This window comes from Sceloporus occidentalis, unplaced genomic scaffold, assembly GCF_023333645.1.
Source record: "Sceloporus occidentalis isolate IW3139 unplaced genomic scaffold, rSceOcc1.0.p SCAF_350, whole genome shotgun sequence".
Taxonomy (NCBI): domain Eukaryota; kingdom Metazoa; phylum Chordata; class Lepidosauria; order Squamata; family Phrynosomatidae; genus Sceloporus; species Sceloporus occidentalis.
In genome coordinates, this window is record NW_028317330.1 from 377,307 (window position 1) to 521,485 (window position 144,179).

The 144,179-nt window shown below is 41.8% G+C and overlaps 1 non-coding gene across 1 annotated transcript; it reads right to left on the reverse strand.

Annotated features, from left to right (window-relative positions):
• Positions 1-40,437: 40,437 nt before the first annotated feature.
• LOC149274069 (small nucleolar RNA SNORA35) lies at positions 40,438-40,567 on the reverse strand. Its single transcript, XR_016279450.1, has one exon. It is a non-coding gene; the product is annotated as a small nucleolar RNA SNORA35 (small nucleolar RNA).
• Positions 40,568-144,179: the final 103,612 nt, after the last annotated feature.

Consider the following 144,179-nt stretch of genomic DNA (forward strand, 5'->3'; position numbering starts at 1 on the left):
TTGGAAAATAAAGCACAGTAAACTTTAAGGTCAGGGCTGGCAGCAAAGGTTCATCAACTAAATGTGAGGCAGGACTTTTTAGGGGTGTCTACCATTTTTGTAGGTGTCTTTGGAATGTATCTTGTTGCAAAATGTGGCATGTGTAATGTAATGATGCAATGTGCCTTTCAACCTTGTGTCGTATCCTTGTTATGTAAATGCATAATTATGCTTCATATGTATTTATCATATCTAGATTGTAAACTTGTTTGTTGTTTCTGCAAGTCAAATTGTTCTGTTACAGTGGTGTGAAAAAAAAAAGTATACCCTCTTCGACTTCTATGGTGTTACGTATGGGGACATAATAACAATCATCTGTAAATAGAACCTCCGATGAAAAACAACATATTACACTTAACAGCTTGAGACCTGTAGAGACTGAGACCTGTAGAGACTGAGATGTAATGCTTGGGTGTTTTGCAATTCTTCTCAGCGTTGTACAATTTGACCTTGGGGTCAGTTTGCTGGGACGTCCACTCCTGGGAAGATTAGTAGGGCTGAAACAACTAATCGATAAAATCGATAATGAAAATCGTTGTCAACGATTTTCATTATCGATTAATCGAATCAATTTTTATCGATTATAAAAATTATAATCCGACCTCAAACAGAGATCGGATTATAACACTAGAATCCAGATCCCCCGCAACGCTGCAGGGGACCTGGATTCCCCTCACTGTCGGCCGGTCTCTCACTTCCGTCTCTCTCCCCCCTCCCATACACTGCTCTGCCTCCTCCCCCCTCCCATACATCACTCTGCCTCTCTACCCGGCTCCGTTACTGACTTCATAGAAGCCTCAGCGTAAGTGCACATCGTTTAGACCCCCACCGGCTGACAGAGGATCATCCTCTCTGTCAGCCGGTGGGGGTCTGCATCGCACAGACAGCCTCCGTTACTCACCTTCACTTACGCTGAGGCTTCTATGAAGCTACAGTGAAAGTTCCTGTCAGTAACGGAACCGGGGTAGAGAGGCAGATCGGTGTATGGGAGGGGGGAGGAGTCAGAGGGGTGTATGGGAGCCACCCTCCCATACACCACTCCTGCTCCCCCCTCCCTTACAGCACTCTGCCTCTCTACCCGGCTCCCTGGTGTCTTGTGAGCCTCCGTGGCTGACAGGAGGCAGAGTGGAGTATGGGAGGGGGGAGGAGGCAGAGTGGAGTATGGGAGGGGGGAGGAGCCAGAGTGGAGTATGGGAGGGGGAGGAGCCAGAGTGGAGTATGGGAGGGGGAGGAGGCAAAGTGATGTATGGGAGGGGGGGAGTAGGCAGAGTGGTGTATGGGAGGGGGGAGGAGGCAGAGTGGAGTATGGGAGGGGGGAGGAGGCAGAGTGGAGTATGGGAGGGGGGAGGAGGCAGAGTGGAGTTTGGGAGGGGGAGGAGCCAAAGTGATGTATGGGAGGGGGAGGAGCCAGAGTGGTGTATGGGAGGGGGGAAGAGCCAGAGTGGTGTATGGGAGGGGGAGGAGCCAGAGTGGTGTATGGGTGAGTTATAGTGGTGTATGGGGGGTATTATGAATTTCAGGGCATATAGGGGGTATAAGGCATATCGATATTAGGCATATCAGGGGGGCATAAAACATATCTGGGGTAAAAGGTATATCAGGGGGCTCAGTTGCATATCACTGGCATATAAGAGGTATAAGGCATATATGGGGGCAGAGTGGCAAGCTGGGGGTCAGATGTGCATAACGGGGGTAGTTTGGTAAATAAAAAAAATTTAAACAAGGCTTTTTTCTCATAGTTTTTATTAAATATGAAAAATAGTTAACATATGAATTAATATTTACTAATAACTTTGTATTAAAACTTAGTTTGAGAAACACTGTGCTTGGGTTCTTGTAGCTTTTATTATTATGTCAGTAAAATAAGAAGGTGAATAGAGAGAGGCCATTGTGATAAAGAGATGAAAGTGTAAATTGTACGTTTTTTATTACATTATTTTAAATTGAATTTTTTTTTTATTTTTTTATCCGATTAATCGATTAATCGAAAAAATAATCGGCCAACTAATCGATTATTAAAATAATCGTTAGTTGCAGCCCTAAAGATTAGCAATTATTTTGAATGTTTTCCACTTTTGAATAAGCTTTCTCACTGCAGAATGGTGGACTTTAAGTTGTTTGGAAATGGTCTCATAGCCCTTTCCCAGATTGATGGGCAACAACAATTGGTTCTCTAAGACCATTGCTGATGTGTTTCCTCCTTGGCATTGCTCCAGACCAGCAAACTACTAAAACCTCATCTTTTAAAGAAGTGGTCACACTTGCTGATGATCAATTAATCAAGGGCATTTGGTTAGCAGCACCTGTCTGCTACTTAGCATCTTAATTCTTATGGTATCAGTAAAAGTGTACTTAGTTTTTCACATATGGCTTCTCTGTTTATTTTTGTTAGATAAATCAGGATACCGTGTAATATCGTATGTGTTATTCATCTGAGGTTGTGTTTTTTGGCTTCTTGTTTATTTTTACATTTTTTCCGTTTACGTTTCCCAGCATTTTCCATATCTGTCTTATTCTGGTATCCTGACATTATATAAGCTCCATGAATCCTCATGGTGCTGGTGCACAGCCTATACCCACGATTTTTACCTGCCTGGATCAGCAAGATCACAGGTTGCTCTGGCCTGGGTGAATCCACTTTGGGAGACCGGCAGACCCATTATCCACGAGTTTTTGATATTCCTGCTCGCTCCACCTCTGCTGCCAAACAGGGTACCAGAACTGTAGCCAAATATGCGTGGCCGCATTCTGTCACAGTTTTGCTGATTCCATAAAAGACGAGATGATGAGATTGGGGCCCCTCCCTCTCAAATTAGAATTTCTTGTGTCTTTAAAAATCCTCATCGACAACACATTTGTCATTAACAGCTGGTCAATCCTAGGGTTTCTAGTCCCCAAGTTAAGGTGCTTGCTTGTTAACATAGGAAAGAACCTGCCAGCAGCAGCCCCTACATGGCTGATGCCATAGGCAGCCATTCTAGGGGCCCTCTACAGTAGGGCTGGATTTAAGGTAGGATAAAATGAAACATTTGAATTATAACACATTCCAAGAAAAGAAAACACAACCTTTTGTGTAAATGGTAAGGCTACACATGTGATAATATCCCAAAAACAAAATCTGGCAATGAATATAAACTATCATAGATGTCTAGTCCCAGAGCAACCATGATCTCTCAACTGGTCCTACTCTTCCAGCGGTGGGAAGGATAGTTTGGCCATTTGATTGCTATCACTTTACTGTTTGCTTTAGTGATTTAAACCTGTACTTTTCATGTCTACATTGACCTTATGAAGGGAGAGTAACACATTGAAAACAGTGCATCTACCCTTTCATGTAATGTTGTATGATTTAAGCACTCAATATGTTTCATGCAACCAAGTTCTCCTCATTACTAGAAACTATTTTGAGCATATATTTACCCTTGCAACAGCTTTTATTGTAATGCCATCACAGGTGTGATTTCTAACTGTGTAATTGTCAAAGCCTTTCTAGTTCTATGTCACTAGCAGAATCTGTCCTTGTAATTTGGTCGTTCTGCATCCAACAATGTTGGAAACTGCATTCATAGTGTACAAATATACATTATTATATAACCTGACCTACCGAAGATGACACAGCTATGATTCTTGCATACAAACTTGTATATATAAATATTTGGCGTAAACTCAAAAAAGATGCTTTCATAGCCTGTGTTTGCAGGTTTCTGTCACAATAGATAACAATTAAAGGGGGATTGTCACAGTCACATCTGTAATACTTGCCTCAAGGAAGCTATCTACTGTAAGTTGCAGGTTCAGCATTACCCTATCCTGAAATTCTGTGCTACTTTTTACCCCATCCTTACAAAGGCTGTCTGAACCAATGAACAACAATCAACATTGTAACAAAAGGGTTCTAACTGATCATGTTGTATATACATTAGGCATGTTGCTAGTTCATATATGTTGCTTTTTTAACACTATACAAAGAAAAAAGACATTATTACGTTTAGCAACATTTACAAACTGTAATTTGTGTTCCTTCCAGAATATTTCATATTCATAGTGCCAACCTTCTGATATACCGTATTTGCTCGATTATAAGACGAGTTTTTTTCAGAGCAAATGCTCTGAAAAATACCCCTCGTCTTATAATCAGGGTCGTCTTATAATCAGACCTCAAATAGGTCTGATTATGAGACTAAGATCCAGATCCCCCGCAGCGATGCAGGGGACCTGGATCCTCCTGTGTTATACCCCCCAACTTACCAGTGCTTCTGATTCCCCGGTGCTTAGTCCGGGCTGCGTGTAGAGCTCTAAGCGATACAATCGCGTAGAGCTCTACATGATACAATCGCGTAGAGCTCTACACGATACAATCGAGTAGAGCTCTACACGCTTCCCGGACTAAGCACTGGGGACTCAGAAGCACTGGTAAGTTGGAGGGGGGGGCATAACACAGGAGGATGCAGGGGATCGCGTGGAGCTCTATATGCTGCCCGGACTAAGCACCGGGGGCTCAGATGCAGGGGACCTGGATCCTCCTGTGTTATGCGCACCCCCCTCCAACTCAGAAGCACTGGTAAGTTTGGAAGAGGGAGGGGGAGTGTTAAATGGGGGGTATAAGGCATTTCTGGAGGCAGAGTGCCCTGTGAAATGCCTTTTAACCCCTTTAATGCCACTCTGCCTCCTGAAATGCCTTTTACCTCCCTATATGCCACTCTGCCCCATAATATGCCTTTTAACCCCCTAAATGCCAGAGTGGCATATAGGGGTATAAGGCATTTCTGGAGGTAGAGTGGCACATAGGGGGTCAAAAGGCATATCATGGGGCACAGTGGCATATAGAGGGTTAAAAGGCGTATCATGGGGCATAGTGGCATTTAGAGGGTTAAAAGGCATATCATGGGGCACAGTGGCATATATGGGGTATAAGGCATTTCTGGGGCAGAGTGGCAAGCCTGGGGGCAGATGTGCATAACTGGGGGGGGCAGGTTGAAAAAAAAAAAAAAAGGAAATATATATCATAGCTTTTATTAACAAACAATTGTTTACATAGTTTAAATGAACTAACATTTACTGGTAAAACTTTTTTCCTATAGGGTCGTCTTATATTCAGGCTTTTTCTTTTTTTCATAAGTTAATATTCAGATTTTGGGGGGTCGTCTTATAATCAGTGTTGTCTTATAATCGAGCAAATACGGTATATAATACCATGATGGTGTAACAAGCTTTTGCATAGGTAGGTTCATTATTATCTCAAATAAATAAACAATGAGTGATGAGCAAAATAACGAATAATACAAAAATAAATATCAATATAAAGTGCTGATGGTACACCTTTAAGAAACAACACCACACTGTTGTTTCACTTTAACTACTTAAACACAATCATGAATATAATACAATAAATTAGTAAATAGATACATAATTAATAACCCCTTTATGGTTTAATAACATGTATATACAGTATAAACATTTTATAATAGATATTAAAAAATATCTTAAAAAATAGGTAAGTAAATACAAATATAAAATTAGAACCACCATGATAAAACTACAGATTTGTGCATGTGCAAATAAAGTAATCTCTTAATCTTGTATATTTAAAAAACATATATAAAACTTCAGCGCATAGTATCTCAAGATGGTGACCAGACCTAAGACATACATTAATATAATGAACATTCATAAAAAAAAAAAAAAAAAAGGAAACTTTTTTTATATATATACTAATTATTTCAGTGTACTAAGTGTTTTTATATATATAGAATAACATTATTTCAGTATATTTTTTCAGATATATCATATTATCATATTGTGTTTTCATCCTAAAACATCATAACAATACCTGTTATGGAACCATATTATGTAGTTGTAGATTCGTGACCACTAAAAAATTGCTATAACCTCATATTAAATAGTGATTGAAATAAATTGTGTCTTTATATTATATCAAACCATATCCGTTATTACTTAAATCCATAATACACCTTACAATGTTGTGTTGGGTGGCTTTGTGAATAAATTTAGCTAATTATCTCTTCAAGCTTAAACAAACCTCAGAAAATTACTATACCAAAAAACCCCATGAATAAGGTGACTTAAATCATATCCATTACTACTCAGATCTCTAGTACACCTTTACAATGTAAAATTTTATAAATAAATATAACTTATTGTGTCTTCACCTAAAAGAGAGAAAAAAAGAAAGAAAAAAAAACCCCGCTCCAAAACCTTGTTTAGGCATTAGTATATCTTATTCAGTCGCATCCAAGTTTCTAATTTTTCTGGAGAGTCAAAACTAACATTTTTATAGTCAAATGTTAATGTAATCTTCCCTGGGAATGTCCATCTGTAGCGAATGTTTTTTTGTTTCAGAATCCCCGTCGCTTCTACGAATCTTCTCCTCTGAGTTCTTGTATAGTAAGATAGGTCCGGTAATACTCTAATAGCTTCATAGGGGCTAGAAAAAGTTGTATTCCTTGTCTTGCTAAGGATATTATCTAGGGCTGCAACTAACGATTATTTTCATAATCGATTAGTTGGCCGATTATTTTTTCGATTAATCGATTAATCGGATAAAAAAAATGAATGTAAATTTTTCATTTATTTAAAATAATTTAATAAACATCAGAATAAAAAAAAACTTTGATAAAATACATTTCTTGTCTTTATTTCCCAACCAGCCCCCCCCAATTTATGCACGTTTGAGCCCAGGCTTGCCACGCTGCCCCCCACACATACCACTCCACGCTGCCCCCCACATATGCCACTCCACGCTGCCCCCCACATATGCCACTCCACGCTGCCTCCCACATATTCCACTCCACGCTGCCTCCCACATATGCCACTCCACGCTGCCTCCCACATATGCCACGCTGCCTCCCACATATGCCACTCCACGCTGCTTCCCACATATGCCACTCCACGCTGCCTCCCACATATACCACTCCACACTGCCTCCCACATATGCCACTCCACGCTGCCTCCCACATATACCATTCCACGCTGCCTCCCACATATACCATTCCACGCTGCCTCCCACATATGCCATTCCTCGCTGCCTCCCACATATGCCACTCCACGCTGCCTCCCACATATGCCACTCCACGCTGCCTCCCACATATGCCACTCCACGCTGCCCCCCCACATATACCACGCTGCCTCCCACATATACCATTCCACGCTGCCTCCCACATATGCCATTCCACGCTGCCTCCCACATATGCCACTCCACGCTGCCTCCCACATATACCACGCTGCCTCCCACATATACCATTCCACGCTGCCTCCCACATATGCCACTCCACGCTGCCTCCCACATATGCCACTCCATGCTGCCTCCCACATCTGCCACTCCACCCCCACATATGCCACTGTGCTGATACGCCTTATACCCCCTGATACACCACTCCATCCTCCCCAGACATGCCACGCTGCCCTCCCCACATATACCTTATATAATGTATATGCCTTATACCCCCCAGATATCTCATAGTCCCCTCATAGAGTCACAGACCCGTTCACATCACACTGACACCATACTTTTTTAAATAAGTACTGGGTTAATCTTCACTGCCTCCAGGATTTAGATTCCCCTTAGTTTGGCCCCCCTTTACCTCTTACTGCACCTAAAGTTAACTTTATTAAATTAATCAAATTAACCCTCAGTCCTCATCATTAAATTAACCCTAAACACCCCATTAACCATAACTACCCCTAAATTAACTCTAAATACCCCATCAAAACAACTACCCTAAATTAACCCTAAACACCCCATTAACCATAACTGCCCCTAAATTAACCCTAAACACCCCATTAACCACAGCATCCCCTAAATTAACCCTAAAGACCCTGTCAACCACAACAGCCCCTAAATTAACCCTAAACATACCATTAACCACAACTGCCTCAAATTAACCCCAAACACCCCATTAACCACAGCTGCTCCTAAATTAACCCTAAACACCCCATTAACCATAGCTGCCCCTAAACACCCCATTAACCATAACTGCCCCTAAATTAACCCTAAACACCCCATTAACCATAACTGCCCCTAAATTAACCCCCACCTCCCCTAACTTTCAGTAGCCCAAATATTAATGTTATACTTACAGTTAGATGAGTGTCACAGCCATGTGGTTCTGGCCTTCTGGGAGAAGGAAGGGGGCGGGGCCAGTTGTCACAGTGATTACAGGGAGGGGCTGGTAAGTAGGAGCTGCTGCTGTGAGTCAGACTAAACGGATTATATAATGAGGGGTATTTTTCAGAGCGTTTGCTCTGAAAAAACCCTCATTTTATAATCGATAAAAATCGATTCAACTAATCGATAATGAAATTCGTTGGCAACGAATTTCATTATCGATTATTATCGATTTTATCGATTAGTTGTTGCTGCCCTAATATTATCTTTTAGCGTAGTTGAAATGAAGCATATCAAGACATCTCTGGGAGACTCCGATGACATATTAATAGGTTTAGGAATTCTATAGCATTTATTCCAAGTCTTTGCATTATCCTGCCTTTTAATACCAAGCATATCAATAAAATTTTCAATATATTCTTGAAATTTGTCGTTCAGAATAGATTCTGATATTCCTCTAAATCTGAGGTTATTTTGTCTAGACCGATCTTCCTGGTCTGCTATTTTTTGCTCCAAGAATTTCATTTTATTGTCGCTCTGTTTAATAGTGTCTTGATAAGTTTCAGCTTGATTTTCTAAATGTTCCAATTTTTCTTCATTTTGTTTCACTCTCATTGTAATTGCTGTTAAGTCAAGCTTTAACTCTTGAATAGTATTCTGTAATAATTGTTTAATCTGTTCGAACTGAGCATCTAGAGCTCTGGTCAGTTGATCTTGTATAAACTGTTTCATATCCGTTATTGTTGATGAGGGGCTTATATGGGAAATATCTGCATCAGTTTGATTAAGTCCAGTAATACTTTCTTCCACATTTAGCCCTTTTTGATCATGCTTAATAGGAGGAGTAAAAAAAGAGAGTCTTTTTTCTGTTTTCTGATCTTTTCTATCTTTTCTCATAGTTTTTTCTTGAGTCTTTTTTGAAGCCATTGTTTCAGCTATATTTTAACAGATATATCAAATTATCAATTCACGTAAGTGATACCACTATGTAGATGTGTATCTACATAGAAATTAATTTTTTTATTTTTTTTTTATTTTTTTTTTATGAAGGTATAATAAGTCAAACTTATTCACAAAATACATATATTGTAAAGGTGCATTATGGTGTGAGTAATAATGGATATGGCTTAAGTCATTCTATTCACGGGGTTTTAGATAAAATTTAAGTTTGAAGATGTAATAAGCTAATTTCTCACACACACTTAACATAATACTGCAAGGTGTATTATGGATTTAAGTAATAATCGACAAGGTTTTGATATAATATATTTTTCCTTTTTTTTTTTTTTTTTTTTTCCCCTGCTCTACTAGAAATACCCCAATAGTTCCGACAACTATCGGCAGGATGGTAATTATCCGCTTGTATATCCCGCATTTAGGGGGATTTAGCGAGAGACACAGGCGGATGTATATTTCTCATTTTATAATTGAGATGTATACTGTACAAAGTCTTAAATGTTGTATTATTGTTAAACGTTGTATTACTGTCCTGTATGTAAGTCGAATTTTTTCTTTAGTCTATGACCGAATAGAATGCATCACCAGGGTAGTTAAATATATGTACCAAGTTGAAAGCAATGCTTAAGTTTGCCACAATAAATGCCCAAGGTCTAAATTCCCCCCAAAAACGAACATTACTTCTAGATAAATTATGGTCGGAAAGGATACATATTTGTTGTATCCAAGAGACACATTGGAGAAGTAGGGATAAAATAAATATGAAAACCCAAAGATTTCCTACTATATTTGAAGCTTCACTGAAAGAAAATAAGAAGAGGGGAGTTGCAATTGTGTTTAGTAAAGATATAGATATCGAAATGAATGGTAGATACATAATAATGATAATTGAAATAAATAAAAAATTAATGACATTGGTTAATGTGTATGCACCAAATAGTTCACAGGTTTACTTCCTTACAGCCCTCTTTCAAAAGATAATGAAAATTAAACAGGGATTCTTGATGATTTTAGGAGACTTTAATTGTATACTGAATCCAGACCTAGATAAAATGACTCAAAAAGGTATGACGAAAGATAAAAAAGTTATTGTGCAAGCTAAGAGATTTATTACTCAATCATTTTTTATTTGATATTTGGAGAACTATGAACCCTAAGGAGAGAGATTACACCTGTTTCTCTAAATCCCATAAATCTTACTCAAGGATAGATTTGGCTCTTGGCGATTTAGGTTTGATATCTAGAGTTTCGAATTAAAAAATACACGAAACTACCTGGACTGATCATAACTTAGTGACGGTCATGGTAGAAGGCTTAGTTTTTAAGCATCGCCCGGAATGGATATTAAATGATAATTTAATGAGGAAAGATCAAGACATTGCCTATATAGAGGAAATCACCAAGTTATACTTTAAGGAGAACGTTGCAGACGAGCTATCAGCGGGTACCATATGGTGCGCATATAAGGCAGTAGTCAGAGGACATTTTATAAAATTAGAAGCTCAAAGGAAAAAAGTTTTGGAATCCTCATTGTCAGAATTATATATTAATCTTCAATTAGTAACAATAGAAAATAAAAAATCTCCATCAGCCTATCGGACTGAGAAGATTGAAGATATAAAAAATAAGATCAATAATCTATTGTTAGAGAAAATAAATAAAACCTTAAACTCCTTAAAAATGAACAGATATTATAAAGGGAATAGAGCGGACAAACTGCTTACTAATCTACTTAAAAAAAAGAGGGTAAAAAAACGAATTACAAGACTAGTTTATAAAGATAATGCCCTGCTAAACCCTAGAACAATTGGGGAAGCCTTTAACGAGTTTTATAGCACGTTATATAATATACCGCAGGAATGTTCAGCAGTGGAAATAAAAAAATACTTTAGCACTAAGGTTTTTCCTAAACCAACAAGAGAAATGATTAAAGAGCTGAATAAAACTATAACAACTGAGGAAGTCCAAAACAGAATTAGAGCATTAAAGTTAAAAAAAGCACCTGGTCCGGATGGGTTTAATGCTAATTTTTATAAAATATTTATAAGTCAAATATCTTGCAATTTGACTGCTGTCTTTAATGAGGTCATGAAAACAGGGAATATCCCGAGTGAACTTTTGAGAGGTAATATAGTACCCATTCTGAAAATGGGGAAGAACCCGGAAGACATGGGTAATTATAGACCAATAACTTTACTGAATTTGGATCTTAAAATCTATACAGGTATTCTGGCCCAAAGATTAAAAAAAGTCCTTCCCTGTTTGATCCATAAAGATCAGGCAGGTTTTGTTATCGGTAGATCTTCAGCAAATCATATAAGGCTTCTTGCAGACCTATTGGAATATTCAAGGAAGAGGGAAGTTCCCCAACTGACCCTGTCATTGGATGCGGAGAAGGCCTTTGACAGAGTTAGTTGGGGATACATGTCAGAGGCCCTGCTCTCATTTGGTATTAAAGGCGATTTCCATCGAGCCATTATGGCATTATATACAACTCCCATGGGTAGAGTAGTTGGACCAGGGATTGAGTCCTCTTGGTTTTTATTAACTAATGGCACTCGACAGGGATGCCCGCTTTCCCCCCTTTTATATATTATTTCGTTAGAACCCCTTGCCATGGAGATTAGATCTAGCCAGGAAATCAAAGGATGTGGGAAGGATGAGACCCATAAAATAAAATTATATGCGGATGATATTTTAATAACAATTCAAGATCCGATAAAATCAACTGAGACTCTTATGACATTAATCAATCAATATAGTCAATTATCGAACTATAAATTAAATGTCTCCAAAACATTGGCTTTACCCTTATTTTTTAATAATATTCAGAAAATACAGATAGAAAAATTAGGTTTTTCTTGGGCTAAAGAGTCAATAGAATATTTAGGAATAAAAATCTCAGTTAACCCCGCAGCCTGGTTAGAAATAAACTTATTGCCAGCTATAAAAGAAATGAATCAATCACTTAAAAACTGGCAAAAATTATACATCTCATGGATGGGAAGGCTAAACGCGGTTAAATCATATCTGTTACCAAAATATATATATATTTTTAGATTAATACCATTTTCTGTTCCTGATGCTTGGTTAGAATTAATACAACAAGCATTCACAAAATTTATATGGGCCAAAAAAAAACCCAGACTGAGTTCTCAATTATTAGCAAAAAAGCTATATGAGGGGGGTTTGGGTTTTCCTATTATTAAAGATTACGCTTTGGCTGCGCAACTTACACATATATTAATGACTCTATTGAATAATGCACAAAATGAATCATGGTATGATTTAGAATTGGCAAATAATATTCCCTTTAAAGAGTTACAAACACTGTTTTGGTTGCCTAAAAAGGAAAGTATGGAATATGTTAAGACATCCAATAATTTAATTTTGGTACATTTGTTAAAGGCTTGGATTCAGATAAGGAAAGAATTAGGACTTGAAAATAAAATTATTATGCCGTTACCATTGAATATTATTGAAAATCTAATGCAAGATATAACCCTGGCTTCCTGGAAATATGCGGGCATACTAAGGATTTCAGATTTATATGATAAACAGACCCTCAAAAGCTTCTCGATGTTACAAATACAATATAACCTATCTCTAGGGGATTGTTTTAAATATTTAAGGATTAAGTCATTCCTAAGTAAAAATATCTGTTTGGACAATAAAAATAGCTCCATCTTTCTTTTTACAAAAATATTAAAATCTAATGATTATAATAAAATGATTACCAAATCTTTGGCCATAATCAAATCATATAAAAAAATTCCTCTCCCTCCAGCATTAAAAAAATGGGAAAAGGATTTAAGCTGTGTAATAGAAATAAAGGATTGGAATAATGCGTTGAAACTCACTATGAAACACGTTCATTGTTTAAACCTTAACGAGCTACAGTTTAAATTAATGAACAGATGGTATAGAGTCCCATTATTATTAGCTAAAATGTACCACAATGCCATACCTAATTGTTGGAGATGTGGGGAACCAAAGGGTGATGAACTACATATATGGTGGAGCTGTACAGCAATTAAAAACTTTTGGAATTTTATATCTCTCCATCTGCAAAAGATTTTTGGACAAAAATGGAACCTGACCCCTGATCAGGCTTTGCTACACTTAAATCTTCCCAATACAAACAAAAATGATCTGAGATTCCTCCTCCATTTATTAACAGCTATAAAAATGGAAATAGCTAGGAATTGGAAAAAGACTGAAGGGATTATATGGGTTAAAGTTAAGGCGCAAATAATTTTTCAATGCCAGATGGAGAGAGGAATTGCAACCTACCCAATTTTTCGTAAAGAAAAATATATTTTTTGGAACAGCTGGATAGACCAATTACAAATGGGCAAACTGGACTAATACTAAAATATTTAAGTTAACTTTCTTTAACTTTAATTAAGTTACAATAAACCCTGGTGATGCGGGGAACACAAAGTATATGTGTAATAGGTTGTGAATCAATTCGGTATTTTAACTTATTATATGTATGTTTTTTTTTGTTTTTTTTTTTCTTTGTTTAGAGTGGTCTTAAACATGTAGTTAATGACATACTCAATCGTTGTTCTTGTCCTTCTGTTTGTACCCTTTTTTAAAAAAAAAAAAAAAAAATCAAATAAAGAATATTAAAAAAAAATAAAAAAAAATAATAAAAAAAATATAATGAACATTACACCATAGCAGCATTATGGAGATAAAGAAAAAAAGGAAAATGGACATATTAAAAAATCATTGTTTAATCCATTTGGTAGTAAGGTTTTTAGGACATAAATCCATTTCATTTCTGCCTTTCCCTATTGATTAATAAAATTGTCACCTCTCCAAAATGTGTTTATTTATGTGATCCCTATAAAATCAAAGTGTCTGTGATCCACATTGTGATATGTTGCATTGACATAACTCAAAATCATTGTTTAATCCATTTGGTAGTAAGGTTTTTAGGACATAAATCCATTTCATTTCTGCCTTTCCCTATTGATTAATAAAATTGGCACCTCTCCAGAATGTGTTTATTTTTGTGATCCCTATAAAATCAAAGTGCCTGGGATCCACATTGTGATATGTTGCAAAATGTGAAGAAACACTGTGATTGATATTTCTCAAATGTTCTTCCACTCTTATATGTAACGGTCTTATATGTAACATATTGTAGTCCACATGGGCAGCTCAAAATGTATATGACATTTTTTGCGTGGCAGGTAAGTTGTTGTCTGATATTGTATTGTTGCATAGTCACTGATGACCTAAAGTTTCTGATTCTTTTATTAATGTGTAGTGTTTGTTGTCCTACAAACTAGACAGCAACCACATCTTTGAAAACTGTTGCTTACCCTCTCTAAGGTGTGTTGTGATGTAGCTTCACCTTTTAAATAGCTTTTAACTAAATTGTCTTCTAATTTAGGTGCTTCTCTGAATACTATTTTTGGATGCTGTCCTAAAATCTTCTCTAAATATGGGTCAATTTTTAATGAATCGATTTTTATACTTCCATTATAATTAAGAATTAGGGGAATATCTTTTGGCATCTGTTTTGTTCATTTGTTTTATCCTTATTAGGATGTAGTATATCCCATTGTTCTTTTTGAGCTACCTCTTTTATGATCCTATTGAAAATCTTTTTTAGATACTTTTTTCTACAAAATAGTTCTTTAATTGTTTTGCTTCTAATTGATAATGGGTTTTATCTGAGTGTTTTTTCCTCATTCCTGTAAACTGACCTATTGGTACATTAATGAGCCAGGGAAGGTAATGACAATTGTCCAGAAAGATATAACTGTGTACATCACCAGATTTAAAATGTGTCTTAGTTTTTAATGGTGAGGATTTCTATATAAATATTTAAGTCAAGAAAGTCTACCTCTTTGGAACTATAGGATGTAGTGAGTTTTATTGCCTATTGATTGTCATTTAGTAGACTTATGGAATTGTCCAGACTTTCAGAAGAACCCTTCAAAAAAACCAAAACACAGGTCATCTATATATCTTTTGTATGTCATTAGACTTGCTCCCAAACCTAAATGATGGTGTATAAATAAATGTTCCCATGCCGACATAAACAAGTTTGCATATCTTAGGGCAAATCTTGTGGCCATAGCTGTGCCTCACTGTTGTAAGTAAAATTGATGTTTAAACCAAAAATAATTGTGAGCGGGAATTATATTTATACTCACCATAATAAAATAATTTTGCTTTTTTTGAAGGGTTTTGTTTTGTCTTCATAAGCTTTGTACTGCCTCACATTCTTTTCAGTGGTCTATGGTGGTGTATAAACTACTGACATCACACGTCACTAAGATATAATTAGTTTGCCATTGGATATTTTCTAAGATGAGTAGCATATCTCGTGTATCTTTCACGTGTCCTGATGAAAGTCATTAAAGGCTGCATGTTCACCCTAATGGAGCATCATTGTATTATTTAAAAAGAAGATCTGTGTGCTGGTAACTACTTGTGTATTTTTGTATGTTACTCTGCTGGGCTACCAAGCACCAGACTGCAAGAAATTGGTTGGTATGCAGTAGTATACTATGGGACTATATATATATATATATAGAAATATATATATATATATATATATATATATATATATATACACCCAAAAAATAAAAAGTTAATTACATGTAATAGTTGTACAGATAGACATAGCGAGAAGTGACGTGACGATGTGACAACGTTATGCATTTCAGCTTACATATGTGTGTTAGTAACCCTTATATATTCAAAAGAGACCCAAAATATATAACTATAACAGCCCAGCACAAAATGAAAGCAACAATTAAAAAAAAAAAAGTTGCTTACAGTCATACATAATGTTAACGCCATAAAAATATACCCCGTGTTGAATCATCCAGATAGATAAAACCAATGTATGTACCCAAGTTAGAGATTTATAGAAATACAGACGCATCTATCTACTTATTCAGACCTTTAGCATTTCTCTTGGTATGGCCTGTATTTGATACCCTGATCTCTCAATGTCTTGAAATTTCCAAATTAGGTACCATGTGGCTTTTTTCAAGAATTTCAAGAAATACCCCTTTAGGGTATTTAGTACTCTTATGTTCCCTAATGCGAACGTTTGAAGCTTGTGGAGTTTCACTCACATAGCAACATCCACAATATATCACAAGGTCAGTCTGGCAATTGATATAGGAGCAGATGTTATATTTATCACCCTTCTCGGGTGTGTAAAAAAAGTCAGAATAAATAACACTGTTACAATCAACACAATGTCCACAGTATGCATACTATTAGTAGGTGTAAGCCAATTTGTTCTTCTTGAAGGTACCAAAGAGTTTTTAAGTAGTTCCTTCAGATTGTTAGGTACATCTTTTGAAGTACATCAATGGTTTCTCTTTAAATAAATCTAGTGTTAAATATAGCGATATCAGAGATATGTCTAAGGGATAAAAACTGACCGTAAGTGTCTTATCAAACTCTTCGGATGGAATGAAGAAGCATGTAAAAAAAGAAGAGCAATCTGAAGGTTTTCTATAGCGATCAAAGAACAAAGTATCGTCAATGTAACGAATATTCGCATCTAAGAAATGTACTCTATCTCTACTATATTTCATAGTAAATTAAATTGTGTAAAGCACATGGTCAAGATCCTTTTTGAACTTCGTTCTTTGATCTCTTACTATGTTCCATCTCATAGTGTGAGGTTTGTTCTTAAAGACCTCTATTTCAGTGCTCCATCGCGGTGCGCTCGGCTTCAGCGGTGGATATGATGTCATGTCCCAGTGATTAGCATCAAAAGATGGCATGCTTTGCAAGGGAGCAGTAAAACAGGGGTCTATCAACAGACCTCACGCTGTCACGGACCGGGTGAGCAGGTCTGATAGGAGCCCAGGTGCAGGGGATACGAGGGGCTCTGTCTGTACCCCCCGATGCATGATGGCTTGGGGTTGGTACAGACAGGCCCAGGAAATAAATCACAGACAGAAGATGCTTATAATAGTTGTATTACAGATGATGGTACAACATATAAACAAGGAAAGTCTCTTGGCTGGAAACCCTCTGGATGGGGCACACACGGCAGGAAGCCCTCTGGATGGGGCACACACGGCAGGAAGCCCTCTGGATAGGGGCACACACGGTAGGAAGCCCTCTGGATGGGGCACACACGCCAGGAATCCCTCTGGATGGGGCACACATGACTAGAAGCCCTCTGGATGGGGCACACACGACTAGAAGCCCTCTGGATGGGGCACACACGACTAGAAGCCCTCCGGATGGGGCACACACGATTAGAAGCCCTCTGGATGGGTCACACACGACAATAAGCCCTCTGGATGGGGCACACACGACTAGAAGCCCATTTGCAGGGCACACAGCAGGTTGCCCACTTGCAGGGCACATGGCAGGTTGCCCACTTGCAGGGCACATGGCAGGTTGCCCACTTGCAGGGCACTCAACCGGGGAGCCCGTATGCAGGGCACTCGACTTGGGAGTCCACTAGTGGGGCACTGGCCGCAACTCAGGAACAAATCAGGAACCAAACAGGAGCAGATCAGGAACCAAACAGGAGCAGATCAGGAACCAAACAGGTAGTCCTTAAACGTCAATGTCAAGGCCCAGACTGAAAATATTTTGCAGGATTTAAAGAACCTCCATACCTCACTGGGGGGTGCCCAAAAACAAGTTGAGACTCGGCAACTGGCTTTACCATGGACTCGCATGAACAGATACAGTGAAGGAAAAAATTATTTTATCCCCTGTTGATTTTGTATGGTTGCCCACTGACAGACATGATCAGTCTATAATTTTATTGGTAGGTTTATTTGAACAGTGAGAGACAGAATAACAATAAAAATCCAGAACAACGCATTTCAAATAAGTTATGAATTGAGAAAGGGTATGCTCCTAATCTCAATTTGCTACCTGTATAAATGACATCTGTCCACAGATGCAATCAATCAATCCGATTCCAAACTCTCCACCATGGCCGGGACCAAAGAGCTGTTCAAGGATGTCGGGGACAAAATTGTAGACCTACACAAGAATGGAATGGGCTACAAGACCATCGCCAAGGTGACAACAGTTACAAAATATCTGTCAATCTCCCTCGGTGTGGGGCTCCATGCAAGATCTCACCTCATGTAGTTTTAATGATGAGAACGGTGAGGAATCAGCCCTGAACTACACGGGAGGATCTTGTCAATGATCTCAAGGAAGCTGGGACCATAGTTACCAAGAAAACAATTGATAACACACTACGCCGTGAAGAACTGAAATCCTGCAGCACCCGCAAGGTCCCACTGCTCAAGAAAGCACATGTACAGGCCTGTCTGAAGTTTGCCAATAAACATCTAAATGATTCAGAGGAGAACTGGGTGAAAGTGTTGTGGTCAGATGAGACCAAAATAGAGCTATTTGGCCTCAACTCGCCATGTTTGGAGGAGGAGGAATGCTGCCTATAACACCATACCCACATTCAAACATGGAGATGGAAACATTATGCTTTGGGGGTGTTTTTCTGCTAAGGGGACAGGACACCAAATCATGGGTGAGAACCTCCTTCCCTCAGCTAGGGCATTGAAAATGGGTCGTGGATGGGTATTCCAGCATGACAATGACCCAAAACACACGGCCAAGGCAAAAAAGGAGTGACTCAAAAAGAAGCACTGTCACAAACAATACTTACCCGTACAGTGGGTAGCCATGCACCGGCTGCAAGACGCATTCCCCAGATGCGTGGTCTGTAACCGCCCTGACGAGTGCTTTGTGAATGCGCAGAAAGCCGGCACTCTTAAAGGGGCCGCGTCTCGGAAATTGGTCGGGTAATTAGGGGGCTTCCTGAGACTACCGTATTTTTTTTTTTTTTTGTATTATACATATATGTTGCCTTCTCTTTCTGTATGCTGGCAGTAATGGTATACTATGATTTCAGATATGCTCTAGTGCATTTATGTGAGATTGAGCTTTAGATCTCTATTATATGGCTGTTACTAGCTCTACCTAATAAGTTACCGTATTTGCTCGATTATAAGGCAACCCTCCAAAATCTGAATATTAATTTATGAAAAAAAGAAAAAGCCTTAATATAAGACGACCCTATAGGAAAAAAGTTTTACCAGTAAATGTTAATTCATGTAAACTATGTGAACAATTTTTTTTTAATAAAAGCTATGATTGAGAAAAATATTTTGTTTTTATTTCCTTTATTTTTCAACCTGCCCCCCCCAGTTCTGCACATCTGCCCCCTGGCTTGCCACTCTGCCTCCAGAATTGCCTTATACCCCTATATGCCACTCTGGCATTTAGGGGGTTAAAAGGCATATTATGGGTCAGAGTGGCATATAGGGAGGCAGAGTGGCGTATAGAGGGTTAAAAGGCATTTCTGGAAATGCCTTATGCCCCCCATTTAACACTCCTTCCCCCTCCCTCCTCCAAACTTACCGGAGCTTCTGAGTCCCGGTGCGTAGTCCGGGCAGCGTGTAGAGCTCTGCACGATTCGCGTAGATAACTTCTGCTGCAGCCGGGAGGAGGTGCGGTTAGCTGCGGGGGTTGTCTGCGTCCATCGGGGAACTCTGACAGTCGGGGAAGGTCCCCGCTGCCAACCGCACCTCCTCCCGGCTGCAGCGGAAGTTGTGTACGCGAATAGCGTAGAGCTCTACACGCTGCCCGGTGCTTAGTCCGGGCAGCGTGTAGAGCTCTACACGAATTGAGTAGAGCTCTACACGCTGCACGGACTATGCACCGGGGACTCAGAAGTACCGGTAAGCTGGGGGGGGGGACAGGAGGATCCAGGTCCCCTGCATCGCTGCGGGGGATCTGGATCTTAGTCTCATAGTCAGACCTAGTTGAGGTCTGATTATAAGACGACCCCGATTTTAAGACGACCCCGATTTTAAGACGAGAGGTATTTTTCAGAGCATTTGCTCTGGAAAAAACCTCGTTTTATAATTGAGCAAAAGGTGCTCAGTTGTTTGAAGTCTCTAAAAGCAACTTGGCAGTTTGTTTCCCTGCTTTCCCCTGAATTTACCTGCTAACCCTTTCCTGACCGTTCCTGACCCTGGACCCTTTGCTGCCCGTCCTCGAACTCTCGGGATAGCCTCTACGGTTTCTGACTTGGATTTGGACCTCAACTTCGTTTTGCCTCTTAATCCCTGGTTTGGCTCTTTGGTTTACCCGTGAACTACTCAGTGCCTCCGTTAACCCTTGGCCTGCTGCTACGGTGTGCCTGAATTCTGACATCCTGTGGCTCTGTTAACCCTTGGTCTGCTGCTACGGTGTGCCTGCCGTCGGACCTCCTGCTCAGTGCCTCCGTTAATCCATGGTCTACTGCCACTGTGTTCCTGTTGGTTCACATCCAGTCTGGTGACTACTGCTCACGTGTCTGGGAACCGTACCTCCTGCACCAGAGTTCCTGGTACACTCTCTAACACCTTCTCCCTGCTCAGATCACTACTAGCAGTCTGCCATCTGCCTTCTAGTTAGTGGGTAATGCAAGGTTCGGCCTTCCTGCACAAGATTCTTTCTCTCCTGAACCAGGTAAGCCTTACAAGCACATTAAGGTCCTGGAGTGGCCTAGCCACTCTCCAGACCTTAATCTCATAGAAAATCTATAGAGGGAGCTGATGGAGCTGAGGATCTCCAAAGTGGAGTGGGACAAAATCCCTCCTGAGATGTGTGCAAACCTGGTGGCCAACTACAATAAACTTTTGACCTCTGTGATCGTCAACAAGGGTTTTGCCACCAAGCACTAAGTCATGTTTTGTAAAGGTGCCAAATACTTATTTCACTTCAATTTATAATTTATTTGAAATGAATTATTCTGGATTTTTTTGTTGTTCTGTCTCTCACTGTTCAAATAAACCTACCATTAACACTGTAGACTGATCATGTCTTTGTTAGTGTGCAAACATACAAAAGCAGCAGGGAATAAAATAATTTTTTCCTTCACTATACATGTTAATATTCTGATTTTGATTTATTTCCTGTCCATCTGAGTCTTTCATGTTATGAAGTTTGTTAGAAAACTTTAGAGCAAAATGGTTTAGTTGTAAAGGGCCGGGTGTGTTTACTAACTCATAATTATTCTATTTTCAGAACAAATATTATGTGCAACTAATTGTGTCCTCATATGCTAATTTGTATTTAGTTTATTATTTATTGTTTTATATAGCATCATCAGATTCCGCATCGGTGTGCAAAAGGGTAGACAGGACATAACAATTAGTATATAACATAACAAGAAACAGGCGTGGAAGAACCTCCACAACAGAGCTTAAAATCTATTGGCAAGATCATTATATTTTTAATGAAGATAATCCATTTAACCCCTTCACGACAAAGCTCATACTCATACCTCCCATTATTTAAAAATGCGAAAGAGGGACACCTTTTTTTTTTTTTTTTTTTTTTTTTATTTAAATCTCGCGGAACTCACTGATACGTGTTTGATTTTAGAAAAATCTTTAATGAAGTTCCTATAGTAGTTGGCGAACCCCAGAAATCTTTGCAGGGGGCGTAAAGCTTGAGGTCGAGGCCAATCAGAGATGTTGGGATCCATCTCAAATCCTGCCGCAGAAAATATGAACCCCAGAAACGGGACACAGGCGACTTTAAACAAGCATTTTTCTAGTTTTGCATACAGTCTATTATGACGAAGACGTAGAATAACCTGGACTTGAGTATGGTGGGATTGAAGATTTGGCGCGTGAATCAGGATATCGTCAAGGTACACAATGATGAATTGAAAAGAAATATCGCAAAATATATTATTGATGAATTCTTGAAACACAGCAAGAGCATTACATAATCCGAAGGGCATGACAGTATATTCATAATGTCCCATTGTAGTATTGAAAGCGGTTTTCCACTTGTCACCCTCATGAATACGTATCAAGTTGTATGCACCACGAAGATCCAATTTTGTAAATTTTGAAGGTCGGGGGGGGTGGGCTGGAGGGTAGCTGATGGTAGGATCTATATTCATATCTTTTAACCTTTTGTGAGTGTCTCTCTCGAATACCGTTCTCCAACCTCAGCACCAAGGAAACAAACTCTTCTGGGTCAGAGGGTTGAGCTCTAGTAGAAAGTTCATCCTTAAGACATTCAGACAACCCGTCATAAAATGCCGCTATTAGAGCCTCATCCGACCAGTTAACTTCCGCTGCTAAAGTCTTGAATTCAATTGCGTATTCGGCTACAGAACGGGAACCTTGAGAAGCGCTGTTGTACACTAAAGGAGAGTCTTTTTCCCATAACAGCGAAGCCAAGCCAAAGCTTTACCTGATAATAACGAGATGAGAGAGCCAACTTTAGCTTTTTCAGAGGCAAACATATGAGGGGTAAGTTCAAACTGAATCGAACATTGATTTAAAAATCCACGACATGATTCTGGTTCACTGCTATATCTGATCGGAGAAGGTAATTTGAGAGGAACTGAAGCCTGAGAAGATCCTGACGTCATGGCTGAGGAAGATGCGTCCGATGCTGATGAGGAGGCGGAGCCTCTGGATGCCGGGTCAGACCTGACGACCAGGACCTGCAGGGCTCTGGCCATATGATCCAGAGTATATTGCATGTTCTTGAATCTTGCTTTGTGGGAGTCCAATAGTTGACTATGGGACGACATGCGGATGAGACGACATGAGATCTCATCCTCGGGTCTCCGTGAACTGTGAGCGGACCGCCCCACATTAGGACCCGGGACCGAGACCGGACCCGGGACCGTGACAATGGCGCAGAACGCTACTTGTAATTATTGCCCAATAATTTGCAGAAAAAAGAAAAAAAACATTAAAAAGTTGGGCATTTCTAAACTCAGGGCAAATAGGAGAATGTATTTAGCAGGTTTTTCATTAGTTTTTAAAAATGAGTAAAAGATTTTTCAAATATTGTATAATTTCTTTAATAGCGAATTAGATGATTAGATAAAAATAATGGTATCTAAATAAATTCCTGCTTGTCCTGTAAAAAAACCAACAATATATAATGTGTGTGGGTGCACAAAATGAGAGAGAAGAAAATTACAGCTAAACAGCAACACTGGAAAAATGTTTAGAAAGCCTTTGTCCCAAAGTGTACTATGAGTAAGAAACAGTGTTGTCATTAAGGGGTTAAAACGTGTTATTTATTTTGGATATACATATATATCTTGTTAATTTGGGCTGGCAGTAAAGAACATGTTAAACGCTGGAAAAGACTGGTTATGTGGTAAATGCAGACAGAAAAGATCAAAAATCATAAGACCAACTGCAGAGAATAGCACACAAGTTAGACCACATAAGGACAACAAGGTCAGAGTAAGGCAGCTATATATAGCCTGATTGGTATTAATGGAGGATAAACTGCACTTCTGAGCCTTGAAATGATCATAAATAATTAGTGTATTTAAGGTAGACAAAAAGCAACTAGAGAAGCTAAACTGACTCCCCTGGTGGTAAAGGTGACAAATACACTTCAACCATAATGTCACAGGTTCAAGGCCCAACAATGACACAATGTGCTAGATTATAATTTACTTGAAAGTAATAGTAAATAGGTACAGAGTTTGTCTTGGGAGTTCTATTCCCATGTTATGAACACAGTCTGACCAACAAGCATTTTGACATAAGGATACGGAGAGCTGTTCGGGGCTAGAGCTTTTACTTTTAAAGAAAAAGGGAAGATAAAGGAGGGGACATAATAGAGAGGAAAGAGATCAAAAAAAGAGGAGGAGAAAGAGAAAAATGCAAGAGCAGAGAGAGATGGAGAAAAAAAAAGGAACAGGTAGTGTGTTATGAGATTGGTCTGATTTCCAAAGACGATTCAGCAGCCGCCTTGTGTTAAGTTACCATGAGTCCACTGTATTTAGCAATCCAGAAAAAAAGCACACCAATATGTCTGCAGCACATAGCATATTCAGGCTTCCATAACCGCCTTCAAACTGTTCTGAAGATCCCTCTATCCCCCACTCCTTCCATTTGGGCAGGGCTTTATATGCACGACTCCAAATTTCCAACAGGCAATGCTCTTAAAGACCCAGGTTTATACAAAACACTTTTAAACAAAAATAAATAATTTTACCACCTTAAAAAATTAATACGGGGGCGTGGCCTGGCGTCGGAGCTGCATGGATGCGCGAGTGGGTAGCTCTGCCAGCACACAAGCATTAATGCGGCTTATAGAGTTGATTTACCGGGTTGATACTCACCCACTTGCACTTTTCGGACTCCTGGAGGGACGAGGATATCTTCTACACATTCCAAGAAGACTCAGAATAAACTCCCGCACTACTTTTCCAAAGGTACACGATCGAGCGGTGGGCCTCAAGATGGCGGTGAGCCTGCTTTCCCGCCGTCGCTGCCTGACAATGGTGAGGAGGAATTAGATCTGGACATGACTGCTCCAGTGACTCCGGTAATCTTATGGAGTATGCTAGATACTATGCAAAACTCCATGACGACCGCGATTAAAGGAATGATCGCGGACTTAAAACAAGATTTGGCCCATCTGGGCACATTCACGGAACATATGGAGCACAAATTCGAAGATTTAACATCGACCTTTAATGAATTGGTGGATCAACACAACCTACTGGAGGACAAATATGATCAACTTCTCTCTAAATTGACATGGAGGACCGCTCTCGCCGAAATAACTTGAGAGTCGGAGAAGAAGTGCCGGATGACGACCTCGGGCCTATGTACGTGCCTTTTTCCTTACCCTGTTACCTGACTCAGAGCTCTGTATTGATCGGATCCAAAGGGTGCCGAAACCGAAGTCCCTGTCATTGACGGCCCCTAGAGATGTGGTCTTAAGACTCCATTACTATTCCACTAAGGAACCTATACTGAGGCAGGCTCGCCGTCTTGCCCCATTTCTTGCACCATACTCCCATATACACCTGTTTGTTGACCTATCTGCCTTACCAGGCGTCGCTCATTTGCTCTGATCACCCTGGCACTCCGCAAAAGTAACATATCGTATAGAAGGGGCTTCCCGATTATACTGTTGATTCACAGAAACGGTACTCTTCATGTTATTCGGATACCCACAGAGGGCCTACACCTTCTCCAGTTATGGAACCTGGTTCAAGAGGATACCAACGTCGCAGATCGACAGGAGCCTCGTTCCACCTTGGAAGATGAGTCGATGAGACCCAGTAGGCAGAAGTCGACGACTCCTGCATGCAGTTGAAAGAGAAGGGGAAACTTTCCGCATCACCTATAGAGCTCTTATCTGGCTCTACCTGACTTGTGCGGATCTACGCTGTGTTTTGTTTCCCTTTCTCCAGTTCTGCGTGATGGACACTTTGAGGCCGCGGGGTAGTGGTAGATGAGAGGTCAAATCTTTTTTTTTTTTTTTTTTTTATTATACATATATGTTGCCTTCTCTTTCTGTATGCTGGCAGTAATGGTATACTATGATTTCAGATATGCTCTAGTGCATTTATGTGAGATTGAGCTTTAGATCTCTATTATATGGCTGTTACTAGCTCTACCTAATAAGTTACCGTATTTGCTCGATTATAAGACGACCCCCCAAAATCTGAATATTAATTTATGAAAAAAAAGAAAAAGCCTGAATATAAGACGACCCTATAGGAAAAAAGTTTTACCAGTAAATGTTAATTCATGTAAACTATGTGAACAATTTTTTTTTAATAAAAGCTATGTGTAACGGGTTCACCAAGAGAGCTGTAGTAACTCCCAGAGATCACCCACATGTATCCTCCTGTTGTCCCCGGAATCACTTCCAGCACCAGCCAGCATGCGCACCTTGGAACCCTGCTATGTGTACCCAATAAGTAGAGACACAACTACCTTGAATTGAGTACAGCAGGAATGAACAGTTTATTGTTGTAAAACATAGACTCATATAGCCACAGAACTTCATTAACATAAATTAACAGATACATGTATTCAGCCCAACCTTTAATCCCAGGCAGCAATCCTATTGATGGGATTAATTAAACAATGGAGTTCCTGCCTGTGCTATCTTTGTTTGACAGCCAGGCTGGAGCCATCTCTGACTGCCTTGGGGCCTTGTTTGACAGGTCATTCTGTCACACTATGATTGAGAAAAATATTTTGTTTTTATTTCCTTTTTTTTCAACCTGCCCCCCCAGTTATGCACATCTGTCCCCTGGCTTGCCACTCTGCCCCAGAGATGCCTTATACCCCCTATATGCCACTGTGCACCATGATATGCCTTTTAACCCTCTAAATGCCACTGTGCCCCATGATATGTCTTTTGACCCCCTATGTACAACTCTGCCCCAGAAATGCCTTATAGCCCTATATGCCACTCTGGCATTTAGGGCATTAAAAGGGATATTATGGGGCAGAGTGGCATATAGGGAGGTATAAGGCATTGCAGAAGGCATTGCAGAGAGGGTTAAAATGCATTTCTGGAAGCAGAGTGGCATTAAGGGGGTTAAAAGGCATTTCACAGAGCACTCTGCCTCCAGAAATGCCTTATGCCCCCCCATTTAACACTCCCTCCCCCCTCCCTCCTCCAAACTTACTGGAGCTTCTGAGTCCCCAGTGTGTAGTCCGGGCAGCATGTAAAGCTCTACGCGATTCGCGTAGACAACTTCCGCTGCAGCCGGGAGGAAGTGCGGTTAGCTTGTCTTATAATCGAGCAAATACGGTACTTTTCAGCGATGCAGCCACTATTCATATTTTCATATATTAGGGAACCGATACATTCCATTTGCCAATATTTTGTTTACAACATTGTGTTTCTCTCATCACCCCCCCCTTTTTTTTCTCCCTTTCTCTTACGTATGGGTTCCATTTTCGGAGATCTGTTACATAATTTCAGTATAAGCAAGTCTCTATATTACACACTGACTGTCACGGACCGGTTGAGCAGGTCTGATAGGAGCCCAGGTGCAGGGGATACGAGGGGCTGGAAATAAATCACAGACAGAAGATGCGGATAATAGTTCTATTGTAGATGATGGTACAACAACATATAAACATGGAAAGTCTCTTGGCTGGAAGCTCTCTGGATGGGGCACACACGACTAGAAGCCTTCTGGATGGGGCACACACGACTAGAAGCCCGCTTGCAGGGCACACGGCAGGTTGCCCACTTGCAGGGCACATGGCAGGTTGCCCACTTGCAGGGCACTCAACCGGGGAGCCCGTATGCAGGGCACTCGACTTGGGAGTCCACTAGTGGGGCACTGGCCGCAACTCAGGAACAAATCAGGAACCAAACAGGAGCAGATCAGGAACCAAACAGGCAGTCCTAAAACGTCAATCTCAAGGCCCAGACTGAAGGGCTGGGCAGATTTATATAGGCTGGCTTGATCAGGTAATAAGGTGCACCTGGACATGATAATCAGTCTTAGTGGTTCAGAGTGGCAAGGGCGGCCACTAGAGGTTGGAAACGGGAAACGAACAGCACAGACTGAAGATAATTCCTATCAGCAAACGGTGGACGTTACACTGACACACTCCTCCTGCAGATAATCCTTACACTTGTATTTGCCCATAACATGGGTTGGGATGTTTTTTTTTGGGGGGGGGTCCCCACATTCTCAAGGTCAGGGAGTGTTGTGATTTTTATGGTATTTAGGTCAGCTTTTTGTTTGGATTTACCATTTGTTTGTCTGTTCTCACTACTAGTTCTTTGCTACGATGCCACTCATGGTTTTATCCCTCAATGTGCGAGGCTTGAATACCCCGCACAAATGCTGTTTGTTATTTAAGGAATCACAGAAAGCTGATATAGTAATGCTCCAGGAAACTCACTTATCTTAGTCAAACCACCGCCTGTTAGCATGTAAATTGTATCCCTTCGAGTTTCACGCTCAAGCTATGGGCAAGACCCGTGGAGTAGCCATACTTATTAGTAACAAAGTTCATTTCCAATTGCAGTCCCAGACATGTGACCCTCAGGGCCGTTTCGTGATTCTACAAGGTTGTTTCAATAGCGTATCTCACACTTTACTAAACCTGTACACCCCGAACTCAGGTCATCTAACTTTTTTGGATCAAGTTTTTACTAAACTATATAATGTAAGGAGCGATAGAGTTATTGTAGGGGGTGATTCCCACCTTGTCTCTACACCTAGCCTGGATTCTTTGGCACGATTATCCTCCAGATATTTAAAGTCAGTGACAGGTCAAGGGAAAAGGTTCCAACATTTGCTTCATCAACACTCACTTTTTGATACGTGGCGTATATTACATCCTCTGGACAAAGATTACTCATTTTATTCTACAGTCTACTCCAGTTATTCCGGAATTGACGTGATTCTCGTTGACAAACTTACCTTGCAGGAGGTGAAGGCGGCTGAGCTAGGTCACATCTCGTGGTCTGACCACGCACTGGTGAAGATCTCCATGGCCCGACGTTGCTCCCATCAGTTAAGTGGCGACTTAATCACTCCAAAGATCTGGTATCTGTGAGGAAATTGCTGAGATACTCACACATTACTTTCAAGAAAATTACATTCCAGAAACTTCACCGTCAACTCTCTGGCTTGCACATAAAGCGGTCATCAGAGGACATTTAGCAAAATTGCTTCTAGGCATCTTTGCATGCTCTTCTCTGGTATTATGGAGACTTCCACTTTTCCCCAAGAAATGTCTGAAGCGTATGTGGTCACTATTCCTAAACCAGGGAAATCCCCTGCGGAATGTGCAAACTATCGACCCATTTCCTTACTGAACACGGATATTAAGCTCTATGCGAAGCCTTGGTCCGCAATGACCATGTGGGTTTCATCCTGGGGCGCCAACCTTCTGATAACACCAGACGAATCATTAATATCACTCACATGGCTAAAACACTGAATAAGCCCTGTATCTTTCTATCACTGGACGCTGAAAAAGCGTTTGACCACATACATTGGGGATAGTTACGGTCGACGCTGAGAGCTTTGGTCTGCCAGAGGCGTTTATTGAGGCAGTGAATGTCTTGTATGACAACCCTAGTGCGAGTGTTTATATTTCTGGATTTCTCTCTCAACCCTTCAATATCTGCAACGGGACCAGGCATGGATGTCCTCTTTCCCCTTTCCTTTTTTGCCCTGGCAATGGCACCCCTGGCAATCTAACATCCGAGGATTTGTCATACGCACTGTTGAAACCAAAATCTGTCTCTACGCAGACAATGTCCTCCTGACTTACCGAACCGGTGATCACTCTCCCGAATAAAATGCAAGCTTTGAACATTGGCTTTCCAGAACAAATGATAAATGATGTTTCTAAGAACTTCGCCTACTCCAACTTCATTGTATACTTGGGAGTCCGCATCACTAAAACTCCTGCTTCTCTTTTTCGGACAAACTATTTGACCCTCTGGAATAAAATTTGCGAAGATCTAAAGAGAAGGGCGAAATTGGAAATTTCATGGATAGGCCGCATTGTTTCTTTTAAAATTCATTTGCTTCCAAAGTTGTTGTATCTATTTCGCACCCTGCCCATTCCTATGCCTGCAATCTTTTTTTGTAATGTTCAAGTTCATTTGGCTACGTAAGCGTCCCCGCATTTCACTTCAGATTCTACAACGTTCCAAATTACAAGGTGGCCTAGGAGTTCCCAACATTAAAACATACTCTGTAGCTGCGAACCTTGCACAAACAATTCTCCTTTTCTCCGACAACTCATCTGTAGCCTGGGTGGATCAGGAATCACTGATGACGGCTCCATTTGCAGTGAAAGACCTCCTATGGCTCCCTAAGCCCGGCAGACCTCCATTGAAATATACGTTGGCCACAACGTCACCGTCTATGACAATGTGGGACAGATATCGCTCCATGCTCTGTTTTCCCTCTGAGCTTCACGGCTCTGCTATCGGCTCTTAATCCTTTCCTTCCTCATGTCTCATTGGATTCGTCACGGGATCACCTCCATTTCACAACTTTTCTCTTAGGGCCATTTACAGACATTTCAGACTCTTCGAGACCACTTTTCGCTTTTTTTTTATTTTTAAAAATATTTACAGATCCGAGACGTTTTATGAACATATTTCAGACACCCCACTGCTTCTGGTCCTGATATGCTGATTATTAAGCTCTGTCTGCGAGCTCCTCATGTTTCAGGAACTATCTCCTTCTGTTATTCTGCCCTGCTGGGTCACGGGTCTGTGGACAAGCTTCCTTACATGATACACCGGGAGAGAGAGAGAGATTGTGAATATGACACCCAAGTCTGGTATCACGCTCTTGCGGCCTTTCAGGGAGTATCAAAGAATGTCTTGCATTTCAAGACCAACCGTAAAGTTCTTTTTCGCTGGTACTATGTACCCTCTAAACTTGCCAAAATGTTTCCTTCCCCCTCTCCTTTATGCTGGAGACAATGTGGGGAACCTGGAACAATGTTACATACGTGGTGGAGTTGCCCTGTACTCGCCTGCTTCATATTCCAGTGGTGGAGAGAGTAGAAGTGGCTCTGTTAGATATGTTCCCACAGTCTCTGGAATCTAAACATAGAAAGCTCCTAGCAGATGTTTTAATAGTGGCAAAAGTCTGTATTGCGTGCAAATGGAAAGAGGCTTCCCCCCATATCAGTAGCGTACCTAGCGGGGGGCGGGGGGGGGCGGTCCGCACCGGGTGCCGCTCATCAGGGCGGCACCCCTCCAGAGACGGACAGTTATGTCTGCCGCTGGAGGAGCAGGCTCGCAAGGGAGCGGTATCGGAGGTCTTTAACAGACCTCCGGCTCCCTTGAGTGATTTTAAGCCGGGTTCAAGGGTTGAACCCGGCTTAAAATCACTCAAGGGAGCCGGAGGTCTGTTAAAGACCTCCGATATCGCTCCTTTGCGATCCGCGCGGCAACAGCTGCTGTGCGCCGGGATTTGTTGTCAGATCCCGGCGCACAACACTGAAGCCGCGCCCACTGAACCGGAAGAAGACAGAAGAACTGAAGAAGAGGAGCAAAGAGGAGGAAAAGAAGGTGTAAGGAGAAAAGAGCAAAGGTAGGAAAGCATTCAGTGAGTGAGAGTGGATTGGTATATGTGTGGATTGGTACGTGTGGATTAGTATGTGTGGATTGGTATGTGTGGATTGGTATATGTGTGGATTGGTATATGTGTGGATTGGTATGTGTGGATTGGTGTATGTGTGGACTGGTGTATGTGTGGACTGGTGTATGTGTGGATTGGTATGTGTGGATTAGTATATGTGTGGATTTGTATATGTGTGGATTGGTATATGTTTGGATTGGTATGTGTGTGGATTGGTATGTGTGTGGATTGGTATGTGTGTGGATTAGTATGTGTGGATTAGTATGTGTGGATTGGTATATGTGTGCATTGGTGTGTGTGGATTGGTATATGTGCGGATTGGTAAGTGTGTGAGAGTGATGGGTGTTATGCTGTACCATTTCCAATGTATTTTTCATTATATAATTATGCTCTAGTACATCATAACTCCCATCACTCTATACTGTTCAATACAGTGGCAGAGCTGGGAGACAGAGGCCTTGCACCCCCACCGCAGGACTCCTGAAAGGTAAGTGAACTTCAAAGGGGGGAGAGGGTAGATAGTTAGGAGGGGGTAGATAGGGAGAAGAGAGTTAGACGGGGGGATAGGGGGTAGATAGGGAGAAGGGAGTGAGAAGGGGTAGGTAGGACAAAGGGGAGTGAGAAGGGGTAGATAGGGCAATCATACTTCTATCATGCCAAGTCTGCGAGTACATCCTGGAATCTGGGTATGCCTGGGCATGATAGGAATGTGATTGCTGTTAACAATCATATATATTAATATTATTATTTAATTGTTTTGTCCTATTTTGGTGTGTTACTTACTTTAAATAAAAGTGTTAGATTTTTTTTTTTTATGGTGTGGGGGGGGTCATATTCGGTTTCGGCCAGGTAAATGCTGCATTTTCGGTTTCAGTCCTAATGAAGTGGTAGGCCTACACCACATCAATGTTTGGCTTAGTATATAGTGATAGGTGTTATGCTGCACTATTGTCAATGTCTGGCTCAATGTATAGTGATAGGGATTACGCTGTACCACCGTCAATGTGTGCCTCAGTATATAGTGATAGGTGTTATGTTGTACCACCGTCATTGTCTGCCTCAGTATATAGTGGTAGGTGTTATGCTGTACAACCGTCAATGTCTGCCTCAGTATATAGTGATAGGTGTTATGCTGTACAACCGTCAATGTCTGTCTCAGTATATAGTGATAGGTGTTATGCTGTACCACTGTCAATGTCTGCCTCGGTATATAATGATAACAGTAAGTGTTATGCTGTACCACCTTCAGTGTCTGCGCCGGTATATAACGGTAGAAGCTATACAGGTGTGTGGGGGGGGTGCCACATACAGGATCCGCCCCAGGTGCCAAATACTCTAGGTACGCCCCTGCCCCCTATGATTCAGGATGTTCTTTATTCACTCACCATGACCCGCATATATGAACAGATGGCTCACTCAGCTTCGAACACTACACATATCTTCTAGTCCGCCTGGGAATATTGGGATGCATATTATATAATTTTTTTCCCTCTGCCTCCTTCTCTCTCTTTCTCCCCCCAGAGAGTGTCGACTTTTTGCTTTGTTTCTTAATAATAAAAAAAAACTACTTGAGATTTTTCTTACATATGTGCTTTGCAACCTGTTTGACGCAGGGAATTGTCAATATGTCTGTTCAATACCCTATGGTCCTGTTGTGGGACTACTTTGTATACTTCTATAATGCATATTGTACCAGTCCTATTATCTTGTGAAAGTCTCAATGAAAATAACAATGAATACACCTAAAAGCTTTGTCTTTAGAGATTTTACAATCCACAACATCACAGAACACACACGTACATTTAAATATAATTTTCAAGAATAGCTAGGAAAGTAATTGTGCACCTGTGCTATTTTATTTGGTTCAGGCTATTTAACTCAACCATACCCAGAGTTCTGGTCAGCTCTTTTAACATGGCTCCTGGAGGTAAGCAACAAAAGTTACAATATATATAATTCTACCCTCACAGAGTAAAAGGGTAAAATGAAAGAAAGAAGAATCGATATAAGTTAAAATTACAGAGGGAGACAGATTAAAGAAAGGTAGAGGTGAGAGAGACAAAAAGGGGAGAAGAAAAAGAGTGAATGAAAGAGTAAGAACAAAAGTAAAGATAAGGAAAGGAAGTCAGAGAGACATAAAAAGAAAAAGAGAAAGGTGGAGAAAGGAAGGAATAGAGAGTAAAAAATACATATAGGGAGAGACACAAAGAGGAAGAAAGAGAAACAGAGAAGAAAATAATGTCATCTTAACAATGGCCATATCTGCTTGCTATATTATATTTTTGGTATTGGTGACGAGACAAACATATTACCTAGAAGACAAGCTCTTACATGTCTCCTAACTGTGTTTATGCTTTCTTTTAAGATCTAAACCTGGAAGGAAATGTTCTTCGGCAACTTCCTAATGAAGTCAACCACCTTCTGTTTCTTAAGTCTATTAATCTATCAAGAAACAAATTCCAAGAATTCCCTGACAAATTACTAGACATCAACAGTATGGAACGCATCAACCTAGAAGACAATCAGATCAAAGGTAGGAAACATTCTGAAAAATAATTTGGCAAAGCAATGTCTATAGTTTCGTTAATGTTTGAAGATGAAAGGCTTCAAATATTTTTTTATCTGACATAATATAGGGGAAGTTTGTGTAAGATATTTTTTCTTTATATAAATATTCTACGATGTGTAATTATATAAGGTGAGCATGTAGTTTTCAGTATTATTAGAATACTAAATCATGTAAAAGCTTTTAATTTGGCAAGACAATAAATTATCAGGAAGATTGGATATCGTTTAAACCAAGGGCAATAAACAGGTGAATCTTTATAAATATACTGTATATATTGTTGTTATAGTCATGTTATATTGTTATCTTAAAAATACCGTTCTATAATACATATCTTCTATCATAAATCGAGTGAATGTATTCAGGTCTTAAATCTGAATTTTATTTACATACCTCAAGACATCTGAGGTTAAATATGACTGGTAAATAACATTTTGCATCAATTGCCATTGTATCTTTTAGTATGTAATGTTTTTTTAACTTCATTAAAAATACAATTAAAAACATTGTATTTCATGAAATGGACTACCCTTTGAAAGTTTGAATAAAACAATACTATTAAAAACTATTGCCAAAAGCAACTATAGTTAAACAGGTGCTTATAATGCATGAAATGTTCAGAAGCACAGGAATTGAATCTGGCAGATAAGAAACATTTTGCTTCATGCTCATTCTGTTCATTTTTCCAGTTGGAAAAACCACAAACCTTATTTTGTTCTTGGTTTTGTGTTATATCCATAATATTCATATTTCAATTTATTCACTGTATTAACCACTACCACTTTTACTGTAATGATGTATTCTACTTAATTACCACCATCTCGGTGAAGTAGAATTTACTTACATTACACCTAATCGTCTGACCTTCTAGCTTTAGACTATGACCTCCTACATTACACCTCCTTTGAAATATACTCACCTTATGTACCGTATTTGCTTGGTTATAAGAGAAGGTTTTTTTCAGAGCAAATGCAAATAGAGGTCTGACTATGAGAGTAAGATCCAGATCCCCTGCAGCGCAGCAGGGGACCTGGATCCTCTTGTCTGGTAACCTCAGCTGCTGTCGGCACTTCCACCGGGGCTTCTATCACCAAGCGCAGGCAGCAGCGGAGGTGTCGCGATCACGGTCCCTGGTCCGGTCGAGGTTCCGGGTCCGGTCGCGGTCCCGGGTCCGGTCGCGGTCCCGGGTCCGGTCCCGGGTCCGGTCCCGGGTCCGGTCGCGGTCCCGGGTCCGGTCGCGGTCCCGGTTCCGGTAGCAGTCCCGGATCCTCGTGTGCGGCGATCCGCTCGCGGGTCACGGAGACCCGAGCTGGAGAGCTCGGGCTCCGTCTCCGGCGGGCGGACGTCAGCACGTAAGTGCGGTGGGGTCCGGAGTTCCCGATCTCCCTGCACTGGCGATTTGCGACCCGATCGCTGGTGCAGGAAGCAGGATGGCAGGTCTGAGGATTTGACAGCGATCAGAATGAAAACTGCTCGCTGCCTTAGGAATCCCCAGAGAGGTTTACTTACCGGTTCGCCGGTCTCCACTGGGGGCGCAGTCAATTCTCACGGCTGGAGCCGTGAGTCAGAGGGACGTCTTAGGGCACGCCCCTGACGCTCTGTTGGGGGCGTGGCTTTAAGTGGTGCCAGATTCAAAAACCCTGCAGATCTGTCCACAGGCACCCTGTTGTGGTCTGATCTCTGTATTGAGTTTGAGTTTGCTTTGTTACTATTTGGTTGACCATTGGATTTCCTGACTACCCTCTTGCCTGCTGATTTTGTACCTCTGCCTGAGACCATCGTTACCGACCCCTGGCTTGTCTTACTACCTGCATCGTGTACCTGACCCTGGCTTGGCTGACTATTCGCATCGTGTATCCAACCCCTGGCTTGGCTGACTATCCGCATCGTGTATCCGACCTCTGGCTTGGCTGACTATCCGTATTGTGTATCCGACCCCTGGCTCGTCTGACTTCCGGCATCGTATATCTGATCCTGGGCGGCTCCCATATCTACTGCTTCTGCACCTCGCTGCTTCAGCTCAGTATCCACCATTTTCAGCTATCACAGCGGCTTCCTCACTGTTGGGATCATCCTGAGTTCCTGGTGATTCCTTATTCTGAAGATCTCCTGCGGTGAGTGCTTTTGGTGCTAGCAAACGTGACAGGAGGTTGTCTACGTGCATTACGCATACCTTCCCCCGGCTGCCAGAGAGGAGAATTCCCCGCAGCGCTGCGGGGAATTCTCTTCTCTGGCAGCCAGCAAATGTCCGCTCGATGGACGCAGACAACCCCCGCTACTGCTGGCACTTCCACCCGGGCTTCTATGACGGAGCACGTCCGGCCTCCACCCGCTGCCCCCACCAGGGAGTCAGAAGCACTGGTAAGTCGGGGGGGGGTGTGTTATATGGGGAGGGGCTTTTCTGGAGGCAGAGTGTCCCATGATATGCCTTTTAACCCCCTTTATGCCACTCTGCCTCCAGAAATGCATTTTAACGCCCAATATGCCACTCTGCCTTCAAAAGACATATCATGGGGCAGAGTGGTATAATAGAGGGTTAAAGGGCATTTCTGGAGGCAAAGCGGCATAAAGGGGGTAAAAAGGCATATCATGGGGCAGAGTGGCATATAGGAGGATATAAGGCATATTAGGGAGACATAGTGGCATATAGGGGGTATAAGGCATTTCTGAGGCCAAAGTGGCAAGCCAGGGGGCAGATGTGCAAGTTGTTAAATAAAAGGAAATTAAAACAAAAAAATATTTTTCTCAATCATAGCTTTTATTAAATATTTTACATTGAATTCATATTTACTAGTAAAACTTTTCATATTATATATTCAGGCTTTTTCTTTTTTTCCTAAATTAATATTAATATAATATCAGGGTCGTCTTATAATCAAACAAATACTTTGTTTAATCAGTTTATGTACTTAAATGTTTCTGACATACCCCTATCCATTATTTCTGAGATTATTAGAAGTAGTGTTTCTATTAGAAGTAATGTTTTCATCTCTGAGCTCTCTCAATACTTTTCTGGATATGGGGTCTTCAGAACTCTAAATGATGTTTCACCATTCTCCCCTGTTTTAGCTATCAGCACAGTACCCCTAAATATTATACTTTGATGTTAAGTGGATTATTTTACATTTATAATGAAATATCGCTAATACAGTCGAAAAAAGAATGAGCCTCTGAGGTACCTGACTAGAAAGTTTAATGTTCTGTGAGATTGAATATCCTATCCACTTAATTTCTTTCAAATCCAAACTCAAAGACTGTAATTTATGAAAGGCAGGTGTTTATAAAATATTTCATAAAAGCAATGTCTTTGTAAAGTAACACACTAAGCACTTTCTAACAATGGGTTGAAAATTGCAGAAATTCAGTATGATGGAACAGATGTTTCAGGCATTACAGCAGCCATAAAATGTGTAGCTCTCCAGCTGGTGCCTTGTGTGCCAACAATACATTAGAACATGATGTAAACAGGAATGGGCTAGTGTGCAGTTTTCCCTTGCATAACAGGAAACTCAGATGCAGCCACATCTGTACAATTATTCCTATTTTTCAAGAAACATCTGGTTTGTTGTAACATAATCTGATTCTTCTGATACAATGCAAGAGCCGCAACAGTGAAAGTCCTTTTCCCAGTAGAGTTACAATCCCAAAATCAACATCATGACTGAAGACACCAAAATACAATAAAACCAAACAAGAAATTTGAAGGGGAAAAGGTGCTGTAAAATACAGTGCTGTACATGGTAATCATGACAAAAATCTCTTTTTCATCTCATGTTCTTCCAATAAACTTCATTTATCCTCAAACCTGAAGGCTGCCATTGTTATTAGTGATGTAATATTTTGGGTGGTAATTCTTTATAGTCATTCTAAGCCTGTTCTTTTGTGTGTGTGTGTGTGTGTGTGTGTGTGTGTGTGTGTGTGTATGTACATTATCTCACAAAAGTGAGTAGACCCCTCACATTTTTGTAAATATTTTATTAAATCTTTTCATGTGACAACAAGACACTGCTACAATGTTAAGTAGTGAGTGTACAGCCTGTATAACAGTGTAAATTTGCTGTCCCCTGAAAATAACTCAACACACAGTCATTAATGTCTAAACCTTGGCAACAAAGTGATTTCAGTCACTGGTCTGTCGATTAACCTACCTATGGTCGTGATTCACGGCGATCGGGAGGTTGTGAAGACCCCTCTGGGTCATTTGCATCTGGCTTGGGGGCGTGTTTAAAAAAACGTTGATTTGCATCACTGGTCTGTTGTTTAAACCGCTAATCACCGTGACTCACGGCGATCGGAAGGTCTGAAAAACTTTTTTTGGTTTGCCTGGACAGCCTCACTTGTGAGGCTTCCAGGAAAACTGCGATGCCGCTAATCGCGGCGAAAACGCCATGATCAACGGCAAATAACGCTACCACGTACATGTCACTAACATTGTCACTAACACATTGTATCATCACCCCGTACATGTACGTGGATTGTTGTTAAGGGGTTAAACTGATATTGGTACCAGTCCACTGGTATAAACATTGCCAAGAAAACTGATATCCCAATCTAAATCACATATAATTTTAGAGAATTTATCACAGCATCTTGGCACCTTATAATATGCCTTGTATCCACATCTGTGTCATCTGAAAGCAGACAGCAAGGATTCTATTGCCACAAGACAACTCATTTTAAGTCTCAAATACAATCCACATAATTATTTAATTAACTGTAGTAGCAAAGTGAGACATGATTTATTCCCAACAAGTGTCTTTGCTCTGTGAGTTAACTCTTCAGGTTCCAGGGGGTTATGAAACACTTTCTAGATTGTCTTCCCACTTGTATGTGGAGATTGCAATGTACATTTTATGTCAGATCTTTAGATGGCCATAACTGAACAATTTACGCCATTTTCATCTAGGCAAAAATAAATATAACGTGTACAATCCATGCCTTTAGCCCCTGTCCATGTTCCACATGCCCTGCCCACATACTTTAACCCTTCGTATCCCGGACGCCATCAGCACCCCCCTACAGCACCATTTCCCTGCTGTTAACCCACAGGCGGGTGGGGGTACGGAGCAGGAATGATTCGGGGAAAAAGCCTCCCATCGATGCCTGGTCGCTGGGACTTCTGGAGGAGTGGAAAATGACCGGCGCGGCTGCCGGGTTATCTCGGGGTTCGTCCCGGGGGAAACTTTGAACTGTTGTCGCTCAGGGCCCCGTTGACCGATCACGTCGCTTTTTGGACCAGATGTTCCTGGACCAGATGTTCCTGGACCCCGAGTGCCCCCTCGGCACCCCCGATATCGCGCCGCTCCTTCGTGATTACCCCGAGAACGACGACCAAAGTATACGGACATTGCAGGGCTCGGTGGCCTAAGCGCGGCACTGGACAGTCTGGGCAGGGTGAGAAGATGTGTCCTGATTTATGACCTATTTATCACCTAACCTGTATGTAAGCCTGTGTGTTTCCCAGTAAAGTGTGTTACTTCCCTGGGCATTAGTCTTGTCTAATGCTTCAGGGGCTTGCTGGATCACTTACTGTCCTTCTCAGAACAGTTACAGCACCGGATCCGGCTACGCTTCGGCGAGCTACGGTGCTATTTCATCAAAGCATCCAAGCCAGATTCTTGGTTCCTTCCCCGCTAGTATAGTCTAGCACTGGAAGTGGTTAACCCTTTTGGTTCCGGGAGGAAGCAACAAAGAATCGACGGGTGTACCCAGCTGGGGTACCCGAGGCCCGTCACACCCATAGATGTCAAATTAAAGCCCAAGGGGAAGTTAAGCACAAAAAATTATTAAAATATGTTTGAGACTTATAAACTGTGTAATTGGTCCCTGTGGTGGAGCATCAAGAAGAGTAGGGTGCTCCAACAGCCTTTTTTAAATCCAGACCAGGATTTACAGGTGACCAACTACAGCTCCCCTGTATAATTAGGAGGGTTTAAAAAGACCCACTTGGGTCAATTCACTCTCCTCCTTATTCCAGCCAAGAAAGCTACTGTACAAAAACATTGCTGGATTTATTTAGCCCCTTTGTTACAAAGGCTGATTTTATTTTTTGTACCCTTCGGGACAATGGTTTTATCGTTACTGCTGTGTTTGAGTTTAGCTGTAATTTTCTCTTCACCAATTTAGTGTACCCACATACGTTATATATTGTTTTTTTCAGGACAAAAAGGGCTTTCTTTTATTTTTTTCATATCATGTAATTTCCTATAAAAAAAATAATAAAATATGATGAAAAATTTAAAGAAAAACAAATTTTCACACTTTTATTTGAAAAAAATTTATTCAACCAAAAAAACTAATAAAAAAACCTGCTAAATAGATTAAACTATTTTTCCTGCGTTTAGAAGTACCCAATATACATTATGGGGCAATAAGTACAAGTAGCGTTTTGCTATTTCAAAAACCATTTTTTTAATATCTGGTAATTCTCCCCCCCATGTGCTATTTCGGGTATCTTTGAAGCTGGCAAATTAAATTTTAAATTAACCATATATTTTTGAAAACTAGACACCCCAGGGTATTTCAGATGCTGATAGTTTAACCCTTTCCATGCACTAATCCTACCACCAGCCCTTGTCAAAGTTTGTGATAGTAATTGTTTTTGGTGTTTTTTTTCACTCATTTTATACTTCAGGTGTGGATTTACAGCTCCTGGTATATGTCACTGCCACACAACACTCCAATATGTGTTCAGCAACATCTCCTGAGTACAGTGATACCACACAGGCATGGGTTTGTCAGATTGTTTGGGGGTCAAAAGGGCCACATTTGGAACACGAGCAATTCAGTTTTTCCACTTGGAATTTATACATCTGGGTAAAAAAAAATCCTTGTACCCAACTATCTGAAGGAGCAGGTTACAAGAAAGCCTGGCCTTTCTCCAAGAAGGGATTTCATCTAGCACCGTTAAACGAACCCTTAGCCAAGGAATAGACACAGGGGACACTTGTCAGTGTGAATAAAAACTCATCAAAATGGAGGAGCAAAAAACTATCTAAAAAGCAGTAAATGGAAAAAAATATAGGCCCTGATGCACACTGGCTTTTTTACAACCTCAACTTTGCCACAGACAGAAACCTCCACAGTCCTCTCATCATGGATGGTGCTCAGCATGCACACTTCTTTTCTGTCCCTGAACTTAACGCCAAGAGCTCCTCTTGACCTAGAGCTGAGGTCTCCCCCTTTTGTAGCCAGATGTTTTGGGAAACCCATGCGGTTCTTTTTTATAGTACCGCAAGCTGCCGTGTCGAAACAATACAGCAGCTTGAACAAAGGGACGCTTGTATAGAAGTTGTCTACATACAAGTGGTTGCCTTTATTCATAAGGGGCAATATTAGGTCCCAAACAATCTTTGCACTGGTTCCCAGATGTTCTGGGCAACCTGGAGGCTCAAGGTGGCTACCCTTTCCCTCATATAGCCGGAAGGCCTGAGTATACTCAGTCTCGCTCTCCCAGAGCTTATACACCTTCACTCCATACCTGGAACCTTTGATAGGAATATACCGTTTGAATCCCAACCTTCCTTTATACTTCATCAGGGAGTAATCCACACAGATCTCCCTTCCAGGTGTATAAACCTCTGGAAACCTGGCAGTGAGATGGGTAATCAGGGGGTGGATTTTATAGAGCCTGTCAAACTGGGGCTGCTCCTTAGGGGGGCACAGGCTGTTGGTAAAATGCATGAAATTTCATACCTTTGCCTAGCTATAGACTGGGCATAAATAGGGTACTACAGATGGAGCTGGTGCTCCAATAGGAGCAGATGGAGGTTTTTGTTTTTTTTATAACATCCATTAACATTGTGAGTGCCCAGAATTTAAGAAATTCTGGCACGTCAATGGGAGTCCATGGCTGCTTTGCCCAAAAAGAATTAGGGCTGTGGTGCGCTGCTGGGCATAAAGGTTAGTTTGTGAGACAATGTCTCTCAAGATATCGTTACTGTAACATCAATATTGATGCCAGGAATTGCAGAAAAAGGAGGGATAGCTGGCTTATACCTATTAGGCGCTACCCATGCCTCTGGTGCACTGCCACAACTATTTGTGGCAGGGGACCCAACAGCCAACATCAAAATTTGAAGCTGTATCAGTGGACTCAGAATGTGTGGCTAAAAAGGCATATGCCTCCTCAGCCGTATACCTGCGCTGCATCGCTAAAATAGAAAAAATAGCAGGAAGCAAAAATAGTGGAAAGAAAAGGGTTAATGCCTCTAAGAAGAGCCTTTGTGGGACTAGTAATTTTTTTTTTTTTTTAAACCTAAAAAATAAAAAAATAAAAAAATATTAACCCCTAAAACAATTGTCACTATGCAAGTGATCAATGGCAACGGAGGGGTTAATATAGAATGGATGGCTCTTATATGAGCCTTTTAATCAAAATATATAGTTTTATATTTTTGTTATTGCACAAATTCCTGCTTTCACACAAGGATCTGTCTCTCTCTCTCTCACTAAAAGCAAGTGAAGGAGGGAGGCAGATCCATACTGGTCAAAGGCAATGTTTATAAACATTGCCTTTGATTGAGCAAATCATGATCACTCTTCTGAGTGATCTGAATGCTGGAGGTGTTAATCACTGGATGACCATGACATCCAGCAACACCCCCTGATGATGACAGCAAGCGACGCCCCCCAGATTGCGGGGCGCCGCCATATTGAAACACAGCGTCTATTTCGAATACACCGGTGCCCTGCAGGTAAGAAAAGCATTTAGGAAGCGATCACGAGTCCTTTCCTTCGCTACTGAGGCATCTTAGCAACACTAGCTAAGCAAAGGAAACGATACTTGATCGCTTCCTAAACCCGTTTTTCAGCGGCAGGGCGCCACCATATTTGAAAGATGTGCATTATTTCAAAATAGTTAATGTATGCGCTCCTAGGAGTGATCATACGGGTCCAAGGCAATTTTTGTTTTGTGTTGCTTAATGTCTCGGTTCTGGCACGTCAATTGTCGTAAACGGTTTGTTTTTACGTGACGTGCCCGGACCAGCAATTGTCATCAAGTTTGGTTGCAGTGGGAAGCCACCCCAACCTAGAGAGAAAAAACCCTGTGGTTAGTTAGTGCCCAGAGGAGCAAGGATTTATTTTGTTTATATTGTATTTTGGTTTTGCTGCTGATTTGAAGAAAATAAATATTTATATTTTAGCTGGATGTGGAATTAGTTTTTATTTTACCCTAAAAGACAAGTGGTTCTTTCAGATCTCTGACAAACTTCTTGTGCTTTAAAAGACGTTCAGTCACAAGGTAGAAAAGTAAATAACAAGCCCTATGTAACAAGGTGCGGGGTGTTGTCGTGGAAGGGGTATACATTCCCCCTCAATTTTGCAGGGTTTTATACGACATATAGGGCAGGCTGGTGCTCCACCCCGCAGTTTACATGCACCTGGACTGACACGGGTTCCAGGCCGGGTGTTTAAGCTGACTCCAATGCACTGGTCAGCTGCAGGTAATTAGCTGCACTGACTGCAATATAACCTGACCTGTTGGACAGAGGAAGAGAGAGAGTTTGTTTGGAAGCAGCAGAGCTTGCTATGCACAAAAGAGACCATCAAAGAGGTTGGTGGGATTATGTTTTGTTTTAGTTTAGACCCTTAGTAGTGAGGGAGTTATATGTTAGTAAGCGCTCAGACGAGCTAGGCTTTTGTTTGTAGCAAATTTGTGTTCTATGTAATCCCGTAAATATCTGCATACGTGGACTACAAATAAATCATTGGTGATTACCTAACTGAGATGTGGCGTTAATACCCTAGAGGACCGTGCTGTTTGGTACCCTGTGTGGGTGCAGGATCACACCTTAAATAAAAATAATCTATGTACTGAGCAGCTCGGTGTAAGATTAAAACTCATAAGAAATGGTGGAAGCTCTAACCCCTTCGTGACAAAGGCTGATTTTACTTTTTGTACCCTTCGTGACAATGGCCTTTTTAACATTTCTGTGCTGCTCGTGTTTAGCTGTAATTTTCTTCTTTCCCGTTTACTGAACCCACACACATTAGATATTGTTTTTTTCAGGACAAGAAGGGCTTTCTTTAGATGACATTGTTTTGATTGTATCATATTATTTACTACTAAAAAAAGTATAAAATATGGTGAAAAATTTAGAAAAAAATGACTTTCTAACTTTTAGTTGAAAAATCTTTTACTCATCTATAAAAGGTAATGAAAAAACCTGCTAAATAGATTCTACTATTTGTCCTGAGTTTAGAAATACCCAATGTTTTTATGTTTTTTTGCTTTTTTCTACCCATTATGGGGCAATAAGTACAGGTAGCGTTTTGCTATTTCAAAGCCATTTTTTCCAAATCTGGTAATTCTTCCCCCCATGTGCCATTTCGGGTATCTTTGAACCCGGCCAATGCAATTTACCCCATCAAATCATATATTTTTGAAAACTAGACAGCCCAGGGTATTCCAAATGCTAGTATTTTAACTATTTCCATGCACCATATCTACCACCAGTTTTTGTCAAACTTTGTGGTAGTCATTTTTTTGCATTTGTTTTGTCACACACATTTTACTTCAGGTATGAATTAAAAGGTTCTCGTTTCTGTCACTATCACAAAACACCCCAATATGTGTTCAGCAACATCTCCTGAGTACAGCGATACCTCACATGAATGATTTTACCTGGCTGTTTGGGGGCAAAAGGGCCACATTTGGGGCATGCGCATTTTTCAATGTTGAACTTTGGCATTTGGGGATCCACTGCCTATGCCCTATTTGGTACATCTTTGAGTCGGGCCATTTCAGTGTGCCCAATAAACCCATATATTTTTGAAAACTAGACACCCCAGGGTATTTCAAATGCTAGTATTTTAACTCTTTCCATGCACCATATCTACCACCAGTCTTTGTCAAACTTTGTGGTAGTCATTTTTTTGCATTTGGTTTTCCACACACATTTTACTTCAGGTATGAATTAAAAAGTTCTTGTATATGTCACTATCACAAAACACCCCAATATGTGTTCAGCAACATCTCCTGAGTACAGCGATACCTCACATGAATGATTTTGCCTGGCCGTTTGGGGGCAAAAGGGCCACATTTGGGGCATGCGCATTTTTCAATGTTGAACTTTGGCATTTGGGGATCCACTGCCCATGCCCTATTTGGTACATCTTTGAGCCGGGCCATTTCAGTGTGCCCAACAAAACCATATATTTTTCAAAACTAGACACCACGGGGTATTTTAAATGCTGGTATTTAAACTCTTTGCATGCACACATTTTACCACCAGCATGTTTTCAAAGTTTGCAGTAGTATTTTTGTGTGTGTATTTTTCCCCCACACACCTACTTTATATATGAATTTACAGCTCCTGGTATATGCCGCTGTCACACAACACCCCATAATGTGTTCAGCAACATCTCCTGAGTGCAGTGATATCCCACATGCATGGGTGTGTCATTTTTGTGGGAACTAAAAGGCCACATTTGGTACGTGTGCATTTTTCTAATTGGAAATTAGGTGTGTGGCCATCCTTCCCCCGGTGTTAATTGGGACGTTGTTGAACCTGGCCAATTCAATTTACCCCATCAAATCATACCTTTTTTAAAACTAGAGACCCCACGGGCATTTAATATGCCAGTATTTTAACTCTTTCCATGCGAGAATTGTTTTAAGCTAATATGCTAATTTTAGGACTTGCTCAGAAAAATATATTTTTTATATATATATATATTTTTTTTGTCTTTTTTAAAAAAAAAATTTAACTTTTTTTTCAACTTGGAGGTTCCCCTGATAGTGACATCAGTGGGAAATTATTTTTACATTTTACTAGTTTTTTACTATTTTTTTTCTAATTATTATTAATTTTATTTTATTTTTTAATTTATTTTTACTAATCACACTGTGATTAGAAAGCTGGGTTCCATTGACTTGCATGGTGAATGCAGTACCTGTATTCAACCTGCAAGTGGAGCCAAAGTTCTCTAGATGGTCTGAACCATCTAGCGAACTTTTAAAATTTGTTGGTTCCTGTTACAGGGCAGCGGCCATCTTGCTTGATGGCGAAGATCATCGGCAGCTGCGGCTGTGACCGCTCTCCGGAGTGGTCACAGCCCATTGAAAGGTAAGTGTTTGGTGTCGCTGGATGCCTCCTGATCGAGGCATTCCAGCGACACCATTTAAGTTTAGGAGGCGATCGTCGATCGCCTCCTAAACGCTTTTAAAACGGGCGTCCGCCGCCATACAAAGTATGGCGGATGTTGACGCCCCGTGGAGGGGCCAGAGATGGCCCCTTCGTTCCGATCGCGCCGTTACTGAATGCCTCAAGGTTGAGGCATTCAGCAACGTTTTTTGGGAGCAGAAAGCGAAAACAGATCGCTTTCTGCACCCGTTTAAAGACGTGCCGGTCCTGGCACGTCAATTGTCGTAAAGCACATGCTTTTCCATGTCGTGCCAGGACCGGCAATTGTCGTTAAGGGGCTAAACACCTTTGATGGTTATAGTGTTTTAAAGAAATTTTGCCTAGGACAATCATTCGTAGGTTCTAAATGTTGGCAACATGATGCATACAATTTCAATTCAAAATCCAAATTACCATTTAGTTTAATACCATATTTAAAAATCACACTTCTATTATAAGTTATTTAAAAGGTTATTACACAAGTATAAATGAATCAGAAATGAATAATGGCTTGTTTTGTTCAACATATGTGTTGAAACAACCTTATGGTATATACCACCACCTGACATGTTTCACCTGTGGCAATGGCTAACTGTAAAAAGGTCTGCTAAATAAGAACATAAATGACAATTACATTTCCATACCTTATATTGATCTATTTAGTAACCAAAATTAAAAAAAATGGGAATGACAGTGCTGATCATTTAATTGGGGCACATTATGTGCAAATTGTGATCGGGCTGAAAAATACAAAATATCATATAACAAAATGAAATAAAGCCCTCTTTTCCTTGCTGCTAAACTACATTAGTACGTTGTATTTAATACGTTGTATTTAATGCTTAATATTTTTTTCCTTTAGACTTTCATTTTAAGTCATTGAATTAGTAGAGTTTTCCAGAAATAGCCCCTGGAACCACATGTCGTTTAAATCTTTCGAGTTAAATCTGTTTTAGCAAATCGGTAATTATAATACCAACGTTTTTAAATCTTCCCTATGCACGCAGAAAGATTTCTGCCTAATTGGTTTTCTTTGAGTGGGGAATATTCTAATGAGTCTGTCTTCACTCCTTTATAGAAAATACAGAAGCAGCAGTAGTTAGAACCTAAATGAAATCTTTGTATATTAAAAAAAATTGTAATCTTATTGTTTTAATGGTATACAGTAGAAAAAGGAATGAAACGGTTGTTGGCTAACCAAAAGATCACAAACAACCCATTTGTGAGGCGACAGGAACGGTGACAGACAGTATAGGTGGAAACCCGGTATGCAGGTAACAACTGGAGCACACCACCAATATAGGCACATCAGGAAATAGCCGGGGTCTGGTACACGAGAAGGCACGTCAGAAATAGCCGGGGTCTGGTACACGAGAAGGCACGTCAGGAATAGCCGGGGTCTGGTACACGAGAAGGGCAGCAAGGAATAAACAGGATACTAGAGGTATAAGGCAAAATAACTGAGCACTGAATGAGTCTCAGTGCTCATTTTTTAAACTTCCCGCCAGTGATCGCCACGCCCATATTTGTAGCGGAGTTGGGCCTCGCGTAAGGTATTGCGTAAGAGCAGGTAGGTTTTGGTAAGGTTCTCGACATGTTCGGTGACTGATGGGACGGAACTGGGAAGTGGAGATCCAGGCCACATAGATGGGTGAAATCCGTAGGTGGCATAGAAAGGTGACATCTTAATAGAACGGTGAAAATGGTTATTAAAAGTATAAACAATAGAACTAATTGATATTGTAATATATGCCAGAGTTAGGGGAGTGGTTTATCCAAAGGGAGATACAGATGTTGCGTCTGTGACGTGAATCACTAATAATGGACGACGCAATCAATGTCCACAACAACAGCAATCTGCTAACAGCTATCACAGTCCCATCATGCCTAGGTTCCAGCATTTACTGGTTGCCTGGGTATAAAAAGAGTGTGTTTGCTGTTAGCAATCACACTCCTATCATGCCAAGTCAGCCAGTACATGCTGAAACCTGTCTAGCTGCCCCCCTTGTAATGCCAGCAGTATGGGGTCTGCACTTACAGCCACCCTGTACCAGCATGTACTGACTGATTTAGGATGATAGGAGTGTGATTGCTAACAGCTAACAGCAGTCACAGTCCCATCATGCCTAGGTTCCAGCATTTACTGGTGGCCTGGGTATAAAAAGAGTGTGTTTGCTGTTAGCAATCACACTCCTATCATGCCAAGTCATATTGTTGATTTTTTTTGTCCAATTGTGGTTTGTTACTTTTAATAAAAGTGTGGTTAACATGCTAAAATTGGACAAAAAATACAATAACAATATTCATTTATATATGATTGTTGACAGCAATCACACTCCTATCATGCCCAGCCAACCAGTACATGCTGGAATCTGGATATGCCTGAGATTGCTGTTAACAATCATAATATATATTTTTTTGTACAATTTTCGTGTGTAACTTACCTTTATTAAAAGTGTGGGATTTTTTATTATTTTTAAAGGTGGGGGGGCCATTTTCGGTTTCGGCTAAGTGAACCCTTGTCACGGCCCCGTGCGCAGCATGTCTCCCGAGTACCCGCGACTAGCGGGTACCCGGCACTTACCTCCTCGGTCCTCCTACGTCCCCGATCCCCCTGACGAGCTGGATCGATACAGCACCGATGCCTCACGGTGTCCGAGCACGGCGGTTCGTAACAACGAACCACCACAGAAAGAAGGACGTGCATGGTGCTGCACGTCACGCCCCCCTTCCTCTCTCATTCCACCATGGAGATGCCGGAATGTCCATTCGACACCGGCACTGCAGGGGGCGGGGTCTGGGGAAGCGGCACATTTAAAAGCCGAGCACCGACACTCATTCAGTGCTCGGTTGTTTTAACGGTTGAGCTCCCTGTGTTACCTTGTCCTTGATGATTACTTACTACCTGATACCTGTTGCCGGACCCTGCTTGTTACCTGATTACTCCTACCTGATACCTGTTGCCGAACCCTGCTTGCTACCTGACTACGCTTACCTGATACCTGTTGCCGGACCCTGCTTGTTACCTGATTTCTCTTACCTGATACCTGTTGCCGGACCTTGCTTGCTACCTGACTACGATTACTTGATACCTGTTGCCGTACCCTGCCTGATACCTGGATACTCTAGACTTGATACCTGTTTCCAGACCTCGCTTGCTACCTGGCTGCTCTCGTTCTGGTACATCTTGTTGGACTTTGCCTATATTAGGCTATACACATCACCCCTATCCCTGCATACTGGTTTCCTCACCTGACCCCATCATAATAACCCTGAATTTTATTGCATTTCTAAAATAAATAGAACTATTTCATTTTTACTTATTTTTACTTATCCAGAATCCTGAATTTGTAGTCACAAAACTTTCTAGGCCCAGAAATCAGTGAGAGGAAAAGTAAAGGTTTTGTGTCATTTACTTTATTTTAATCTGCATATTTTATTAAAGGCCATATATTCTCACAGTCAAAAATGAGTGCGGCCCTCGCACGTATACAATTCTGATGAAGTGGCCCACTGCAGAAAAAACTTGGACACCCCTGCATTGGAACGTAGTCTGGATAAAACTTGGCACACATGGTCGCGTTGAGCCTCCAAGGAAGAAGAGAAAATTAAGATGTCATCTAGGTAGACAATTACAAAACGATCCAGGAAGTCATGAAAAATGTCATTGATAAAATGTTGAAAGGTGGCGGGAGCCTTACATAACCCGAAAGGCATTACTAAGTACTCAAAGTGACCATAACGGCATCTAAAAGCTTTCTTCCATTCATCCCCTTTCCTTATTCTTACCAAGTTATAAGCACCACGTAAATCAATCTTAGTGAATATGGTGGCCGAACGTACATGTTCCAGTAACTCTGATATGAGTGGTAGTGGATATCTGTTCTTAATAGTCACATTATTCCGTTCGCGATAATCAATACAGGGGCGAAGACCCCCATCCTTCTTGTTGACAAAAAATATTCCGGCCCCTGCTGGAGATGTAGAAGGGCGGATGAACCCTTTAGAGAGGTTTTCATCGATGTACTCTTTAAGTGTAGCCAACTCAGGTTCAGTCAGGGGGTATATCCTACCGAAAGGAATAGCAGAACCAGGGAGTAAGTCAATAGGACAATCATATGGACGAGAAGGTGGAAGTCTATCTGCGCTTTTTTTTCAAATACGTCTTTGAACCTCCAGTAAGGTATCGGAATATTTTCAGAAACGGAAGTATCTTAAGCGAGACCAAGTAAAAACACCGGTCTCCCAGTTGATGAAGGGATTGTGGGTCCTCAACCAGGGGAGTCCGAGAATTATAGGGGATACAGGAGAGGGAACTACGTCGAATTGTAGGCTTTCAACATGGCTGGTTCTTATTCTGATTGCCACTGGCTCCGGAGTCCACCATAGCCCGTAGGGGTATAGAGCTCTTATTCCACTGTAATAATACAGAAAGCGAGAGATGAGATGAAGAACAAGGTGCTTTCTCAGTATAAGTGTATAAATGACCAACAGTCTCCTTACCCTTAGAATACCGGGCACGGGTACGACAGTCTTTGAACTGATGGCCTACACGGCCACAGTACATGCAGAGTCCCAAAGTTCTGCGCCGCTCCTTTTCAGCAGGTGACAGGGGTACACGAACAATACCTATTTGCATAGGTTCTTCCGTTGACTGTACTGGCGGCACAGGAACTGAGGGTTGAGCATGAGACCAGGCTGAGGGGGAAACAAGACTTTCCTGTCTCCTCTCTCTCTCAGACGTCGATCAATTTGGGTGACTAATCTGATGAAGTCTTCCAAAACGGGGAATGTTGGTACGAGCCAATTCATCGTTGATGGCGTCAGAAAGTCCCCAGCGAAATTGGTCATGAAGCGCGGCGTCGTTCCAAGTAACTCAGTAATGTATTCTGTAGGGTGCATAGGGTGCGTAGGGTGGAGGCAGCTGATTTTGTGTGTAGTAGTTATACATAGGACATCTCTGAAAACAAATGACACCAAAGGCTGATGCCTGTTTCATTTGTTTGGTGTTCTAGATAATGAAATATGTAACCTTTAAGTGAACAAGAAATTGCACCCAGCCCAGTAACCTCAACATAATGCAGGGTACTATTCGAGTAATGCGTTTGATAAACAATAAGGCCTGATTGAACTAGCTCTAAGATGTCAGCACACAAGGTTCCAATGCCATATGTTACATTCAATTGACTTTCCTGAACATCTATAAAAAAAACTGTTGTTTATGCTTATCAGCAGGTAAAGATATACACAGTCACCTCTAAGGTTCAGGGCTCTCTGAGCCATACTGACCTAATAGAGAAGGTTTGGGACATAAGTAACTCTTGTTACTGGTGGGAAGTCCGGGATGCAGGATAGAGAGTGGTCAAAATGGAGGCCGAGGTCAGGGTTACGGAAGACGGGTCAGACGAGTAGAGGAGCCAAAATCAGGATACCAGCAAACAGCAAAGTATCCCAAGCGAGGTCCCAAGCCAGGGTAAGGGTAAGGATACCAGAGAAGCAGCAGGAAGGTCAGTGCCTGAGGAAACGAGGACCAGGAATCCAAAAGAGGGCTGTGTAACAAATGATATGCCCATAGTTGAGGTTCGTCAGATAGCAGAGAAATTACCGTATGGACCTTGACATAGTCTGAGGAATAATTCCGTGGTTTGAGATTAAATAAAATCCGGCAGGCGGTGATGAATGAACGATACTTCTTACGCTCTCCAGCGAACCTCAAGAAGAGGAACTTGAGGTTCCAGAGCAGAGGCCCCTTCCATAGCAGGTTCAGGGGCGGCAGCCGCTTGGTCTGAAGGTTCTGTTTCATTTGAAGGTGGTGAACTTGTTGCCTCAATTGATTCTGGTTAGCATGCATTTCTTGCATAGATTGGTTCATCACCGCCATGTGTTGAGTCAGAGCCATGATGGCTTCTGATAAGCCTGCGGGTTCCATAATGGGGCTCAATTATTATGTGAGGCGACAGGAACGGTGACAGACAATATAGGTGGAAACCCGGTATGCAGGTAACAACTGGAGCACACCACCAATATAGGCACGTCAGGAAATAGCCGGGGTCTGGTACATGAAAAGGCACGCCAGGAATAGCCGGGGTCTGGTACACGAGAAGACACGTCAGGAATAGCCCGGGTCTGGTACACGAGAAGGCACGTCAGGAATAGCCGGTGTCTGGTACACGAGAAGGGCAGCAAGGAATAAACAGAATACTAGAGGTATAAGGCACAATAACTGAGCACTGAATGAGTCTTAGTGCTCAGTTTTTAAACTTCCCGCCAGTGATTGCCACACCCATAGACGTGACGTCACTCACGCGCGTTCTCCGCCGGCTGCGACGGGGAACACATAATGTTTTGTGAGGGCGCGCACGCGCTTAGAACAAACCACGCGGCCGGCTGAGAGGACGGAACAGCCACAGCGCGGGACCGTCTACCCGGAGTGGGTAAGTAATGCAGGCAAGAACCCCGCCGTGGGTTCTGACACCATTGTATACACACACACATATATATTGATTATTTCACAATTGCTAGAAATGTTGTTATTCAGTAAAGCGAAGGCGAAGGTCTGTAGACGATAGATCCAGTAAAAGTCTATCCTCAGCAGCTTAATATCGATATCACTCTCCCTGGCTGAATGTTTGATCCTTTCTATCCTTTCTAAGTTCAAGCAGGAGGCCCTACCATTATAGTACTATTGTGCATTCCGATAAAATTGACATGAATTCTAACTCTAAACTCCCGAAAGGTTTTATCAATGCATTCTTTACAGCAGTTAAAACCTATCCTGTATATTGCTACTGTGCTGTGGCAGTTTGTGAAGGATGGGATCTTTAGTATTCCATGGCCAGATGCATCAGGAAAGGTGATGGTAGGTTTAATGAATATTCAGCCTTTACATGCATCATCATATGCCATCATCACCCTAACTTCCAGGGTCTCGTGCCTTATAGAGAAAGCTCATGTTCTCAGAAGGAAAAATGAAGGGAGCTATATGGGTACTAAAACCTAAACAAAATAATCTAAAGAGGTGTTGGCTAACCAAAGGATCACTGTATTCTAGGTATTCTTAAGGGTAGTCAAACCCTTCACACTGAATAAAACAGGGAAGCTATAATAAAACTTACCTTTTAATGCATATCTTACTAAATATATATATATATATTCAGGGTTAATTTGAATTATCTGGTTTCAAAGATGTCACAAATAGGGGATAGGTGCAAACTGACTAGATTTTAAAATAAAAAATGGCACCTCTCAAATGTGATCTTTTAGCCCCCAAGCAACCAAACAAACCCATGCATGGGTGGTATTGCTGTACTCAGGGGATGTTGCTAAACACATATTGGGTAGATGTTTGACAGTGACATAAACCAGGAACTATACATTCATACCTAAAGTACTATTTTGTGTGAATAAAACACCAAATAATCACTACTACAAACTTTGACAAATGCTGGCGGTGAAATTAGTGCTGGTGAAAATTTGTCTTATTTTTCCAAAATATATGGTTACATTGGGTAAATGGAATTGGCTGGGCTCAAAGGTGACCCAAACTGGGCATGGTCACAGGATCACCAAATGTCAAAGTTCAACATTGAAAAATGTGCACCTCCCAAATGTGTCCCTTTGACCTCCAAATGACCAGACAAACCCATGCATGGGTGGTATCACTGTACTCAGGCAATGTTACTGAAAGCATATTGGGGCGCTGTTTGGCAGTGACATATGCCAGGAGCTGTAAATGCATACCAAAACTACAATTTGTGTGGAAAAGAAACACAAAAAAATCACAATGTTTGACAAAGGCTGGTAGTAGAAATAGTGCATGGAAGGAATTAAAATGCCAGCATTTGAAATAACCTGGGGTGTCTAGTTTTCAAAAAATATATGGGTTGATGGGGGTAAATTAAACTAAAGAAAGCCCTTCTTGCCCTGAAAAAGATAATATATAACTTGTGTGGGTACACTAAATGAGAGAGAGGAAAATGACAGCTAAACACGAGCACCGCTGACATATTAAAACAGCCATTGTCATGAAGGGTACAAAAAAATAAATCATTGTCACGAATGAGTAAAAAAATGCTATAAAATATACTATTTTCATAGGTTAGAAGTGTTAGAATGAGAACTTATATTACCTTTACACAGAAATACTAGTAGATAGCTATCACAAATACACTTGCCCTTGCACACATGTACCTGCCCTTAGACACACTCTTACGATTGCCCTAACAAAGAAACATCCTATCGTAGACTTGCCCTACTGACCTGCCATACCATACAAACTTTACTTTGTGCAAATAGTTTCTAAACACACACTATCTCTCCCTCTCTCTCTCATTTCTCTTCTCATTCCCCTTCATTTCTTCCTACAGTTTGTGTTAATTCTTAGAGGTCATGTGGTAGGAGAGCAAGGTCTTTTCCTACCTTTGTGTCAGTGCTCCCTAGTAGTGCATGAAGCTTCAGTGCTGAGAAATATGACATCTTATCTTGGTGCTCAGCATTAATAGGTGGCACACAGTAAGAGAGTAGGTACTGAGACAAAGGTCTGTAGGAAAAGACCTCAGGCTTCCTTGATTTCAGGCCGATTAGAAGAAGGTCAGTGAACGTCAGACATGATGCTGCAGCAGGGTAAAAGAAATCACAAACTATGATGACAGACACTGGTATCTGTGTACAAATGCTGTCCGCTGGAACCACACAGACTAATTTCATGAACCGCATCCACAGAGAACTAATGTTATTTTAAGTAGGGATCCTAATTCCCACAATACATTAAATTAAGAGAAACCGCTGTATTGTGATGTGAAGATTGTGATATTGGGAATAATGCCTCACTCCTATATTACATTTATCCTTCCTAGCATTGTAGAACAAATAAAAACTGAAACACGCACTCTGCAGTATATAGATACATTGAAAGAAATATGACAAAATGTATTTAGTGAAACAGAAACATAGTGCTGTAATTTTGTGCATTTCCTAGCAGACTTCACAGTTGTTTCTGCATGATGATGCCTTGCATTATTGTGATTACGTGTTTTGAACTTAAGAAGACTAGTTTCGGGATATATTTCTATAAAAACAAACTGACAGTCAAAGTTTAAAATATTAATGTTCATTTTTTATTCATTCTCAGAGTTATTTTTTACAAACTAGTTAATGTTTTGCGAATGTTAGATAATAATCACCTGTAGTTGGTACTTAGGAATGAAATATTGTATTTTTGTCAGTGATAATTTATTGAGAACAATAATGACAATATGCTAAAAAAGGATACAATATCTGGGTCAGATAGGTCTCTAACAAGCCAGGCCCTTACTGTTATTAGAGGGAAAATTGAAACAATGCAGCTAAGCATTCTGCAACCTAGCTTAGCCATAAGGAATCATGAACAATAATGATTACTGGTGTACTAATTGTGAAAAAATGGGCATTATGTAATTATTTAATGCTATTTGTTTTCATTTAGTTTCATTTTTTTTTCATTTAACTTAGATACATCTGATCTGGGTTAATAGAAAACTAGCAGATTAGAAATGATTGTCATCTTATTACCATTTTACTGCTTGAAACCCATAAAAGTGCCTTTTCAAGTTTCTAATTTCAGTCATCTTTACTGCCAGATCCTAATAAACAGACATGTAAGTGACCATTGCACAAGTTTGTGATTAGGTAATAATTACATTGTTGGTTTCATGCCTTTGTGTAGTCATGTTAATGTGTTACACATTCAACATCACTGCATGTCGGCACACAGAAAACCTAACATGCCTTTAACTATTTGTAGAAATTTTTGAATTCCAGTACTTTTCCTTTCAATATTTGGGAATGTGTGCAGACACATTATCGCATATTAGCCAACTTTTTGATTGACACGTAGAGTTATATTTCATATTCAAATAGTAGGCTCCTTTCTGGTTGGTCCCTAAGTCTCCCCTTCCCGGTGTCGCGTCTGTATCACTAGAGGTACTTACCGCAGGAGTTATTCTGCCCAGAAAACTGCTGTATAGGGAGAATCCCCAACAGCAGTAATCCAGGACTTAGATGATCCCAACAGTGAGACAGCCATACCGAGTATGATAAACAGGTACACAGGAGCTGGTAGACAGGCAATCCGGGTCGGTACACAGGAGCAGGTAGTCAGATAAGGCGGGTCGGAACACAGAAGCAGGTAATCAGACAAGCCGGGGTCAGTAAACAGGAGCAGGTAATCAGACAAGCCGGGTCGGTACACAGGAGCTGGTAGTCAGATAAGCGGGGTTGGTACACAGGTAGCACGGGCAAAGGCACAGAATCACTAGGCAAATGGGAGGTCAGACAGGCAAGGGTCAAAAACAGGAATTAGCAGAAATCTCAGATACACAGATAGCAGACCACAACAGGGTGCCTGTGAAAGCTCAGCAAGGATTTTTAAATCTGGCGCCAAACAGAAAATCCCGCCTCCAAGCAGAGTCAAGACCACGCCTCCAGACGTCCATCACATCCACGGCACCAGCCAGAAGGATTAGCTGTGCCCCTAGTGGACAGACCAGAGGCCGGACGACAGGTCAGGGAACCCTTCCGGGAACCCCTGCATTGACGGGCAGCCTTAGATCTGCCCGTCGAGGAGTTCCTGGGACCGACCTTCCTTCTCCCGTGTCGGCGGTCGGTCTACCCCCCGCCGGCACGGAGAGAACGTGAAGGTTTCTCGGGTGCCTGTGCACCGCGAGGGGACATCCGCTCGCCGACCACGGGACCGGAGAGAGAAGTATCGGGTCCCCGTGATCTGCGAGCAGACCCCCGCCCGCGGCTAACGGGTCCCGAGGACGTGACACCTGTGTTAAAATATTCTTAAAAATATCCTTAAAAAACAAAAGTTTTATATGAATTACGTTGTGAAATACTGTACAATGTGTATATTTGAATAAAGCAGTGAAATACTGTACAATGCTAATTAAAGGGATCCTCCAGGCATCGTACAGTTATGACAACATTATTGACACCCTTGAATATTTGGACATCATGTACAATATCTCATGAATAGAATGTGTAGTGAAGCAGCTTTGGTGTATATATATTTATATATATATGTTTGATACAGAACAACACATGATAAAGCTATAATAATTAATTATAATTAGTTACACTGTACAGCCCCAGGGAGATGTTTTGTGCAAAGATTGTGCACAGATGATGTGGGAATCTTGTGTATGGGTGGATCATTTGAAGAGTAGGCTGGGCCAATGCTCCAAATTTGCAACAGACTGGATACCCAAGCCAGGTTTGCAGGTATCCAGTCCAGGATATTGATGAAAATAAATAAAGGCTCCAGCCACTCAAGGGTTCCAGCTCAGGCAGATTTATTAAAGGAAGATAGAAACAACGTTTCAACCTCACAATGAGGTCTTTAACAAGTTCAGGATATTCATGAAGGCACAGGTACTGGACATTTAAACCCTGAAGCATCACGATAAGGGAAACTTGTGGATAGAGGAAGTTCCTCTGTGTTCCCAGGGCAAGGAGAGGCCCGAAGAAGTGCTACAAACCAGCTTGGACCAGTGTGTAATTTCTGGAGGGTGGTTCTCAAAGCATGGCTTAGCTGGTTCTGGTGGGGAAGTGAAATAAGTTGATATGGGTTATATGGGAGGCATAACGCTTTTGCCTCCAGAAATGCCCTTTAAGCCCCTCTATACCACTCTGCCTCTAGAAATGCCTTATACCCTCTATATGCCACTCTGTCCCATGATATGCCTTATACCCTCTATATGCCACTCTGTCCCATGATATGCCTTTTAACCCCCTATATGCCAGAGTGGCATATAGGGGTATAAGGCATTTCTGGAGGCAGAGTGGCATATAGGGGGTATAAGGCATTTCTGAAGGCAGAGTGGCATATAGGGGGTTAAAAGGCATCCCTTACAAAAAATTACTGCAGTTTTTCTGAAGTAATACTGCAGTTTTTTGGACATGAAAAAACTGCAATACTGCACTTTTACTGCAGTATTACTGCAGTTTTACTGCATTTGTACTTCACTGTACTGTAGTTGTACTGCAGTATTACTGCACATTTAGTGCACTTTTTTTTATATTGCAAACCTACAGTTGTACTTCAATGTACTGCAGCTTTATTGCATTTGTACTTCCGTACAAAAATAACTGCAGTAATACTGCAGTAAATGTGCAGTAAAAGTGCAGTATTGCAGTTTTTTCATGTCCAAAAAACTGCAGTAATTTTTTTTGTAAGGGATATCATGGGGCAGAGTGGCATATATGGGTATAAGGCATATCAGGGAGGCAGAGTGTCATAAAGTGGGGTATAAGGCATTTCTGGGGGTAGAGTGGCAAACCTGGGGGCAGATGTGCATAACGGGGGGGGGGCAGGTTGGCAAATAAAAGGAAATAAAAACAAAAAAATAGATTTTATTAAATATGATTTTTTTTTACATGAATTAATAAAGAAATAAAAGTTTCTTACAAGAATATTGTGAAGAATAATGTGATCACTGTTTTGTGTTTTGTGAATAAAATGGAACTTTTTCATCAAAAAATTTTGCAGTAGCAAATGTTTTGATTCCAAAATCAAAGGGCAGTATACATGTATGTGTTTGTGTGTGTGCAGTGTACAAGTATGTGTGTGTGTGTGTGTAAGGGGAGCGTACATGTATGTGTGTGTAAGGGCAGTGACCGTGTATATGTGTGTGTAAGGGCAGTGTACGTGTATGTGTGTGTGCATGTAAGGGCAGTGTACGTGTATGTGTGTGCGTGTAAGGGCAGTGTGTATAAGGGTAGTGTACGTGTATGTGTGTGTAAGGGCAGTGTATGTATATATATGTGTGTGTAAGGGCAGTGTACGTGTATGTGTGTGCGTGTAAGGGCAGTGTACGTGTATGTTTGTGCGTGTAAGGGCAGTGTACGTGTATATGTGTGCGTGTAAGGGCAGTGTATGTGTATATGTGTGTTAATGAGAAGGAACTGGTAAATCACATTTTTTTGTTTTAATGGTTGATTTATGTTTAGAGAAAGTAGTTTTGATTTTCTGTGTTGTCTCACCAACATAGTAGAAATTGCAGGGACAGCTCAAAATATAAATAACATATGTACTATTTAAAACTGTACCACTTATCCTTACTCGTGTCCTTAAACTTGTCACCCCTAATGATGCTACAGCAGGCAACACAGTTTAAACATCAAAAACTCTGTGAAAAAAAATGTGAAACATAATTTTTTAGGTGGATAGCTCAGCATTAACAAGCTGATCCTAAAGGTTTTAACTACGTTTCTAAGCCATTAGACTCAAAATGTGCCAGTGTTTATAAAAGATCTTCTCAATTTATTTACTATGTGTTCCATATGTTGTAACAAACACCAGTCTACCTTCATTCTTTTTTGTTACCTTTTTTACCTCATTCAATAGCCTTCTTGGATAGCCTCTGTCACTAACTTTTTGTCATATCAGCCAATCTTCCCTCTTGTATTTAACCATCTGGTGTTATTCTTTTTACTCTAATAAACTGGCTCCTAGGTAAAGACCTAAGAATGCCGGGGGGGGGGGGGGGGTGAGCCAAATCAAAACAATGGAGGTTGTTTCTATCTGTTGGTTTGGCAAACAAATCTGTTAAAATGTGGCCTTGTTTTGAAATCGTAATATCCAGAAAATGAATTCTATATGTCTGTGATGTCATCTGAAACTAGATATGGCAAGAAAATGAATTAAGGTCACTCAAAAAATCTGGGGTGAAAAAGTGTTTTTCTAGTAATGCCTACCCCGGACCAACTATTATTTGTGGCTTAATTTATTTTGTGTAAGAAAGTTCCCTTCTGTTGCCCAGGGTGAGAGAAAACATACATTTCCATATATTAAAAGACAAGTAGGTACTTTGTCACTCAAGCAAACCCCTCCCTACAAATTATAACATTCAATGGTGTAAAACTCAACAGCATTATGGAAAGATCTAAAATTGTATGGTGTTAATGTCTTTACACATAACCTTTCTTAAGATGTTCAGCTTGCCTGTCAAAAAATATTTTTTCAGTTGGTTGATACATTTGCTGCTGTTGGTTAAATCTTGGCTTCTCTACATTTTTAATCCACTGTTCTTAAAAAATAGCTTGTCAATGAGGGAAGTCCCAGTAGCATGGTGAATACCAGACAGTAGACATGTGCAAATGGTCCAGATATGATTTGGACAAATGTTTTGGGTTGTGTTTGTCATTGGGTTCTGACAAAAATTCGGGGTCATTTTTAATTTGGAAACAATCAGTTGCCCAGTGCTCACATTCACTCTCACACGCTCTGTCATTCACTCTCTCTCACACTTTCCTAAATGGGGTTCTCTGCTGACCACTTCTACTTCTGCCAACCGCTTCGACTTCTGCATCTTCTTCATGATTTATCTTCTAGCTTTTATCTTCTCCATTCTCTTTTCTCTTCAATCTGCTATCTTCTATCTTTGTCAGCATCTCTGCGAACATAACACGGTGCACACTTCCATCAAAATTGCAGTGCTTGTGGTGATGTATTCTCACGATCTTCCAATCAGGGGAGAGGATGTCACTGAAAGTGCTATCAATTTGCCTTAACTTAAACTCGGGGCGATATGGTAGCGTGTCTGGTGACTCCCTCTCCCTTATCCTCCGATCAACAGAGAGGACCAAAAGGGCCTTCATTTTACCCTAACTTGAACTCATGACAATATGGCAGGGCTTGCGGTGACAAAACTGCATGCGCCGCCATTTTAGCACAAGTTTCCGGCTGGGTTTTCTCCCAAAGATGCAAAAGAAGAGAGAGGAGAAGTGAAAAAATAAAAGATAGAAGTGGAATTGGTCGACAAAGAAGGTAGGGAAACCTTTAGAGTGTGAGAGAGAGTAAATGACAGTAAATGAGAGTATGTGAGTGAATATGGGCCCACGAATTTCGGACAGAAATTCAGTGCTTTATGTTTATTTTTCGCCTGATTCGTTTTTGGGGCTTCCTATGAATCGCAGACTTTACTGAAATTTTATAAATTTGTAATTCGTACAAATCTGAATGCACAAGTTCTTCCTTTCTGTTACTTACCCGTCCTCGGTTCCCACGTCGCCGCAGCAGCCGCCACGCAGGAGAGGGAGACCCCCCTCCACCGCACGGCCACCTCCGCAGCAGCCGACAAGAGGGAGAGGGAGACCCCCCTCCACCGCACGGCCACCTCCGCAGCAGCCGACAAGAGGGAGAGGGAGACCCCCCTCCACCGCACGGCCACCTCCGCAGCAGCCGACAAGAGGGAGAGGGAGACCCCCCTCCACCGCACGCCCACCTCCGCAGCAGCCGCCACGAAGGAGAGGGAGACCCCCCTCCACCGCACGCCCACCTCCGCAGCAGCCGCCACGAGGCAGAGGGAGACCCCCCTCCACCGCAAGGCCGCTTCCGCTGCCTTCCTCTGAAGTGCCGCGCAGGAGAGGCAGACCTCCTGGTACACGGCGTCCAGCTGCTGCGCATGCGCGACCTCTAGTGGCGAACTCGCATACTAGAGGAATTTATGAAGGGAGATTACGCCATCCACAAGATGGCCGCGAGTCACAGACACCGGAAGTGATGTCATGAGGGGCTGATGGGAGATTCAGACTTCCTCTGCGGTTCTCCATTTAAACCCCTCAGACCAGTTTCACCTTGCCTTCTGATGGTCGTCTATGCCTTGTGCTAGCACCCAGATAGCGTTTTGGTTCCTGTATTCTCGTGTATGATCCCGGCTTGTCTGACTTTGTTGTGTTCCTGATTCCTGACCTCGGCTACGTTTACGTTTATCCTGTTTTCCTGAATCCTGACCTCGGCTACGTTATATGACTATCCTGCTCTCCGGAAACCTGACCTCGGCTTGTTTGACCTGTTCTGTCCTGGAGTCCTACCTGACCACGGTGTCTCCTAACTACTTGTACGTGACACTTTCCTTATAAAATTCCCATGTACTCTGAAATGATCTGACTATCCCAGAGCAAGACAATTTTCTTCAGTCATGTACAACATAAATGTACAATAAAGATTTTAAGAGTGTGTAAATATATTTAGATTGTGTCAATTCATCTTTAAGTGTTATCACTATTGTTTGTATTTTTTTATTATATTTGTGACCAATACAAAAAGAATACTGTATTTTATAACAGCCAGAGTATATTCCTTAATTATTAGAGGTGATCTCACAATTTATTTATCTGTGTGTATCGAGAGGATTTAGACTGATCAGGAGTGAAATAATTCAATTGTGATGCTGGTAATGCTTTAAAGGCTATGAGACAACTGCATTCTTGCTCTTGGACTGTAATGACTACAATGTAAAAGAGTAATTATGTCATTGTGTACTCTTTTTGTGTCAAGAAAAAGGAGACAAATCAATTTGAAGAGCAGACTGATTAACTGGTGGCCAGTAGAGAACAACAGTAAAGGTATACTAAATTCTCATTATGTACAACGACACCAATGTAGCAGCGGAACTCTTCCATTCAGCAAGTGTATTGTCATTAAAGTGGAAACATAACACCGCAGGATTTTTGAGCAGCAATATAATATTTAAAATCAGACTTTATAGTGAAGGTTATGTTGCCTGTAGATCTTGAAGATGAGGGAAACAGATGGTTTGTTTCTAGAATGCAGGTTGTGTTATATTAAAAAAATGGATTGTATGCTTCTCTGAAAAGGCAGGTGTTTAGAAGGCATTTAAGTTAAAAAATATAAGGGAGAAATTCCAGAAAATAGTTATAGCACGGGAGAAATCTTGTAGATGTGAGTGCAAAGAAGCACTGATGCAAATCACAGTCAGAATGAAGTTGGGAACTACAAAAGTGTCTGAATATTTCCTCACTTTCCTTGTAGCCCTTGCCCATGCAGGAGGTATCTTTATTCTTTGGGTGTTATTACTTGTTATCGCTTTGTCCTGCACCAGTTTCTAAGTTATCTTATCCTGTTGTACTGTCGCCAATGGACCCTGTAGTGTGTACTGACGTCTTGAGTCCTGCTCTGGTATACCGACCTCGGCCTGCCTTGACTAAGATTCTTCCTTGCCCTTTGCACTACGTTCCTGCTATTCCTGTGACAGGTTTTGCCTATCAGGTGATACCAGCTCTGAGTTGCGAATTCTTATGCTGACACCTATACCTGGCTTTGCATTTTTGCATGGGCCAAAACATGGGTTCCGTAGAGTTGCATCAAGTCCTTACAAGGCAGGAGCAGACTCGTCTCATGACTTTCAGCTACAAGCAATTCAACACATGTTGGGTGCTCTCTCAAAAATGGTCTTCACTATAGCTTTCACAACTTCTCTAGTGTCTCCTATACCTGCTGTCAGACATAATTCCTGTGAAACTCCACATAACTGGTATTTCTACAGGCTTTCCAAACTATCTCTTCTTGAAAAATGTGCAGGTGATCTGAAAGAGTGCTGAGGTTTCCTGAGGGAACAGAGTGGCATATCAGGGGGGGCAGAGTGGCATATCAGGGGGGCAGAGTGGCATATCTAGGGGGCATAAAGCATATCAGGGGGAAGAGTGGCATATCTAGGAGGGCATAAAGCATATCTAGGGTGCAAAGTGGCATATCTGGGGGGCAGAGTGGCATATCTGGGGAGCAGAGTGGCACAATTTGATGTGCTTTTTATAGATGGAAAGACAACCAGGGAAGTTGTACATATATTTCATTATATTTTAAATGTAACAATAATAGAAGTATAATGCACAATAAATTTAATGCACTTGAATCAAACCCAAAACACCCCTCCCGCGGTCCGTAGAAAAATTGTCTTCCACAAAACCGGTTCCTGGTGCCAAAAAGGTTGGGGACTGTTGATCTAGTATACGAATGACACAAGAAGCCAGGAAGCTTAGAGCAAGATGGAAGAGTTACTCTAAGCACATACCCAAAATTGCATTATGGTTCCTGTGACCCTCTCCTGGGAGGGTCATATGACCACCACGGAAGCTCTCCTTCATTGACCAAACTTGGGCTAAACAGAATTGAATACCTCTGGCACCCAAAATAACTTAGCTTCTTTCACATCCCTAAATGCAAAACATACCGATACTGGCCAAGTGATCCATGATTTGGTTTCAATGTGTCTCTGACTTCCGGTGTTGCGTCAGAAAGATGTCATTTCTGAAAGTAATCATCAGTCCTACAGTACCCATCATTTTGGGACATGCCTTATATATAGAATCTGTAATCCTCATAAACTGGCAGTCATGTCAGGTTGAGGCACTTTCCAAGAATCCTGTCTATAATGTATCATACCCATTGCAATTATGTTGAGATACCTCAAAAAGACCTCAAGAACCTGGTTCCATACACCTATTTGAATTACCTTGACATGTTCTCGAAGAAACAAGTAGAGACACTGACGCCACATCAGCCTTATTATTCTGCCATTTAGTTACTGTTGGTTTACCTCCTAATGGAAAAGTATATCTCACCTTCTAAAGGAAGAGTATATGCTCTATCAATACCTGAGAATGAGAGTCTCTCACAATACATCCAGCACAGTCTACTTAGGGGATTCATTTAACCCTCCTCTTCTGCAGCTAGTGTTTGTTTCTTTTTCATCTAAAAAAAAAAAAAAAATAAGGGTTCGCTACTTCCCTGCATAGACTATTTGGGCCTCAACAATCACTGCTACTCATATCCCAGTTATATGACCATCTCAACTGATCCAACTACTTAACTAAATTGGATCTTGAAGGAACATATAATCTCATTCATATCACAGAAAGTCACAAGGGGAAAACAGTATTAAATATGGCTGCTATGAGTACCAGGTCATGCATTTTTGGGTTATATCATCTCCTCCCAAGGTTTAGAAATGTGCTTAAACAAAGTCAAAGAAGTGACGGATTGACATCTCTCACATGACTTCAGAACATTTTCATGAGGTTCTCCAACTATAATAGGAGACTTATACTTAATTTCTCCAAAAAAACAGCCCCTATCACAGCCTTGACCAGGAAAGGGGCTAATCTAAAGAGATGGAGTCCTGAGTCTCCCTGTGCCTTTTTTGTATTAAAACATTGGAGCTCACAGCCACCGTCAGGATACAAAAATGTTTTTCATGTGTTACTGTTGAAACCCATGATAAGGTACCATTTCCCCGGTCGGGTCCAGGCATATGACGAATGTCAATAAGATCCTTGACTCAAGAATGGTCAGGTGATCCCTTCAAAATGTAATTGACTGGAAAGGATTTGGTCCGGATGAGAGTTCCTCTGTTCCCACGTCTCATGTGAATGCCTACTGTACACTTCCTCCCGACTGCACATCTTGTTTCTGTGGGCACCGGGTTCAGTGGCGGTGTGCTTTGCACCACGCAATCAGATGCTTGGCATTGTACTTGGTATGGAGAGTCATTCCATAGAGTTCCCTCTGCACAGTTTTTGTGCCTCAGCACTAGGTGACCTCGCTCTGTGACTTTATGCTTCGCGGCTGAGTTGCTGCTGTTCCTAAATGCTTACATTTTCCAATAATATCACGGCTGACCGTGAAATATCTAGCTGGGATGCAATTTCACAAACTGAATAATTGCATTCAATCACAGTACCATACTTGAATTCACTGAGCTTCTCAGAACGACCCATTTTTGTTTTTATTTTTTACAAATGTTTGTAAATGCAGACTTCTGGCTAGGTGTAGGATTGTATACACCTTTGGCAATGGGTATGATTGGAACATCTGAATTTAACAAATAAGGTGTGTCCTAATACTTTTTTCCATATAGTTTCACCCCTTCGTGACAAAGGCTGATTTTACTTTTTGTACCCTTCGTGACAATGGCCGTTTTAACATTTCTGCACTGCTCGTGTTTAGCTGTAATTTTCTTCTTTCCCGTTTACTGAACCCACACAAATTATATATTGTTTTTTTTCAGGACAAGAAAGGCTTTCTTTAGATGACATTGTTTTGATTGTATCATATTATTTACTATTAAAAAAAGTATAAAATATGGTGAAAAATTTAGAAAAAAATGACTGTTTCTAACTTTTAGTTGAAAAATCTTTTACTCATCTATAAAAGGTAATGAAAAAACCTGCTAAATAGATTCTACTATTTGTCCTGAGTTTAGAAATAGCCAATGTTTTTTTGCTTTTTTCTACACATTATGGGGCAATAAGTACAGGTAGCGTCTTGCTATTTTAAAGCCATTTTTTCCAAATCTGGTAATTCTTCCCCCCATGTGCCATTTCGGGTATATTTGAAGCCGGCCAATGCAATTTACCCATCAAGTCATATATTTTTGAAAACTAGACTAGGTTCTGGCACATTTGTCGTAAATGACTTGTTTTTCCGTGTCGTGCCAGAACCGGCAATTGTCATTAAGGGGTTAAAGATCTATGACATTGTTATTTTCGGCTTTTATGTTTTTGGTGGATTTTTTATATGTTAAATTTATATCTGAACTGTTCTTTAAAATGCTTTATAATGAGTTCAGTTTTAACATGGTTATCTAATTTCCATCTAATTTTGTTGAATTTTAAATTGCTTATATTTCATATTCCAGATGATTCCAGATGATTAACTCTTTTCCTCTGTATAATTTTGAAATTCATGTAATTGTGTGTGCGGCTAAGCTATAATTCTTGTAGATAATTTGTACAATTTTGTATTCTAATTGACTGATTGCATCCTGGGTGAAGACACAAGGCACACGTGAACAGGGCTATATGGAACAGATAGCAATTATTACATAATTGCTGTAATCATTTGACTCTTATTTGCGTGGCGGGTCTGAAAAATAGGCTAAACACAAGTTAGGTTTTTGAGGATCTGTGGAGATTTTTCTGTACATATATGCCATAATCACGGTGATTTATTTTAACCCTACAATGACACATGTGTGTTCAAGAAAGATCTGAGGTACAATTAGAAGTGCAGGCTTTGTACTGGAACCAAGGGATCAGACAGGATCAAATAGAGGTCTGACTAGAAGACTAAGATGCAGATCCCCCGCAGTGCTGCAGGGGACCTGGATCCTCCTCTCTGGCAGCCGGTGGACGTCTGTGTAACAACCTCTGCTTTTGCCGGCACTTCCTCTGGGGCTTCTTTAATGGAGCGCTGCCATCACATGATCTTCTGGTGCTCCACCATAGAAGCTCCGGTGGAAGTGCTGGCAGCAGCAGAGGTTGTCTGTGTGCATACCGCAGCCAGTGAACGTTTGCAGGATGTGCCCAGAGAACCTCCGCTGCTGCTGGCACTTCCCCCGGGACTTCTATGGTGGAGGACTAGAAGGTCCTGTGATGCCGGCGCTCTGTCATAAAAGCCTTGCACAGACAAGTCTAGGGATGCACTAGTAAGTGGGGGGGTATAATGGTTTTCTGGAGGCAGAGTGGCATATAGGGGGTTAAAAGACATATCAGGGAGGCAGAGTGGCATATAGGGGTGTATAAGGGATATCTGGGGACAGAGTAGCAAATAGGGGGTTAAAAGGCATATCAGGGAGGCAGAGTGGCATATAGGGGGTATAAGACATTTCTGGGGGGCAGATGTGCATAACTGGGGGCAGAGTGGCAAATAAAAGGAAATAAAAACAAAAAAATCTAAATATGAAAAAATAGTTAACATGTGCATTAATATTTACTAGTAAAACTTTTCTTATAGGGTAGTCTTATATTCAGGCTTTTTTTTTTTTCCTAAATTAATATTCAAGTTTTGGGGGGGTCTTCTTATAATCAGAGTCCTCTTATAATTCAGCAAATACGGAATTCCCTGAGAAAATAAATATTTTTTGTTAAGCATTATACAGCAATGTAGGGCAACATGCAAGAGAAGTGGGTTTTATTTCATAATGATCCAACAATCTTTTACCAATGACCTGCTGATTTAGAGGTCACCACTGTAGGTAGTCATGTTATTATTTTAAGTCCTGTTGAAGTTTAACTTTTGTCAGTTTGGGAAGATACAGCGCCAATTTTAGGACATATAAAAATATAAGACATCACTGGGGCCTTTTTTATTTTTAAATTGTATTACATTTTTATTTTTTAACTTTTTTTTACATTTTCAATTTTTTCATATTTTTTTTACTTTTATTTCACTGATCACAAAGTGATTAGTGAGCTGGGCTCCATTGACCGGCATCTTTGGCTTGAGTACCTGTAGTCAACCTGCAGAGGGAACTCAAATTCCTAGGGGGGCCTGATTTTTTCTGTGTGTGTGTTGCTGAATGCCTATATATATATATATATATATATATATATATATAATATATATATATATATATATATATTATATATATATATATATATATATATATATATATATATATATATATATATATATATATATATATATATATATATAGAGAGAGAGAGAGAGAGAGAGAGAGAGAGAGAGAGAGAGAGGGACTTCAGCAAACACTGGCTGAGCTTAGGAGGTGATCGCTGATCGCCCTCTTAGTACCTTTTTTTCTTTTTTCTTTTAACCCCCCACCGAGCACCTCCATTATTGAAAGGTATGTAGCCTTTCAATATTGTGTTCAATAAGACATGCAGCCTTTCAATATCGTATAGGCCCCCAACTACAAGTCTGAAGTGTTAGAAAAAATAATTAAAAAAGTGTTCTTGCAGCTTGGTGAACATATGCTATCTTTTAGCAACATCCTAAACCAAATATGTAAATCGGATACAAACTCAATTATTTAATGTCTATATAATTTTGGGGTATACCAGTAAAATTTATGTCACAAATAATTAGTGTATTTGGCCATCTGCCAAGTTGTGAGGTTTAGTCATTATGAGATTTTGAATTTGAGCTTACATGCAAGATAGTTATGTGCCAAAAAAGAAAGTGATGAAAACCAGTAAGAAATGGGGTATTTAGAGAGAAAGTTTAGTAACAATACTTTCCTTCTTTTGCTGACCGGATACCCAGCTGCAGCCCGTAAAAACACTCTCCAGGCGTTTGAAATGTGCAAAAAAAGACCACTAGGGGGCGCTCGAGTACACCGGTAAAGAAACTAAAACAAGAAAACACTAATAGTGTAATAGTATGCACAGACGATCACACTGTATATCTATTGTATGCACTCACAATGTGTATACTGATATTCAAGCCTCATGTGCATCAAATCCTCCGGGTGGAAGTGTGGAGTATATATAAAAGGAAGCAGAAACACATAGGAACACAATGGTGTGGTATCAAAGAATTCTGGAACACGCCAGAGTGGATGTAGACTCTGGCGTGTTCCAGAACTATTAGTGTTTTCTTGTTTTATTTTCTTTACCGGTGTACTCGAGCGCCCCCTAGTGATCTTTTATGCAAGATAGTTATAATAAACAAAAGCGAAAACACCTCCACGTGATAAATATGAAAAAATAAATACCCTAATGAGGTTAGCAGCTCCCAAAAACAACACTCCTCATAAAGTGTACAACGGCAAATATATCAAGGAATGGGGCGCATAAACATGTAAAAAGAAAAGAACAAAATACAATAGTGTAATATGTCCAAATAATAAATATGGGTGATAACAACGTAATGCACTCACAAAGGTAGTAAGTAAAGGAGGCCCATCAAATGAGAAAAATTCTTCTGAGTATCTGGAAAGCAAATGAAGAAAACCACAAATGGTGCAGTATAATGAAACTATATTTAATAAAAAGAGAGCTTATATAACTCACAAAAAGGTTGGCATAACCGAAATGTTATGCAAAATAGCAGAGTAAAAACGTCCAGCAGATCAAAAGAAGTCCAAATACAATAAAGGCTCAATCCCAACGCGTTTCGCCAAACTCCGTTGGCTTCTTCAGGAGAAAAAAATATATATGTATTCAAGCAGGCAAATGATCAATAGAACCACCTTGTAAAATCCTTAGTTTTAAAGGTTCCGGGTATTCACGTCGTCACGTCATCACGTCTTTGCGGGGCCGTATATGGGCATTGTATTGCCAGGTAGTTCCGTCACCACGTCATCGCGTGGCCGCGTAATGGCGCGTCTCATTGCGTCAACACGCGATTACGTCTCCACACGGACCTCCATTCTTTGGACATATTACACTATTGTATTTTGTTCTTTTCTTTTTACATGTTTATGCGCCCCATTCCTTGATATATTTGCCGTTGTACACTTTATGAGGAGTGTTGTTTTTGGGAGCTGCTAACCTCATTAGGGTATTTATTTTTTCATATTTATCACGTGGAGGTGTTTTCGCTTTTGTTTATTATCACTTCACTTTTTCCTCATTGTACACTTTCTCCACGTTGAGATATGGCTTCTGCCAATAGTTATTATACTAATATTAGAGACTCTAGATCTCTAAAAATGAATACTTTATTCACTCAAAATATTGAAAGTCACTTATCACTTAATCTATTTCACAAACTTGAAAAGCTAGCTGAAAAAGAGCTTAGGAAGTGGTGGGAGGTCACTTTTTTAGAACATTACATAGGTAATAATTTAATACCTAGAGGCCTTAGATTACAGAAAAATCCTGCATTTGGAATGGATAATGAAATATTTATGAAGAAATGGAATAGCACTCTAGATCTGTGTTCTACAGAACTTATGAAACTTCTGGTTATATACCAGAAAGAGAGTTTAGGTTCACTGGAGGAGGAAATAAGACAAACTGAGGAACTTATAGAACAGAAATTTGATTCTTCAGAGATTGCAGTCAAGAATAAACATCTAACAGAAAAAATCCAAAAAATGGAAGAAACAATTATTAAAACAAAAAGTAATAAACTCCAAAGAGATAAAAGGGACTCTCTAGGAGAAACACATAGATATAAAAGCGATTATAATAAAGAGACAAGATATATTAATAAACATTATATACATCACCAAAATACACAACATTTAAATAGAAATAATAGGCAGTACTCTTATGAGTCTAGATCTAGAATGGATGGGGAAAACTATGGAGGAAGGCCGAATGTTTCCTATAGGTCTCCACAAAGATACCATACAAGAGAACCAAGGGAAAGAGTCAGGACACCTCAAAAAAACATCTTTAAAAGGAAATCACCTATAAGATCACCCATTGTTACTAGAAATAGACCCCAGGCCTCTAATGAGTTTAATAAGGTTTTTTTGGCCAAGGGGCCATCCCCAAAAAGAAAACCCTTATTGAAAGATCTAACATATCACTCACGGAGAGATTACGAGTCAGAATTTCCAACGATCCCCTTCTCTCCAATAAAGAAAAGGAAAACCTTAAGGTATCAAGAGGACAGAGAGGAAAGGGAAGATCATTAAAACCTGACAATACAATTTTAAAAAATGAAGTAATTAATTTATCAGCACATCCTTTAAATTTAGCGGAGTTAACCTTACTTAATAAAGGTTTAAAATTTGCCCCTAATAGGGGACCCAATAATTTTAATTTATTTTTAGACGTGCAAAAATATGTTAGGAAATTAACTATTAAAAGATTTTTTCTACAAAAGGATAATGAGGCGGTAAGTAATAGAGATCCCATAGATGTATTTACTCACACTAATTTTAAACCTAAATCTACTTTTTATCCCCAAAGAAATAAGGGTGAGCATCTAGAGGTCTTTTCAGACATGCTCTTAAAAGAGCTTAGTAAATTTGAAACAGATAGAAAGAGACAACACAATTTAACAAAGAAAGAACAAGAAAGTATAAAAACCTTAAAGGAGAATCATCAAATAGTTATAAAAGCTGCGGATAAAGGGGGAGCTACAGTCATCTTAGACAGAGCGTATTATATGAAAGAATCACACCGCCTGTTAAATGATGAAGTTACGTATGAAAAATTAACGGGAGACCCTACTAAATCATTTCAAAATGAATTACATAATTTGTTATTAGAAGGTAAGAACGAAAATATCTTACATAAGAATGAGTTTGATTTTTTAAATATTAAGTTTCCTAAAATTGCAATCTTTTATTTTCTACCTAAAATTCATAAGGATTTTTTGAATCCTCCAGGTCGCCCCATAATAAGTGGGATAGACTCTCTTACTAATAATTTATCCCAATATGTGGATTACTTCTTACAAAAATACGTGATTACAGTTCCATCTTATATTAAAGATACAATACACATATTAAAAATTGTGGAAAATATCACTTGGTCCAAAGAGTACATTTGGGCCACAGTGGATGTATCTTCTTTGTATACAGTAATCCCTCATGAACGAGGGATTAAAACAATTGAAACAATACTTAATAATGATGAAAAGATGGATCATCTACAGAATCATTTTATTATAAGATGTATCTATTTTATCCTTACCCACAATTATTTTCTATTCGATCAACAATTTTACCTACAAAAATGTGGAACTGCCATGGGGACCAGATTTGCACCAAGCTATGCGAATCTATATGTCGCCGATTGGGAGACCAATAACATCTGGTCTAACAATCCTTTTGGTGCAAATCTGGTCCTCTGGAAACGGTATATTGATGATGTTTTAATAATTTGGAACGGATCAATAGAAGATTTAGAACAATTTATAGTACATATCAATCAAAATGAATATAACTTAAATTTTACTTCAAATATTAATAAGGAACAAATTAATTTTTTAGACCTTATTTTAATTGGTAGAGATAATGAAAAAGTAGGTTCAAAAACTTTTTTTAAACCGACGGACGGAAATGGCTATATCGATTTTTCTAGTCGCCATCATCCACAATGGTTAAAAAACATCCCTAGGGGACAATTAGCGAGGATACGGAGGAACTGCACTCAAGATGCAGATTTCCTCCTTCAGAGTCAAAAGCTAATGGAGAAATTTGAAGAGAGGAATTACCCTAGGGAACTATTAACGGAGAGTCTATCACAAGTTAAAAATACAAAGAGAAGCGACCTGTTACAAAATAAATCTCAAAAAAATGAGGATTTGAATTTTAATTTTGCTTTCTGTACCCAATATAATGATAGAGCATGGCAGATAAAACGGGCCATTAAAAAATGTTGGCCAATTCTGCAGGGAGATAATATTTTGCAAAGTTACCTTCCAGAGGAACCCAAAATTATATATAAAAAATTAAATAATTTAAAAAATATTGTAGCCCCTAGTGCCCTTCCAAGAATAAACACTAGTGAACATTTTCTATTACAGAAATCTCCTGGTTTTTTTCGCTGTGGAGTATGCAAGTTTTGCAAAACATGCTATACACAAAACAAAAAAACTACCACATTTAAATGTACCATTACTAAAAAAGAATATGAGATCCGTCATTTCATACATTGTAAATCTAAAAATATTATTTATCTTTTAGAATGTAAATGCGGTATCCAATATATTGGCCGCACTTCTAGAGAGTTAAAGATTAGGGGTTTGGAACACCTAGGAGGTATTCGAAATAAAAATCTAAAACATAGTGTTCCCAGACACTGTTTAAGTTGTAATAAATTCTCCCTTGCTGACTTTAAGATGATAGGAATAGATAAAGTATCCCCTCATTGGAGAGGTGGAAATATAAAAGAAATGTTAGCTAAGAGGGAGACAGAATGGATTTATAAATTTCAAACTTTTAAAAAGGATGGTCTAAATGTTGAATTGGATTTATTAATATATTTATAATATTTATTATATTTATTAGTTTTTAGCGTATTTTATATATTTTTAAATATATATATATATATATATATATATATATTTTTTTTTATTTTTTTTTTATAGTTAGGGTTAGAGTTAGGGTTAGTGTTAGGGTTAGTTTGTAGGGTTAGGGTTAGGGTTAGGGTCAGGGTTAGTTTTTTCTGTTAGGGTTATTGTTAGGGTTTAGGATTAGGGTTAGGATTAGGGTTATTTGATAGGGCTAGTGTTAGGGCTAAGGGTAGGGTTTATTATTTTTTTTTTTTTTTTTTTTATTATTTATATTTTATATTTATTTATTTATTATTTATTTACTTTTTAATATAATATATATTTTTTATATAAAACATTTTTTATATAAACTTTTAAAATATTTTTAATATATTGATTGTGTTTTTGTTTTTTATATTATGACACCTTTTTATCCAATTCATCATTGATTTTTAGAGCTTCCTTTTGTCCTTTCCATACCTTATTTTTAGTGTATTTTCTCCCCCTATGGTATTCTCCTTTATGGTATTTTTCTCTTTATTTATATATATTTATATTCCTCTATTTCTGCCTGCATATCTATTATATACCTTGTTTTTATCTACATTACATATACATACATTTATTACTTACCTTACTATTTAAGTAATACACACACATCATTCATTTGGTTCTATATATTTTTATTGATTATATCTTGTCTCTGTTTTTTGTTGATATTGTGTCCATGTGCATCTGATCTGAGCCATTTGATAATCCACAATAAAGCGAGAACGTAGAGTTCGCTCTAACGTTCTATTTCAGGGGTGTCCAAGTTTTTTCTGCAGTGGGCCACTTCATCAGAATTGTATACGTGCTGCCCATACTGCTGGCAGCATCACTACACAAGGGGGCAGCTAGCTAGGTTTCAGCATGTACTGGCTGACTTGGCATGATAGGAGTGTGATTGCTAACAGTAGTCACAGTCCCATCATGCCTAGGTTCCAGCACTTACACATCCATCCAGTAAATGCTGGAACCTAGGCATGATGGGACTCTGATTGCTGTTAGCAATCACACTCCTATCATGCCAAGTCAGCCAATACACGCTGGTACAGGATGGCTGTAAGTGATGTGCAGACCCCATACTGCTGGCAGCATCAATACACAAGGGGGGCAGCTAGCCAGGTTTCAGCATGTACTGGCTGACTTGGCATGATAGGAGTGTGATTGCTAACAGTAGTCACAGTCCCATCATGCCTAGGTTCCAGCACTTACACATCCATCCAGTAAATGCTGGAACCTAGGCATTATGGGACTGTGATTGCTGTTAGCAATCACACTCCTATCATGCCAAGTCAGCCAGTACATGCTGGTACAGGGTGGCTGTAAGTGCAGACCCCATACTGCTGGCATTATCACTACACAAGGGGGGCAGCTGGCCAGGTTTCAGCATGTACTGGCTGACTTGGCATGATAGGAGTGTGATTGCTAACAGCAATCACAGTCCCATCATGCCTAGGTTCCAGCACTTACACATCCATGCTATCACACACACACACACACACACTCATTTATTCATATAATCATTAATTCACAGATTCATTCCCTCAATCACACACACTCATTCAAACACCCTCCCCACCCCCTTACCTGTACTGCAGCTCCCTCGATCCCGCACACAGACTTCAGCAGGGGGCGCGGCCTCCCTCTGCCTTCTCTGCTAAAGCACAGAGGAAGTAGGAAGTCACGTGAACTCCGCTTCCTCCGTGCTGTCCAGAAGACCCTCCCACAAGTAAGTAGCAGGGCTTGAGGTGCGGCTCGTGTAAGATCGGTTGCCCTGGCTGCCGATCTTACGCGGGCCGCACCTCGAGGTCTTGCGGGCCGCATTTGGCCCGCGGGCCGCATGTTGGACGCCCCTGTTCTATTTGAATGACTTCTGCTGACGATGTTTCCGGGAAGAATGGAGGTCCGTGTGGAGACGTAATCGCGTGTTGACGCAATGAGACGCGCCATTACGCGGCCACGCGATGACGTGGTGACGGAACTACCTGGCAATACAATGCCCATACACGGCCCCGCAAAGACGTGATGACGTGACGACGTGAATACCCGGAACCTTTAAAACTAAGGATTTTACAAGGTGGTTCTATTGATCATTTGCCTGCTTGAATACATATATATTTTTTTCTCCTGAAGAAGCCAACGGAGTTTGGCGAAACGCGTTGGGATTGAGCCTTTATTGTATTTGGACTTCTTTTGATCTGCTGGACGTTTTTACTCTGCTATTTTGCATAACATTTCGGTTATGCCAACCTTTTTGTGAGTTATATAAGCTCTCTTTTTATTAAATATAGTTTCATTATACTGCACCATTTGTGGTTTTCTTCATTTGCTTTCCAGATACTCAGAAGAATTTTTCTCATTTGATGGGCCTCCTTTACTTACTACCTTTGTGAGTGCATTACGTTGTTATCACCCATATTTATTATTTGGACATATTACACTATTGTATTTTGTTCTTTTCTTTTTACATGTTTATGCGCCCCATTCCTTGATATATATGCAAGATAGTTAACCTGAAATGTAGATACATTTGTATCAAGTGACTTTTGACAAGGCAGGCAACTGAAAGAGTGGATGAAATTGGCACACATACAGTGCTGTGAAAAAGTATTTGCCCCTTCACTATTTCTTCTATGGTTGGCTTATTTGTCACATTTAAATGTTTTAGATCATCCTACTAATTTTAATATCAGATGAGGACAACATGAGTAAACACATATGTATCTTAATTGGCCATTTCACAGTCTCTTTTGTGGAATTGTAAACGCTCACCTAACTGAGGCAAATGAGGCCTGAAGTTATTTGTTACTTGCTTCTCTGGGTTCTTTTGTGACCTCCTGTATGATTCGTCGATGCACTCTCAGAGATGTTTTGGAAGGCTGCCCACTATTGTAAAGGTTCATCACTATTCCATGTTTTCTCTATTTGTTGATAATGGCTCTCACTGTGGTTTGCTAGAGTTTCAGAGCCTTAGAGATGACTTTGTGACTGAAATCATAATTGAAAAACTAAAGTTTACTTGGCTTATCTTTGTATGTTTGTTTATTTTGATGTCACAAATATTTTTTTAAAGAATATATTGTGTTCTTTGGGGATTATAATTACCCCCCCCACACACACACACACAACCACCGCTTATATTAAAGATGGCTGTCCTATGCTCTTTTCAGCTGATTTAAAATTTCACATTTTTGGTCTACGTAAAAACAAAACAATGTCACGTTCTACCCAGGCTGCGGAGCTGCAAATCTGTTTTGCTTCAGTTTCTTTTGCTCTGTTCTGATCTCCCATTCCTTGCTTCTGCTTCAGCTCTTTGCTTCCGCTCTGTTTCCTTTATAAGGTGTGCCCCACCCGTGTGTTCTGTTTGTCTCAGTCTGCAGTCTAAAGGTATGTCTCAGTGCTATGTGTTTGGATTACATGTTTGGTTTGTTTCGTACCTCTGTAATCAGGAATTAGCGTTAGGACCCACCGTCATTGGAGTACTTTGGCGTAGTGGTGGGCTAAGCATACTATGGCCATAAGATGTGACGGAATCTCCAATAGTTATCAATAGTCTTAGGCTAGTTTCTGTATTTATGTGTGTCAGTCTGATGTAACCTGTCTTGTATCCCCGGCAGCGGGGTGTCCTGTCTTGTATCCCCGGCAGCGGGGTGTCCTGTCTCGTATCCCCGGCAGCGGGGTGTCCTGTCTCGTATCCCCGGCAGCGGGGTGTCCTGTCTTGTTCCCTGTTGTGCCCTGTATTATGTATGTCTTTTCTGGTTATGTTTCTAGCTTGGTCTCTCTGTCTCTTGCTCGCTCTGTTCCCCTTGCTGGTTATGTCTCTGCTATATCCTTTGCTTAGCTTCCATACTCCCAGCCTGCAGCATCCTGCACGTGATTCTAGTGATATGTTTCATGCCTGCTCCAAGGTGCCTGCAGGATATCACTTCGTTTCAGTTTGGACTACATCTGCTGCTATGTCAGGGCGCTGGTATGTGGCTGCACAACCCTAGGTGCTCAACACCCGGGTGAGTGCAGTCGCCTTGCACCAGGCCCTGTCAAACTCCACTACTGCACTGTGACTCCTGAACTCCATCTTTGGGCCCGCTGGGTCCTTTCAGTCATCAGCATGGACCCGGTTCCTGACAAAGGGCTGTGTGAGTGTATATGGATGTGGCAATTACTGCATATAAGCTACTGAGAAAGCAGCACATGCCGTCTAACCAAATGTTTGTATTTATGAAGATAAACCAGATGAAAGAAAATTGTTACATCACCCCCTAATGCATCGTTCAGTTTTACATATTCCCGTTGACTCTAATTACTTTGTGTATTGCTTCTGTTCTGTTTCTTAAGTAAAAGGGTGGTTTCTTATGTACGGCTAGAAGAAAGCTATACTGTATAATTGCCTTGTTACAATAAATCACCCCATTCAATATACTTTTTTTGCATATATTAAGTAGTTCATCATGAACTAGAACATAGATTGTAAGCTCTTTTTAGTTGGCCCCCCCTCACCTGTTGTTTCTCTAAGTCAATTTGTTATGATATATACCGTATTTGCTCGATTATAAGACGACCCCCCCCAATCTGAATATTAATTTAGGAAAAAAAGAAAAAGCCTGAATATAAGACGACCAGTAAATGTTAAACTATGTGAACTATTTTTTTTAATAAAAGCTATGATTGAGAAAAATATTTTTTTATTTCCTTTTATTTTCCAACCTGCACATCTGCCCCCAGGCTTCCCACTCTGCCCCAGAAATGCCTTATACCCCCTATATGCCACTGTGCCCCATGATATGCCTTTTAACCCTCTATATGCCACTGTGCCCCATGATATGCCTTTTGACCCCCTATTTGCCACTCTGCCTCCAGAAATGCCTTATACCCCTATATGCCACTCTGGCATTTAGGGGGTTAAAAGGCATATTATGGGGCAGAGTGGCATATAGGGAGGTATAAGGCATTTCAGGAGGCAGATGGCGTATAGAGGGTTAAAAGGCATTTCTGGAGGCAGAGTGGCATTAAGGGGGTTAAAAGGCATTTCATAGAGCACTCTGCCTACAGAAATGCCTTATGCCCCCATTTAACATCCCCCCCCAAAAAAAACTTACCGGTGCTTCTGACTCCCGGTGTGTTGTCCGGGCAACAGGTAGACGTCTAGGTGATTTACGTAGACAATTTCCGCTGCAGCCGGAAGGAGGTGCGGTTAACAGCGGGGGTTGTCTACGTCCCTCACGCATACACCCCCGACTGTCAGAGAGAATTCCCCGCACCGGTGCGCGGAACTCTGATCTCTGACAGCCGGGGAAGGTCTGTGCGATGGATGCAGACAACCCCCGCTGGTAACCGCACCTCCTTCCGGCTGCAGTCAGAAGTCAGAGGGATCCAGGTCCCCTGCAGCGCCGCGGGGGATCTGGATCTTAGTCTCATAGTCAGACCTATTTGAGGTCTGATTATAAGACGATCCTGATTATAAGACGAGGGGTATTTTTCAGAGCATTTGCTCTGGAAAAAACCTCGTCTTATAATCGAGCAAATACGGTACTACTTTTTATGCCTTGTCTACCATTGTACAGCGTTACAGAATGTGATGGCACTGTATAAAATAATAAATAATAATAATGTACCATTGTAGTGGAAAAAACATTGAAACAAAAATACATTTGAAGCAGTAGACACAGTCAGCACCAAGAGAACATGAACAGGTCGAGATTCTTTCTACAGGCTTCATCGTGTCTGACATCGGACAGTAAAGCCACTGGCTGGGCGTCTGGGGCAACAATGAGGCCTAGACTGGTAATGTTCGAGTTGGCACCCCACGTCTGTGCCTATTGCTACAAGCTTAAACAGACACAAGCGCCAGGCAGGGGCGTACCTAGCGTATTTGGCACCCGGGGTGGTACCTGTATGTGACACCCCCCCACCACAAAAAATTAATGTTGGCAAGAATATTTATTTCAGAAATTTGTACTATATGTCAACTGGAAAAAATCTAGAAATCTGAAAAAATAAATTAACTTATGAATAAATTAAGTATGTTTAAATAACATTTACTGAACAGATATGGTACAGCATAACTCCTATCACTATATACTGATCCAGACATTGATCAGGGAGTACAGCGTAACTTCCATCACTATACACTTGGCTAGACATTGATGGTAGTGCAGCATAACCCCAATCGCTATACTGTAGGCCAGACATAGAGGTGCTAGGCCTATGCCCCTCAATCATCCTGCCTGTGCCACCTTTGGCCCTGAAACAGCCTGCCTGTGCTACTGATACCCCTGAAACAGCCTGCCTGTGCAGGGCCAATCCTAGGGTCACTGATGCCTGGGTGCAAAATGTCTTGTCAGTGCCATTTTTACCCCAAACAACATATCATGGGGCACAGTGGCATTTAGAGGGTTAAAAGGCATATCATGGGGCACAGTGGCATATAGGGGGTATAAGGCAATTCTGGGGCAAGCCAGTGGGCAGATGTGCATAACTGGGGGGGCAGGTTGAAAAAAAAAGGAAATAAAAACAAAATATTTTTCTCAATCATAGCTTTTATTAAAAAAAAAAAATGTTCACATGAATTAACATTTACTAGTAAAACTTTTTTCCTATGGGGTCGTCTTATAGTCAGGCTTTTTCTTTTTTTCATAAATTAATATTCAGATTTTTGGGGGTTCGTCTTATAATCAGGGTCGTCTTATAATCGAGCAAATACGGTATGTTACTGTGTGTGTAAGTATGTTAGTTCATGTGTCTGTTAGAATGTGTATACTACGGTATGTATGTCACGATAACCCCCTGAGATTGAGGACACATGGGGGTTGGTTTGAGTTTGGGAGGGGGGCAATGAGGGATTTATCAGGAGACTCCTGCCTGCTCCATCCTCTCTTATGTCTCTCACCCTGTGGTCATTGGAGGCACAGGGTGACCGGAAAACCCTGTCGGGTCTGCCCTAACCAGACGTCCATGGACTAGCCGGGGGGGCTCTACATGGCCAGAAATGCTCCGTGTGTCTGACCAGGACCTAGCTGCAAATCCATGGAATGTGCGGTGGCTACGAACAGCGGCAATTCCGGCCAAATATTGGAACTAATTTGCTACTCCCTTACAATCTAGTGGGAGTAAGGGTATATTACACAATAGGTAAAAGTGCCACACTGAGGAGGGAGGGTTTTTAGTCAGAGGGAAGGCGATGGCAGATATTTCATATCTAATAGTTTTGATTGTATTATTGATGCATGTGACAAAGTCAGAGGGATTAAGGTTAGTGGAAGAAAAAGTTGTGATAAGTTGAACAATGTGATTGAAAGTACTGATGAGGCATTTAAGGTTAAGAGACAGGGGGAAGATGAAGGAAGTAAAGTAGGTTTTCATATCAAGGGGGAGAGCAAAGTAGTTGGAATGTAGCATTAATTCATAAAAAGCCAGGCATGGAATGAGACTTCCACCAAAGACATTCAGCAGTGCGGGAACACCGTCGAAGGTTACAGTTGTGTGCCAGGGTTGGAAACATGCAGGTCGTAAGGAACAAGTAGTAGTTAGGGATACATCCTCAAGAGCAGATGTGAGGGTGGAGTTATAGAGAGGTAGCGTTAGGGCATGACATGTTTGAGATAGGGAAGGGTTAGGAGGCAAGGTAAAAGAGAAAGATAGGAAGTGGTGGTCAGAGTGGGGTAAAGAGGAGTTAGAGAAGTTAGTGAGAGAGCACATGCTAGGAAAAATAAGGTTCAAGGTATGATCGTCATCATGAGTAGGGGAGTTAATATGTCGCGTGAGATCAAAAGAAGAGGCAGTGGAAAGAAATATTAAAGCCTTAGGATTGTGGCAACTGGGATGTTGAAGTCTCCAAGGATGACAGAAGGGACATCAGATAAGAGGAAGAGGGGAAGCCATGAGAAGAAATGGTCAAGAAAGATGTTAGCAGGGCCAGGGGTGTGGTATAAAACAGCAAGATGTAAAGAGATGGGATTAATTAGATAGCATGGACCTTAAATCAGGAGAAAGAGGTGATGGAGCAGAGTGAATATGTTGAAAAGTACAATTCGGTGAGAGTAGGAAGCCTACACCGCAACCTTTTCTGTCATCATGTCTGGAAATGTGAATGAGATGGGGGCCATCATAGGATAGAGCAGTGGGAGAGGCAACGGTAAAAGAGATTAGACAGGTTTTAGGTACAGGGAACTAGATGTGAGTTTCACACAGAACATGCATTACAGAGAGGAACGTTAACTGGCAAAGAATAGGGAGGAAGCAACAAGGGAGGCATAGGATTTGGGGAGATATCCCCAGCTGCTAAACTGTAATATAGGACTGTGTGAGCAGAGAGATTGCTGAGGGGGGAGGGGGGGGAAGAGAAAGTAAAAAAGGAAGCAATGTTGATGTAGTGTGGAGGTGCTTGTGGCTGGAGAGAAATAACTGTTCTACTGATAACGGAGAAATCGAGTTCCTACCTAAGTTTGCAAAGGTTCTCCCAAACACCTGCTTAAAGCAAAAAATCTCTGTCTTCTTTATTCTATTGTATTGGTGAAAGAAAAAATGTCGGTGCGCTAAGCTAGTCACAGGCTCAAATAATACAAATATGTAATACGAGGCCTACCAAACAGGTGTAAGCATGCAGCAAGAAACAGTGTATTGGCTGTACAATGTATACAAAAAACAAAAACTGTCTGCGCTTCTTACCCTAATAAAGTTGGCAACAAATATATAAACATAATATAAATGAGAGGTTTTGGTTATATGAATTGGCCAAAGCATAATTATATAATTATTGTATTGGTGGCATAATGAAATATTTCCAAACAATAGTTAGGGGTTAGAGGAAAGTGGACCCATATTTAAGGGAGGGGGGATTCCTCTGGGACACCATTAAAAATTTAATAATACAAAAGGGATGGTGACTGGGTTTTGGTATTACAAAATCAATATAAAAGGGGGTGGCTGGAGTAAATGAATCGGCCGCGCCAGGGCCGTCTACAATGCGGTGCAAAAGCCTGAAGCACCCGGTATGGGGCCGGCTGGCACGGAATGGCTGGCAGACTGAGATGCAATTGCAGCCGATGCGGGCGCGAGTTTTAAAGCTGACCAGCTGGCTCACACGGAACAGTTCCTCGTGACAGCTGGCAGAACATGTCAGAGGAGAGCAGTCTGCAGGGACGGAAGGCAGCAAAAAGTAAGTATTAAAAAATAAAATAAAAAAAATAGTTGGGGTTATAGGTGTAAGGGGACCCATATTCAAAGGGGGGGTGCCTTGGGACAACAATTAAATACAAAAAGAGGGTGGCTGGGGGGCTATAAGTACACAACAGGGTGGTTGGGGCATCACATAAATCAATACACAAAAGGGGGTAGGTGGCTGGAGGCAATATACATGGGTACATTAACCAGAAAAGGGGGCATTAATACACATGGGTATATTAACCAGAAAAGGGGGCATCAATACACAAGGGAGGGGGCTGGCTGGGGACATCACACAAATCAATACACAAGGGTGTTGGGGAATAAATGTACAAAGGGGGCTGGCTGGGGACACAAATGCACATGGGGCCATACACACAGGTGCACAAAGGGGGACCTGGCTGTGGCATAAATACACAAGGTGTGGAGACACACAGAAACCAAACCAGTGTGGAAAGCATTTTTTATGCTTTGTGTAGATTAAACCATACTGATGTGGGTGTTGGTGTGGCAGAGCCTGTCCTGGTATGTGTGTTTGGGTGCCGATGTGGCAGAGCCTGTCCTGGTGCGTGTGTGTTTGGGTGCTGATGTGGCAGAGCCTGTCCTGGTGTGTGTGTGTTTGGGTTTCAGTGTGGCAGAGCCTGTCCTGGTGTGTTGGTGTGGCAGAGCCTGTCCTGGTGTGTGTGTTTGGTGTGTTGGCCTGGCAGAGCCTGGGTGTCAGTGTTGTGGAGTCTGTCCTGGTGTTTGTGTCTGGGTGTTGGTGTGTCAGAGCCTGGTCTGGTGTGTGTGTTTGGGTGTTGGTGTGGCATAGCCTGTCCTGGTGTGTGTGTTTGGGTGTCGGTATGGCAGAGCCTGTCCTGGTGTGTATTTGGCCATCTGATTCCTGGCACTTTACTTGCTGTAGGAACAAATAGAACTATGTAGTTTTTACTTATCCTGAGATAAAACGCCCTTGTGAATTTGTGGTCACTTCAGAGGACAAAACTTTATAGGCCCAGGAACCAGTGGGAGGAAGAGTAAAGGTTTTCTTTTATTGACTCTATTTCAATCTGCATATTTTATTAAAAAGGATACACGTCCCGTGTAAGATTTTTTTTAAGTGTACTGATTACTCCCAATCCCATTACATTACATCAATATGCATTAGAAAATCAGGAAAAGATGGGCATGGATGGTGGGCTGGTTCAGTGGCGCAACGGGCCACTTGACTAAACTTGACCCCCAGTCCTTAGGCTGCCAGCCCTCCCCTGCTGGGGTAATACACATGGCAGTGGGGACATCAATAGACAAGAGGGTGGTTGGGCATCACATAAATCAATACTAAAGGGGGGGGGGTAGCTGGGGGCATCACATTAACCACTATAAAAGTGTATACACAAGGTTGTGGGGCACCTTAAACAATACTAAAAGGGGGTTTAATGACAAAGCAGTGTAGATAATTTTTTTTGCTTCGTTATGGCTTAGCCTGTCCCGGTGTATGGGTTTGGGTGTCAGGTTGGCAGAGCCTGTCCTGGTGTGTGTGTTTAATCATCTGTTTATGGTACTTAACTTACTGTAGAAATAAATTGAACAATTTAATTGTTACGTATCCAGAGATATAACACCCTCCTGAATTTGTAGTCACCTCAGAGGACAAAACAGTCTACCGTATTTGCTCGATTATAAGACGAGGTTTTTTCCAGAGCAAATGCTCTGAAAAATACCCCTCGTCTTATAATCAGGGTCGTCTTATAATCAGACCTCAAATAGGTCTGATTATGAGACTAAGATCCAGATCCCCCGCAGCGATGCAGAGGACCTGGATCCTCCTGCGTTAATCCCCCCCCCCCAACTTACCGGTGCTTCTGAGTCCCCGGTGCTTAGTCCGGGCTGCGTGTAGAGCTCTACAATCGCGTAGAGCTCTACACGCTTCCCGGACTAAGCACTGGGGACCCAGATGCAGGGGACCTGGATCCTCCTGTGTTAACCCCCGACCCAACTTACCGGTGCATCTGAGTCCCCGGTGCTTAGTCCGGGCTGCGTGTAGAGCTCTACGCGATTGTATCGTGTAGAGCTCTACGCTCTACACGATACAATCGCGTAGAGCTCTAAACGCTGCCCGGACTAAGCACCGGGGACTCAGAAGCACCGGTAAGTTGGAGGGGGGGGGGGCATAACACAGGAGGATGCAGGGGACCTGCATCCTCCTGTGTTATGCCCCCTCCAACGTACCGGTGCTTCTGAGTCCCCGGTGCTTAGAGCTCTACGCGATTCGCGTGGAGCTCTACATGCTGCCCGGACTAAGCACCTGGGGCTCAGATGCAGGGGACCTGGACCCTCCTGTGTTATGCGCCCCCCCCAACTCAGAAGCACCGGTAAGTTTGGAGGAGGGAGGGGGAGTGTTAAATGTGGGTTTGAGGCATTTCTGGAGGCAGTGTGCTCTATACAATGCCTTTTAACCCCTTTAATGCCACTCTGCCTCCTGAAATGCCTTAAACCTCCCTATATGCCACTCTTCCCCATAATATGCCTTTTAACCCTCTAAGTGCCAGAGTGGCATATAGGGTTAAAAGGCATATCATGGGGCACAGTGGCATATAGGGTTAAAAGGCATATTATGGGGCACTGTGGCATTTAGAGGGTTAAAAGGCATATCATGGGGCACCGTGGCATATAGGGGGTAAAAGGCACTTCTGGGGCAGATGTGCATAACTGGGGGACAGGTTGGAAAATAGAAGGAAATAAAACCAAAATATTTTTCTCAAGCATAGCTTTTATTAAAAAAAGTGTTTAAATGAATTAACATTTACTGGTAAAACTTTTTTCCTATAGGGTCGTCTTATATTCAGGCTTTTTCTTTTTTTCCTAAATTAATATTAAGATTTGGGGGGTCGTCTTATAATCGAGCAAATACGGTATATCCAGAAATCAGCGAGAGGAAAAGTTAAGGTTTTGTGTTATTCACTCTATTTTAATAAACAGATCTTATCACAAAGGATTAGTTGCAGAATCTTGGACGGTGGTTGGGATCTTCAGAGTCTGTGAAACCCAATTTAATTGTAAGGGCTGATTTCATTCTGCTCTCCAGGGGACAATTCCCTTTGGTTTCACAATCCTTCCCCCTTAAAGGAGAACCTTTTTCATGCACACTGGCAGAACTGGAACTTTTTCATATAAAAGTTTTTGCAGAAGCAAATGTTTTAATTCCATTATGTCTAATCTCCTAAATTTATTTGGGCTTTTTAACACTTTTGGTTGTTTTACTACAAACAATGTGATAAAAATTAATGATTTATAGTTATTCGGATGGCAAATAGTGTGACCCTGTACGTGAAACTACGTTTTACTACATTTGGTAAAAACATGTTAAGATAAAAAAAGGTAAATTGATAAAAGAATGTGAAGAAACAATGAAACATTTTATGTGTGTTAAGTTGTTCAACACCAGTCTATTTAGTGGAACATACTTATATGCACTTACCTTAAAGTTGGGAAGGGTATTTATAACATATCATATTATATAACTTAATATAAAAACTTTTTTCTAAATCATGAATTTAGTTGAAGTTAATATTAGTTAAATGAAGAAAGTTAGGTGATTTGTATTAATATGTGAATAGGGGATGTTATAGCATAATTGTTTCCTGTTTGGCCTAATTATAAATAAGCCATGTGTGTATCTAGCGTTCTATGTCACAAAAAGGCAGAGATTGGTTCCCGAGTAACAGGCAAATTGAATATACCATGCCCCCCAACTGTCCCGATTTAGGCTGGACAGTCCCGATTTTCGGGCCTCTGTCCCGCTGTATAGTTGTTTACCATATATCTGTTTAGCCCAAAATACTTCAAAAACTACATTAATACAAAATAGTGCTTGATGTAAAAGTTCTTTTTTTTCTTGTGACATACACTTTTTAGTTTTTTTTTAAATGCATTCCTCGTGTTTAGAGAGTCTTCCCGCTTTATGTCAATTGTCCTTTCCTGTTTACTCAAGTGTATCATTGTGTGTTGATATTATATGAATTATCTTTGTGCAAAAGTATATATGTTTTTATTTTTTAATGTACAGTAATACCAGGAAGGAAAACATTCGACCTCATAGAAACATAACACAGAAACACAGAATTTGACAGCAGATAAGAACCAATCAGCCCACCTAGTCTGCCAGTTTAAATTCCATTAATGTATTAGCCTCTACTAATTCTAATGGGAGGCTATTCCTTTTATCTACCACCCTCTCAGTAAAGTAAAACTTCCTTACATTGCAGCTAAATCTCTTACTCTCATCCTTTAAAATAAACTTCCCTCCTGGACTTTAATTGCTTTAACCCCTTTGTGACAATTGTGTGATTTTATTCTTTGTATATTTGTAACAATGGCTGTTTAACATTTCTGCAGTGCTCGTGTTTAGTTGTGATGTTTCTCATTAAGTGTACCTACACAAGTTATATTGGTTTTTTTTCAGAACAAGAAGGCTTACCATTATTGTGATCATATGTTACCATAAAAAAATATTTAAATGGTGATAAAGTGAAAAAAGCAGTTTCTTACTTTTATTTCAAAAATCTTTTACTTATCTTTAAATGTAAAGAAAAAAACCTAAATCGATTCTGCTATTTGTCCTGAGTTTTTTTGTGCAAGTTATAGGGCAATAAGTAGCATATGTTTGGGACACCTTTGAAGCTCAAGTTGAAGTTCAATTTACTCCCATCAAACCATTTAACTTTCCATGCAGTAAATTTACTGCCAGCCTTTGTCAAACTTTGTGGTAGTATATATTGAGGCATTCAGCAACACAACCCTCTACCCAGATCGCCATGTGATTGCTCCAAAGAGCCAACACAACTTCCATCAGTGAGTGACATTGCTGCCACTTTTAGGATGGTTGCTCCAACTGAAATACTAATAAGTATTAGTATTATCTCGAGCTCCCCTGCAGTACGGTACCTATATTCAGCCACGCAAATCAATGGAGCCCAGCTCACTAATCACATTGTGATTAGTAAAAAAAAAAAAACATCAGGGGAACCACCAGTTACAATAAAGATTTTGAAAAAGTCCATATATATGTATATATTAATCAACCCTGGCACACGACTGTAACCCGACACCTACAACGTTGTTCCCACACTGCTAAGTGTAGTTGGAGAAAGTCTAATTCCATGGCTGACTTTCTGCACTACAGATTTATGCTATGTTCCTACTACTCCGCTCTCAACCTTGCTAAAGAAACCTACTTCACCTCCCTCATCTCTTCCCTGTCTCATAACCCTAAACAACTCTTTAGAACATTCAGTTCCCTTCTTTGACCTATCCCTACTACCCCTTCCACTAACCTTAATGCCTCTGACTTTGCTACATATTTCAATAATAACATTGAAACTATCAGATATGACATATCTGCATAGTCACCACCCTGCCCTAACCCTCCCTCTGACTATGCGCCCTCCTACCCACTGACCTCTTCTCCCTTCATTACATCAATTCTCTGCTATCACTGAAGAGGAGGTACATGTTTTTCCTCTTTCCTCTCGTCCAGCCACATGTCCCCTTGACCCGATCCCTTCCCAGTTCACCCAGTCTTTCATCTACTCTTGTCCCTGCTCTAGCTCACATGTTCAACCTCTCCCTCACTATCGGATCTGTCCCATCCTCCTTCAAGCATGCTACCATTACTTCAGTCTTGAAAAAGCCCTCCCCTGACCTGACTGATCTGTCCAATTACTGTCTGATCTCTCTAATTCCTCTCGCCTCTAAGCTTCTTGAAATAATTGTTTATACCCAATTAACTAAATTTCTTGATTCCAACTCCCTACTTGACCCTCTTCAGTCTGGTTTTCACCCTTGACACTCTACTGAGACTGCCTTTACTAAAGTTACAAATTACCTACTCACTGCTAAATCCAAGGGCCACTAATCCATGCTAATCCTAATGGACCTTTCTGCTGCTTTTGACACTGTGGACCACCCTCTTCTCCTTCAAACCCTTCATGCTCTTGGTCTGAGCGACACTGTTCTCTCCTGGTTCACTTCCTACCTCTCTGATCGTACCTTCAGTGTCTCTGTCTCCAGTAACACTTCCCCTCCCCTTCCCCTCTCTGTCGGGGTATCCCAAGGCTCATTTCTAGGACCCCTTCTGCTCTGTCTTTACACTTCCTCACTTGGCAAACTAATCTCATCCTTTGGCTTTCAATACCACCTGTATGCTGATGACACCCAGATATATCTATCCTCTCTTGATCTCTCTCCCTCTGTCTTAGATTGTGTAACTAACTGTCTCGCCTCGTTCTCTACCTGGATGTCTGCACATTTCCTGAAATCTCTCCAAAACCAAACTTCTCATTTTCCCTCCCTCCAACGCTAAGATTCCCCCATCGGTTTCCCTCAATGTTAATGGTGCTATTATCTCCCCGTCTCCTCATGCCCACTGCCTTGGTGCCACCCTTGACTCCGACCTTTCGTTCACCCCCCACATTCAGTCTGGCTATAAAAACTGCCCTCTCCATCTTAAAAACATTGCTCGCATCCGTCCCTTCCTAACACAGCATGTCACTAAGGCTCTTGATGGAGCTATATAAAACAAAAAATAATAATAACAGGTGATTGTTAAAACAATAGAATTTAACCCCTTCAGGACCGGGATTTTGATACTAACGTGTCGCTAAAGGACCGGAGCCGTTTTTGTGTTTTTGCCATGTCTTTCTTCAACTGTAATTTCTCTCTTATCAATTGGTGCACCCACACAAATCATATATTGTTTTTTTCTGCACAAGTAGGGCTTTCATTTGAAACCCTAGTAAGCTGGGTAGTACATTGTTTTGTTTGAAAAAAAACTGGAAAAAGTGGGGAAAAAATGAAAAAAAACCCATTTTTTTACAGTTTTGTATACATACAAATTGTACACACATTAAACCAATGGGAAAAAATTATCCCAAATATATTCATTAACTTGTCCTGATTTGGAAACCACCCAACATGGCCAGGATTTTTATCTATTTTGACCAGTATAGGGCAAATATTGCAAGGCATGCATCACGTTTTTGAAATGTAATTTTTTTCAAATTTGGCATGGTAGTCTAATAACTGCAATAGTTGTCACAGATACTGATTACCCCCCCAAAATTATATGTTTATGAACAGTAGATAAGTCAAGGTGTACAACTAGGGTCATTTTGACACTTTTCAAACAGGGATTTTATCGCCAATTGCTGCCAAATTTTGAGGTATTTTTATATTTTTTTGTTTTTTTTTTGCATATGTTGCAATGTTGCTTTAGATTTTATATTATATTTTGTATAGAATATGTGCAACTGCAGAACTAAACACCAAATTGTGTTCACCAACATCCCCCGGTTCCAACAAGGCCTCACATGCATGGTTCATGCATTTTTTGAGGAAGCTATGAGGGCAAAACTGGAAAATGCGCATTTTCGTTTTCACATTTGGAATTTTCAGAAATTGGTTTCCTGGGCCCATATCCCATTTGGGACATTTTGGAAGCCCCCTGCTGTAAATTACCCCATAAAAGTATATATTTATGAACAGTAGACAAGTCAAGGTGTTCAACTAGGGTAGTTTTGACAGTTTTCAGCTAGCCTTTTCTTCACTGATGTCTGCCAAAGTTCACGGAAAATTTATTTTATTGCGTTTTTAACAAATACATTTCAATGTTAAAATTTATTTCTTGCACAGCATATGTGCAACAGTGGAAGAAAGCACCACATTTTGTTCACCAACACCCCCCGGTTCCAACAAGGCCTCACATGCATGGTTCATGCATTTTTTGAGGAAGCCATGAGGCCATAACTGGAACATGCGCAAGTTTTCAGAAATTGGTTTCCTGGGCCCATATCCCATTTGGGACATTTTGGAAGCCCCCCCACTGTAAATTACCCCATAAAAGTATATATTTATAACAGTAGACGAGTCAAGGTGTTCAACTAGGGTAGTTTTCACAGTTTTCAGCCAGCCATTTCTTCACTGATGTCTGCCAAACTTCACAGGGAAATTATTTTATTGCGTTTTTAACGCATACATTTCAATGTTGCAATTTATTTCTTGCACAGCATATGTGTAACACTGGAAAAAAAACACCACATTTTGTTCACCAACACCCCCCGGTTCCAACAAGGCCTCACATGCGTGGTTCATGTATTTTTTGAGGAAGCTATGAGGGCAAAACTGGAACATGTGCATTTACATTTTTTTAAAATATTTTTTTTCATCAGATTACTTGTAAGTGACAGGTTTAGGCCGCTGACATCAATCAGGGAGACCGATCAATAATCAGCGACTTAAAATGTCACCGACAAGTGATCAGGTAATAATTAGGTTTTTTTCATTTATTAATAATTTGTGTTTTTTCATAATTACCCTAGATGACCCCTCTCTCTTTGTAGAGCAGGGTCATCCGTGGGCTGCCATAATGATCCGATCACTCCTATTGGCCAGGAGCGATCTGATCAGCCCAGCATTTGACCTGGAAGCACCCTGGACTTTCAGGTCAGTGCTGTTATTTTTTTTTTAATTATTATTATTATTTTATAAAATTTTTTTAATTTATTTATTTTTTAATTATTATTTTTTACATTATTTTTTTTAACTCTTTCAATGCTGATGCTCCATTGAAGCACAGCATTGATTGATATTTAGTCCCCACAAGCTTGTGGGGACTAATATTAACCCCTGCAATGCTGCGATGGGGGTCATACACAATCGCAGCATTGAAGGGGTTAACTGAGGAAGGGGGGGGTAGGGGTTAACTGAGGAAGGGTGGGGGTGGGGGGGGTCTGGCCTCCACACTCATGTGGAGACCAAAGAACCCTGTCTCCCTGTCCCTGAAGCTGCCTCTGGCAGCTGGGACACAATCTCCAATAGACTGGAGATTGTAGGGGAGGAGTCTCTCTGATCAGTCCTACAGGACTGATCAGAGGACTTCTGGGGGCTCGTTTTTGCTGTTGCTGGTCTGCTTGGGCTTCCAGGCAGACCACCAGCAGCAGAAGCCACTAAAAAACGGGAATTAACCCCTTCAATGCCGCGGCACTCATGGAGCGATCAGGCAGCAGGGGGGTGTTGGATCAGGCCCCCACACTTGTGTGGGTACCCATTCAATACCCCCCTCCCCCTTCCCTGAAGCTGCCTGTGGCAGCTGAAACCGCGATTGCAGATTTTTCTGCAATCGCTGTTTCTGCCTACAAAATCACTCCGTGGGAGTGATCGTGGGCTTGGGGGCGGGCTTAGACAGGCTGTGCTGGTCCTGGTACGTCCCGGTCTACCGGTGACTGTTAACCAGGAAGTACCAGGTACATCCCGGTACTGAAGGGGTTAAAGAGGGTGTATTTTCTTTTTCACGTGACTGTGTAAATATATATATATATATATATATATATATATGTATATGTATTTTATTGATGGTACAGTGGACTGCTGTACTTTAAAATGCACAGGCCTATTTTAAGTCCCAGGCCCTCCCTGTGCTCTTCAGTGGGTGTAACCAAATCACTTACCTAGTTTGCCCATTAAAATGTCCCTAGTTTTTTGTCATTTTGCATCTGTCACATAGATTGACTGCATGCGTTCTGAGATATAGCTATTTAGTACCAAAACAGCATATATGTATGAAGAAGGGGACTCCTAAACATATGGGATTGGAAAGCTACACTTCAGTGCTGATTTCCTTTAAACATCTTTCCCACAATTTTGATATAGGACCAGTAATATCATCGAAAAAATATTTATTTTTTCCTTTCGGTGACCTTAATCACTGGAACATTCATTGGGCATTTCTATAGAAATCCTAGTCTCTGCCTGATTAGTAAGCATTAGTATAACTCGAGAAACCACTTAAAAACCATAATCAGGTGGTGTGTGATTTGTGTAGTGATCATAAGCTGATAGTCACCACTGTTGCCAAGGAAACAGAAACAGCAACAACACTTCCTATAAAATGAAGGAAACACACTGAAAACCACAGAGAGTCTAAGAACATGCTCACAGCAAATGTCTGTAGAGTAGGCAAGTACAGGGAGAACACAATTTAATATATGTAACACAAACAGACAGCACTGTAGCACGAAAAGAAGGCAAAGGGGTCTGTAGCATTAGCATACCTGGGAACTCTCCGGGTCAAGACCCGAATCCTTCGGGTCAAGACCCGAATCCTCTGGGTCACGGGAGTGGGTTTTTGACACACCCCGCTCCCCGCCCATTTTTACTTTTAAATGGGGAACTCCCCCGACGTCAGCGGGAACTCCCCCGACGTCAGCGGGACCACCCACCAACGTCAGTGCAGTCCTGACAGCGTCCCGCAAGGGAATGCTTCAGGTAGACGGAGCCGAGAAGTTCCCGGGTATGAGCAGACTGGGGAACAATAGCATGGTACCAAAAAAAAAGGGCAAACGGGAGTCAAAAGTCCATGCAAACACATCAAAGTCCAGAAGATCTAAATCAATCGCAATGCAAAGGGGCAAACTAGGCCTAATGTCAAAGTCCACACCAAAGGTCAAAATCAAGATAATCCAAACTATGGCACTCCGCGGAATATAAACAAGGCCATGAACACAATGCTTTAACGCTATGCAAGGAGCATGCCCAGGTATTTATAGGCCCTTATTTGCCCTTGCCTGGTGGTGTAACGGTTAGCTGAACTTGGTTGGGGTTGGTGGTTAAAACCTCTTGGCTCCTGACAGCTGGAAACCCCTGCAATGCACTACACAAGCAAAATATGTTCATACCTGTGTAGCCCCCTAAATTTTGTAGTTAGCCTGTGACCAAGTGGAAAATAAATCAAGTTGTGACATGGTTGAGTCACCATTGGGTGACTAAATGTCCTTGCTTTTAGAGGATAGCCTCTATTTAAGACTTCTGTCTTTGGAACTGTCCCATAAAATCTCCTTAATCCAAACAAATTGTAAATGCAATAAAAAGGCATTAACATTGGGGAATTTGAACATCTACACCAACCAATAATTTCATGAGCCAATACTCTTATAGCATTAGTGATACTGAATGCAATATGTATCTCCAACAAATACCAATAAGGCAGTAACACAGGGCAGACTCAATAGCTGTCTCCTTTTGAAGCTTAAAGCCTTTACAATTTGCGAACAGATCGGTTCGTTTACAATCCTACTCTGCAGGACATTTGGAATTGCACAATTTGCCAATGCAATCGAATTAAATCAGTAGCATACTAGAATTGCCTAATTGAACTCAGAGGTTGAAAAGGGGGTGGGACAGCTCAAAAACCTTCAGTCCCATGTCCTGATAGTATAACCAGTTCTGACTATCAATTCTTCTTACCTGTACTTAACCATCATCTCCTGTTCCTCTTTCATTCATTCATTCAAAAAGGCCAAGTTCCTGAAAAAATGTAAAAGCTCACATGATTACCACCCCTAAACTGGGAAACTCTCACAATCAATGCCCGAAACTCAGACCTGCATCTCTTCTCAACTATGATGTTAACATTGATGCAAAAATCTTATTAATATACAATACAATCAGCACCTTCCTACCTTTTCGACAATACCCAGGTCAAGTGGCATTTCTTACTGTCAGACAACCAGTAGACAATAGCCGGAAGTTTATAAATGTAATTTGAGAGTCCTTTCAATCAAAAATACCATGCCTTCTTGTGTCTTTCGACACAGAGAAATAATTTTTTTTTTCAAAATCAGATTTTTATTGAAATTTTCAAAAACAGAAAGGAGGGAGGTAGGACAGGGATACAGAAGGAAAAAAGGAAGGGGGGCAAGGGGGAATCAGGACACCACGGCACGAGACAGTGGAACATAAAAATACAAAGCAAGGTACATAACACAAATACAGGCAGAGGCTCACACCAGCACGCAAGCAGCGTTACAAATACCCAGCTCAGGAACAATGGAGAACACAAATCAAGAAGTCCGGACAGCTTGCGGCCACGAGCATCGGCCCGCCGAGTAGCCGGGCGACACCGGGCGAAACTAGGCAACTACACACCGTGCCCAACAACCGAGGATAACCAGTAAAACCACGTGGCCATATAGGCCTCCCTAAGTTTCGGGGTCGAGGCGGAGAGATCCTCCACCCTCCTGATCTCCTCCACCCTTGCCACCCAGTCCCTGTGAGAGGGAGGGCAAGGTCGTTTCCAGTGTAAGGGTATAAGGCTTTTAGCAGTGTCGAGGAGATGTCGGACCACTGACCGTTTGTAATGAGAGATCGAGTGAGACGTGTGATGCAAGAGCATGGGCAGCGGACGGAAAGGGGGGGGGGAGAGTCTGATAACTCCGAAATCACCCGGTGAACCTCCCGCCAGTAAGGTTGCAGCAAGGGACAGGACCACCATATGTGCAACATCGTGCCCACATCCCCACCGCACCTCCAACACCTGTCGGACGTACCCGGGAACATACGCTGAAGGCGCTGCGGCGTTCTGTACCAGTGTGTCAACAGTTTATAGTTAGTCTCCTGCGTCTTAGTGGCCCTCGAGCTCTTATGGGTGAAAACAAATATCTTATCCCAGTCCTTGTCAGAGAGTCAAGCGTCACAAACGGTCTCCCAGGTCTCACAGAAGGACGGTCGAGTCGTAGAGGTCACAGTCATCAGTAAGGAATAGAGCAAGGAGATGGCCCTCTCCGGTGGGCGAGCCCCCGTGCACAAGGTTTCAAAGCCCGTTAAGGGCCGGTGGAGACGGTCCCCATGCGGCAAGGTAGAGAGATAGTGCCTAATTTGGTGGTACGTGAAGCGCTCCGACCACGTAGGATCGCGTCCCTGCAGCAGCGAGCTCAATGACAGCAGCCCGCCCCCCTCCAGCAGCGCCCGGGCCCGGACAGGGGCAGGAACCCCGAGGAAGTCCAACCGTCCCACCCCTCGCCCCGGAGCAAAGTCCGGGTTCTCGCAGAGGGGGAGCAACGGTGACGGCGCGGTAGACAGGCGAGCGCGCAGGCCCACCTCCCGCCAAACCGCCAGTGTCGCCAGCACACAAGGATGGGAAATGCCGCCGTGGCCGCCACCCGGGCCCCACAAGGCATGGTACACACGGCCCCGCAACCCACCAAGCTCCAGATCGACCCATGGCTTAGCTAGGGGACCCAAGGTATGCCACTCCAAGATGCGAAGTAGGTGGGCAGCACGGTAGTACGCATGAAAATCAGGCAAGGCAAGCCCGCCCGCAGACTTGGGCCTCGTGAGCTGGGAGAACCGCTGCCGAGGGCTCTTGTTGCCCCAGACAAACCTAGACACCATAGATCGGAGAACCTTAAAAAAGTCCCGCGGTATCCGAATCGGAAGCGTCTGGAACAGGTACAACACCCGAGGCAAAAGGTTCATCTTGACAACATTCACCCGGCCTATCCAGGAGAGATATAGCGGCGTCTACCGCCGCAGGTCCTCGGACAAAACGGCCAACAAAGGTGTAAAATTAACATGATAAAGCCGCGCGGGGTCGGCGGTCAGCCAAATCCCTAAATACTTCAGCTTTTCCGGGCTCCACCGGAAGGGGAAGCAAGGCATAAGCGAGGTCACCATCCGAGGGGGCAGGGAGACATTTAAAATTTCAGACTTCGAATAATTTATCTTAAGGTTAGACAGCGTGCCGTAGAGACGAAAAGCCTCAAGAATATTCGGGAGCGAAATACTGGGGCGGTCAACAATAAACAGCAGATCGTCAGCGTACGCCGCTACCTTATGATGTCGACCACCGTCCCGTAACCCCAAGATGTTCGGGTCCGAACATCCCTAGGGAGGGACAGCCTCCAAAAAAGGCTCCAGAGACAGCGCAAAGAGCATCGGGGACAGGGGACACCCCTGTCTGGTCCCGTTCCTTATCGCTATGGGGGGAGAAAGAGCCCCATTCACCCGCACGCGAGCAGTAGGCGAGGAGTAGAGGGCCCCAATCCAGGCCAACATAGAGGGACCCAGACCCAGATGTTCCAGGGTAGCCTCCAAAAAACCCCAGTCCACCCTATCAAAGGCCTTCTCCGCGTCGGTTGATAACAGTAAAATCTGGCGCGCCTCCACCCGCGCCTTGTGGATGACAGAGAGAAGTCTAATAGTATTGTCACGCGCCTCACGCCGAGGGATAAAACCAGCTTGGTCAGGGTGGATCAACAGCGGGAGGAACCGACCCAAACGCAACGCCAGCATTTTAGCAAAAAGCTTCAAGTCGGCATTGAGGAGCGAGATCGGGCGGTAGCTCTGACACAGACCAGGGTCCTTGCCCTCCTTCGGAATGACCGTGATCGTGGCCGCCAAGGACTGGGAGGGAAACCGAAGTCCCCCCCGGATGGCATTGAGCGCGGCAAGCAGGTGTGGGAAAAGGGGCGCCGAGAACGTACGGTAGTACCCCAGGGGCAGACCGTCCGGACCCGGACACTTACCCCGCTGGGTAGCCTTCAGAGCCGCGGAGAGCTCCTCAGCCGAGAACGGCGCCTCCATGGATTCCGCCTGTTCGCGGGTGAGTTTGCGAACACCGTGTTCCGCAAGATAACTGTTGATGCGGACCCGCTTATCATGACTGGCACCCCCATCTGAAACCTGGGACGAACCATAAAGGGAGGAGTAGTACGCGTGAAACGCATCCACTATCTTAGAGGGGAAATGGGACAGATCCCCCGCAGGTGTCCGGACCCGGTGAACGTGCGTATTGCGCTTAAGGGGGTTGATCAGTTTGGCCAACAGCTTACCACACTTATTACCGTGCTCACTGAAAAAACTCTGACTATACAGGGAAGCCCGCCGAAACTTAGAGTTGAGAATATCAGACAGTTGGCCCCTGAGGGAGGTCAGATCCGCGTAGGTCGCCTCATCCAGGGTATCCTTATGCAGGGATTCCAACTGCTGAATTCGAACAGTAAGCCTATCAATCTCCCGCGCCCTCTTTCGCTGCGTACCTTGTTGAATAAAGAAACCTCGCAGCACACACTTATGGGCCTCCCACACCACCAGAGGGGACAGCCCCTGCGTAGCATTATCCTGAAAGTAACGTTGCAGTTTCGACGTCGTCTGTGAGACAAGAGCCTCCTCCAGTAGAAAAGAGTCGTTAAGTCGCCACGTCCACTCCCTGGGCCTACACAACGGAGAGTCTAGCGTAATGGTAACCGGAGAGTGATCTGTCCAGGTCATCGGTAGGATCGTGGCCGCCTGCAGCAAGTCCAGGTGAGTCTGAGAGAGAAAAATGTAGTCCAGACGGGAGTAGCAAGCATGAGGGGAAGAGTAAAAAGTGAAGTCACGGGCAGTCGGGTACAGAGAACGCCAGCAGTCAATCAGGCGCTGCTCAGTCAGGAGTTTGCGAACCGAGCGCAACTGGTTAGCCGGGACACAACTGGAGCCCGAGGAAGTATCGACCTCCGGGCGAAGAGGGACATTGAGATCCCCCCCCAGAATCACAAGGCCCTCCCCAAAAGTGGCGAGCGAGGCCACGATAGAGCGGAGGGCCACATGCTGAGCCCTATTAGGAAGATACACGCTAGCAAAGGTGTAGAGAACCTCCGCAGTGTAGCCCTTAACGAAGGTGAAACGGCCCGAGGGATCAAGGAGAGTATCCTTAACAACGAACGGGACCCTGTTAGAAAATAGTATAGCCGTCCCCTTAGTCTTGGACTCCGGATTGTTACTAAAATATCCCAGAGGGTAGCGGGAATTCTTTAGACTAGGGGCGTGCCCCCCCCTGAAGTGGGTCTCCTGAAGCAGTACCACGGAGGCATCATGCGCCTTAAATTCTCTCAGAGCCCTGGACCGTTTTTCGGGTATATTAAGACCCTGTGCGTTAACAGAATAAATGGTCAGCGGTGCTGGGCGGAAAGCCATGACAGTCGGTATGCGAAGCGGCGTCTCAGTGCCGCGGGGGGTAGAGAGAAAAAGGGGGGGTGGGCGGAAAGGACGGTGGGGAGGAGAACAGGAACGGGGGGGGGAGGTATGTAATAGTAGTGGGATATGTAGTGTGTGGGGTAACGTGTCAAGTACCGGGCAGACCCCTACCCCCCTAGGGAGGCGAGCGGGGTCCCCAGAGAACGGGCAACGACACCAAGCCCCGTGGGGTAGAGAACGAGGCGGGCGAAGAACTCCAGAAAGCGGCAAAAGCTCCGCAGGTAAACCAAGTGCCGCCAAACCATAGAACGCCCCGCCACCCGCCCGAAACAGACACAACAGACAGCACCAGAACAGTGAAATAACAAGTAACAAATTATTGGGCAACGCAATACACAGAATTACGCAATACAAGTGCGGACCCCGGAGGAGAACCCCCCAGAATAGAGGAATCAAACATGTCCACGGCCGGAAAAAAAAACAAAAAAAAAACAAAAAAAAAAAAACGAACGTGTTGTGTAGTGTAGTGAGAGCGAATGGCTGCCCGTGGGCCATACTGGGAGCGTCCCAAAGCAGGCGTGCCTGGAGTCCAACACACCGCAGGAGATCGCACCCCAGGGTGTGACACAAACGCCAGCGGAGACGGGGGAGAGAACCCGCCACTCAAGGCGGCAATGCCAACCCCACCAGGAGGGACATGTGCAAGATGGCATGGGGCAGCGCGCAGCAGAGCGCCGCAGGCGGGCGACATAACAAGGGGCGGGTCGAGCCCTGCGCACCCCGAAGCCAGCGCGAGCCCCGAGGGCCAGCGCGTGCGAGCAACACGGTCGGTCCGAGCGACACGTGGCGAGCACCGGGGCGGCCGCAGGGTAGCAGAGCGACCCCCGAAGTACCAACACACCTGGGGGGCAGGCACTCGAACCCAGACCCAGATGCACACAAATAATAAAAAACAAAAGTAAAAACGACGCGGAAAAAGAAGATAAAAAAAAAAAAGTCTCACACGAGCCACGGGTACGCAGCGGCTAGAAGGAAACGAAAGTCCGCACGTAGTAACAAGTCCCGCTGCCAGGCCAGCGTAGTCGGCCAAATAAGGATACAGAGGAGTCTCCACGGGGTCACCACCGGAAAGTGGCCGGCATCAGTCACTCCCTCGGCGGCCGGTCACGGTCCCCGTCCCTCACAGCCCGTCCAGGAGGCCTGGCCCACTGGGGCCCGCGTTGCGCTGAGCCAGCACGGCGCCGGCGAAAATCCACATCTCGGGCGGTCCAGTCGGGTACCTCAAGCGGCGGCAGGTCCAGCTCCAGCAGAAAGGGTCGAACGTCCGCAGGCCTGCGGATGGTAGCTGTAAGGGGGCCCTGACGGGCTACCAGGGCAAAAGGGTAACCCCACCGGTACGCGATCTTCCGCTCCTGAAGCGCGGCAGTCACAGGACGTAGGGCCCGTCTGGCCACCAGCGTGTAGGGGGACAAGTCGTGGTAGAGGGAAACCTCATGCCCCTCAAAGGCCCAAAACCGGCGTGCGCGGGCCTTCAACATAATCTCCTCCTTCAGCGTGTAGCTGTGGAGACAGCAAATTATGTCCCTGGGGGGGTCTCCCGGGCCGCCGCTGGAGCGCAGGGCAAATTTTATGGGTGTCCTCCCAGGGTCCGCAGGCCACTCCAGGATCAGGGAAAAGAGTCTGTTCAGAATCGCCCTAAGATCCTCAGGTCGCTCACCCTCAGGAAGATCCCGCACCCGAATATTGGACCGCCGCCCTCGGTTGTCGAGGTCCTCCAGATGGTAAAATAAATCCGCCATCTGATGGGAACAGGAGCGGCAGTGGGCCGATAGCTGGCGTTCGACCTCCCCGGTCCTGGCGTTAACACCGGTGACCCTCTCGTCAAGGCGGGAAACTTCAGCCCGTAAGGCCGCGACTTCGGCCCGGACCGTTTGCTTGACTTCTGCCACGAGGAGACTGAAGTCGTCCTTGGTGGGCAGAGACGAAAAAAGTCGGCGCCACTCAGGCGAAGGCGGTTCCGAGGCACTTGCTGCGGGCAGCAGGGAATCTCCATCCTCCGAGGCCCCAGAGCAGGCGGGAGTCTGCGCCATATTGGAGCCTTCCGGCTGAGTCTGCAGCAGCTGCGGAGTAGTAAAATAGCCCCTCAGCGACGCGGGTTGAGACCTGCCGCTAGACGCCGGGGTAGCCGGCTCCGGGGGACCCTTTTTAGTGCGGCCCATTGCGAATTACACCGGAGTGCCTGCGAATCTCAGGGCGGGTCGGCGCGGAGCAAACAGATCAGGCAGCCATCTTCTTCGCCAGGCCAGCCACGCCCCCACAGAGAAATAATTTAATATGGTACACTGGCTTTTTTTCCAGCAACCCTCCCAAATGTAATTTCCCACATACATTATGATCTAAGCTAGAATGGAGCTATATAGTTCCACTTCAGCCTCTGTTTCTATGATGTGATTCCTTTCCTTTGGGCCACCTCCTCACACCCAATAGTACATTATTATGTTATGATGCACTAAAAACAGGAGCAATCTGTCTATACTAGCTTGTTATGTCATGTTGCCAGAAATAAGCTGTCTTATGTGATATTTTGGGAAAATTGTAGAGGGTCAAGTAGAGAGTTTGACGAGAGAACATTTGTCAGTTGATTGTAGGTTATTCGTTCCAGCAGTTTGGAAGCTAGCGGGAGAAGTGAAACTGGATGGTAGTTTGATGGGGATGTGGGATCAAGTGAAAGTTTCTTGAGGATGGGAATACACCAGAGGACAAGGAGAGATTAAAGATGTGGGTTAGGCTTGGGGTAAGGACACTAGAGAGGGGTGGCAGGAGATGTGAAGGTGCAGGGTCGAGGGGACAAGTGGTGAGGTGGGAAGACGACAGGACCTTGGAAACGTCGAGTGGTGTAACTGGGCTGAAGCAGGTGAGGATGGATTGAGGTGAGGAGGGAGGTTGAGGCACCAAATGATTGACACTATGGGGGGGGGGATGTTGTCCCTGATGATGTCAATTTTGTTTTTGAAGTAGGTGGCAAGCTCTTGGGCAGAGAAGTTGGAGGGCAAGGGAGGTGCTGTGGGTCTGAGAAGGGTGTTAAATGTGGAGAATAGACATTTAGGGTTATGGAATATGTTTAGAGAGACGGAGGGCCGATGTATAGGAGCGGAGCATGAATTTGTAGTGAATGAAGTCTTCAGTTGAACGAGACTTCCTCCACAGGCGCTCAGCGGTACGTGAACACCTTTGAAGGAGGCGTGTCTGTTTGGAATGTCATGGCTGAGGTGGACAGCGTGGGGGATTGCGTACAGTTACAGGGACAACCATATCTAGGGATGAGGCTAGTGTATGGTTATACTGAGCTGTAGCTGTGTCAGGACAGGAGGAGGAGGATATACTTGAGAGGAGTGGCCGTAGTGTATCTGAAAGCTGTGGAGTGTTGAGGTTGCTGATGTTACGGTAGGTTTGTGGTGGTTTCTTGGGTAGGGAGGGTGTGTGTGGTATGTCCAGATTAAATGTAAGCAGGCTGTGATCAGATAGGCAGATGGGAGAATTGGAGAACTGAGATGTGGAACAAAGGTGGGAGAACACAAGATCGATTTGATGACCGCCATGGTGGGTTGGGGAGTTAGTCCATTGTGAGAGTCCGAGGGAGGAGAAGAGTGAAAGTAGTTTAGAAGCAGCAATTGAGGATGGGTCATCAATAGGTATATTGAAGTCCCCTAGGATTAGTGTAGGGATGGTGGAGGAAAGAAAGTGGAAAAGCCAAGCAGCAAAGTGATCAAAGAAATGTGAGGTAGGGCCAGGAGGCCGGTAGATCACTGCAACGCGAAGAGCAATCGGGGAGAAAAGGCAGACAGAGTGTACTTCGAAAGATGAGAAAGACAGAGAGGGGATTGGTGGTAGACATTGAAAGGAGCAGCGAGGAGAGAGGAGAATACCAATACCACCTCCCTGGGCTGGGAGTGTGGCTGAAGTGAAGGCCACCGTAAGTGAGAGCAGTAGGAGAGGTAGTGTCCGAGGGCGTCAACCACGTTTCAGTGAGTGCAAGAAGGCTAAGGTGGTTAGAGATGAAAAAGTCATGGACAGCAGTTAGTTTATTGCAAACAGAGCGTGCATTCCAGAGGGCACAGGAGAAAGGGATGCCAGGGTTGCAGTGGACTGGTTTAAAATTGGAGGGATTGCGGTAGTTTGTGTTAAATCTGCAAGTGTGGGGACGGAAGAAGGTGGGGATGGTGGGGCCAGGGTTACGTTCAATGTCACCTGAGCACAGGAGTAGGATACAGACAGAAAACAAATGGCAATGTGATTTGTGGGCATTGGATGCCTTTACTTGTGAGTGTTTAGTGGTGTTGGGGTATGAAGAAAACAGAAAGGCATATGAGCTAGGGTGGGGTGATAGATGGGATGGAGTTATGAGGGCTGTAGAGGGTTTGTCAAGGGGTGTAGAGGCTGCAGCGATTGTGCGATTTGTGGGTAGAAGACATAGAAACATGTATGGGTTCATAGTAGGGAAGGAGCGCAGCAAGCAGGCGCCTATGTAGGTTACCTGCTTTTTGCAATGTGCTTGGTATGTCGTTTGTCGTGTCCCTTCAGTTTAATTCCAGTGTAACTCTTATCTGTCCACTTATGAAGACTCCCCTTGGGGAAAAGCCACAGCAGCTACATTTCCAAGTGGGGTCTAGAGATATATAGGGCTGCCTCACAAGTGGTCAGATAAGGTGATTGCATACAGAAGGCAGATGGTTCACACCTTGGCTAACAAATTGCAATTAGGCTGGACTAGAGGCCACCAAATTTAACCCTTTGATAGCAGCAGGGTATGGAGTCAGGCAGGAAAAAGACATACCAGGTGAAAAACAGGGGTGTTACAGCAGAAGATGAGGGGTTCAGGGGTGGATCAGAAGTTATGAAATAACCATACCAGGTGAAAAACAGGGGTGTTACAGCAGAAGATGAGGGGTTCAGGGGTGGATCAGAAGTTATGAAATAACCATACCAGGTGATAAACAGGGGTGTTACAACAGAAGATGAGAGGTTCAGGGGTGGATAAGAAGTTATGAAATAACCATACCTGTAAGAGAGGGAAATGGATGAGATTAATACAGATTGCCGGGTGAGTAGTCAGATGAAAACATGAAGACCAGGATGGGTCTGGATAGTCCAGTGTAACTCTTATCTGTACACTTATGAAGAGTCTACTTGGGAAAAGGCCACAGCAGCTACATTTCACTCTGCCACATCTCTTTTTTTCTTCAGGTATAGATCAAATAAATAACACATGGAAACACAGCATTACAGCTATAGAGCAACTGAATAACACAACACAAACACTTGTAGGTATAGATCAACTGAAAAACCACTCAGTTTGAAGGTACAGATCTAATAAATAATTAATAGAAATCATAAATTGCAGGCATAGGTCATGTAAGGACTTACCTGCCTCTCCGGTCCCGCTCTGTGGCCGGTCTTGCGACGCTTCCTCCTCAGACGCCTTCCCGGGCACCACCGCTACCCGGTCGGCGTCTTCACCGCGTGGTCGACCACACCGGAAACAGGTAGCACAGCGCCACCGTTACATCTGTAACGTGTTCTTATAACCTCGGGTGACCTCTTAATGCAGGACACACCTCTCCCTATTTAAACCTGGACTTCCTCTTCTGGGTCACCCTTGGTTGGTGTATTCTGCTATTTTCCTGATTTTCCAATTGCTGGCACCTGCTTGCTTTCGTCTCTCCTGATGGTCTTGTCTCTCATTTTGTTCCTTCCAGTATCACACCACTTTGTGCTTCCCATGTCTTAAGGATCCTTGCTGGTCTCTCGACACTGCCTGTGGCCCTGTTTGTACCTGGCTTCCAGGTTTCTGCATTGTGGGTCCTCCCTGTATTATAATGGCTGATGAAGAGGGAGCTCCTCCCTTTTGAGGAAGTCTGCTCCCTCTTCAGCAATCTCAAGGGGCTGCATCTTTGGGTACTCAGGAATAACTGGACCTGGGGCAGCTGCCCCTTTTGCCCCACGTTGGCCCTGATGGACGTTAATATGTGCTTATGACACCCTCCACTCTTCTGGGAAGCCTTTTCACAAAATTTTGGAGTGTGTCTGTGGGAATTTGTGACCATTCAGCCAAAAGTGCAATTTTGAGGTCATGCACTGATGTTTGATGAGAAGGTCTGGCTTGCAATCAACACTCATCAATCAACACTCATTCCAGACTAATTCAGTCAGAGGTTAAGGTCAGAGCTCTATGCAGGCGATTCAAGTTCTTCTCCACCAACCTCATTAAAACCATTAACCATTTTTTTTATTAACGCCTTACAAAATACTTGATTATCATTCATGAGAAGACTTGCGCTTTCGCTTGTATACATGAATGTTTAGATTCCCTCAATGTTTTAGTCACTACCACTTCTGATGGGATGCTCATTTCCTCATCTGAAATAAACTTTCCTTTCTGTACTTTGTTACATCCCTTTATATATTTAAATTTTTCTGTCACATCTAACCCCTCTCATTTTTCCTCCAATCTAAACATATTATATAACTTGGACCCTTGTTTCATGTTTGATGGCAGAAGAGAGCCCATTTTCCTTGCTGTAAATGCTCAAACCTTTCCTAGGTCTTGTTTTAAATTTAGGCTAGCTTAATGCATATGCAATGCGTGTTTATATTCCCTCGCTGCGTTAGCTTCAGCCACTTGTGGTGGCAGGCGGTCATGGGCGTAGGAACCGGGGGGGACAGACCCCCCCCCCAGTAACTCATGCGGGGGGGGACCGATAATGAAGAAATCCCCCCCAGGGCCGTAGGAACCCCCCCAATAGAAACGCCGCAAATGCGGCCTGCGAGACCTCGAGGTGCGGCTCGCGTAAGATCGGGAGCCAGGGCAACAGATCTTACACGGTCCGCACCTCGAGCCCTGCTACTTACCTGTGGGAGGGTCTTCTGTACTGCACAGAGGAAGCGGAACCCAGCAGAGTTCACATGAGATCCCATCACATCCTGCTTCCTGCAGTACCAGAGAATGCAGAGGGAGGCCGCGCCCTCTGCTGAAGTGTGTGTGATAGCATGGATGTGTAAGTGCTGGGATCTAGGCATGATGGGACTATGATTGCTGTTAGCAATCACACTCCTATCATGCCAAGTCAGCCAGTACATGCTGAAACCTAGCTAGCTGCCCCCCTTGTGTATTGATGCTGCCAGCAGTATGGGGTCTGCACATCACTTACAGCCACCCTGTACCAGCATGTACTGGCTGACTTGGCATGATAGGAGTGTGATTGCTAACCGCAATCACAGTCCCATCATGCCTGGGTTCCAGCATTTACTGGTTGGATGTGTAAGTGCTGGAACCTAGGCATGATGGGACTGTGACTACTGTTAGCAATCACACTCCTATCATGCCAAGTCAGCCAGTACATGCTGAAACCTAGCTAGCTGCCCCCCTTGTGTATTGATGCTGCCAGCAATATGGGGTCTGCACATCACTTACAGCCACCCTGTACCAGCATGTACTGGCTGCCTGAGTATGACTCCTAGTGTGAGAGATGGGTATAAAGTGGGGATCTGATGGGGGAAAATGCTGTCCCCCCCAGATTTTTAGGGGTTCCTACGCCCATGCAGGCGGTTCCGCTTATATAACAACCTTTCAGTAAAGTAAAACTTCAAATACAAACGGACAAATTGAACCAAAGAACTGACATAGAAGGCTGTATGTGTATTTATTTGAATAAACTATTTTTCAGGGATCAGTGTGTAATGGTTCCCTGTTGTTTCCAGTGACATTAGGCAGCCTAGGGTGCTAGCAATAGCAGATGTAAGGGCAATTAATTCGGCATATTGGCTGTGGCACTAAAGTATTGCACCTTTTTATTTTAGATGACTATTCTTTTTTACAGAAATATAAAGGCTGTATACTCACTACATTGTAGCAGAGTGTCATTTCTTCAGTGTTGACACATGAAAAGATATAATAAAATATTAACAAAAATGTGAGGGGTGTACTCACTTTTGTGAGATACTGTGTATGTATATATATATATATATTTACTCACAGAGTCCATTGCACACCATTCCAAATATTCCAAGCCCGGTGCTAGTAACCAGCAGTTTCCATACAAAACACTTTCAAAAAGATGGTCAGCACTCCAGGTCTTTAACCCCTTCGTGACAAAGGCTGATTCTATTTTTTGTACCCTTCGTGACAATGGCTGTTTTATCGTTTCTGCGGTGTTTGTGTTTAGCTGTAGTTTTCTCTTAACCCATTTACTAAACCCACACAAGTTATATATTGTTTTTTTCAGGACAAGAAGGGCTTTCTTCAGACACCATAATTTTTTTCATATGATGTAATTTCCTATAATAAAAATAATAAAATATGACGAAAAATTTAAAAAAAAACAAATTTTCTCACTTTTATTTGAAAAATCTTTTATTCATCATAAAAAACTAAAGACAAAAGAATCTAAGGGACCTCCTGGTACGGACTGACCAGGTAGAGAGCTACTCAGAGGGTCGAAGTAAATTTAAGAATTATGGGAGTGTCAGATGTTTGGGATGCGTCACATGTGGACATATAACTCCAGGTAAAACATTTGCACACCCACATACGGGCAGAGTCTACAACATCAGACATCGGATCACATGCAAGACAGAGTATGTGATCTACAAGATACAGTGTCCCTGTGGCCTTGCATATATAGGCAAAACAGAAACTACTCTAGGTGAGCGCATTAGGGGTCATAGATCCAGTATTCGGGTAGCTTACAGGGATGGGGAGTCTGATAAACCTGTGGCAAAACATTTTTTGGATCTTAAACATCCTCTGACATCCCTCAGGTTTATAGCAATTGACCACATCCCGGAGTCATTAAGAGGGGGTGACCGTGGAAGGCACCTATTACAGAGAGAAACATACTGGATCTTTCATCTAAAGACAATGTCCCCCTTTGGATTGAATGAAAAGCTCACATATACATCGTTTTATGAGTTATCTCGCAAACTGTATATAGTTAGTGTCCAATGCCTGTATGCGGCATTTTGGAGTAGGTACTTGGGGAGTAGAACACTGTATGTGACTGATATGTAACCCTTTTATTAAGCTTAGAACGTATTAGTGGATACTGTGCAAAATTACCGTATTTTTCGCTCTATAAGACGCACCTGCTGATAAGACGCACCTAGATTTTAGAGGAGAAAAAAAAGGAAAAAATATTTTGAGCTAAAAAATGGGCTAAAATATTTATTACAATAACTGAATAAGCTATGAACACAGTAAGACACACACAGTAAGACACACACAGACACAGTAAGACACACACAGACACAGTGAGACACACACACACACACACACACAGTAAGACACACACAAACACAGTAAGACACACACAGTAAGACCTCCCTCCCTAACCCCCCTTCTCAGTATCTCCCCTCTAACTCCCTAACCCCCCCTTCTCAGGATCTCCCCTCTAACTCCCTAACCCCCCCTTCTCAGGATCTCCCCCCCCCGCCCCGGTCACTTACCTTAAACTCCTGTGTTGGAAGCGTGAGGCGTTTGTCTCGGGTGCCGGCGCTTCACTGCTGAGCGCCGGCGTCTGACGTCATATGCCGGCGCCCAGCGTAAAGCGCCGGCACCCGAGACAAACGCTTCCAACACAGGAGTTGAAGCGCTGAGGCAGGCGGCGGTGGCGGCCGCCGCCAGCAAAGGATTCCTGTATATCTGTCAGGCAGGGGGGCCCGAGAGTTGCCGAGCGGTTGTCTTCAGCAACCGCTCGGCACCCCTTGGGCCCCCCTGACTGGCAGAAATCCAGGACTCCTCTGCTGGCGGCCGCCGCCGCCTGCCTCAGTTGCGACCCCGGATTTATCGGCGTATAACACGCAGGTAGTGTTTAAGCTCCGGATTTTAGTTAAAAAAGTGCGTGTTATACGCCGATAAATACGGTATATCGTTGCCCCCCCCTGCCTGCATCTTCGCTCCATAAGACGCGGCTGATTTTTCATCCTACTTTGGGAGGAAAAAAACTGCGTCTTATGGAGCGAAAAATACGGTTTATACTGTAATGTTTTGTGGTATATGGATGGAGTTATACCAGTAGAGATCTTCTTGATTTAATTGTGGTATCTGGTGCTACATTAGACAATAGATATCCATGAGTTAAATTGTCTATTATAGTGTCTTTATGTTGAATCTAGATGTATACATGAATAAGGAACTGTGTTCAATAATAATGGACACACCAAATTATTAAACATGCCCTATATCTATACATATTTGAATTAGGGATTTTGGTAGATTCAAATTCCACTGATTTGTCCATTTAATAATAATGGTGATTTAAAGTGAGTTGGTATTGCATGTTGCATTTGCAGGCACTTTTTTTAGTGCTGCAACTACTGACATGCATGGTTTTTAATGTGATGTATCTTTGTATTTTAATAATAAAAGTATATAATGCTTATGTTAGGGGTTAACATTTAGGAATATGCTTGCACTGTCACTTTAAATTTTGGACTAGTTTCAATTTTGCACATTTGTAATTTGCACCTTTTGTGCTATTTGCAGTTTGCACAATTCATTGCACATTATTGGTACTCTTTGTTAGTATGTCTAGTAAATACCTATATTCACTATATGACATATTGTAGATATATTTAACATTTAAAGTTAATCCCCAATCATGTTTGCACTTTAAATTTAAACATAATGAGCTCTTAGGGGCCTCAGAACATATTTCACATCATTTTAAAACATTTCTGATTGTGCACAAACGGAATAAACTGTTTTACTATAGTAATAGGAACACAATAATGTTACACTGCACTTCCGGGTATGAGCAGTGTTATTACACACATGTTCACTAATGGCATTGACACACCGATTTCAGCACACACCCACTCACTTCAGATTGGTGAGTTCTCAAGCTATTTTATTATAAATATGTGTTTGTTTTAGTTCAAATGTATGTCCTGATGAAAGTCAGTAATGACTGAAACGTCGACTTGACTTTGAATAAAATGAAATTGTCAATTTAAAGACCTGGAGTGCTGACCATCTTTTTGAAAGTGTTTTTTATATATATATATATATATATATATATATATATAGTCCTACTTTTTGTCATCTCTCTTTAATGGTAGTTTCTAGACAGACCTTAGGACAGGGACATCCAGTGATTGGGAGCTCTGGTAGGTCTTGGGGATAAACAGGACTTAAGGGTAACACTCAAGGGATGTAGCCAAAGAAAAGTCACAAACAAAGTCAAACATGGGCTGAGACTGCAACATCAAACAAGGAGCTAAAATTGGTTCATCAGCATTGTGGTATTAAAAATAATCTACATACCAAGAGTCTTAGTTAAGCAGGATTTACAGTAGTGATGCAATGCTCATTTAACAACTAATTTACTTTAGGGTCTTGTGTACATTTATACATGCACTGTTGCAGTCCCAGTAAATGTGAAATATGTGTGTTATTTGCTGGTTGTCAGCACCATCCTGGTGCCTAGTTGGCAGCTATATATTCATTTCCTGAAATAATGTCAGGCTCTCCTTTTGTTACATTGTCTGCCCGAAATAACACAAATCACATTACTATATTATGTGACTGTCATTTTTTAGAGAAATCCTTATAGTTGGACATAACATAAAATTAAAGAACCAACCAATTAAAGGATTATCTGTAGCAGTGAACCACATGCATGGAGATGCTAAATTATTATAGTATTGTTATAATGTTTATAATGATTTTGCCATGTTATACATTTCATGTTTTTTCCATAGATGTTCCTGTTGAGAAGTTAAGTTCTATGCCTTCTCTACGTTTGGTGAACCTGAAAGGAAATCCCTTGAATAAAGGCAACTTGAACCTATCCACCCTCAAATTTCAGCTGCTTCTGTAAATTGTGTTATGGAACACTGATCAAGTGTAAAACTGCAAGTACTTCATAGCAATAATCGTAAAACCAGTACTAGATGGTCTCTAACTTTGCAGGTTTTGATGGTATTCCTGTTTAAGCGCTAGAGGGGTGAATTTACCAAATTGCATGTTATAGCAAATTTTCATAAAGCAACTTATGGAAGCTCTTCAAATATCATAAATGAGACCAAGCTCTGAGGATACATTATACACCGATGACTCCTTCATAAAGTGTTTAACTTTGTTACTGAATGTTGAACCCATCTAATTTATTTACATGTATATTCACTGATTGGTAAAGTCAGCCCACTAGGGTGATCATTGAATCCTGGACAGCTCATGGTTCATCAACTCCCCTGATCATTGGATGAAACTGTTTTATTTGCAGTGGTGAATACTATGTTTGCAGTATGAAAGCTACAAAAATGTTGGTCACTGGATAGTATTTTTGATTTGTGCTTCATTGTTAAACCATTATAAATTAAACTCAATACAGACCAATACACAAAAATCAATGACTGGTGTTTAATTGTTCAGTGGTTATTTTTCTACATTATTCTCAGTTATCACATTCTAAAAAGCTGATCAAACACCTACTAATACATTTAGGATCCCCACCACAATGGTGTCCATTTTGACTTAGTGGTAAACGTTGGTAGGATCTAACCCTACATTTTTTATCACACTTCTAAAACTAACTATACATGTAGGTAGAGTGGCAAGTGTTTTGTTGTCAAACATCGCATACAGACGGGGACGTGCATCTTGGGACAGATCTGACTGAAATATTACTCAATATGGATGCGCACAGCAGGCTGTATGGAGAGTGTTGAAGCTGGAACCAAATTTCTTATATCTTTGCATTAAAATTTTACAGCAGCTCTGGTGTTATTAGGGTTTAAATGATTTAAAGGAAACATTTTATTCCCTACTACAGTTGTTCTTTAAGCACCTCTGCAAGGAAGATCCACTTTAGAAAGGGTGTACAGTATTTAAACTTCAACTATAGCCGAGAATTTACTATATGTAGGGTTTTACAAAATTTACAAATTAACTACCAATGGAAAACCAGCTGGGTACATTTAAACATTTATAAAGCCTGGCAGATGTACACTACAAAACATACACTACCAAACACATATTTGAAAAATTAAATAATAAATGCCAAGTACTATGTCATTTTTCACGTTAATATTTAACCGATTAATTAGACTTACTGGCGACACTCCGACAATAACATTTTGAGGTCAAGGATCGCTGAATGTGTTGCATAACTCATTGCATTACTATATTGGATCCTGAGGGTCGATTTATTGTGTTAGACATTTCTATTTTTGACTGACGCTCTGTATAAGTGAACAATTATGCACCCAATGCTCCTAATGCTACTTTTTATAGTAATCTTCTGGAGACCCTGGCAGATTTTTCTGGGGCCAGATTGTGGGTGGTGAATTTAAAGTGGTGCAGGACCAGGTCCTGGATAGACAGGGCCCTGACCGATCCCCTGCTGCCCGACCTGGGTGTGGAATTGAGCTTTTTAAAACCCATTTTGAACTGTTGGATCCTTGGAGGGTGTTGAATCCCCTGGGGAGGGAGTATACCTTTGTGTCTGGAGTACATGGTTCCCTTTCTCGTATTGATTATTTCCTTATCTCACCGGGGTTGTTGTCTCATGTCTTGAGGGGAGGTGTTAACGATACAGATCTCTGATCATGCTCCTGTTACCCTGAGATTAGATATACACTCTGTTGACAAACACTGGCTGTTTCTGACCTATCTTAATAAGTTGGATGATTTTCGACAGTTCCTCCAAGCTATCTGGCACAATTTTCTGGATGATAACATCTCACATGTTAAAGATTATTCGTTGCTCTGGAACACCAGTCTTACCAGTCTCTTTCCCCATACATACTCCCTACTTTGGCAGGCCTATTTAATGGTATTTACCATGGGGAGGTTCGGTTAGATTCCATGACTGAGGCTCCCACCATCCCTATACCCAAACCTAATAAACATCATTCCTTGATAACGTCATATGGGTCTGTATGCTTTTTTTTACAAGGATTTGAAAATCCTTACGACCATATTGGTGCAGCAGCTTCAAATTACACTCCCTGATACTTTGCATGGGATTCATTCGGAAAGGCAGTCTGTGGCAAATATAAGGGCGGTGATAGCGGCAGTACAGGCCAGTTCCCTTAGTGTCCTTTTATTGAGTCTGGATGCAGAAAAGGCATTTGACTGCATAACTTGGTCTCACCTAATCCGTATTTTAACATTTCAATATTATGGGGGTCCATTTCTTAAATTCTTCCGAAAGCTTTATGATAACCCCCTTATGAGATTTTGCGTTAACAAACTTGATTCAGAGCAGGTGTCCATGCATAGAGGGGTCTGTTAGGAGTGTCTGCTGTCTCCTTTATTGTTTGCTATTGCCCTGGATCATATAATTAGATCTATACACTTGTCACCAGACTTTCATGGTATTAGGGTGGGGTCTAGGGAGTTGAGGACAGCAGCTTTTGCTGATAATTTATTATTATTATTATTTATTGCTAGACCACCGTGAGACTATCCTTTGGACTCTTACCACTTTTGATGAATGGGGTACAGTCATGGGCTATAAGATTAACCGTCAGAAATCCCAAGCATTGTATCTCAACCCAGATCTTCACCCTTGGCATATCCCTACTTTTGGTTTCTCGTGAGCATCCTCTGCTATAGTGGATTTGGGGATTAAAATTCCAAAGAACCTATTGCTATTATATGAAAGTTCGTTAAAGATTGGCCAGAACCATGCATTAACCAATTTCCTGCCATTTGGACCCTTTGCAGTTCTACCCAACATCCTCTTGCCTTCTTATCTGTTTTAGATGATCTCAAAAACAGCCTTCAATTTTCACCACATCTTTAATTCTTAATCAAATCAAAAACAAATTCCAAAGCAGTTTCAATGACAGCATTCAGCTCATCCACACCCTTAATATTCATAAAGCACAACCACAATTTCCATGCCTTCCTATAGGTATCCCAAGTACCCTTAGACAGAGATCTAGCGATTAAAACACTTATCTGGGTGAACTCAATTCCCAGAGGCTCTGTGGAACTTTCAACCTTTCTCTGTCTGCTCGATGTACCTGCTTCCTTAAATCAAAGCGTTACAAAGCATCAGCTATAACATTCCCTGGGATATGTTTGGACCCCTGGTAGATAGCCATAGTTAGGCGGACAGGGCCCATGTATGGGGTTGGGAAGTGTGGGAATTAAGGGGTGGAATGGCCATTTCCCTTCCTCCCTGCCCCAGCCACTTTTACCTGACAGCTTTGGTGCTACTGGAGTTTGAGGGATAGCCTGATATGGACGTGAAGGTGATCCTAGCGGCTCCCAGGGCTGAGACAAGGCTGGACGGTGGCAGGCAGCTTCAGGCACAGCTTACCCAGCTTCAGGCCCGCCTGCACGTTTAAGTACCGATGCTGGCGGGTAAGGGAGCGTTACTGGCTAAGGCTGACATGGATTCTTTGTTTAGACTTCTGCCGTTCATCCAGATTGTCAGGATTTGCTAGGTTGTTATTTTGATGGTTGTTTTTCAGTGGATTTGAGCATCCCTATGGGTCAGGCTGCCACGGCAGAGGTGGGTTTTGCTCTTGGCCTTAAGAAAATCTAGCTGCAGAGGCTTCAGTCCCTTGGGGAGGCTGAACGTTGCATGTAGGATCATGCCCATGGGTCATGTATTTAATAGACAGTTGGCAGCGGCGACATCCGACGCAAGTCTTCCGCAGCATTTTATTTGTCTCACACGGGCGCTCTGGAAGGATTTGGCTGTGTGGGATGTGCATAGAAAAGGACACAGTGTAGAACAAGATAAAACTGAGCACCTTTAAAAATGGCACTGAATGTAATGCTCTAAGCCCCAGTCACTATGCATGCTCTACAGAACCTTTAAGAAGACTTCACTTATGAATGTAGAGTACATTCCTAACACCATGACACAAAAAATGAAAACTGTTCAGTCCCTGAAGATTGTGGCAACAGGTATCTGAGAAAGTCATGGCAGATATATTGTTAAAAAAAAAAAATCATGAAAATACATTTGAGTAAAAATCAAAAAGCTCACAAAGATACACAATTTGTATATTTGTGAAGAAAAGAAAAAGGTTGTTTAATTTATCCATGACTTTCAGGAGGAGAACTGTAAAGTGCATAAATGATTGTCTGAAATTAATATGTGGTTTAACAAAATCAGACTGCCAGGAGCGGAAATTAATTATGTAAATCATGATCCAAGTACGGCTTTAAAACATCATTTTCCACATTCCACATACAATCTACGAAAGTCAGGCATATGGAAACAGAGAATTTGACGGAAAATAAACAACCATTTCCCTACCTAGACTGCCATTTTTTTCTAATGTACATTACATTTATTTATAAAGCGCCGGCAGATTCTGCAGCGCTGTTACAGTTAGAAGAACAATTTAGAAACACATACAATAACACATACAATAACAAACTGGTGCAAAGGAGAAGAGGGCCCAGTTTGCTAGCTTACAATCTGACCTTAAGTAGTCATTGATCTTAGATTGATAGCTATATGCCTATCCCATGCATGTTTAAATTCTATCACAGTCCTGGGAGGCTGTTGCACTTATATCCCACCCTCTCAGTAAAGTAAAACATCTTTTCATTACATTTAAGCCTCTGACCCTCTAGTTTTACATTATGACCTCTAACATTATTCCTTATTTGCTATAAGCTTCCCTCTTTGTTAAATCCTTTTATGTATTTAAGTGTTTCTTTCACATCTCCACTCTCTCTTTTTTTCTTTATACATATCGATATCCCATTCAGCATTTAAGAAGCCTGTCAGATATTTTATCATAGAAAACATGTATTCCATATATTCTGTACTTTACATGAATACAAAATGGAGTCAGAGCCATTTTATTTTATTTAATCATGTAGTGATTATTTCTTTTTGTCCTTGTTCCCTCTATAATTGAGAACAAAGGAGTATTCATGTATAATGATGTTTCAGCGTATATATGATACAATTAATGTTATCTTCCATGAGAAAGTTAAGGAGTAGACGCTGCATATCTTTAGAAATGTAACTTGGAATGGGGGATACATGGTAAGACTACCAAGGCCTGAGTTACTATCTAGGAGGTAACACCTGGCGATTAGGGTGACCAAGGATAAATTCCAAACACATATGTAATGGTTTTAAATTAATTCTTAGACCAGAGTGTCTCTCACAGGTAAATTAAGAAATTACAACGGTGTAAATATGAGTAGAAATCCTAATTTTAATGGGTAAAACCCACCGTTATGATTGGAGAATTCCAATCAAGAGGTGGAGGCTATGATAATAAGCTCTGTTTTTAAGCTTATGTCTTGGATAATTAAAAAAAAAAAAAAAAAGAAAAAGGAAAAGGACGGACTTATTCACCAAATTTACCCCAGAGAATTGGAATCTTAAGATTCTGGCACCATATTTCACTCTTGGAGTTACTTTGAGTTCTAACCTATATAACTGGTAGAAAGTTATATTCTTTCCCACTTAATTTCTTGCCACTGAACCTGGATTAATTTCTACAAGGACCAGTTGGACAACAGCAACAAGTGGTGGTAATTATAATTGTTTTATTATTCTGAATAGAGATGAATTTTGTCTTCTTCATATAGAATTCCCTGTTTCTGGGAAATAATATAGTGCATTATTGTATATGGCGGCTTGTGAGACTGCAGCTTATAACCCGTGATAATAACAATAATGAAAAGGTATTTTTACCTATAGCTGAAGTTTGACATCATTTGCATCTATTAGGAATTTCACTAATACTCGTAGACATTATTAAATTATTTTTAATTTGTCATATTAGTTAAACTAATATAAGAGAAATAGTGATATCTTTATTACTGCCCTGATTATTATCAATTTTTGGTTGCTGAGTGGACTGGAAATTAATTGTGTGTTAGACTCATATAGTACTAATTCATATTGATAACTATCGATAATATATTGTATTTAAATTGATTCAATTTTGACATGTTTTAAGAACGTTGTGTTTTATATTATGCACTTTGTGACTCATATATAGATTTGATAAAGTGTATTCACAATAAATAAATATTTTTGATTGACTATCGTGGCGATATCTATCTAATTTGAATTATAATTTTCGGCGATCTGAAAGAATTTAGGATCAGAGATAAAATATAGGGTATCTCCTTAAATTCATATTGTGGATGTGGTACTACAATATTTGATAGCGTCGTTATTTTGCGTATGTGATAAAATATTGGTTTTGCCTATTTTGTCTCATTAATATCCCTAACATAATTGGAGGCACTGCTGAGATATTTCATGTAAAATAATAATTCAGATTATTGATATACGGTAGTTGTTGTCATTTTCTGTTGTTTCACATAGTATATTTTTGGTACTGTGTATTGCATACTGATCAGTGCATAAAACATGTCTGTGTCCAGCAAATCGAGTGCTACTTCTGGTGAAGATGTTTTGCTGTCTAAAGCACAAGTGCTGGTAGATGTTAATAACATTAAACAGGATATTATGAGAGGTTATCATAAAAATATGAAAATCAAAGAGAATTATGGAGAGTGGCTCCAATCCCTTAAGGATGAAGTACAAATGACCCTAACAAATGAATGGTCTGACGAATCACCTTTGGTTGGACATTTGAATGCTATTGTTCAAACATCAGATTTGAAGGAGCGAGAAGGGTTAATCTTTTCATCCTGGCCCTACTTTTTTGTATTGGCTTCTCGGTTGTTGCGAGATCGTGAAACTAGAGAAAAAGAAGTGTCTAGTCTCCAAAAAGAATTGCAAGTTTCCAAAGCAGCCCTGGATCAGTTAAATGATACCCAGGCGGAGTACAAACAGTTGAGACTAAAGTTTGATGATTTGACTGATAAGCAATTGGCACTTCATGGCCAGTACTTTGATGCTAAGAGCAGGGAAACGAATTGTCGCTATGATCTGGATAATTGTCGTAGGGAGATACGAGAACTCCAAGTCCAATTGTCTAAACAGGATAGTGTACAAATGCCTAAGCTATCTTTGTATGGTGAAGGTGATGAAGGGGTTAAAACCCACACCACCGTAACAGAGTCTGTTGTTCTGAGTTTAAGTAAGCAATTACAAACTCTACAAGAACAGGTTAACCAGGTGGTTTCTGTCCAATCACAGCGGAATCAGAAGATTAAATGTTCTGATACACGCGATTCCTCTGACTCTGATGAGAATCAGGAGAGTGATAAAAGTGATAGTGAATCTTCCGTTTATTCAGAAGGTCATGTTTCAGGTGAACCCTCTGTGATGTTACACGCTCCCGTAATTTGAAAGGAGCAATAAAGGGTACTAAGAAATTACCCGTACCTGTCTATGATGCCCCTAAGGTAATTAAATTCCTTAAGGAGACTGTTGCTGAATTTTCGAAAAAAGGCACAGCTAATATTGCTGCTCATTTAGAATCATTTGAAAGGGCAATGCAGTTTTTGGGAATGGATGATGATTTCCACAAGAAGCACTATGTGTCGTGGACTTTTTCAAGTCATCACAGACATTACTTTGAAGGTTTACAAAGTATGCGAACCCTATCTTGGTCTAAAATGAAATATGAGATTAAGATTGAGTTTGGACAGTATAAAACTGTCTCAGCCGCTAAGAAGGCTGTGTATAATCTGAAATGTAGGCCTCACCAAAGTCCTAGAGAGTTTTTAACTGTTCTAAAGAACGCGTATTCTCTTACAGAACGTAAGCCCAGATATGATTCTCGAGAATTCCGTGATCTTTTCTTCTATGCAATGCCTTCTCCAATTCGGACAAATCTTGCTAGAGATTATGATAGCGATTGCGCATTAGATTGGCTTGTTAATGAATGCATGACGCTGTATACAGTACTGCATGCCAATGATGACTTGCCTGATAAAAAGAGTCAGAAATTTCATGGACAAGAGGTGGCAGAAACCCAAGCCCATCTGGGTTTAGAATCTCAGAAAAAGAGAAGCTATGCTGAGGTGGTTAAATCCCCAAAACCTCAGAAACAGGAATCGGCTACAGCCTCACCTGTTGTCAGGCCTAAAACTCCTAATGTGGAATCCCAGGATAACAAAGGACAAAGTCCTACTGCCAAAAAGAATCCACAGTGGAGGAAGGGTAATTCCCAGTGGAAGAAAAACCCTCAGGCAAGGAGGAAATTTTACAGGACTAATAGGGACAGATCCAGTCAGTCTGAGTCTGATAACTCCCAACAGCCTCAGCCAAATAACTCCAAACCTAATAGGCAGTACAGGAATAGGAAAAACAATTTACGTCATCATGTAAATCAAATGAGTGACCAAATCAAATTGTTAACGGAGCAAATTACTAAATTAAGTCAAACTATGGCTACAGTGACCACCAATCCTTTTTTAGGGGCAGGTCCTGCCACAATGTCAGCTCCCCCGCAATAGATCATAACAAAGTTAAAGCCGATGTGGCAATGCAAGGATGGTTATCAGATGATATAATTCCTAACCCTGTTTTACTTCCAGATCCTCATCATCTATCAAATGATTGTGTTAATAATGATGGTAAAACCTATGTGGTCCCTCCACTTTTGGCTAGGGGGGACGTGTCTGTAACTTTGTCTTCTATATTGCAGCCAGACCAAATGAGTCCGCAAGCTAACTTGTCTTTAAAAGCACCTAGTTCCCAGGAGACGACTCTGAAGGAGTTAACCGCTCAAGACATTCCTGAGAAAGAAGAACTAGTGGGTAAGGATGTGCACACATCAGTACAGGTTGGAACTACTGCCGTGACAGGTAACGTATGGAAGACAAGTGATATGCTGACGCATTCTAAGTTCTTATGTGAACTAGAAGAATATGAAGGAAGATATTATGTCTCTGTAAATGTACAGGATTCATTACCACATCCCTTCATGGGGTTAATTGACACTGGGTCACAGGCAACTATATTATCAAATGTGTACTTTCAGAAGGTAATGGACTTAGCAGCGGAAAAGCCAAAGCTAAGAGATTTTCCAAATACTCTATTGAGTGTTGGAGGTAATTCCCTTCATGTCGTAGGTTCTACCTGGTTAAAGTTTACCATAGGTAATAAGACCTTGAGACACCCGGTAATAGTGGTAAATCTCCCCTATGACCGATTGATTTTGGGTATAGATCTACTCAGAAGACTTAATGTAATCATAGATTGTGTGAATGGGATTGTATGGTCACAAACCAAAGTACCCATTCCATATGATAAGTCTCATCAGCAATCCAGGCGTAATTGCCATGTGATTGAGGAAAGGCCAGACTCAATTGAAATTCATTTTAGGAATAGTCAGTCATCTGATGTTACTGTTTTGCAGGTTAATGATTTTATTTCCCCTGCAGATGATCATTCCATAAAAGTTCAACCAGAAAGGATCCGAAATGTATCTCTGGAAGGCGATATTTTAACCATTTCTCTTCACAGGGATTATGTGGAATCTGTGGAATCAGCAGGTCATGTTCAATTCCTTGACAAAATTGAAAGGGTTAATAACAATTTATTTTTTCCTGTTCAAGTGAATGATTTAGGGAGAAGTAAAAATGCCAAGCTGAACTTGGAGATCGAAAACAGCTATATCAGCAAAAGTCTGTTAAAACAGATCGCTAATCCTAAAATGATCCGGTATCTTTCTCCCCAAAACAGGTGGATCCATAATCTGGACGGCGAATCAGATAGCCATAATATTATAGCAAAATGTTTGTTATCCATTTCTATCGGAAATAAGACAGCCAAACATTTGTTTCTGGTGTTGGACGAACCTCGTTACCAGATTTATGTGGGCAATGATGTTATACATCGCTTTGCTATCCATCTGGATCTGATTAATTCTAATCTTTGGACCAGGTTAAAAGGCGATCCTTGTGAATTTCAGGATGAAGATGAAGCAGTGAAATCGGCACAGTTATTGCCATATGCAGTCAGTGTTCAAGTACCTGAAGATGTAACCATTCCACAAGGGAGTAGTAACTTTCTTCTACCCATACAGGTTAAGAAAGGCCAGAGATTGAGAAATCCCAATGCATTTATCTGTTTATCCAACCGGATGCAGCAGCTAGGTGTCATGGTAACACCTACACCAATGGTAAATATTCATGGAAACCCTATTTATGTTGTTATAAACAACATTGCACCTCATAATATTACCTTATCCAAAGGTACTGTTGTAGGTTTGGCATTGGATTCAGAATATTATACTTTTGGATTTCAAAATCATGTAATAGGTCTCATTCCTGAAGAATATCTGACAGAAGAACAAATAGTGGAACAAACGTTTAATTCTATTACAGAAGGTTTATTCACTATCCAATCTGTTTATCCTTTCAATATAGGTGAAGGTTCGTGCAGGATTGAAGAATCCTCCATCGTCTTTGACCACCTAATTGATGAACAAGAATATCATGACCAAAAGAAAATTAATCCACCTGGAGAGGACCTAACCTCTAAACTTGAGGAATCCTTTGAAATAGGTCAACCTAAAGTTTTTCCTGGATTTCAGGAAAGGGTGGAAGAACAGATATCCATGGCTGATGCTTGCGCTAACGACAATGAACGTCAACAGCTAAGGGAAATTCTAATGGAGTTCCAAGAGATCTTTGCCAAAGATTCTTATGATTGTGGTTTTACTAACCTTCATGTCGCTAGAATCCAGACTGATCCCGATCTACCACCCGTATGTATCAAGCAATATAGATTACCTTTAGCGTCCTATGATGCGCTACAGGATATCATTCGGAATTTAAAGGACCGTGGCATTATCCGTTCGGTGCACAGTTCGTATAATAACCCCATCCTAGGAATTCTGAAGCCTAATGGTCAATGGCGTTTGTGTGCTGATTTAAGACAGCTAAATAAACGTGTGTATATGTCTGGATGGCCTGTACCCTACATAGACCAATACTTGGTACAAATGCAAGGATCCAAAATATTTACTGCCCTAGATTGTGCCCAGGGATACTGGACTATTCCGGTACACAAGGAGGACCAATACAAGTTGGCCTTTACATTTGGAAAACAGCAGTATACTTGGACCCGGATGCCTTTTGGTTACATAAATTCTGATCATGAATTTGCTGTATTCATGCATAAAGTTATGCCTGATGCATTTGAAAGGGGAACCTTGGCCTATGTGGATGATATTTTACTTAAAAGTACATCTTTTGATAAACATATTCTGGAGATCTGACATGTTCTTACTCAATTAAGAGAGGCAGGAGTTAAACTCTCATTACAGAAAGCCCAATGGTGTCGTACCAAAGTCAACTTCCTTGGACACGAGGTAACTTCTGAAGGGTTAAGTCCACAGAAGAAGAAAGTTGAAGCCGTTCTGAATGCCAAAACTCCTACCAATGTCAAAGAATTAAGATCATTCTTAGGAATGATTAATTATTCCCGTAAGTTTATTGATAACTATGCAGAAATAACAAAACCTCTTTTACAGCTGCTTAAGAAAGACGTAAGATGGAACTGGGGGGAAGCCCAGGACAAAGCCATAGATGAGCTGAGGAGAAAACTCACTCAGGCACCCTGTTTGGCATATCCGGAGGGAGGTAAGCCTTTCTATCTGGAAACAGGATTTACTAATTTAAGCATAAGTGCGGTTTTGTATCAAAAACAGGACAATCTGAACAAAGTCATCGCATATGCAAGCAAAACCTTGTCACTGGTTGAAGTGAAATTCAACAACTGTGAGAAAGCTTTATTGTCTACGGTATGGGCATTGCAGAATTTTCGGAGCCACGGCGAGAAGATTATTGTAGAAACTGCTCACCAACCTCTACAATATTTGCAGAGCGACAGGATACGAGACGGTAATCTTTCTAACAGTAGAATTACTGCATGGACTTTATTCTTACAGGGATGGCCGTTAGAAGTCCGTTATAATCAAAATAAGAAAAACGTAGTTGCCCAGCGACTAGCAGATCTACATGATTGTGCTGCTCTACCTCTGGATGATAACTCTACCGGAGATGATTTCCTAGAGGAACAATTACTTTCTCCTTATAAAGCGTATGACGAGGAATATTGTCGACCACTATCGTGTGTATACATAGATGGTTGTTCATATCATATCACCATTGATAATGAACGGAAATTGGTTGCAGGTATTGGAATCACCTGGACAGGTGATTATCCAAATATATCTGTAGGATACAGCATTGGTCCTAAAAGCAGTCAGATAGCTGAACTTTGTGCCGTATATAAGGCCATTCAAATGGCAATTGAATATGGTGTTAAAGAATTTGTTATCATAACCGATTCTAACTACGTGCGCAATAGCTTTGTCGAATATCTGCCTAGCTGGAAACGTAACCAAATGCTGAGAAGTAACAACAAACCTGTGAAGCATGGTAAGCTGTTTTGTAAGATTGATGAATTGGTAATCAAACATGATTTGACCATTTATTGGAAGAAAACCAAAGGTCATTCTAAGATACAAAGTATCGATAAAGAAGGTAATGATTTGGCTGATTCATTAGCAAAACAGGCAGCCATCAATGGAGAACTTTTTAACATTGATGATCTTATTGGATCAATTCAGATTGAAGCTATAACTAGACAGCAAGCTAGAAATGAAGTGGACCTTAATATTGCACAATGGAGTCAAGAATTTCCCAATGAGGATCTGATCACTAGTCAAAAGAACGATCCAGTTATTGGTCGATTTTATGAGTATATAAAAGATCCTATTGCCAATCCTATCACTGATGATGATTGTAAGGATAATGAGGACTTGCGAATCTTAATGAGATATAAAGTCCAATTCAATTTAATGGATGGATTGCTGATCAGAACATCCAAACATGGCATACAACAGTGGGTAGTTCCTACCGCCTTTAGAGGTTTAATGTTGCAACACGCACATGATGCACCTACTTCTGGTCATCGTGGGGATAAAATCACCTACGAGATACTGCGTGATTATGCCTATTGGCCACATATGCTAAGAGATGTGCAAACTTATTGTCGAGGATGCTTGATTTGTCCGCAATTCCAACCTCATGCTCCAACTCATCGTGCACCACTTCAGAAACGAGGAATGTCTCTACCTTGGTCTGACATACAAATCGATTTCATAGGACCTGTAACTAGATCCTCAAGAGGTAACAAGTATATGTTAACTGTTACATGTATGTTCACCAAATGGGTAGAATGTATCCCATGCAGAGAGAACACTAGTTCTGTGTGTGCAGCATTACTAATTAATCATGTATTTTCCAGATTTGGTCTTCCTCAGAGAATCGAGTCAGATCGTGGAAGTCATTTCACAAGCGAAGTGATGACAAAAATGTGGAAAATCCTAGGCGTGAAACGCAAGTTACATATCGCCTACCGTGCAGCTTCTAGCGGAGGGGTAGAGCGTTATAACCAGTCCATAGTAAATATACTCAAAAAGTATGTGAAAGAATCTGGCAAGGACTGGGATGTTAAATTGCCCTTGGTTCTAATGGCTATTAGAGCTACATCTAGTACCGCCACTAAGATGTCACCTTTTGAATTGATGACAGGCAGGAAGATGGTTTTACCACAACATTTGCTATATCGCACATCTGATCATAATTTGATCAACGCTACAACAACTCATCAGTATGTTGAAAATCTACGTAAACATCTTCAACATGCATTTGCTTTTGCACAAAAGAATCTAGGAAAAGCAGCAATCAGTGCTAAAACCTACTATGATCTGAAGACTACCAAGAAAGAATATGAAATCTCCGACCAAGTTTATCTGTATAACTTTGCACGAAACCAAGTGAAGGAAAATAAGTTTCTACCTTCTTGGAAGGGTCCATATGTCATAATTGACAAGATTTCACCAGTAGCTTATAAGATCAAGATTCCTAAAGATGGTGATTTTGTTGAAAAATGGGTTCATATTAACCAATTGCGTGTTTGTCATCCTAGATCTCGGTTAAGAATTCTAGATAATGATTCTGAGATAGAAGACTGAACATCGGTGTGGAGTCATAAGATCCAAATCAACAATGTGGTATCGTATACAACTTGAAATGTGTGTTATGTTATGCGATCATGTATATTCATATCATTAATTTCCATACCATCCAGCAACTATATCAATATCGATAGGTAGATTGGATAGCTATGTTTTAATGTCAAGTGATATTACAAGTACGTATTCTCATACTATTCTTCTTTTTGAAGATTAAGACAAGGATTCGAGTTCTGAAAGATGTCCAAGAAGGATGTGGCGATCGTCTGGATCGTATTACTCCTGTGTCACGAGATGCGGATGGAACCGATCGCAGAGCCTGGACCATCTTCTGGCATTATGATCCAAGAGACTCCTGGATTCATCCTTACGGAAAAGAGGATCCTAACACAACGTGTGTTTGTCAGCTTAGACCCGAAGATCTCCATCGAAAAACAGTACAATGTTTCGTCAATGCAGCTCCCTGAATTAAAGGCCTGGTATCAGATGCATCTTGAAAGAGCACAAAGACGCGTTCAAGAAATTTTGGAACAAGCCAGGAAGCCGTTTGTATCGAGCTCCATTACAATGAATCATCAAGCTAAAAGATTTCTTGTTGCCTTAATTGTTGCCTTGGTATGTACAGCCATAGGTGCATTCGTTGCAACCGGTATGTCTGCCGCAAACTCTGTTTCTGTTCAAACTTTGGAGAACGAAATTCGAGGCTTAAAAGGAGAAATCAATGCTATTCATCGGGAAATGGAACGACAAAGAGAGTATCTAGTAGACTTAATGCTTATGGTAAATGATACCATTGTAACCACGAATATGCATTCCAAATTAATCTCTCACTCTATTAATCTGCACCAAAGTCATAAACAATTCAAACGTGAACTTTTGTTTGTGCACTACCCGATATTATTCCACACACTTTCATTTTTGGACGAAGTGCAATCTGGAATGACTGATTTAACCAGAGGACACATTCCTTTATATTTTGTTTCAGAGACATCGTTCGTAAAATTATTACTAAAGTGGATATCGATATAGAAAGTTTTCATTAATGACTTCTCTTACAGGAGCAAAAGCGTTCCCATCCGTGCATTATACCCCTGCAAGTACCATGTCGGACAACAATCTGACGTTTGTTTAGATCATTCTAAAGCAAACTGGACTTTGCTTTGTCATAATCTAAAGGGGGGATTATGTCAGATATTTTATCATAGAAAACATGTATTCCATATATTCTGTACTTTACATGAATACAAAATGGAGTCAGAGCCATTTTATTTTATTTAATCATGTAGTGATTATTTCTTTTTGTCCTTGTTCCCTCTATAATTGAGAACAAAGGAGTATTCATGTATAATGATGTTTCAGCGTATATATGATACAATTAATGTTATCTTCCATGAGAAAGTTAAGTAGTAGACGCTGCATATCTTTAGAAATGTAACTTGGAATGGGGGATACATGGTAAGACTACCAAGGCCTGAGTTACTATCTAGGAGGTAACACCTGGCGATTAGGGTGACCAAGGATAAATTCCAAACACATATGTAATGGTTTTAAATTAATTCTTAGACCAGAGCGTCTCTCACAGGTAAATTAAGAAATTACAACGGTGTAAATATGAGTAGAAATCCTAATTTTAATGGGTAAAACCCACCGTTATGATTGGAGAATTCCAATCAAGAGGTGGAGGCTATGATAATAAACTCTGTTTTTAAGCTTATGTCTTGGATAATTAAAAAAAAAAAAAAAGAAAAAGGAAAATGACTGACTTATTCACCAAATTTACCCCAGAGAATTGGAATCTTAAGATTCTGGCACCATATTTCACTCTTGGAGTTACTTTGAGTTCTAACCTATATAACTGGTAGAAAGTTATATTCTTTCCCACTTAATTTCTTGCCACTGAACCTGGATTAATTTCTACAAGGACCAGTTGGACAACAGCAACAAGTGGTGGTAATTATAATTGTTTTATTATTCTGAATAGAGATGAATTTTGTCTTCTTCATATAGAATTCCCTGTTTCTGGGAAATAATATAGTGCATTATTGTATATGGCGGCTTGTGAGACTGCAGCTTATAACCCGTGATAATAACAATAATGAAAAAGGTATTTTTACCTATAGCTGAAGTTTGACATCATTTGCATCTATTGGGAATTTCACTAATACTCGTAGACATTATTAAATTATTTTTAATTTGTCATATTAGTTAAACTAATATAAGAGAAATAGTGATATCTTTATTGCTGCCCTGATTATTATCAATTTTTGGTTGCTGAGTGGACTGGAAATTAATTGTGTGTTAGACTCATATAGTACTAATTCATATTGATAACTATCGATAATATATTGTATTTAAATTGATTCAATTTTGACATGTTTTAAGAACGTTGTGTTTTATATTATGCACTTTGTGACTCATATATAGATTTGATAAATTGTATTCACAATAAATAAATATTTTTGATTGACTATCGTGGCGATATCTATCTAATTTGAATTATAATTTTCGGCGATCTGAAAGAATTTAGGATCGGAGATAAAATATAGGGTATCTCCTTAAATTCATATTGTGGATGTGGTACTACAATATTTGATAGCGTCGTTATTTTGCGTATGTGATAAAATATTGGTTTTGCCTATTTTGTCTCATTAATATCCCTAACAAGCCTACCTCTGTGATCTCTCCAAAATGCCAATATCCTTCTGGAGATAGGGTCTCTAAAAATATACACAATACTGAAAGTGAGGTCTGACCAGAGATCTGTAAAGTGCATAATCACATACTCATGCTGCTACTAAAGTCTCTTATATATCTCTTTATCACCCTACACCTTGGTTTTTGGGGACGCATTGTTGCTAATAGAACAGTGCCCCCAGTGTTGCAGTGGTGGCAACAGCTGCAATCAAATGTCTACAATAACTAGCAATAAGTCGTTTACATCTCTGTGAAGGAATGTTGACCCACTATTGTAGGCAGAACTGTTTTTATTTAGCCGCATTTAAAAAAAATCCTTGTACAGAAAAAATATGACAAAAGACATAGGCTAGGTTTCCACTTGGGTTTTTGTCCTGCGTTTTTTTCTTGATGAAAAACGCCAGGAAAAACGCCAAGAAAACTGCCACTGCATTTACCTGCGTTTTGGCGTTTTTTCTGGAGTTTTTTCTGGCGTTTTAGCCTTTCTGTGGAAATTGCTTTTTTTGACCTTAGGCAGTTTTTCCAGCCTTTACAAGTTAGAAGTTTCACCCAGCTAAAAGGGATTAGGATAAATGGCAAGTATCTGCCCCCTCCTAATGCCATTTACTTGGTAGAGTTCTACTTAAACACCCCGGCGGACCCTTTTGTCTCTTTTCTGTGGTTTGTAAGGCATGATTTATTCCGAATGTCTGCTCCTCTAGGAAGATTGGCCCCAAATGATGGTGCAAATTGTTTGCTGTTGCTTTTGGCAGGCAGGATCCAGTTGGTTTGTTTGTAATGGCATGTTTGTTCCAAATGGTGTAAAATTCAATATGAACTTTGTTTTGTGTGAAACTGTTTGTTTCCAGCATATTTCTCATAGGACACACAGATACTGGGTCCATCCTCTGCATTGTAACTGTGGAAAAAAACGCCAAGGCAAAAAACCCACATGGCTTTTTCATGGCGTTTTTTCTCTCCCATTGACTTCTATTGGAGAAAAACGCCAAGATTTCCTTGCAAAAAACGCCAGAGTGCCAACATGCTGCGATTTTGAAAAACTGCCACAGAGCCCAAAAAAGCAGAAAAACGCCAAAGAGGACTGAAAAAATGCCAAACAAAAAAACGCCAAGTGGATATGGCATTCTGCGATTTCCTATTGAAGAACAGCTAACATCTGGCTGCAGCGTTTTTTCACAAAAAAAACGCCAGATGGCGCTATTGGCGTTTTTATGGGCGTTTTTAGCAAAAAAAAACCAAGTGGAAACCTAGCCATACACAGACATCTACAAAACATGGCTTTATTCTGTATTATAATTCATTCACAATTCAGATCATTCATAAAAAAAAAAATTTATTATCTAGAACTTGTAAACACATGTACGTTGGGAAAGGGGGGACCTATCTTAAGGTACTCAGAACACTCAGGGCTAAATCCAACCCGCTCAAGATATTTAAACAGTGATTTTTTTTTTTTACCTCATTAATTGACAATCCATTAAACATCCTCAAAGACCTGCCTACTGCCTAGTCTTTTTCCCATTTTTTTTCCATGCAGTTGGTTTACTTAGGCTTCCGTTCCATTTGACTATTTAATAGAATCTGAAATGACAGCACAACACTCAGCAATTTGACCAAGCAAAACTTTAATACAGAACTCTTAATACAGCAGATAGAAAATAGTTATGTGTGTAAACTTATATGTATGTATATATGTGTGTGTAAAACAAGTTAAGCAATCAATCAATATCACAGCAATCAATGCTATAGTGTCAAATGTAAATACAGTAATACACCATCGAGCCAATTATTTATTAACTCACAACTCAGCAGGGACCAGGAAACCCCTCAGATCTATCCTGGGCTGCCCGTGCAAACACTGCAGGTGAGGCTTCAAAGTTTGTGGTCACAGCCGTGGGTTTTTATAGCCGTTGGTGCACTTTCCAGAATCTTTCAGGGGCGTTATGGTTTTATCTCTAGGAGGCTTCTGTTCTGTCACCCTGGATGGCCCTATATTCTATGATGCTGGTCAGGCACCTATAACAGAGGTTCTTCTCCTTGTTGTTCTTATGTGCTTGTGAGTTTCCTTATCTATTTGGCACAAGGATCTGTACATGTTGACATCTGAAGCTTAAGTTACAAGTTATATAACTATACTTAGCTAATTAACCCTGTCATGACCGGGCCCAGGAGTCATATTAAAATGCATTACAAGAGATCATTCTAGTTCTTCACCTTTTATCAAATAATTCTTTAATTTCCTTATGTTTGATATTATTTTCCTCTTCTACTATATGGTGCAATAAATATTATTTTATTCTAATGTACGAAGGTGTGAAGTTGGTCAAAAGACTATAATATCTTCTAGCAGAGCCTTTCTATCCTGTACCAAGGTTCTGTCTTAGCAATAGAATCTTGCCATTTATATCCATGCAAGATATTACTTGCCTCATAATAGCCAACCAGATTAGGGACTCCAAAGAGGAAAGGGACTCCTCTTTTAGTACTCATTAAACAAGTTTTTTTAGCAATGAGTCTTTTGTCACCATATATATAGGCCATAAAGAGTTTTTGAACCTCTTGTATTCTGGTCCTGGAGATAACCAAGGGGAGCATTTTAAATGTATACATCACATTGGAGGGTTTTCAAAAGTGAACTGCCTTTTTATGTTATGCTACAGTATCTCTATTGGATTGAACTGTGACTAGCCCACTCTAAAACCTTAATTTAAGCCTTTCAGGTTGTGCTTGTGTGCTTCCGATCCTTGTACTGCTGCATGAGCCAACTGGGCTGCAGCTGTAAGTCTCTGGTAGAGGGCAGAATTTATGGTTCTATCAATTATGGTCTCCTAGGTCCTGAAGAAGCAAAGCAGACCCAGGCCATTACACTGCCACCACAGTGTTTAACTATTGGTATGGTGTTCTTATTGTGGAATGCCGTGTTAGCTTTATGCCGGATGTAATGGGATCCATGGCTTCTCAGATGTTCCACTTTGACTCATCAGTCTACAGAATATTACCTCAACAGTCCAGAGGGCATCAGGTTGTATTGTTTGGAAAATGTGAGACAAGCCTTTCTCTTTCGTCAGCAGTGGTTTTCGGCTTGCAACTCTCCCATGGATGCCATGCGTGGGGAAAAAACCTCACAATAATCTGGTTGCAAAAGTGTACACACCCTCTTATAACTGGGGCTTAGCTGTGTTCAGAATTAACCAATCACACTCAAACTCCTGTTAAATAGAAGTCATGCCATCATTTAAAGTGACAGATTAATCACAAATAAAGTTCAGCTGTTCTAGTAGGATTTACTTGACATTTGCTTAGTTGCATCTCAGAGAAAAAGCCATGGTCCGCAGAGAGCTTCCAAAGCATCAGAAGGATCTCATTGTTGAAAGATATCAGTCATGAGAAGGGTAAAAAAGAATTTCCAAAGCATTAGATATACCAGTGAAATGGACGTCCCTCCAAAATTGATGAAAAGATGAGAAGAAAACTGGTTAGGGAGGCTTACAAGAGGCCTACTGCAACATTAAAGGAACTGCAGGAATGTCTGGCAAGTACTGGCTGTTTGCTACATGTGACAACAATCTCCCTTATTCTTCATATGAATGCTCTATGGGTTAGGATGGCAAGACGGAAGCCTTTTCTTATAAAGAAAAACATCTAAGCCCCGCTGAAGTTTGCAAAAAAAAAAATCAAGTCCCCACAAAGCATGTGGGGAAATTTGTTATGGTCTGATGAAACCAAGGTTGAACTTTTAGGCCATAATTCCAAAAGTTATGTTTGCTGCAAAAACAACACTGCATATCACCCAAAGAACACCATACCCACAGTGAAGCATGGTGGTGGCAGTATCATGCTTTGGGGCTGTTTTTCTTCAGCTGGAACCAGGGCCTTAGTCAGGGTGGAGGGAATTATGGACAGTTCCAAATATCAGGCAATTTTGGCACAAAACCTTCAGGCATCCGTTAGGAAGCTGAAGAGGAAGTTCACCTTTCAGCACGACAACGACCCAAAGCACACATCCAAATCTACAAAAGCATGGCTTCACCAGAAGAACATTAACGTTTTGGAATGGCCCAGCCAGAGCCCAGACCTGAATCCAATTGAACATCTGGGGGGTGATCTGAAGAGGACTGTGCACAGGAGATGTCCTCGCAATCTGACAGATTTGGAGCGCTTTTGCAAAGAAGAGTGGGCAAATATTGCCATGTCAAGATGTGCCATACTAATAGACTGCTACACAAAAAGACTGATTGCTGTAATAAAATGAAAAGGTGCTTCAACAAAGTATTAGTTTGAGGGTGTGCACACTTATCCAACCAGGTTATTGTGAGTTTTTTTTCCCCTCAAAGATTTCAGTTTGTTTTGCAATTGAATTGTTCACGTTATAGGTCACATTAAAGGTGGAAAAAGTTCTGACATGATTTATCTTTGTCTCATTCTTTTACATCACAAGAACCTGACATTTTTACAGGGGTGTGTAGACTTTTTATATCCACTGTATTATTATCATTACAGATCGACTGGCGTCTTCGTGAGCAACGTCATGAGAGGGCAAGGTACAGTTATACCCCTTCTTTGGTTCACGCAAGCTCCTTTGGATATACAGATGTGGAAGAACCTATGCAAATCGGCTTGACACCTGGACCACTCTATCCACAAGAATGTACACGACGCAGGTAACAAAGCTTTGTCTCTGCTATGGAAAACCAGGACATTTTATTCAAATCTGCCCTCTCAGACCATCTAAGCATTCAGGTAAGAAGACCTCAAGTTAATAATCGCTTTCTGAGAGCCCTGTTTTTTTCTCTTCTCTCTTGACTATTCCTCTCTCCCTACAGTGGAACATGACCTCCTTCTGCTTGCATGCAGCTACTGGCTCAGGAGCCAGCGGATGTTTTATGGATCTTGGTTTGGCAGATCAAATCAGCATCCTGACCTGCCCTAAACCTAATCCTATTGATGGGGGGAGCCCACTGATCTTAGTTGTCCCTCTGACCCAGTTGTCCTAGAAACGATTTCCCTCCTCATCACTATTGGCTTGGCTCTCCATTACGTTTTAACCCTTGACTTGATTAGCTTTCTCCTTTTCCTACTAATCCTAGGCATGACTTGGCTGTAAAAACATAATCCAGTTATTCAGTGGACCACCAGTTCTGTCTCTTTTTCTTCCAGTTCAAAGGTTCCTGTCTTCTGAGTCCTGTTGTAATGGCAGCACCAAAATGATTTAGGAGTTTCTGCAAGGATTACCTTCTCAGTATCAAGAATTTTGAGATGTCTGCTGACCTACTGCCTGGGGCCACTATCCCCTATGGAAGAATTTATCCTCTCTCAGACACAGAATTAAGACATTTAAAGAGCTATATTGATAAAAATCTGAAGAAAGCGTTTATTCGCCGTTCCACGTCTCCAGCTGGAGCCAGAATTTCCTTGGTTGGAAGAAAAAATTAGGAGCTTAAGACCCACTATTAACCCCTTCAATCCCCTATAGACGTACCGGGACGTCCAAAAAACGCCCACAAAGAAACCCCTATGGACGTCCCGGTACGTCCAGCCCTTCGTGCAGCGTCAGGGACACATCCCTGCCGCTGCACGGGAGACCAGGCTGTCGTTTGACAACCTGGACTCCCCACTGACTTTCTGCTGTCCGATCGCCTGTAACAGCTTCCGGCATGAAAGCTGGTAAGCTGTTACCGGTAAACTGCCCAATCGCGCGATCGCGCGATCGCACAGTTGCAAACGCGCGATCGGGCATTCCCTTCCGGGTTACGTCACTGCTGACGTAACCCGGAAGGTCATCGGAAGGTCCTGCGGGGATATCCTGCCCTCCGATGAGGCACAGAGACGCTGCAAAACCATCTCTCTCACTCCCCCTCCCGGCCTGTAACAGAAAAGCTGAAAAAAAAAAAACGGTTAGTCATTTAAAATAATACACTGAAGGTGGTACAGCATAACACTTACTGTTGACAATTGACAATAGTGCAGCATAACTCCTATCACTATATACTAAGCCAAACATTGATGTGGTGTAAGCCTACCACTTCATTAGTAGTAGGGATGCACCGAAACGAATTCTGGACTGAAACCGAAAATGCAGCATTTACCTGGCCGAAACCGAATATGACCCCCCCCCCACACCATAAAAAAAAATCTAACACTTTTATTTAAAGTAAGTAACACACCAAAATAGGACAAAACAATTAAATAACAATATTAATATATATATATATATATATGATTGTTAACAGCAATCACATTCCTATCATGCCCAGGCATACCCAGATTCCAGGATGTACTCGCAGACTTGGCATGTTAGGAGAATGATTGCCCTATCTACCCCTTCTCACTCCCTTTTGTCCTACCTACCCCTTCTCACTCCCTTCTCCCTATCTACCCCCTATCCCCCCGTCTCACTCCCTTCTCCCTATCTACCCCCTCCTAACTCTCTACCCTCTCCCCCTTTGAAGTTCACTTACCTTTCAGGAGTCCTGCGGTGGGGGTGCAAGGCCTCTGTCTCCCAGCTCTACCACTGTATGGAACAGTATAGAGTGATGGGAGTTATGATGTACTAGAGCATAATTATATACTGAAAAATACATTGGAAATGGTACAGCATAACACCCATCACTCTCACACACTTACCAATCCGCACATATACCAATCCGCACATATACCAATCCACACACATACCAATCCACACACATACCAATCCACACACACACCAATCCACACATACACCAATCCAGACATACACCAATCCACACATATACTAATCCACACATATACCAATCCACACATATACCAATCCACACATATACCAATCCACACATACACCAATCCAGACATATACCAATCCACACATATACCAATCCACACATATACTAATCCACACATATACTAATCCACACATACCAATCCACACATACCAATCCACATATATACCAATCCACACATACCAATCCACACATATACTAATCCACACATATACTAATCCACACATACCAATCCACACATATACCAATCCACACATACCAATCCACACACATACCAATCCACACATATACTAATCCACACATACCAATCCACACATACCAATCCACACATACTAATCCACACATACCAATCCACACATACCAATCCACACATACCAATCCAAATATACCAATCCACACATACCAATCCACACATACTAATCCACACATACCAATCCACACATATACCAATCCACACATATACCAATCCACTCTCACTCACTGAATGCTTTCCTACCTTTCCTCTTTTCTCCTTACAGCTTCTTTTCCTCCTCTTCGCTCCTCTTCTTCAGTTCTTCTGTCTTCTTCCGGTTCAGTGGGCGCTGCTTCAGTGTTGTGCGCCGGGATCTGCCAACAAATCCCGGCGCACAGCAGCTGTTGCCGCACGGATCGCAAGGGAGCGATATCGGAGGTCTTTAACAGACCTTCAGCTCCCTTAAGTGATTTTAAGCCGGGTTCAAGGGTTGAACCCATCTTAAAATCACTCAAGGGAGCCGGAGGTCTGTTAAAGACCTCCGATACCGCTCCCTTGCGAGCCTGCTCCTCCAGCAGCGGACATGCTGGCACCCCCTGATGAGCGGCACCCGGTGCAGACCGCCCCCCGCTAGGTATGCTACTGCCTCTTACTATCCACATGTATAATTCCTATGTGTCTGATGAAGCCATCATTGCCTGGTTATATCTCTACTGTAACAAGGTAACTAACCCACAGAAGGTGCAAAATGAGATGAGGATTTTGCACAAGGAAGGCGACCGTGGAATAGTGCATTTCCCCAAAGTTTCTCCATTGGTAGTAACAGAGGATACTGTTTCTACAACATTCCTTCCCAGTACTCCCAACCATCACCATAATCAAGCCATCTGAATATTGGTGAATATTTTGGCTCCTCTCGCGTGCTCAAGTAGTTCTGGGATGAGAGGTAGAGGGTATCTATTTTTCACTGTGATATTGTTTAGCTCTCGGTAGTCAATGCAAGGCCGGAGTCCTCCATCTTTTTTGTGGACGAAGAATATTCCTGCTCCTGCGGGGGAAGTAGAAGGTCGAATAAATCCTTTGGTTAGGTTGTCCTCAACGTATTCCTTTAACACCGTGAGTTCGGGTTCAGACAATGGATATATACGACCAAACGGAATGGCTGCTCCTGGGTAAATTTCTATGGGACAATCGTAGGATCGCGACGGAGGAAGTTTATCCGCCCCCTTTTTCTCAAAAACATCATGGAAGCATTTATATGGTAGTGGTATCTCTTGCGGAGAAGAAGAAAGGTGAGTGAGACATACTGCGGTGTTCCTTAAACAGGTTTTATTACAGTGAGTGGATAAAAAACGAAAAACCCCTGACTCCCAATCAATAGAGGGGTTGTGGGTTCTTAGCCATGGGAGACCAAGAATGACAGGTGATATGGGAGAAGGGACAACGTCAAAACAGATAGTTTCAAAATGTCTCTCTCCAATTTGAAGTAGCAAGGTAGTGGTCTCCTGGACGATAGGACCGGTCTTTAGAGGGCTGCCATCGACCAGTTGAATGGAGACGGGATGTTTCTTTTGACGAGTCGGTATGGCGAGTGACTGTACGAATGTGTGATCCATAAAGTTGCCACTAGCCCCGGAATCCACCATCGCCGGAAGGTTCACGGACCTCTTATTCCACTGAAGAGATACAGGGAGAGAGAGATGAGACGTGACATGTAGGAGAGTGGTGGGTTTCTTACCCTTAGAGAAACAAGCACGAGATCTGCAGTCCTTGTATACGTGGCCTGCTTTACCACAATAAAGACAAAGTCCCAATGTTCTACGTCGCTCATTCTCGGCAGGAGGCAAGGGTCCTCGGACGATGCCTATCTGCATAGGCTCCTCTGGAGGGAGTGGAGGACCAGCTGTAGAGGTCTGGGCCGGAGGCCAGGTAGTGTTAGAAGAGACACGCTCCAGCCTTCTCTCTCTGAGACGGCGGTCTATCTGGGTGACGAGTTTAATGAAATCCTCCAATCCAGGAGGAATAGATGTACGAGCAAGTTCATCCTTGACCATCTCAGATAGACCCCAACGGAATTGATCATGCAGAGCCGGCTCGTTCCATGTGGATTCAAGGGCTAGACGCCTGAACTCTGTAATATAGTCCTCTACAGGTCGTCTTCGTTGTTTGAGGGCTCTTAACGTAGTAGTTGCTGAGGATCTCCTGTACGGATCATCATAAAGGGTATCCAGAGCCTGCCGGAAGGAAGCCCAGGAGTCGAGGAGCGGGCTGCTGCTATGAAGAAGATGATGAGCCCATAATTGGGGCTCATCGGACAGAAGGGAGATTACCGTATGAACCTTCACATAATCCGTGGTATAGGTTCTAGGCTTTAAATTGAATAGAATCTGGCATGACGTAATAAAGGGCTGATATTTATTTCGGTCCCCTGAGAATCTTTCCGGAAGGGGAACCTGAGGTTCGAGGGCTGAGGCTCCCTCCAGGATAGGTGCCTGGGGGACCAAGGCTGGTTCGGCTGGAGCATTATGCTGTGCTTGGAGCGTATGCATCTGCTGACGTAGTTGGTTATGACTTGCCTGAAGTTCTTGATAAGACTGATTCATAGTAGCCAACTGTTGGGACAGAGTAGAGATGGCGTCGGAAACTCCTGCGGGCTCCATAAATGGCTTAGTTATTATGTAAGGCTTGGGGAGAGAGAGAGGAGTCCAGTATGCAGGAAGAATACACCAGGCAGGATGCAACTGATACAAATAGCAGCAAAGTCCATATACAGAGAGTAGCGTAGTCCAATATACAAGCCGGGTTCAGGAACACAGGAAATCAGGAGAGCCGTTAAGTAGACCAGGGTCGGTACACAGGAAATCAGGAGAGCCGTTGAGTAGACCAGGGTCGGGACAATAGAAGGCAGCAACGTCAAAGGAATAGCCGGGATCATACACAGGAGTCAATAGAAATACACAAGGAACGCAATACTCGGCACAATAACTGAGCTTTGCTCAGTGCTGGCTTTTAAACTTGCCGCTCTGGGATACTCCGCCCCCGGGCGTGACGTCATTCAGGCGCGTTCCCCGGCGTCTCCACTTGGGGACGCATAAAGTTTGTTGGAGGCGCGCGCGCGCGCCTCTAGAGGCAGACACACCGGCTGCAGAGGAGGAAGGGGAAGCGCCGCAGGATCCAATACCCGCGGCTAACGGGTATTCAGGTGAGTGGCTTCGTTGTGGTCCGGGTCTCGGATCCTGACAATGCCCATCTTTTCCTGGTTTTCCAACGCATATTGATGTTATGTGATGGGATTGGGAGTACATCAGTACGCAAAAAAAAAGTAATCATACATGGGATGCCTGACACCACAATTTAGTGCCACTAATCCTTTTTAATAAAATATGCAGATTGAAATAGAGTAAATAACACAAAACCTTTACTTTTCCTCTCACTCATTTCTGGGCCTAGAAAAAGGGCATTTTATCTCTGGATAAGTAAAACTAAATAGTTCAATTTATTCCTACAGTAAGTAAAGTGCCAGGAAACAGATGACCAAACACACACCAACACAGGCTCTGCCACACCGACACCCAGACACACACACACACACACACACACACACACACACCAAGACAGGCTCTGTGTCAGAGTTCACGGAGAGAACCCCAACAAAGTGACTCATCTGAGTACCCACCGATCGCAGGTACCAGCTCCCACGCCGCCGCTGTCACCGCCATCCCCGTTCCTGGTCACGCGGCTGGGTGGGGAACAGAATTAAGAGGCCACTGACTGAAGCCCCTAACGCCCGAAATCTGCATGAGAGAAGGAGAAGATGTCTAGCCGGTAATGTCGGACGAACGTGTTGAATGAAGACCAGGTGGCAGCTTTACATATCTCTTCAGGGGATGCGGAAAACTTTTCAGCCCAGGATGTTCCCATAGCTCTAGTGGATTGAGCCGTAACACGTGACGTGTGGACCTGACCTTTGAGAGAGTAAGCTAGAGAAATAGACTCTGTAAGCCATCTAGATATAGTATGCTTGGAGGCTGCGCGACCTGCTGATCTACCCAAAAAAATAACAAATAACCGATCCGTTGCACATAGAGATGAGGTGCGAAATATGTCCTTTAAGGGTCAAGACATTAAGACCCGCTGAAAAGCCTTTCTGCAAGAAATCTAAAATGGAACTTGTGAAAGCTGAAGAACAATTCAAACCCTTGCTCCGGCACCAGGAGAGGAATTTATTCCAAACCAGCAAATAAATAGTAGAGGTGGACCTTCTAACAGAATTAAGGAGGATATTAGCCACATAACAGGAAAGTCCCCAGTCTTAAAGGATTACCCTTGCAACAGCCAAGCCGTCACTCTGAACATCTGAAGGACTTCCATGGACAGTTTCTTGTTTTCTATTAGAGGGGTTGACACTGACAGCTCCCAAACTGAAATTGCCATACTTAGTAGCTCTGAAAACCAACTCCGGTTCGGCAAATACAGGATAATTACTAATACCCTGGCTTTGTCTGCTCGAATTTTGAGGAGGACACGAGGTATCATGGCCACGGGAGGAAACACATAAGCCATCCCGATCTTCCAACCAACAGACATGCTGTCCATTGAGCCCAAGACATGATTTTTTCCAAAAGGGCTTGAAGTTGAGGAATCCGGGGACCACCTTGCCTGTTGATGTATGAGACCGTGGTGACATTGTAGGATTGAATCCTTACTGCTTTCCCTTTTAACCACAGATCGAATTCATTGAGCTAGCAAAGCCGCTTTCAGTTCTACAAAATTTGAGGATTGGGTCTGATCGGTTAACGACCACTTGCCCTGTCGGAAAAGGCAATCTAAATGAGCTCCCCAGCCTATTTTCGAGGCATCTGTGGTAAGAGTGATCCATTGATGATGTAGAAAACAACGACCCCTGGTGAGGTGACCTGTATTCCTCCACCAATTTAGCTGAGTTAAGACGTGTTCGGATACTTTAAAGTGGACGTGCAGATCTTCCTCTTTTCTGGACCAATTTTTCAGGATGTCCCACTGGAGGGGTCGTAAATGTGCCTTGGACCAGCTTACTGTTTGTATACAAGCTGTCAGAGTGCCCAGGACGCTGAAAGAACATGTAGGGTTTTTTTGCAAAGTAGAAACTTGTTTTCTTACACTAATGATCTTTGAATGTGGGAGATGGAGTCACAAAGAATTGGAATCCACTATCCGTCCCAAAAACTGGATCTTCTTGGTTGGAATAAAGTTGGATTTTTTTTGGTTTCTGATCCAGCCGTGTTCCCCCAAGAATCAGATCATAAAACGGAGGTGTGAGAGAAGATCTCGAGCCAAGCTGGCTTTGATGAGCCAATCGTCCAGTAAGGCTCGAACGTGACTCCGTTCTCTCAAAGAGCTGCGGCAATAGGTGCGGAGCTGATGACAGGCTAAAAGGGAGAGATGTGAACTGGAAGTGACGGATTTTTGTCCCATACAGCGAACCTGAGGAATTTTCTGGATGTCAGTGCAATAGGCACATGGAGATAGGCATCCTTCAGACCTATGGCCACCATGTAATCTGCTTTTCTTAGCAAACGGGTGACTGTGAGGATAGATTCCATTCTGAAGCGTCGATATGGGATACAGGCATTGACTCTTTTTACATCTAAAACTGGATGGAAGAAACCAGCTGGTTTTGAGACTAGAAAAAGCCAGGTGTAGACACCCTGAAACTCTTGATATTTTTGTTGAGAAGCGTGAGGCATTCTGATAACAGAGCAGAGTTTTTTACTGGTGAAGATTAAGATGAAATCAGGAACTGAGGCCTCGTAAAGCTGAGGAAGTTGATCCTGTGTCCGTCTGCAATGATCTTCAGGATCCAGGTGTTGCTTGTAGTCTGTTTCCATTTTGGTAGGAACCATTGCAGCCGACCCCCTCACACAGTCAGAACTTCCTAGTCTCTGGTTTTTTAGGACGTTCCTGAAATTTCCTGTCCTGGACCTGAAAAATCTGCGCCTTAAAGGATGGTTGCTAAGATCTGGTAGGTCTATATGGGTATCTTTTATTCCATCTGACCTTTCTATCCTGAGGAAGTGCCCTCTTAGTATCCGACATATGCTAGATACGTTCTTCTAATGGAGAACAGCTTGTTCCTTTAAAGGGGCAAATCACATAACGCCGCTTTAGATGCTGTGCCTGCCGTCCATGAGCGTAGCCATAAGGCTCTTCTAGCCGCTTAAGACAAGCCCATATTTCGGGCTGAGAGCTTCAGCATTTCTTCGGTAGCTTCCACAAGAAAGCTGTTGGCAAGCCTCAGATTTTTAAACAATTAAGATAAATCTGCATCAGTATTGTCAGACATGTTGTCCTCTAAAGCCTGTAACCAGATGCTCTGTGCTTTTCCCACTGAAGAGCTAGATAACGGTACCTTGCACTGGAATACACCCGACTGGAATATACGTCTACAGGAAGTCTCTGCCCTCTTATCCACAGGGTCTTTGAGACCTGACACTTCACCAATGGGAATAGTGGTTCTCTGAGAGACCTGGGCGATCTGTACATCTACCATGGGATATCTTCCTATTTCTCTTCACCCTGAAGTCTAAAAAGCTGCTTAACTTGCTTTGAAATAAATGCTCTCTTGCCCGAATTGTTCCATTTTCTATACATGAGATCTTGGAGCTTAGGCAACATAGGAAACCCTTTAGGGTGTTTTTCCAGGTCAACGTCTTGTAAGAGCTTAGAGACCTCTTTGCAAAATTTACGAAGTTCCTGTGGAGGAAAGATGGTATCATCCTCTGACTCATTACTGGAAGAAACCGAATTAGAAGAACCAGAAACCTCTCCAGAGGACGACTAAGATTCAGGAGAGGAGTATGCCCTTTTACGTTTACAAGACTTAAGAAAATTTTTTTTCATATAATCTAATTTCCTATGAAATAAAAAAAATATATATATATATGAAAAATTAGAGATAAAAAGTTTTTGGCATTTTATTTGACAAATCTTGGGTAATAAGTACAAATAGCGTTTTGCTATTTCAAAACCATTTTTTTTTCCAAATCTGGTACTTTTGCCCTCATGCAGAATTATTTCCATCAAACCATATATTTTTGAAAACTAGACACCCCAAGGTATTTTCATATGCTGATATTTTAACCCTTTCCATGCACTAATTCTACTACCACCCTTTGTCAATCTTTGTGGTAGCAATTTATTTTATGTTTTTTTATCATAAAAATTGCACTTCAGGAATGGATTTACACCTCCTAGTATATGCCACTGTGAAACAACACCCCAATATATATTCAGCAACATCTCAAAAGTACATTGATATGCATGCATGGGTTTGTCGGGTTGTTTGGAGGTAAAATGCCACATTTGAGAAGTTCACATTTTTTAACTTGGAACTTTGACATCTGGTTCTACTGCCCCCATGTCTTAATTAGGCTATCTTTGAAGCCGGACTAATGCAATTTACCCCATCAAACCATAACATTTTGAAAACTAGACACTCCACGGTAAAGGCATAAATGCTAAAATGTCAAGGTCTGTATTTAATCTCCTTTTTTTTGTAAAAATATTTTAAATTGAATATTACACTTTTCCATCATGGTACAATTGGATCTATTCCCGTTACACAACATTTCTTCCAATTAAATTTGGAACACGCATTGCAATGCCTAGGTACACTATGTTTTGGATTCTTGTTTTTCATATTCCTCAAATGTTCCAAGATTCTCTCCTTCGGTGCTCTTGTGGTCCTCCCTACAGATTGGGAGCCAAAGGCATACTGAAAGAGATTTTTGGAATTACAGTTCATAAACTTGTTTATTTCATAGGTTTTACCTGTTCTCGTACCTATAAATTAATTTGTTTTCTTGGGAATTTGTTTTCTTGGGCACATTTTACAGTTCCCACTGATATAGTGATATAGAATCCTTTAAGATCTATATATTTATTATGAGATTTGACCACCTGTATGGGTAACATCCTTGGGGCTAAAATTGATTTTAGCGAGTCTGTTTTTTTAAATATGGCCTTTGGTTTGTCAGGTAAGATGTCCGCTGAGACATAATCACTTTTTAAAGATATGCCAGTGTTTACTGATTATTCTTTTAATCTCAAAGGCCTTTATATTGTACTTTGTTAAGAAAGCAAAATGAAAGTTCTCATTATTTGGGCTATGTTTTTTGTCTCTTTCCTTCAATAGATCTTTTCATCCTACTTACTTGTTCCAAGCGTTCATTTAAAAATTTTTCTGGATATCTTGAAATCTTTTATTTAGATCTTTGGCCTGTGTCTAAACATCTGAATCTTTAGATTTTTTCTGATTCTTAAGTGCTGCACTTATATCCAACCATCAGGGGTGTAACTAGACGCCTCAGGGCCCGGGTGCGAGAATCTGTTAAGGGCCCCCCCACCCCCTCACCCCCCCAAAAAAACATGATTTTTACCCAACAATTTTTTTTCAACTAATTCAACAAATTCAATTTACATATTGAATCATAATCAAAGAAAAAGGGGCGCATGTACAAAGGGTATAATCCAGGGGTGTCCAAGTTTTTTCTGCAGTGGGCCACTTCATCAGAATTGTATACGTGCGCGGGCCGCACTCATTTTTCACTGTGACAAAAAATATGGCCTTTAATAAAATATGCAGATTAAAATAAAGTAAAATGACACAAAACCTTTACTCTTCCTCTCACTGATTTCTGGGCCTTGAAAGTTTTGCGACTACAAATTCAGGATTCCCTAGATTTATTCTAGGGATGAACTAAAATGAAAATTCTGGACCAAAACATTCAGGGTTCACTTAGCCAAAACCAAAAATGACCCCCACCTTTAAAAATAATAATAAAAACTCACATGTTTAATAAAAGTAGGTAACACACAATTGGACAAAATTAGCAATATAACTTGGCATGATAGGAGTGTGATTGCTGTTAGCCTAGGCAACCAGTAAATGCTGGTACCTAGGCATGATGGGACTGTGCTCGCTGTGATTGCTGTTAGCAATCACACTCCTATCATGCCAAGTCAGCCAGTACATGCTGGTACAGGGTGGCTGTAAGTGATGTGCAGACCCCATACTGCTGGCAGCATCACTACACAAGGGGGGCAGCTAGCTAGGTTTCAGCATGTACTGGCTGACTTGGCATGATAGGAGTGTGATTGCTAACAGTAGTCACAGTCCCATCATGCCTAGGTTCCAGCACTTACACATCCATCCAGTAAATGCTGGAACCTAGGCATGATGGGACTCTGATTGCTGTTAGCAATCACACTCCTATCATGCCAAGTCAGCCAATACACGCTGGTACAGGATGGCTGTAAGTGATGTGCAGACCCCATACTGCTGGCAGCATCAATACACAAGGGGGGCAGCTAGCCAGGTTTCAGCATGTACTGGCTGACTTGGCATGATAGGAGTGTGATTGCTAACAGCAATCACAGTCCCATCATGCCTAGGTTCCAGCACTTACACATCCATCCAGTAAATGCTGGAACCTAGGCATTATGGGACTGTGATTGCTGTTAGCAATCACACTCCTATCATGCCAAGTCAGCCAGTACATGCTGGTACAGGGTGGCTGTAAGTGCAGACCCCATACTGCTGGCATTATCACTACACAAGGGGGGCAGCTGGCCAGGTTTCAGCATGTACTGGCTGACTTGGCATGATAGGAGTGTGATTGCTAACAGCAATCACAGTCCCATCATGCCTAGGTTCCAGCACTTACACATCCATGCTATCACTCACACACACACACACACATTTATTCATATAATCATTAATTCACAGATTCATTCCCTCAATCACACATACTCATTCAAACACCCTGCCCACCCCCTTACCTGTACTGCAGCTCCCTCGATGCCGCTCACAGACTTCAGCAGGGGGCGCGGCCTCCCTCTGCCTTCTCTGCTAAAGCACAGAGGAAGTAGGAAGTCACGTGAACTCCGCTTCCTCCGTGCTGTCCAGAAGACCCTCCCACAAGTAAGTAGCAGGGCTTGAGGTGCGGCTCGTGTAAGATCGGTTGCCCTGGCTGCCGATCTTATGCGGGCCGCACCTCGAGGTCTCGCGGGCCGCATTTGGCCCGCGGGCCGCATGTTGGACGCCCCTGCCTCATTTAAAAAAAAAAAAAAACGTAAAAAAAAAAAGATTTCGGGCGGCCCCTTGGCTTGGGCCCCCCTGCCGCCGGGGCCCGGTCGCAGTCGCAACCCCTGCGACCCCGGTAGATCCGCCACTGCCAACCATAATGGATGGTGGCAGCTCATATAGTCAATGAATTTGCTAAAGTTCCTTGACTGAATTTGAACGTTTTCTACAAATAGACATAGGTCCAAATATTCTATACTACTTTCTTATATGTTGAAGACAAATGTATTAATATATGCTATAAACGTCTGTTCCAGATTTTTTCTAGCCCTTC